General features: G+C 42.5%; 1 protein-coding gene across 1 annotated transcript; it reads right to left on the bottom strand.

Annotated features, from left to right (window-relative positions):
- Window positions 1-52,362: 52,362 nt before the first annotated feature.
- On the bottom strand, window positions 52,363-125,901 carry BUB1B (BUB1 mitotic checkpoint serine/threonine kinase B). The gene is made up of 23 exons (XM_089671339.1): window positions 125,858-125,901; window positions 122,788-122,937; window positions 114,279-114,338; window positions 103,353-103,497; window positions 101,073-101,269; window positions 96,577-96,743; window positions 91,164-91,363; window positions 90,185-90,282; window positions 82,876-83,093; window positions 78,665-78,777; window positions 76,445-76,593; window positions 73,566-73,609; window positions 73,129-73,201; window positions 72,683-72,776; window positions 72,248-72,504; window positions 71,693-71,844; window positions 68,737-68,868; window positions 60,345-60,457; window positions 59,991-60,152; window positions 58,222-58,364; window positions 55,970-56,138; window positions 54,871-54,977; window positions 52,363-52,799 (listed from the first exon to the last, which is right to left on the bottom strand). Exons 1-23 carry the CDS (start codon window positions 125,881-125,883, stop codon window positions 52,619-52,621), a joined length of 3,150 nt encoding a protein of 1,049 aa, XP_089527465.1. The 5' UTR covers window positions 125,884-125,901; the 3' UTR covers window positions 52,363-52,618.
- Between the last annotated feature and the right edge of the window lie 18,278 nt (window positions 125,902-144,179).

Genomic DNA, 144,179 nt, shown 5'->3' with positions numbered 1-144,179 from the left:
GTTACTGTATATGACAGTCTAAACGAGTGTGGTCAATTCTGAAAGCGGAGGGCCGAACTTGGTGTTGCCCGATGCTAACTGACAAGCTACAGTCTAGTGAATCAGCGGTGAATACTCCTATAGTCATGCCCTCTGCAACATTCTCATTCTATTGTAGGCACATCCTACATGAGTGTGGCAACTTTGTTTTGAATTCAGTACTAGTGCAGCATTGTTGCCACACCAAAATGGGAAGCTGCATTAGCTAGACTTCACTGGAAGAATCAAAAGGGCATTTATGGGATCTGTCAGAAAGACAAAGTTATGGGATGTGTCAGAAAGTTACAAGAAGCTTACTTCCTCTGGGTTATCATTCAGGGTGTAAACAAAGGAGGATATGATGTGCGTTCTGTATATTCTTTCTTCCACAGTATGCATACACACAAAACTGTGTATTTTAAAGTGTACAATTATTCCCCTATTCATTCCCAATATAATGACAGAAAAAGAGAACATGCAAATACAAAAAGAAATGTATTTCCTCCAAAACTGCATGTAGTATGACACCCAAACATTCATATTACAAACACACCTCATATGCACATTTAGCTGCTACAAATTGTATTTGCCTTTACAACGTCACCGTCCTACTGCTTGTATACCCATTTTATTTACCACCGACAGCTGCTGGATAGGCACGGTTATGTACACAGTCTGCTAAATTAATAGCAAGTATTACACTAGAAAACATTGTAATGAGCTGTAAAATTTCCACTCATATTCTGCAACCAATACCTAATTAACTATGTGAAAACAAATTATGATTTCCTGCATTAGCCTATATACTGTGTGATTAAAGCTGGCCCAAATGCACATAGATTTCTCTATCCTCGCTAAACAAGGCAGAAGGTTCAATCTTCTCTGCTGGCCATTGTATTTTGGCAGCTGGCACCTATGGCAGTCAGAATACACAATTTGTTGCAGTCACTTTTCAACCATTTCTTGCCTGGCTCCTCTGATAGTCAGATAAAAAGTTTGTTGAGTGCTGGTAAGGCCCCCCTCTCCTGTGCTCTCCTCCATTGGGAAAAAGTTCTTTCACTGATTACACTGCTGGTCCCCTGTGCCTGGGAGAGAGTCTGATCAGTCACAGGATTCTCTCCCACAACCACTGATGGTGTTATGTGCAATGTAATCAATGAAAGAACTTCTCAGGAGAGGGAAGAAGGGACATGTTCCTGTAAGATCATCTTTAGTGCAACTGAGCCAAAAAGTTAACCTCCATAGTTCCAAAAGTTCAGCAGCAGGAAGAAGACAGGGCAGCTCTGCAGTGAAGATTTCTACAGAATCCAGCAGCCTGCACAACCATGGGACATACATCATTGCAGGCATGTACCTTAACTAAAGCTGTAGAGGGGAAAAAAGTTTTCAGATAAATTTCAGCTTTAACCACTTCCCGATGGTTGTACACATACACTGTATTGCCAAAAGTATTGGGACACCCTTCCAAATCATTGGATTCAGGTGTCCCAATCACCTCCATGGCCACAGGTATATAAAATCAAGCCACTAGGCATGCAGACTGCTTCTACAAACATCTGTGAAAGAATGGGCCGATCTCTGGAGCTCAGTGAATTAAAGAATGGTACTGTAATAGGTTGCCACCTGTACAATACGTCCATCCGTGACATTTCCTTGCTACTAAATATTCCACGGTCAACTGTTAGTGTTTTTATAACAAAGTGGAAGCAACTGGGAACAACAGCAACTCCGCCATGACGTGGTAGGCCAGAGAGGGGTCAGCGCATAGTGTGCAGAAGTCACCAACTGTCTACAGAGTTAATAGCTAAAGACCTTCAAACTTCATGTGGCTTTCAGATTAGCACAACAATGCATAGCAAGCTTCATGGAATGGGTTTCCATGGCCGAGCGGCTGCATCCAAGCCTTACATCACCAAGTGCAATGCAAAGCGTCAGATGCAGTGGTGTAAAGCACGCTGCCACTGGATTCTAATGCAGTGGAGACGTGTTCTCTAGAGTGATGAATCACACTTCACTGGCTGGCAATCCAATGGATGTGTCTGGGTTTGGTGGTTGCCAAGAGGATGGTACTTTCCTGACTGCATTGTGCTATGTATAAAGTTTGGTGGAGGGGGGATTATGGTGTGAGTTTGTTTTTCAGGGGTTGGGCTTGGCCCCTTAGTTCCAGTGAAGGGAACGGCACACAGTCCTGACCTCAACCCGAAAGAACACCTTTGGGATAATTTAGAACAGAGACCGTGAGCCAAGCCTTCTCATCCGACATCAGTGCCTGACCTCACAAATGCGCTGGACAAATGGACAAACATTCCCATAGACACCCTCCTAAATCTTGTGAACAGCCTTCCCAGAAGAGTTGAAGCTGTTATAGCTGCAAAGGGCAAGCCAACTCAATATTGAACCCTACGGACCAAGACTGGGATGCCGTTCGAGTTCATGTGTGTGTAAAGGCAGGCAGCCCAATAGTTTTGGCAATATAGTGTATATGCGGCCCATCAACCAGTGAGCTTTAATGCCGACCAGACTTGTATATGCATCCCTATGTAAACACTTTACTGTGCTTAGAGCGCAATCCCTTCACGCCCCCAGTACAGTATCTGGTGGGTAGCGGAAAGGTCCCTATGCATACTTGCGATCAGGAGCTTTCCGATCATGTGACTGCCAGTCACAGCGGTCACATGATTGGCATGCCCTCCTCAGCCTCTTGGCATTTAGAAACTGTTAAAAGGGCAGGGAGGCAGCCAGAAGAGTGGGACAAATTGCCAGTTTGGCAGTGTAGAAGTCCTATCCAGAGCTACAGGAAGCACTTGATTGCAGTTATTGGCTCCAAAGGTTTGTTTTATTATTTACAAGAATAGTGAAAGTCATAAAGCAAATGCACAGTGTCTTCTCTATGGACTGTGGGATGCAGAATGGAGGTTGCCATTTACTTGTTAGTTTCAACCTATTTTACAGAAATTTAGGACTTTTTGGAAAAAAAGTTAAGGTATTCCAATACTTATGGCCATGACTACATATGCTGATGGTTTTATCAGCTAAAAGGTTTTTAAAAATTGTATACACTTTATCACTATATAATCTTCTGATCTTTTTGCTCCCACACCAAGGAGGAACAGCTACGTAACTGTATACAGCAAAATTTGTGACTTGCACACATTTTCCACACTGCACAGCCAGACAGGTGACAGGCAACCACCGCCAATAGAAACATCGGAATCCAACACTTCCAAAAGTCAGACTCTCTGGGTCATGGTTTCTCTTCAGTACAGTGGAGGTCAGCGGGACATGGAGCAAGAAAGGTAAGTATTAATGGTCTTTTTTACAGGGAGCCCTTTTCTGTCCAGGTTGTTTTAATGTCAGAGTCTCTAAGTAACTGATTTTCCCAATTCAGCAGTTCTTCCTTATATCACCTGTCCGCCTCCAGCCTCCTGACTGAAGAGTAAATCCACATTATCTGTCCAGGGAGAAGTGCTAAGAGATCCCCATGACTAGAGGCATATGTACCATCAGAATGGTAGACCAAATTTACAAACCCTTTGGCAGGTTAAACATTATTCCTATATTTATTTCAGCTGTGTATCTAGCCGTTTGCCTGAAGAGCAACATTAAATGTTTAGCTTCAAAACCTGAGCACTTTCACCCAATCCTCTGTTGTCTGCCTAAGATTAGATACATTTTATTCGGCATGCATTTGAGACAGTAGAATATGCCAAATGTGAATTTTGGCCAGCATTTGTCAGGGGTTGGAGGCCCAGTAAGTTAGGAAATGCTGTTGACGCAGCTAATAACTTTGCCAAGCTGGATACAATTAGACGGTTTACATTTAAACTGCTATGCTGATAATCGGAAAAGAAACCCTGTCAAAAGGTCAATATTATATTTCTGAGACTGAAAGTGGAGAACATTTAAAAACTGGTTAAAAGAACTGGTGATGATCTGTGCAATTGATAGCCCCTGCGTGGGCGTGTTTTATTGCCTCTGTTTATACTGTTTAAAAATTAATAAAAACCATTGAGATAGAAAAGAACTGGTGATCATGAAATGGAAGTTATACAGGAAATTTAATTAGTAACTCAGAGGCCTATTCCATGAATATTGAAGACAATCGTCATATACTATGTCATTATACCTACAAACTGCTCCTGTTCAGTTCTGAACCATTTGCCATTCACAAAAAGCTCTAATAAACAAAGATTAATCATAAAAAGGTGCATAGACAAGTCCACTTGTATTTCTCAGTATGCATGTTAATACTGCAAACAGGCGCCTCTATCAGTGATGGCCTTTTCCTAAAGGACCAATGACATTAGTTGAGGGAATGTCGGCTCTCGTCAGGAAGGGCTCATAGACTTGAAAGTTGTCATGGCCAGCAGAAGCCATACAAATCAAGCGTTGAATGAGCCCCTAATTATTAAAAGGAACTTAAAGTATATTTATAGCCACAACAATGGGGAATTATTAAAACTGCCATCCATTCCTTTATGGTCTGTGTTTGGGGCAATTTCTCTTTACACCCCTTACGGATACAACAGGAATTGATAGACAATCTCTGCAAAGTGAGGAGAAACATTGACAGGGGTTGATGAAACTGGTGGCTCTCTCAGAATACTTCTATTCCTGTTCCAATGGCAACTGTAAAAGTCTGGATTTGCTTTACTCTTTCAGCAACAATGTTTACAGAAAGAGTGGTTAGTTTCCGGCAGGGTCATAGGCAGACATACACACTTCTCAACTCTGTCAAAATAAATAAAGGTTTGACTAAAGTGGGGTATACACTATGAGAAAATCGGACGAAGGATCATCCAATTTCTACGAAGGTGCATACCATGATGTAACAACAATGGTATTAACTTGTATGAAAATTCTTGAACAACAAAGGCAAACGTTCTTTCTTGCATAGGATTTCCTTGTTCATTGTCACCTTCTTCAAGGCCATTCTTTGCTTCTGATCATGTGTGTTTTTTCTATTCGATTATGTCTGTATGAATACTGTACACTGAGTGAAAAGTGGACGTTGTGTTCACGCACGATAAAAATTTTCTATTGCACCTTCGTTTTTTTCCCATACTCCTCCCATACTCCATACTTAATGGAAACCATTTTTTCCATGAAAGAAATAAGGAAGTTGCCTTTGCTGACCTCTTCTAAAAATTCTAGTGTGCCTTCTTCCTCATTTTACTCAACTCGGAACAACAGGAATGGGGCCCCTTTGATCCTGTATTGAAACCACCACCCCGTGAAAAAGGCCTAGTAGGCCATGGAGTGTGAACTGGAGCATGGTCCATGAGTTTCCAATTAGTCGTGCCGCATATAGTCTCATGCAGGTCCTTAGCTCGTATTTATCAACTGTGCTAATAGTTTAAAAATCCAGAAACTGTATGTGTTTATATGTATAAAGTCTGTATAATATCTGCAACAACAAGGACCAATATATATAAAATTCTTCACCCTTGGTATAAAGTTGCAGTGCCAATTTGTCAACACTGCTGGGTTGATCACAGTGGGAAAGAGAGAGGGGGCTTTGACCATAGTGCTTGCTGTAACTCCCTCATAGAAAAGCCCAAAAACCGGGCTATACCCTGGGGTGGTGCTACAGCCAGCACTGACAGAAATAAAAATATGATTTAATGTTTCAACGTAGGATCAGAACAGGACCATGCGCTTGGTTCCTTGGAGAAATTATTTAAAAAATGAAGTGATACTTCTCTTTTTCCAATGCACGTCAAAATTCAGCATTATGGGTCCAGGCAGTCCCAGCTTAGTTCATTAGATAAGCTGGGACACAACTTATACACACACACTTATACTACTCGCATTAGACAAGCGCATTTAGCAACTTTTCTGCAAGGCAGTGAAAGAATATACATAGCCACAAGACAGAAGAAGACAAGAGAAAGCTTGTTAATAGATGGATCTATAAGCCAAATTACAAAAATCCCAGGCAATAAATTTATTTTTGCTGCTATACATTTTGACATTTCACAAATAAGGGGATACAGCTGTTACTTCTCTTCTTAATACAACATTGAGCTTATCCTGAAAATCATAATGAAGACAAACCCTCCCTTTTGACAATTTGAGAAACAACTTGGTAGGACAAACATAAATTAGTTTACTAAAAATCTATGCATATGTATGTATAGTTCACCTGAAAATTTTTTTTTTTTTTTTTTTTTGCAAGACTGGGAGTTTCTCTTTAAAGCAGCATAACCTTTAAAAGAAAAGTTACAATTGCATATGTAGCGCTAGTCTCGCAGGGGCCGCTTGATAATGCTTGTCACCAGTGGTTGCCCTGACCTTGCAAACCTCCCGACACCTCTGACACTTTGGGTGCAGTCATATTTCAACAGTTTAGGATAAAAATGCAGGAGACACAATTCTTTAGTTACACCTCTATATTAGTCTTGTTCAAAAGAGTAGACCACAAGAATAATGGTTTTAGGATATGCAACCCCAGTTAAGGCAATAACATAGAACACCTGTAGAATAGGAATAATTAATTAGCTACATTTAACAAATTATAAAGTCATGATTAGTAAGCATGAAATATTAGACTGCAATACACGAGGGGAAAATGATGTTTAAAGTCCCTGATAAGACGGTGTCTGTTGTATTCTGCTAGCAATGATGGGGCCTGTAAACAGTAGTGAATACTGGTAACTCAATGAAGTGCAAACAGATAGCCTGTGGTACTGATCAAAGCAAAGATTTCCTGATACTGAAGTGCAAAGGTGTCTGCATGTAGCATCTCTAGAGTGACAACAGAAAGAGATTTGGCATCTGCCCACTCACCAATCATATGGATAGTAGGCCTCCTAGGAAGGAGAGTTCTTGCCCAGGCTCTCAGCTGTCTGCAGGGAAGTGCACAGTTGCCACCTGATGGCCTGTCAACATGGTGATCAAAGATGTCAGTGTGAAGACAGGACAGTGACAGTCAGACACAGAGAAGCTGATGTGATCCTGGTGTGGCAATCTGCGTCACTGCTGTGCTGAACTGATGTGCAGAGTCCCGCAGCAGTAGGTCAACAATCTGTCTCTGGAGGTGCACAGCAGTCCCCCTGTGTTTAGCTCTAGATCCCACACCAAGAGAGTGAGCCAGTCCCTTGCTGTAGAATATATCTCCTCTCCCAGCACCCTCCTCATTCACCAGCTCTCTGGTAGTTGTAGTTCATCAGAACTCAGAAATACAGTATGTATTGGCTATAGGTCCCAAGATCTTCTGCTGTCAGAAGAACTGGATTTAGTCTGCTAACAGGGAGTGATGTAGCAGTCCCTGTAGTGGGCACTAGGAGGGAAAAGGATTAATCATAGTCTTATCTGGAAATGTCCCTGAAATGCTTAATGATATAGCCGGCACCTGGCTACAAATAATATGAAAGGCATACTAACAAATAAAAAAAAATGACTCAAGACACTTATGGTACCAGGGGTTGCCCTAAGATGTTCACTAAAGTCAAGAGCACAGTGGCTTGAAGATGCCTCCATGGCAGCGTTACCTACCCTTTGAAATAACATAATGCTTTGCTACTGGAATACCTGGGAAGTCCACTACTTTTTTCCTCTCTAGGAGCTTTTAGTCAGCTTTTTTATTTGGGAATCTGACCTTATTTGGGGCAAATTCTCTTACTAATAATATTGTATGTTTTAGTGCACAAGCCACACACATCCAAGAAAATGAAACGACACAGTAATATATGGAAAACAACAATGTAGCCTTCTGCTCTATGTTAGAGGTTAAAGAGGCATTCAAATTAGTTTACTTCTTTTTCTTCCATAGGTTACCAAAGAGAATGTCAGCTGTGAGTTAGAGAAGTACAACCAAAGCCATTTTTGGCTGTACGTCTATGGATAACAGGGGTGCAGTTAGGTCTGCACTCCTGGAACCCATTTTCAGCTGACAGTGGGCTAAACCTCGCTGTCAGCTGACATCAAAGAGCTGGCCCAGGCTCTGAAAATATCCTGACAGTATGGTCAGGATCCACCCAGAAGCCTGGACTGGCAGCTGGCTCAGGCTCCGAGCCAGCCGCTCCCACCCCCTCCACAGCCCAGTGCTTCAGTGAGCTCTAGAGGGGCAGAGAAGAGCGGCAGAAATTGACGACTCTTTGCTCTGAACAGAGGGGAGAAATAAAATCTGCAATACCCACTTAATTCTCAATATAACCTGGTATATCCTGGTAGGAAATATATTGAAATTATTACATATTCACTAGGGAATGCCAATAAAAGCCAAGTTTGTAAAGATTATATAATTTATGTTTACCGACTCTCTGAACTCTGTTATTTAGCAATTATAGTGTACGGAAAGCCAAACCTCTTTTAATTTTAGCTTGGAGTAGAGTTAGGAAGAATTAACACTTCGAGTTTCTATTGCTGTCTGTGTCCACTGGGAAAGAATCACTCTCTCTGCATTACCATTGTCAGACAAAAAAAAATATTGAGACATCAAAAATTTTACTCAAAAACATGAAAAATCTACAAACACGGGCACTTTCTAATATGGATATCTGCTCCAGTGACCGTTAGTAGAATTCCCTTTGCTTTAGGGAGATTTCTTTTCACTTCTTTGGATTCTCCAGGACAGAAAGTGAAGAAAATCTCCTCAATAGACAATACAAACAGTATAAATAAATAAATATGTGATTCATTATTCCCTACTTTATTCAAAACTAAAATAGTTATGGCTTTAGATCAGGGGTGGACTGACAACTCATGGGGCCCCTGTGTCCTTGCCCAAACTCAAAAAAGCCTATGAAAAAAAGGTACCAGGGGCATCTCATGGGGCCCCCTACTGACCCCGGGCAGTGCCCGAGTTTCCAAATGGTCGTTCCGCCCTTGCTTTAAATATACTTTAAAGAGCTGACCCTAATATTATTAGGTCATAACACTCTTTAAAGCTGGCCATATACCAGCAGAATTTCTTCAAAAGAATTAGTGTTCAGAATGTTTGTAACTATGTCCAAAATGGTTGTCAACTATTCGGAAATACACAAAGTAAAAAAGAGAATGATGGAACATTTTTCTCCAACAAAATTAATTTTACTATATTTCTATTGAAAAAGAACAAAGTGATGTATATGTATCACATGCACAACTCACATAATGGCACCTACACAGAAGCCCAGCCTTCAATCTTCAAGTAACAATAATAATAATTCCAACAAGGATACTCCTCAAAACTTGAGGCAAACAAAATCATAAGAACAAGCGGTAAGAATATAGTCTGTGGTGGGATCATATTCCTGGGAGTATCGAACAACTAGAGAAGAGGAACTTATGATGCAATCAAAGCAGTGGCACTAAAAAACCCAAATGCTTTTGCTGAATTGGAGATAGAATGGTGTCTATTCAAACTAGGTGGAATATCAAGATCAGCAAAAAATGGGTGTAAAAAGACTTCACTACAACCCATGGGAGCAAAAGAGGCTGTCAAAAGTAGAATATACAAAGAAGGAAGGTCAAATATACATAAAAAGTGAAGAAAAGGAAGGAAAAAAGCAAGTTATACAAAAAGAAAGTGGTGGTGGTGGGGGTAGGGGTAGGTGAAGAGGGAGTGTACCCCAGAGGCTCTCAAGTGTTAGGTTGTATTCTGTATCTGCACAGTTATAGTTCCAGAAAGCAGGTGATCAAGAGAAAGCAGGTGAGAGATTGGGAAGTGGTCAAGTCAAGGCTGTCAAAAGGTGTAAAAATGTATCCTGTGTGGCATTAAGGATTGCCATCAACTTCTTGTTAATAAGTGTACCCTGAGCCCATCTCAACTTCTTTTAAGCGAAGTGTTGAAGATTTCCACGCTTTTGCGGTTGTTTGTTTGTGCTCCATAAAGATGCACGTGATGAGTGTGCGCTCACTTTGAGACACATTTTCCATTGGTTTATGCAAAAGGGCTTCCAGTAGATTCTTGCAGAGATTAAATATGAAGAATTGTATTGACCATAGTATATATACGTATTTATAACCTCCTGACTATGGGACAGATCCACGAGGTATGTTTCATGCCGCCCAGGTATGAGCAACCTCTGAAGCAGTGCAGCGAATAGGTAGGTAAACATTTAGATATCTGCACAGTAGTAAAATACCAAAACGGAACCTTGAATGAATTTTCCAACACAGCCACTTTACGAGACAATTTAAATAGAGCTACCACATAGAATTCCAGTCTTTGGGAGTTTGAGCTGCATCAAGATCACTCTCTCATTTGACACAATAAGACAGGTCTTGTGTATTTGTATTACTCTGGATATTGGAATAGAGCAGAGAAAGGAGACCCTAAGTGGTGCGGTTCAAGTGGTATTTGGACTCAAAAGCAATTGTAGCTATGGACCGGTCATGGTGCCTAAGGAGGGACTTCAAAAAGTGGCGAATTTGTAGACAATTAAATAGCTCAAAGTGTGGTACATCGTTACGAATTTGTAGACAATTAAATAGCTCAGAGTGTGGTATATCGTCACAAGTTTGTAGACAAATAGCTCAGAGTGTGGTATATCCTAAGATTCCCAGAGTTGTTAAAAAGAGTCTATTCCCCAAAATGTCAATAAGGATTGTACCGTTGTAAAGCCCTGTTTTCTTGAACAAAATTCTAACAATGCAATTTTGGTATAGAAGTAACAGAAAATCAGCTAGGAAATAGTATATTACAAATACATTCTTTCTGTAACCTTGATCACATTCTGTTATAGCATCAGTTTACTGGATTAAATGAAAGATGGTTTTCAGAATGAAGGACTATGTTTTGTCTTACTTGTACATTATCTACAACAGATATGTATGGTAATAAATTAGAACATATTCCCAGAAGTCATATTCAAACCATAGTTTTGATAACATACTGCTTGTGTTCCACACTACTTTATCTTACAGCAGAAAGCACCATTCATTATTCTGAAAGTTCTAAACCATTGAGAGAGGTCTGTCATTTTAGCATATGAAATAACCTCATAGGGGTTGATGTTGAGGATTGTTATATAGAAAGTATTTCATGTTACCTACAGCATCCAGAATCCTTGCTTAATTTTCAAATGTGGGCTGTAGAAGTGAAAATTAAAAAGCTTAATGCTTTTTTTCTATAGCATATATTTCATACATCATCTCCTTTGGGTAACATAGTGCCCCCTATGTAATTCTGCAAGCTGCCACTCTCAGTGCACCAACGGTGGAACTCATTTATTAAAGTGAGCCATAAATTGTAACTCCAGCATGAAAAGGTTTACAACTGCTGTCGTGTTTTTATTGTTGCCCGTGTCCCTAATCAAGAAATGTTCCTGTACTTCGTGTGCACACACAAGAGGAAGAGAAAGATGTCCCCTACTCCCGTTGTGGTGACAACTGAAAAATGTAAGATTCCACCTCACTTTCTCTCCCAGTGATGAAGGTCTCAAGAACAAATAGTATCGTTAGATCTCCCCTATGGGGGCATACACATTAAGAACCTGACAAATGTCCTAACACCTCTCCACTAGAGCTACGCTCTGGCACGAGTTATACTTTAAATCCAAACTCCAGCCAAAACTATTTTTACATCATATAGGTGTATGTGGGTGCAGTGCCGTAAACACTCTGGTTGCAAATAATAGAACATGTACTGAAGTCATGGCCCCAAAACACCTGACTGGGAACACGCACAGTTCTGAACAGTAATGCAGGGCAGGTGTTGATGGGCCAACAATGTCTGTCTTTGAGGATGGAATGTGGCCTGGCATGTTTGTGCCCAGTTGGGAGGATTCCTGGATAGGATGGTGTGTCCCTACTGCTATTCACCTTCCCTGACAGACGATAACTTGTGAACACAAAAACAACACCTCCAGCGCTCAGGGACCCAGATCAGAAGTGGGCGGATGGATCAATTACTATGAAAGTTCCTCCAACAGATCAAAGGTTGTGTAGCTGGTTGTGTAGCCGTTTGTGTAAGTGTAGCTGTCGGGGAAGCCCGACTAAAAAATCGAAAAAGAACAAAAAAAAAAAGGACACCAACCTTGCGCATTACCTCAGTAAAAGAGGGATTTTATTGAATTAAGATGTATACTCATAAAAGTGGCAGTATATAAAGGCATAGAAAATCCAAAATCGGAACACTGGAGCAGGAGACTCGTCTCAGGAGGAGTCATGGCTTACTGCAAAGTTTTGGAACGATGTTGGAGTGAGCCTGTCCAAAGTCTATCTTCATTAACATACAATGCAAGAAGCCCAGCCTCCACACCTTCAACCATTTGTTAGGACAGGTTAGGACCGAGAGTGTTCAAGCCTAAATAAAACTGACCATGAAGATCTGCCTGCACAATATAGACAGGGTAATTATAGCAAAACACAGCGGCAGAGTCCTCTCAAACAAAGAAAGCTACTTAGGGTTTTTCCTTGTTGGAGGACCCAGAATAGAGCATCTAAAAAAGGGAAGCTGCCATTTTTATTTATGCTATGTGACATAATTATTGAGTAGGTGTTACCCCGGTTTGACTGCAAAAGTGAAAATACAAATTAAGCTCTGCTATAGAGAGGATTATAGGAAGATTCAGGTAACATGTACATATATACAATAAAAGCATAAAATATACGTAAATGTGTTGATTTTTAATTAATATCTAAAACTGCATTCTCTTTTCTCTATTCCTGTCTCCAGGTTTAAGTGGTTGTAAAGGCTGAAGGCTTTTTTTTTTTTACTTTAATGAATTCTCTGCATTAAGGTAAAAAAACCTCAGTTCAAGTCCCCCTTTTACTTCCCTGAGCCAATCTCAATCCAGTGCTCTGCACGAGAGCAGCAGCTCTCTCCTTCCTCATAGGTTCAGAGACAGCAGCGTGAACCCGCTCGAGTGCCCCCATAGCAAGCAGGCTGCTATGGTAGGCATTCGACGGGGGGAGGGGGAGGAACCAGGAACATTGGCAGGGGACACAAGAAGAGGAGAATCGGGGCTGCTGTGTGCAAAACCTTTGCAGAGAGCAGGTAAGTATAGGCATGCTTGTTATATATATATATATATATATATATATATATATATATAAAAACAAAAACCCAAACAATCTTGGGTTTACAATCACTTTAAGAATAGATGCTTAATATCCTGACTACAAAGACACAGAGTCTCACCTTTGGACCCATCAGTTTGTTGGTAGCTCTGATGCTCCAAATCAAGCGTTGTACTGTTTACAATAAAATTACCAGTCTGCATGTGCAATTGTTATTTCGACACCTATTACAGCTAGAATAACATGTCAGAGAAGGGCGAATAAAAGGAGACCTTGAAAAAAAATGTTGGCTGTTGCCATAGTAGCAGAAAACAGGAATACAAGAAAAAGGTTAAAAAAACAAAACAATGCAATATACAAAGAATATTCTTAACACAAAAAACATTGCGTTCAGTAAATGGCTTTGACTGCTAATGCTCTTCAAAAGGCAACATCCCAGAACCATTTGGTGTATATCGATTATTTTATCATTTATAACTTAAAATAAACCGGAGAGGATAAAGCCGGCCATACATATTAAGACTCCTCTTGTTCAGCCCCATAAATCTATTGATTCCCCCAACCAGGCTAAGCAACGTGGATAGATGAACCTGTGGTGCCAACTACTGTATTCAGAATACCCTAAAGGTCCCGTTTACATTAGGCAGGTTTTTGGCATCGTTCTGTGATGTACCACAATGATAAATCATATAATTCTCTATGATGCCTGTTCACATCTATGCAACATGGGCAGAACAGTGGCTAAATGGTTAGCCTTTCCACCTGGCAGTACTGGGGTTGCTAGTTCATATCCCAACCATGGCACTACCTGCCTGGAGTTTGCATGTTCTCCCTGTGCCTGTGTGGGTTTCCTCCAGGTGCTCCAGTTTCCTTCCACCCTCTAAAGACATGTTAGTAGGTTAATTGGATCCGGTCTAAATTGACCCTAGTATGTATGTGTGAATGTAAGTTAGGGATCGTAGATTGTATGCCCCTTGAGGGTTAGGGACTGATGTGAATGTACAACATATATGTAAAGTGCTGCATAAATTAATTCTATATATTCAAACAATAGTGCAGTGCTCCCTTGCTATTAGTGTACTAAAAAATATATATAAATTAATTAGTGTACCAAAAAATATTTTATATTCTTAAATTAAAAAATCCTAAATTTGTGATTAGGATTAGGCTATATAAGTACCTGAAATAAATAATAAATAACATGGAAGTGTGTTATTTTTGAAAAGGTACAGGTGCTTCTTTTGGTGCTGCATGTGTGCCGGTGTGTGTTTTTAGCCCCATAAACTTCAACCAATTGTCCTCCTGAGGATTTACCCCCCTTCCTGACCAGGCCAATTTTTTGCGTTACGGCACTATGTTACTTTGACAATTGCGTGGTCATGCAACACTACACCCAAATGAAATTTATGTCTTCTTTTTCCCACGAATTGAGCTTTTTTTTTGGTGATATTTGATCACCTGTGCGTTTTTATTTTTTGTGCTAAAAAGAAGAAAGAAAAAAAAAAAAAAAGACTGACAATTTTGAGAAAAAAAAAATAATATCTTTTACTTTTTGCTATTAAACATGCCCAGTAAAAAATTTTTCAAAAATCGAATTTAGTCATAAATTTAGGGCAAAATGTATTCTGCTATAATAAATCCCAATATATGTAAAGTAATTCATTTACATTAAATTTATAGCATTTACAAACGGTGGTATAGATACTGGAATTTTTAAATTATTTTTTAATTTTTACTAGTAATGGCGGTGATCAGCGACTTATAGCGGGACTACAGCGGGCATTCTGACACTGGGGGGGGGAACTGACTTGGTGTGACCAACATCCCCAGTGAAACCAATACAGTGATCAGTGCTAAAAAAAAAAAAGCACTGACACTGTACTAAGGGCACTGGGCAGGAAGGGGTTAACATGATGGGCGATCAAAGGGTTAACTGTGTGCTTTGTGCTGTTTTACTGTGTGCTGTGTCCATGTGCTTCACTGTAAGCACACTGCTTTGCATGGCTGTGCTGTGCACAGCCATCCAAAGCAATGTGCAAGAGCTAACAGGGAGGAGAACTGTTTTGTTTACAAACAGTTCTCCTCCCCGTTGGAGATGCTCGGAAATCACCGGGTGCGCCCCCTGCCCATAAATGCAAAATCACGTGTATATGTATATACATACATACATACACACACACATATACATACACACACGATTTTGCGCACCTGTGATGCCCTGCAGCAGTCTATCTGCTATAGGGCGGTCAGGAAGCAGATAATAACCAATCTCCTACTGCAAAAAAGGACAGCATTTAAAAAGAAACAAAAATGCACTGAAAATTCATGATTATACAGCATTGTGTGAACTCAGGCTAACAGTGCCAGGATTTGACTGGAAGCAGCCACTGTTCAGCCAAGAATTTCCTGCCAGACTATGGCAATGCCACCCATGGAATGAATTCTGGAGAATTCAGCAGAAATTTGATCCATGTATGGCTAGCCTAGTATGGGAGATGCCATTAAAAAGGAGAAGTACAGCCAAAGCTTTTTTGGCTGTACTTTCCCTGTGGATCACAGGAGTGCAGTTCGTTCTGCATTCCTGTGACCTGTTTCCAGCTGATAGTGGGCCAAAGCCTGCTGTTGGCGGACGTCACTCAGCTGGTCCAAGCTGGGGAAAGATCCCGACTTCAAAGTTGTGATCCACCCCAGGGTCTGGAGCGGCTCCTGGCTTGGCCTCTCAGCAATCTGCTGAAAGCCTGAGCCAACCACTCCCTACCCCTCAACAGCGCAGCGCTCCAGTGAGCGCCGGGGGGGGGGGGGTAGGCAGAGCAGAGAGCAGTGACTGGCAGTCCCAGTCCCTGCTCAGAGCAGCCATGTGATCGATGAGTTCTCACACTTTGAGCCAGAGGGGGATAGATGCTGCATCGGACCAATGCTGCATCCACCTAGATAAGTAGGATTGGAGAAAAAAAAAAATATATAAATAGAAAAAAAAAATAAAAGCAAGCCATACTTCTCTTTTAATGAATTCAAAAGGTGCAAACTGTGGGGCTGTCATTCTGATCTGACCTTCACAGCCTAACCCAGGGTTTCTCCACCACAGTTCCTCCAGAGTTTGCTATGGGTTCCTAGAGCAATTTCTGCATCTCAGATAAGTTCCCACTGACAACATTGGTCTTTTTAGCTATCTGTAAGGGGATAATTCATCCCAATGACAAGTGTACGGATCATTCTTCCCACTGACCATGTCACCAATGTATCAGGAGTTGTAGATATAGTAATATTAGCAGACGTTCCCTGTGACCGGAAAGCTATTTCAAAGGTTCCTCTGTGTTGAAAATGTGGAGAAAGGCTGGCCTAGCCAGTCATTGACTTAGGATTTACATCTAGCCAATGAGAGCTACAAAATATGAAATACTACTCTGCATGGTTGTTTCAGGACACTAACTTACTAAGAGATGAAGCCTGGGTCTTTACCAACAACCTTCAGCCTGCACCTTTAAAATGAGTTAGAAATGGCAGCTTCCATATTCACTTTAAAGCATATGTCACCTCATTCTTTGATAGTTTCTTAGAAGTTTTGGTATTGTTGATTGGCAGTGTTCACAAATTATAGACTTCCAAATAAAATAAGGGTTTAGAATCCCTTATTGAATTCAGAGTTGTGTACTGCGATTTCATACCCATTCATCTTTCCGCATTTTCAAGTAACTATGGACATAGCCATTCCTCTGTCAGGAAGGATTCAAGTTTGTTGCATGAAGACAGCGACTTAGGCAACCTATCAGAAGCTACTGGAAATTATATACGTCTTTAGGTTTACTGAATAGAACATATACAGTAAATAAGCAAATATCTGTGAACCTATAGCAACTAATTAGATATCAGTTTAGTGTAGTCTTTGCCAGTACTTACATATATTGCCTTTATGTTCTTAGTGACCCTTCCATATCTCCTATGTGCTTACTGATGGCACAGCTGTTCCTTGACCTTTATAGGTCTTGGCTGTGCAGGAAAGAGCTAACATCATTATTCAGAGATGCCCACAGACACAGGTTTGGCCTTGGGGGCAGTTTTACTATTAGGCACAGTAGAGACATGCCTATAAGTGCAAACGGTGAAGAGAAGGCTTTTCCCTGTATAGCTATAGTTCTCTCATATAAATTCTTTAACATATTATTCTAAGAACCATACAAACAAATGCCCTGTGTAAAGTGTGTAAGCGGGCCTGGGCTGTCTCACTCATGGTGGGCAGCTGGGCCACTTTCACATTCCACCCTGATTCCAAGGCTTATGTGACTCTTCATCCATTCTTCACTGCCCTTTGTGAGGATTGTGGCCGGTCCCCTCCACCCTCCTGCTCAACCTCCTCACTGCCAGGTATGTCCACATGCTGGCCCTCGTTCCTTTTTGGGCTCAGTCAGATTTACAAAGATAATAGTTACTAGAAAGCTCCCCTGGTTTGGCTGTGGCATGTGACAGATTTACACAGAGGCTAAAGTTGCAAGCTAAAATCCTTTACTGCATTAATTTGGGTAGTAGCATAACAATATCTGGTCCAGGAGACCCCAGACAGTTCTCAACATAAGGGAGGTAGTTAATCCTTGCCCATGTGATGTTTGGCCTCATCAGACTGCCTCTTAAAGCAAGCAGCCAATCCTAACAACTATCACCAAATGTAAGCAGGGCCTCGACTGCTTTGCTCATGGCCATGGAAAGCATGAGGATGTTAGCAGGGGGCCAGACCCCACCACCCTTCTGTGTCTGCTCAACCACCTCACTCTCAGGGGTATCCACATGCTGCCCCTCATTCCTTCGTGGGCTCAACAGTTAGATTTACACAGATAAAAGATACTAGAAAGCTCTCCAGGTTTGGCTTTGGTTTGTGGACAGTTTCACGTGGAGGCTACAGTTGCAAGTTACATTTCTTTACTGCAATAAGTTAGGTAGCAGCATAAACGTATCAAATTCTGGACCACAAACAGTTTTCAACATGAGGGAAGTATTTATTCCTTGCCCTATTGGAAGGTGCTCATGCTTAGACTCAGTAGGAATGGTTAGCCTGCGCTCTCCCAGCTATTATCTTCATAGCTACTTTCCTGTGATGGAGGCAGGAAACAAAAGGCAGACAAAGTCCCGGATGTCTCACCTCAGTTCTAAAGTAATGAAGTGTTGCCTCATCTTCCCCCAAGAATCCGGAGAGGGAATCCTCCATGATGCCCTGCTCGCCACCAGGAAGGGGGAGAGCAGGAGCACAGCAGCCTGTTCTTTCTCCTTGATCTCTCTTCCCAGGGTCCTCCGGCCTTCCCTACCCTATATAGCAGACATAACTAAATGGTAGACCGCGGTCCAGATCCAGACCAGGTTACTGTCCCATCTGGACCAGCCGCAGTCCCGCCATTTAAGAGCCGGCTCTTCCGCTCAGCTGCCATCACTTCTGTCATCCTCATCAAGCTGACATCGGAGGCAGGACAGCTCCAGATGGACAGTTGTAGGCACATCAGTATACAGCTGACATTGGAGGCAGAACAGCTCCAGGCGGACGGCGGGAGGCACATCAGTCTAGAACGGACGTTGGAGGCTCTGTATGGAGGGCGGGAACTGTCACGTTAACATTTCGGCGGGAACTGTCAAGTTAAACAGCAGATGATTGGTTGCAAGCAACCAATCACCTGCTGGTTAGCAGGAAAAGTTGTGCAGCTCTCACCGTCCATCTGGAGCTGTCCTACCTCTGATGTCAGCTGTATACTGATGTGCCTCCCAACGTCAATCCGGAGCTTTCCTGCCTCCGATGTCAGCTGTATACTGATGTGCCTCCCAACGTCAATCCGGAGCTTTCCTGCCTCCGATGTCAGCTGTATACTGATGTGCCTCCCAACGTCAATCCGGAGCTTTCCTGCCTCCAATGTCAGCTGTATACTGATGTGTATCCCACCTTCCCTATGTAGCTAGGAGATGAAGGGGAACTACAGTCACTGCTGTAAAGTATTTGGGGGAAGCTGAGGATGATGTGAAAGGGGGCAGAGGACAGCAATCTGGAGGATAAGAGGGGCAATATAAAGGGGAGGATCTGAGGAGAGGAATGGGGACGAGTGAGGACAGGAAATTAAAGAAGGAGGCTAAAATAAAGGAGGGCAGAGGAGATAAATCTGAAAGAGGAGGTGAGGGTGATACAAAGGGGGGGGGGGGTGACGACAGGGATGTGAAGGGGGCGATATGAAGCGGGGCTGAGGACAGTAATGTGAAGGAGGAGGGAGCGGATATCAAGGAGGCAGAAGACAGGAATGTGAAAGTGAGGTGATATTAATGGTGGGAGTGATATGAAGGGGTGATCTTGATATATAGGGGATGAAACTGTGATGTAAAGGGGGGGGGGGGTTGTGATGTTCCCGGTAGGGGTCTGAGAAGATTGTTGTAATAAGGGGATTTTGACTTGAAGGAGCTGAGGCTAGGTTTACATCGTTACCCATGTTCTGCGTGTAGGCAACCTGTTCATTTCAATGGGCTGTCTTGCATGCAGAAACGCAAAAAAAATATGTCCCTGACACCTTTTAAATTGCTGTGCATTTTTGGAATTTGCCGATGTTTCAAGGTGCCATTAAGAATCAAACATGCAATTCTGACCTCAGCTGGAAGAAAATGTTAGTGACTGGACCTCCGTGAATTTGAAATCGATACCTCTGCTATATAGGATCTCCCTGTCTTCACCCAGAGGGAGGAGGAGCCATTAAAGGGGACCCACTCTGCCCTCACCTTCTTACAAGTGGTTCCAGCAGAGGGGTGTCATTTGGATGGCACGTGTCTCCCTACAGGCTTCAGTAATGAAAATCTGTTCCTGGTTGGGCTTAGAGCCAGATCTACCATTAGGCACAGTAGAGACTTGTTTGCAGGCGCCAAATGTAAAGAATGGATTTTCCCTGGATAACTGTTGTGAACACATTTTTGGCTTCCGACATCAGTAGGAATAGTCATCTCATGTAAATTCATTAACATCTTATTCTAAGCCAGATTAGGCCCATAAAATCAAATAATATCCTTTGTAGAAGGAATGGTTCTAGCAGAGTTGTGGCACTAGTGTGTCTACAGGCTTCTGTCCCTGGTTGGCCTGATCTTTTAATCAGAAGTCAGTGCCAAAAGCTGGATGATGTCTGCAATGGGCCTATGTTTTTATGCAATTTCAAGTATTAAATGAGGCATGGAAATTTAGGTCTGTCTTTATGAGGAAGTCTGATATAATTTATAATCATCATGTAAAGATGGCTGTACACTAGCAGATTTTAGTTTTTCATTTTAAGAACATTTGTTTGATTTTCTAATTGTTAGTGGGGTCAAATTAACATTCAATTTTTACCACAGTGATGAGAAAATTTGAAGAAGCAGGATGAAATTTTCTAATTGTTACTAGGCTCAAATCAATTTTCGTTTTCTAGCATAGTAATGAGAAAATTCGAAGGAGCAGGATGGAAATGTTTTCTCAAACAAATTTCTAACAGTGTATGTGGTTTGTGTAAAGTTAAATATGTTCCAAAATTAAATGTTAAAAGGCAAACAAAATTTTTAACTACTTTCAAACAACATTCGTCAAGTCGTTGATTGCATTTAGAATTTTCTCACAAATGTTTGTACAATTATTCGTACAAAAGGTTTGTTTGAAAATCTAGTAGTGTATACCCTGCTTAACATTCTCACCCAAAGTACTGTTACTCGCTAAATGTTTTTTTCTTTTTAGATCATATTGTGTTAACTAGAGATGAGCGAAGAAATGAAAAATTCGATTCGACTGATTCGGCGAATTCGTGGACAATATTCGATTCGAGTCGAATAAATTCGCTGTGAATTTAACTTAAAAAAGGGTGTTTCTAGGCTTCAGAGAGACTTAATATTAGTGCAGAACACTGTACCTTTAATTTAAATGCCCTTGGAGTCTGCTGGGGAAGAGAAATAATACTGTCTGTCAGTATGACATGCAGATGAGTGCCGTCGATCTTAGAATCACTGCACACTTCACTCCTTTGGCCAGTCACGGGGCCAAAACCAGTGTTTGGAGCCACAGTGTGGCGGTGGAGGCAGCAGCAATGGGAGGCCATACAGCAACCTATGACAAAATGGAAACCAGCAGGAGCGTGAGGAGACCTGAAAGTGGCACATGGCAGAGTGGGAGCAATGGGAGGCGGTACAGGGACCCAGGTCACACTGTGGGCCCAGCAGCAGCGTGACCAGGCGGTACGGGGGCCCATGGCCGATATGGGGCTTGGTGGCACCTATGGAAGGCCTGTAATCTGCCAGCGACCTATGACAAAATGGACAACCGCAGGAGTGTGAGGAGATTTCAAAGTGGCACATGGCAGAGTGGAAGCAATGGGAGGCCGTACAGGGACCCAGGTCACACTGTGGGCTCAGCAGCAGCGTGACCAGGAGGTACGGGGGCCCATGGTCGATATGGGGCCTGGCGGCACCTATGGAAGGCCGCTAATCTGCCAGCAACCTATGACAAAATGGACAACCGCAGGAGTGTGAGGAGATTTCAAAGAGGTACATGGCAGAGTGGAAGCAATGGGAGGCCGTACAGGGACCCAGGTCACACTGTGGGACCAGCATCAGCGTGAACAGGCGGTACGGGGGCCCATGGCCGATTTGACCTCATTCATCCCATAGTCCTGCCGACTCACGAATAGCGTGGCCTCCTCAAAGGGCCTGAGCAAGCGCAGGTGTCACACATGAGCTGACAATGGCTGACATCTAAGTTACACAGGGAGTACCTTTATCCGCTTTTAACATCAGGAAATCTGTGATGGCCTTTAGCTGTTCGTAAAGGCGGTCTAACATATGTAGGGTTGAATTACACCTTGTTGCAACGTCACAGCATGAGGAGTCGGTACGGGGGCCCATGGCAGATTACATGTCTGGCAGCAGCAATGGGAGGCCCGTAATCTGCCAGCACCCTATGTCAAAAAATTTAACACACCAGCAGTGTGAAGAGACCTGAAAGTGGCACATGGCAGCAGAGTGTGGCGATGGAGACAGCAGCAATGGGAGGCCGTACAGGGACCCATGAGAGACTCTGGACTTGGCAGCAGCATGAGGAGGCGGTATATAGGGGCCCATGGCAGATTAGGGGCCTGGCAGCAGCTATGTGAGGCCCGTAATCTGCCTGCACCCTATGTCAAAAAATTAAACACACCAGCAGTGTGAAGAGACCTGAAAGTGGCACATGGCAGCAGAGTGTGGCGATGGAGACAGCAGCAATGGGAGGCCGTACAGGGACCCATGACAGACTCTAGACTTGGCAGCAGCATGAGGAGGCGGTATATAGGGGCCCATGGCAGATTAGGGGCCTGGCAGCAGCTATGTGAGGCCCGTAATCTGCCTGCACCCTATGTCAAAAAATTAAACACACCAGCAGTGTGAAGAGACCTGAAAGTGGCACATGGCAGCAGAGTGTGGCGATGGAGACAGCAGCAATGGGAGGCCGTACAGGGACCCATGAGAGACTCTAGACTTGGCAGCAGCATGAGGAGGCGGTATATAGGGGCCCATGGCAGATTAGGGGCCTGGCAGCAGCTATGTGAGGCCCGTAATCTGCCTGCACCCTATGTCAAAAAATTAAACACACCAGCAGTGTGATGAGACCTGAAAGTGGCACATGGCAGCAGAGTGTGGCGATGGAGACAGCAGCAATGGGAGGCCGTACAGGGACCCATGAGAGACTCTGGACTTGGCAGCAGCATGAGGAGGCGGTATATAGGGGCCCATGGCAGATTAGGGGCCTGGCAGCAGCTATGTGAGGCCCGTAATCTGCCTGCACCCTATGTCAAAAAATTAAACACACCAGCAGTGTGAAGAGACCTGAAAGTGGCACATGGCAGCAGAGTGTGGCGATGGAGACAGCAGCAATGGGAGGCCGTACAGGGACCCATGAGAGACTCTAGACTTGGCAGCAGCATGAGGAGGCGGTATATAGGGGCCCATGGCAGATTAGGGGCCTGGCAGCAGCTATGTGAGGCCCGTAATCTGCCTGCACCCTATGTCAAAAAATTAAACACACCAGCAGTGTGAAGAGACCTGAAAGTGGCACATGGCAGCAGAGTGTGGCGATGGAGACAGCAGCAATGGGAGGCCGTACAGGGACCCATGACAGACTCTGGACTTGGCAGCAGCATGAGGAGGCGGTATATAGGGGCCCATGGCAGATTAGGGGCCTGGCAGCAGCTATGTGAGGCCCGTAATCTGCCTGCACCCTATGTCAAAAAATTAAACACACCAGCAGTGTGAAGAGACCTGAAAGTGGCACATGGCAGCAGAGTGTGGCGATGGAGACAGCAACAATGGGAGGCCGTACAGGGACCCATGAGAGACTCTGGACTTGGCAGCAGCATGAGGAGGCGGTATATAGGGGCCCATGGCAGATTAGGGGCCTGGCAGCAGCTATGTGAGGCCCGTAATCTGCCTGCACCCTATGTCAAAAAATTAAACACACCAGCAGTGTGAAGAGACCTGAAAGTGGCACATGGCAGAGTGTGGCGATGGAGACAGCAGCAATGGGAGGCCGTACAGGGACCCATGACAGACTCTAGACTTGGCAGCAGCATGAGGAGGCGGTATATAGGGGCCCATGGCAGATTAGGGGCCTGGCAGCAGCTATGTGAGGCCCGTAATCTGCCTGCACCCTATGTCAAAAAATTTAACACACCAGCAGTGTGAAGAGACCTGAAAGTGGCACATGGCAGCAGAGTGTGGCGATGGAGACAGCAGCAATGGGAGGCCGTACAGGGACCCATGAGAGACTCTGGACCTAGCAGCAGCATGAGGAGGCGGTATATAGGGGCCTATGGCAGATTATGGGCCTGGCAGCAGCTATAGGAGGCCCGTAATCTGCCTGCACCCTATGTCAAAAAATTAAACACACCAGCAGTGTGAAGAGACCTGAAAGTGGCACATGGCAGCAGAGTGTGGCGATGGAGACAGCAACAATGGGAGGCCGTACAGGGACCCATGAGAGACTCTGGACCTAGCAGCAGCATGAGGAGGCGGTATATAGGGGCCTATGGCAGATTAGGGGCCTGGCAGCAGCTATAGGAGGCCCGTAATCTGCCTGCACCCTATGTCAAAAAATTAAACACACCAGCAGTGTGAAGAGACCTGAAAGTGGCACATGGCAGCAGAGTGTGGCGATGGAGACAGCAGCAATGGGAGGCCGTACAGGGACCCATGAGAGACTCTAGACTTGGCAGCAGCATGAGGAGGCGGTATATAGGGGCCCATGGCAGATTAGGGGCCTGGCAGCAGCTATGTGAGGCCCGTAATCTGCCTGCACCCTATGTCAAAAAATTTAACACACCAGCAGTGTGAAGAGACCTGAAAGTGGCACATGGCAGCAGAGTGTGGCGATGGAGACAGCAGCAATGGGAGGCCGTACAGGGACCCATGAGAGACTCTGGACTTGGCAGCAGCATGAGGAGGCGGTATATAGGGGCCCATGGCAGATTAGGGGCCTGGCAGCAGCTATGTGAGGCCCGTAATCTGCCTGCACCCTATGTCAAAAAATTTAACACACCAGCAGTGTGAAGAGACCTGAAAGTGGCACATGGCAGCAGAGTGTGGCGATGGAGACAGCAGCAATGGGAGGCCGTACAGGGACCCATGAGAGACTCTGGACTTGGCAGCAGCATGAGGAGGCGGTATATAGGGGCCCATGGCAGATTAGGGGCCTGGCAGCAGCTATGTGAGGCCCGTAATCTGCCTGCACCCTATGTCAAAAAATTTAACACACCAGCAGTGTGAAGAGACCTGAAAGTGGCACATGGCAGCAGAGTGTGGCGATGGAGACAGCAGCAATGGGAGGCCGTACAGGGACCCATGAGAGACTCTGGACCTAGCAGCAGCATGAGGAGGCGGTATATAGGGGCCTATGGCAGATTAGGGGCCTGGCAGCAGCTATAGGAGGCCCGTAATCTGCCTGCACCCTATGTCAAAAAATTAAACACACCAGCAGTGTGAAGAGACCTGAAAGTGGCACATGGCAGCAGAGTGTGGCGATGGAGACAGCAACAATGGGAGGCCGTACAGGGACCCATGAGAGACTCTGGACTTGGCAGCAGCATGAGGAGGCGGTATATAGGGGCCCATGGCAGATTAGGGGCCTGGCAGCAGCTATGTGAGGCCCGTAATCTGCCTGCACCCTATGTCAAAAAATTAAACACACCAGCAGTGTGAAGAGACCTGAAAGTGGCACATGGCAGAGTGTGGCGATGGAGACAGCAGCAATGGGAGGCCGTACAGGGACCCATGACAGACTCTAGACTTGGCAGCAGCATGAGGAGGCGGTATATAGGGGCCCATGGCAGATTAGGGGCCTGGCAGCAGCTATGTGAGGCCCGTAATCTGCCTGCACCCTATGTCAAAAAATTAAACACACCAGCAGTGTGAAGAGACCTGAAAGTGGCACATGGCAGCAGAGTGTGGCGATGGAGACAGCAGCAATGGGAGGCCGTACAGGGACCCATGAGAGACTCTGGACTTGGCAGCAGCATGAGGAGGCGGTATATAGGGGCCCATGGCAGATTAGGGGCCTGGCAGCAGCTATGTGAGGCCCATAATCTGCCTGCACCCTATGTCAAAAAATTAAACACACCAGCAGTGTGAAGAGACCTGAAAGTGGCACATGGCAGCAGAGTGTGGCGATGGAGACAGCAGCAATGGGAGGCCGTACAGGGACCCATGAGAGACTCTAGACTTGGCAGCAGCATGAGGAGGCGGTATATAGGGGCCCATGGCAGATTAGGGGCCTGGCAGCAGCTATGTGAGGCCCGTAATCTGCCTGCACCCTATGTCAAAAAATTTAACACACCAGCAGTGTGAAGAGACCTGAAAGTGGCACATGGCAGCAGAGTGTGGCGATGGAGACAGCAACAATGGGAGGCCGTACAGGGACCCATGAGAGACTCTGGACTTGGCAGCAGCATGAGGAGGCGGTATATAGGGGCCCATGGCAGATTAGGGGCCTGGCAGCAGCTATGTGAGGCCCGTAATCTGCCTGCACCCTATGTCAAAAAATTTAACACACCAGCAGTGTGAAGAGACCTGAAAGTGGCACATGGCAGCAGAGTGTGGCGATGGAGACAGCAGCAATGGGAGGCCGTACAGGGACCCATGAGAGACTCTGGACTTGGCAGCAGCATGAGGAGGCGGTATATAGGGGCCCATGGCAGATTAGGGGCCTGGCAGCAGCTATGTGAGGCCCGTAATCTGCCTGCACCCTATGTCAAAAAATTAAACACACCAGCAGTGTGAAGAGACCTGAAAGTGGCACATGGCAGCAGAGTGTGGCGATGGAGACAGCAGCAATGGGAGGCCGTACAGGGACCCATGAGAGACTCTGGACTTGGCAGCAGCATGAGGAGGCGGTATATAGGGGCCCATGGCAGATTAGGGGCCTGGCAGCAGCTATGTGAGGCCCGTAATCTGCCTGCACCCTATGTCAAAAAATTAAACACACCAGCAGTGTGAAGAGACCTGAAAGTGGCACATGGCAGAGTGTGGCGATGGAGACAGCAGCAATGGGAGGCCGTACAGGGACCCATGACAGACTCTAGACTTGGCAGCAGCATGAGGAGGCGGTATATAGGGGCCCATGGCAGATTAGGGGCCTGGCAGCAGCTATGTGAGGCCCGTAATCTGCCTGCACCCTATGTCAAAAAATTTAACACACCAGCAGTGTGAAGAGACCTGAAAGTGGCACATGGCAGCAGAGTGTGGCGATGGAGACAGCAGCAATGGGAGGCCGTACAGGGACCCATGAGAGACTCTGGACTTGGCAGCAGCATGAGGAGGCGGTATATAGGGGCCCATGGCAGATTAGGGGCCTGGCAGCAGCTATGTGAGGCCCGTAATCTGCCTGCACCCTATGTCAAAAAATTAAACACACCAGCAGTGTGAAGAGACCTGAAAGTGGCACATGGCAGCAGAGTGTGGCGATGGAGACAGCAGCAATGGGAGGCCGTACAGGGACCCATGAGAGACTCTGGACCTAGCAGCAGCATGAGGAGGCGGTATATAGGGGCCTATGGCAGATTAGGGGCCTGGCAGCAGCTATAGGAGGCCCGTAATCTGCCAGCACCCTATGTCAAAAAATTTAACACACCAGCAGTGTGAAGAGACCTGAAAGTGGCACATGGCAGCAGAGTGTGGCGATGGAGACAGCAGCAATGGGAGGCCGTACAGGGACCCATGAGAGACTCTGGACTTGGCAGCAGCATGAGGAGGCGGTATATAGGGGCCCATGGCAGATTAGGGGCCTGGCAGCAGCTATGTGAGGCCCGTAATCTGCCTGCACCCTATGTCAAAAAATTAAACACACCAGCAGTGTGAAGAGACCTGAAAGTGGCACATGGCAGCAGAGTGTGGCGATGGAGACAGCAACAATGGGAGGCCGTACAGGGACCCATGAGAGACTCTGGACTTGGCAGCAGCATGAGGAGGCGGTATATAGGGGCCCATGGCAGATTAGGGGCCTGGCAGCAGCTATGTGAGGCCCGTAATCTGCCTGCACCCTATGTCAAAAAATTTAACACACCAGCAGTGTGAAGAGACCTGAAAGTGGCACATGGCAGCAGAGTGTGGCGATGGAGACAGCAACAATGGGAGGCCGTACAGGGACCCATGAGAGACTCTGGACTTGGCAGCAGCATGAGGAGGCGGTATATAGGGGCCCATGGCAGATTAGGGGCCTGGCAGCAGCTATGTGAGGCCCGTAATCTGCCTGCACCCTATGTCAAAAAATTAAACACACCAGCAGTGTGAAGAGACCTGAAAGTGGCACATGGCAGCAGAGTGTGGCGATGGAGACAGCAACAATGGGAGGCCGTACAGGGACCCATGAGAGACTCTGGACTTGGCAGCAGCATGAGGAGGCGGTATATAGGGGCCCATGGCAGATTAGGGGCCTGGCAGCAGCTATGTGAGGCCCGTAATCTGCCTGCACCCTATGTCAAAAAATTAAACACACCAGCAGTGTGAAGAGACCTGAAAGTGGCACATGGCAGCAGAGTGTGGCGATGGAGACAGCAGCAATGGGAGGCCGTACAGGGACCCATGAGAGACTCTGGACCTAGCAGCAGCATGAGGAGGCGGTATATAGGGGCCTATGGCAGATTAGGGGCCTGGCAGCAGCTATAGGAGGCCCGTAATCTGCCAGCACCCTATGTCAAAAAATTAAACACACCAGCAGTGTGAGGAGACCTGAAAGTGGCACATGTTTGAGGCATGATTCATGGCGGATTTAGTCAGTTGTGTCAGGAACTGGTGGTTTGAAATCCAGACTAATCCACGCCTGATTCATTTTCACAAACGTGAGTCTCTCCACACTTTGGGTGGACAGTCGTGTCCTCCGCGGAGTTACAATACCTCCTGCCGCACTAAACACGCGCTCCGATGCCACGCTACTGGCCGGGCATGACAGCCTTTCAAGGGCAAATTCAGCTAGTTGGGGCCAAAGGTCAAGTTTCGTTGCCCAGTAGTCAAGGGGATTGTCTACCTCGGTTGGCAGGGTGCTGTCCAAGTAGGCCCAAGCCTGTTGTTTGAGCTCCTGCTCCAGGTCCACCTGATGCTGCTGCTGCTGCTGCGGCTGGTTAGTAGTTTCCTCACTGCGCTGGTGAAGAAAGCTACTCATCATCGACTGCAGACTGAGGCAGCCGCTGCTGGTGGAGCTGCCACTGCTCCTACCACCCCACCCCTCCCCTGCTGCCATGCCAGCGGAACGCGAGCGCACAGGGCCCACAGTGTCTGAGGATGGACGTTGGCACACAAAGGCAGAGACCAACTGACTACATAGGTGGTTTTTATAGTACGTAATTTTGGCCTCCCTCTCAGCAGGTGTGAAAAAGGCCACCATTTTGGACCGGTAGCGAGGGTCCAACAAGGTGGACAGCCAAAAGTCATCCCTCTGTCTGATGGTTATTATTCGGCTGTCGCTACGCAAGCAACCGAGCATGCTATGGGCCATTTGTGCCAAGGAATGCGAGGGACTCCCTGCCTCCATCTCCACAGCATACTGCCACGGTGCGTCTGGGTCCTCTGTCTCCTCCTCCTCCTCCTCTACCAGATGCTCCTTTACTTCCTCGGGCGGCTTGAGGAAAAATTGCCACACCACCGAGTAGGAAACTTTGCCCCCGCTACTCTTCACTGGCTGACTGCTACTTCCTCCGTGCGCACCGGCACCACTACTGGCCGTGGTGGTAGGCTGCAGTGGAGCTGGTGCTCTACTCCGTGGACGTTTGGCTCCACTGACACTGATGCGACCCTGCTGCTGTCTCCTGGGCAACCCACCGACTGTTTTGCTCGCTGCCAAGCTGCCACCCTCTTCTCCTGATGATGCGGAAGAAATTGCCTGATGACGACGAGGCTGCCAAGTGCGATCAACCTCCTCATCATCAAGTAGGGTCTCCGCCTCACTACTAGCCCCCTCGGCTGCGTCTGGGTCAGGAGACAGACCTGTCTCTAGACCGGCTACCGAGCCACTCTCCTCGCCAGTACTTGTTCGCTTGGCTGCTGAAAAGGCCGATGTCTCCCCCCGTTCCTGACCGCCCTCTGTTAGCTCTTCCTCACTGTACAGTGGGGCTGAGCCCACAGCATGCGATACTTCGCTTGGTGAGGGAACAGCAAAGGACAGGGGCAGGTAGAGGACACGTGATTTCAGTGGGCTTGCTCCCGGGCCATGCCAACTAACGGTTGTGTCTGACGTACCCACCGACCGTTGGCTGTAGGTGTCAGAGGTGACCTGGGAAGAGGAAGACGACCGAGCCAACCAATCAATGACGGCAGGGTTGTCGGTGGAGACACGACCGCTGGATGACACCGGGAGCACTGGCCTCTGGCTGCGAATACTGCTGCCTCGACCCCTTCCTCTGCTGCCACGTCTGCTCGCTCCTAAAACATTGCCTCCTCTGCCACTCCTCTGCATGTTGTCTGACATACTATTTAATTCAACGATTAGGTGTCCCTGAGTAACAATTCTCTGGCACTCAGTAACAATTCTGTCTGTCCCTGAGTATGAATTCTGTGGCCCTGAGTAACAATTCTGTGTCTGTGCGAGTAACAATTCTGTGTCTGTGCGAGTAACAATTCTGTGTCTGTGCAAGTAACAATTTTGTGTCTGTGCGAGTAACAATTCTCTGGCACTCAGTAACAATTCTGTCTGTCCCTGAGTAACAATTCTCTGGCACTCAGTAACAATTCTGTCTGTCCCTGAGTAACAATTCTCTGGCACTCAGTAACAATTCTGTCTGTCCCTGAGTATGAATTCTGTGGCCCTGAGTAACAATTCTGTGTCTGTGCGAGTAACAATTCTGTGTCTGTGCAAGTAACAATTTTGTGTCTGTGCGAGTAACAATTCTCTGGCACTCAGTAACAATTCTGTCTGTCCCTGAGTAACAATTCTCTGGCACTCAGTAACAATTCTGTCTGTCCCTGAGTAACAATTCTCTGGCACTCAGTAACAATTCTGTCTGTCCCTGAGTAACAATTCTCTGGCACTCAGTAACAATTCTGTCTGTCCCTGAGTAACAATTCTCTGGCACTCAGTAACAATTCTGTCTGTCCCTGAGTATGAATTCTTTGGCCCTGAGTAACAATTCTGTGTCTGTGCGAGTAACAATTCTGTGTCTGTGCAAGTAACAATTTTGTGTCTGTGCGAGTAACAATTCTCTGGCACTCAGTAACAATTCTGTCTGTCCCTGAGTAACAATTCTCTGGCACTCAGTAACAATTCTGTCTGTCCCTGAGTAACAATTCTCTGGCACTCAGTAACAATTCTGTCTGTCCCTGAGTATGAATTCTGTGGCCCTGAGTAACAATTCTGTGTCTGTGCGAGTAACAATTCTGTGTCTGTGCAAGTAACAATTTTGTGTCTGTGCGAGTAACAATTCTCTGGCACTCAGTAACAATTCTGTCTGTCCCTAAGTAACAATTCTCTGGCACTCAGTAACAATTCTGTCTGTCCCTGAGTATGAATTCTGTGGCCCTGAGTAACAATTCTGTGTCTGTGCGAGTAACAATTCTGTGTCTGTGCAAGTAACAATTTTGTGTCTGTGCGAGTAACAATTCTCTGGCACTCAGTAACAATTCTGTCTGTCCCTGAGTAACAATTCTCTGGCACTCAGTAACAATTCTGTCTGTCCCTGAGTAACAATTCTCTGGCACTCAGTAACAATTCTGTCTGTCCCTGAGTATGAATTCTGTGGCCCTGAGTAACAATTCTGTGTCTGTGCGAGTAACAATTCTGTGTCTGTGCAAGTAACAATTTTGTGTCTGTGCAAGTAACAATTTTGTGTCTGTGCGAGTAACAATTCTCTGGCACTCAGTAACAATTCTGTCTGTCCCTGAGTAACAATTCTCTGGCACTCAGTAACAATTCTGTCTGTCCCTGAGTAACAATTCTCTGGCACTCAGTAACAATTCTGTCTGTCCCTGAGTATGAATTCTGTGGCCCTGAGTAACAATTCTGTGTCTGTGCGAGTAACAATTCTGTGTCTGTGCAAGTAACAATTTTGTGTCTGTGCGAGTAACAATTCTCTGGCACTCAGTAACAATTCTGTCTGTCCCTGAGTAACAATTCTCTGGCACTCAGTAACAATTCTGTCTGTCCCTGAGTAACAATTCTCTGGCACTCAGTAACAATTCTGTCTGTCCCTGAGTAACAATTCTCTGGCACTCAGTAACAATTCTGTCTGTCCCTGAGTATGAATTCTGTGGCCCTGAGTAACAATTCTGTCTGTGCGAGTAACAATTCTGTGTCTGTGCAAGTAACAATTTTGTGTCTGTGCGAGTAACAATTCTCTGGCACTCAGTAACAATTCTGTCTGTCCCTGAGTAACAATTCTCTGGCACTCAGTAACAATTCTGTCTGTCCCTGAGTAACAATTCTCTGGCACTCAGTAACAATTCTGTCTGTCCCTGAGTAACAATTCTCTGGCACTCAGTAACAATTCTGTCTGTCCCTGAGTAACAATTCTGTCTGTCCCTGAGAATGAATTCTGTGGCCCTGAGTAAGAATTCTCTGGCACTCAGTAACAATTCTGTCTGTCCCTGAGTAACAATTCTCTGGCACTCAGTAACAATTCTGTCTGTCCCTGAGTAAAAATTCTGTGGCCCTAATAACGTTTCTGTGGCCCTAAGTAACAATTCTCTGGCACTGAGTGAAAATTCTGTCTGTCCCTGAGTATGAATTCTGTGGCCCTAACTAGCGTTTCTTTGTCCCTAAATAACGATTCTGTGGCCCTCATTAACAAGTCTGTGTCCCTGAGTAATGGTTCTCTGTCCCTAAGTAACTTCTCTCTGTCCCCAATTCTCGTTTCTGTGGCCCTAACTCTGTCCCTGTCCCTAGTACAGAGCGGTCTGCCTCTGTTCAATGACTGCAGGCAAATGAAGATTTCCAAAATGGCCGCTATATATACCTCGACCATTACACAGTGCTGGCTGGCTGGCTGCTGATTGGCTGATGCGATCACATGTCGTTGAGGAATGCATTATGGGGCAGCGCGCCTTGTCTGTGCGCCTTCCCCGACATCCCCGCTCCGTCGCCGCACATGTCAGCCGCCATTTTCGGAAAAATTTCGATTCGCGCGTCCGAATTAGGCTGTTTTTCGGATTCGGCACGAATCGAAATTTTTCCGATATTCGACTCGAATTCCACTTCGGATACTTCGATTCGCTCATCTCTAGTGTTAACCATGAAGACTGTAGCGTAGATCAGAACTTTTTATTGTTGTGATCATAGACCACAGAACTGGACTGGTAACTTCCACTGCCGATGATTCAGACCCTGCAAGGACACATTTTGTGTTAGGCATCAGGTTGAAGGAAATCTGTAGTGAGATAATATGAAGGCCACCTTTGCTGAACTACTATTCTGAAAATGCTAGTTGACTGGTTGTAATGTTAAGCCAATGGCTTCAGTGCTTCCTGAACCACTGACCTGGAAAATCTTGTAGATCAGAAGTTATCTGACTTTCTAATTGACATTCTTGTTCCTGGACAATGACTAAAAGCTTTGAAGTCAGAAAGGCCAGGCAACTAGCATTCTTAAAAGAAGATCAGTGGCTGCCTCTGTAGTTCTAACACTGCAGGTTTCTATTAAGGGCAAGGTTATAATTATTGTGAGAGTCAATGGCTGGGGAATTATGATTAATGTATATTTAAAGCCAAACATTTTTTTTTAGTTGTGAATAGTTTAAAAGCTGGCCATACATGGATTGAACTTTGCCGTTCATCAGGGAATTTTGATCCATGTTTCGGCAGAGTGGTTGTACAGAAGTCAACCTACCAATCAACTTCTGTACAACTGTCCTGTAAGATTTTTGCCACTTGATCAACGCCACGTGCTAAAGGCAGCAGCACTGATCAGTGTATTCTGATGTCCCGCTGTCAGAATACAAAAGGCACAGCGAGAGGATTTCCCTTTCACCTTGAATGTGTGGATGGGGGAATCAAGTCATTTTTTTTCGTTCAACACGCTGGTTGAAGGTAAAGAAATGAATCATCTATAGGCTGCTTAGGGGTTAAAGTAGAATTCCACATTTTAATGTACTCTAAATAGTTTAGGCCAAGCTGGCCCAAAAAAATCTATTTCCATTGCTAAACAATGCGGCTATTGTGTGTACTGTAATGGTATGTAGTAGCATTAGCCGCTTACAGCAAGCAGCTCTTTGGCAGAGGTTAGTACTGCTTTTTGGAAAGTAGAAAGTCTGATGTATTTCGTAAGAGGCATAGAGAGTTTTTTGAAGCGCCCCTATCTCAGGACAGGCTGGATAACGTAAATGCTTGTGCTCCAGCCTGCTCGTGCCACCCGCCTGCTGTAAATATACTGTGGGTGGGTGGCAAGTGGTCAAATACAGAAAGCAACTTAGTTTTTAGAATCAAGGAGAGGGACAGAGTGTCCAATAAGGAAGTGGCTGCTCTGGGCTTCAACAAAATGGCGGGCCTCCAGCAAGAAGAAACAGGAGCAATGCTTGAAGAAATTTACAGCACACACTAATTTTGGTAGCATCATTATTAATGTGGAATGTATGTTCAATTCTAAAAATATATTGTTTTCAAACTGTTACAGGTAAAGTTCCATTATAATAAAGCCAATCTTGCTGCAACATTCAGCTTTATTCTATAGATTTTTTCCCAGTACCGCTTCTACCACTAGATGTCCTCAGTCTGATGGCCAGCATCATAAAATTCATTTTTCCTGAGTCCTCCTAGATCTCAAGGTTATAAACTCTAATGCAGAGCACCTGGAACTGTGGGAGATGTAGTCAAGGTGGCAGCTGTTTTATTGAAACAACTGTCTTTCTAAACTACAAATCCCTATGGCCTGTGTGCAGCAGGAGGAGCCAGGAGGCTTTATATCCCTTGCCCTGGAAAACCCTGCTCTCTTGGCGCTGTGAGGACCTGAGCAGTCCAGACCTGTTGGAACAAGCCATTTAAGAGGGATTAGGCCTGAAGTTGCAGAAGTCATAATTGCTATCAGTTCAGTTCACAAATTGAAACTTTTGCCAAGAGACCAGCTGCCCTGTCTTCAGCTGAGAGACTTGTGCATCTGCTCAACCAGATGAAATGTCACTCAAGTCACTGTCACTTTGGGACCAGCTCAAGAGGGGAGCACCTTTCACTACAAGCCTTTACAGCCTTATGAGGAGTTGGTGAGCAGGCCACTGGCCCATCTGTACCCTTAATAACAGACATACCACTGATGGCAAGATACCTCCACTTGACATTACGGCCATTTGAGTTCACACCACATTACTGTAATTGCAGAGTGCACATATATTACAGCTTACCATGCACCATCTGGCTCATAAATTCTCTGCCTTGCCTTGTTTGAGCCACATCTGTACTACCTGCAGGATACAAAGACCACCTCTAGTGCACCAACTGTCATCTAAAGGGCCCCAACGTTAGCCAGAAAAAGATCCACCTTAGAGATTGCCTCTCTTATGAAGTGTATAACCTCTTTTTTCCCCCCTTTCACCTTGTTTATACTGTTTAATGCTGATTGTGTTCACCTAGCCAGTCTAGGCCTAGCACAGCCTCCATTAAAACACACAGGCCATATAGTTCCAGCCACTCATTGCCTGTTTGGTGTTCTGGGTGTAATTTCTACATTTTATGATGCCGATTTGGAGCTAATATGCCTGTTGTGCCCTGCTCTCACTCTCTCGTTAACTACCCAGTGAGGTGGATTGTATAATCCTAATTGTTGCTGGCCTGCTTTGGTAACCATTTTTCTAAATAATAATGCGTAAGTTCACCTTGTTGCCTCACTCAAAATAGCCTCAGTACTGGGTGTTAAGGAAGTTTGTTGTGTATGCTCCTATCTCCAATATCCTAGTGTGTTAGAAGGTCTTTGAAAAGTTGTGGCAGAGAGCAGAGGACCCGTCATAACCAGTGGTTCCTTCGGGGGGTAGTGAGATATATTTATTTTATACACACGCACATGAACTTTAATGGCATCCCAGTCTTAGTCCATAGGGTTCAATATTGAGTTGGCCCACCCTTTGCAGGTATAACAGCTTCAACTCTTCTGGGAAGGCTGTCCACAAGGTTTAGGAGTGTGTCTATGGGAATATTTGATCATTCTTCCAGAAGTGCATTTGTGAGGTCAGTCAATGATGTTGGACGAGAATGTCTGGATTGCAGTTTCCGCTCTAATCCATCCTAAAAGTGTTCTATCGGGTTGAGATAAGGGGCGAAGCCCAACCCCTGAAAAACAACCCCACACCATAATTTCCCCTCTACCAAACGTTACACTTGGCACAATGCAGTCAGGCAAGTACCATTCTCCTGGCAACCGCCAAACCCAGACATATCCATTGGATTGCCTGACAGAGAAGCGCGAGTCGTTACCCCAGAGAACATGTCTCCACTGCTATAGAGTCCAGTGGCTGCATGCTTTACACCACTGCATCCACCACTTTGCATTGCACTTGGTGATGTAAGGCTTGGATGCAGCTGCTCGGCCATGGAAACCCATTCCATGAAGATCTCTACCCACTGTTGTTGTACTAATCTGAAAGCCACACAAAGTTTGGAGGTCTTTAGCTATGGACTCTGCAATTGACGTCTGCCCACTGTGCGCTGTGAGCATGCACTGACCCCGCTCTATCATTTTACGTGGCCTACCACTTCATGGCTGAGTTGCTGTTGTTCCCAGTTGCTTCCACTTTGTTATAATACCACTAACAGTTGACCGTGGAATATTTAGTAGCAAGGACATTTCATGGATGGACTTAGTGCACAGGTGGCAACCTATCACAGTACCACACTTGAATTCACTGAGCTCCTGAGAGCGACCCATTCTTTTACAAATGTAGAAATAGTCTGCATACCTAGGTGCTTGATTTTATACACCTGTGCCCATGGAGGTGATTGGAACACCTGAATCCAATGATTTGGAGGGGTGTCCCAATACTTTTGGCAATATAGTGTATATATTTTAAAGCGGACAGTTCAAATGATAGGTTATAGTGTATCTAAAGCCAAAAAAAGCCAAACCTTTTTGTTTTAGATAGAATATGGAATGATTTAACCCGTCAAGTTTTCTGTGTTGGCTGTGTCCAATTTTGGGATCTTTTCTTTCACTTCCTATCTCAAGGCCTAACAGGATTTAAGAGGAAATCTCTTTAACTGTTGTCACCAGAACAAGTTTCCACATTGGAAAATTAACCCCTTTACTCCTCTTTCAGTGAAAGCTCAAAATTTGCTCAAAATTTTAGATTTTTCAGTCACGGAAACAATCGAGCAGATCGAAAAGAGGGTAAATATCAGTGGGAACATAGACATATAAAATCTTAGTGTTTTTTACCCTACCATATCTGAAATGAAGATTAAATAGCTTAAGATACTCTACATGGTTAGGATTCATTTTAGAGGCTATGCTAAGTTTATCTGTTAAAGGTTGGATTTCTGGACTAAATTAAAGCTGACAAATAAACCAATGAAATACATTTTTGCTAAATGGTTTTACCTTCCAAAGGATTTGTAATTCTATACAGCTAGTTTTACAATCCAGACAATCCTATCAGACAGTATAGCCAGATTCTCAACCTGCATCTCAGCATAGTCTGGTCAAAACACAGCTTACTCAGGGGACAGTGAATGAGAAGCAGCATAATAATGAGATCATCTGTCTGCTCATTCTGTGAGCATAATCCCTAGAATATGACATAGAAAGTTAGTGGGGTGTCTTTTAACTTAATGCAGAGAATGCATTAAAGGAAAAAACAAACCTAGCATTTAATAGCACTTTAAATTACAATGAATAACAGCTGAATCTCTTGACTATATCTGAATGCTTTAGGTACCAGTACAGAGAGACCCTGTTGGTCATGTACACTGAGCCCCGCAAGCACAGCTCACTGTACATTTACGCCCCCCCCCCCGATCTGTGCTTTGGTGATGTGACTTCTGCACACATGCATAGAGGTCACAAAATTGCAGCCCGGTCATTTAAGCGGCTGAAGACATGGAACCCAGAAGGATAACCTAGTGAAGAAGGAAGCACTCAGGACTCGCTGGATCGATTACATTGCGGCGCTGGAGGGGTTCTTTGACAGGTAAGTCTGCCATAATGTGCTAATACACTGTGCATACTAGCACACTATGGCATATACCTGCAGGGGGGCCCTACAAAAAAAAAAAAAACCCATGAAAAAAAAAAAAGTTTAGCCTTTAGTTCTACTTTAGCAAGCAGTTATACCTTAAAAAAAGAGACCAATGGTTTTAAGTCTAATTAAATGCAAAACTTTTTTTTAATTTTGGAGAGTAGATAGGTTTTCTAATACCCATCAGGTTTTTTTTTTTTTCATTTTATTATGGCAGGTTTTTGTTGCTGTCTGTGTCCTTGTTACGGAGAGTCACCTTCTCTATTTGTCATTTTTACCATTATCAAGTGAGCGAAAATCCCACTTTAGGTTGTCCCCAGAACAGAAACAGTGGGGATATCTGCCAATAGGGACACTAGTTTTGATGACAACCATGGATTCCCTCACTTTGAAGGAATTTTCTCTCACTTCCTGTTATTGCTATGGGACAGGAAGTGAAGAAAAATCTCCCTAATGGGACACAGATGGCAAAAATAAACTTTACAAGAGACATAACCCTCCCTTAAATAAAAAAAAAAGTTTAGCCTTTAGTTCTACTTTAACAAGCAGTTATATCTTAAAAAAAAAAAAAAAAAAAAAAAAAAAAAAAAAAGAGACCAATGATTGTAGACAAGAACCATATGAGGTCCTGGGAGGGAAGTGGCTATAATGATGCCTGCAGGCATCATCCTGGTCTCAGACTTTACAGCTGGCAATGAGCTTTTTAATCAGAAGTGATGAGTGACTGAACAGCCACTCTATCACTTCTGCGGGAGCTAGAAGGGGGTCCCCATCCAATTGAGAAGTAGGGGATCCCTGTGACCAGTGGTAATGGCTGCAATACACAGAGAGAAAGAGGAGCCGATGTTGTTCCTCCCTTTCTGTTGGACTCTCAGAAACCAGAAGCAATGAGGTTTTTTTGTCAGTTCTGGTTTCAGCTCTATGCTTACCTGGCTGTTAGTAGCCAGGAAAGCAGCTGATCAGACCGATCTGTGTCTGATCAGCAGCAAAAGAGGCCAGAGGAGAGATCTGGGGTCTAATGGACCCTATATCTCTCCATAAAGAGGACCTCTCACAGCACATGCTGTCACAAGTAATGCTTGTGATAACAATAAAGTTAATTAAAAAAAATAAAGAAACAGCAAAAAAAAAAAAAGTTTTAAATAAAAACCTTTTTTTACAAAATAAAGTGCCCCTGTTCCCCCAAGCTTACATGCAAATATGAATGCATACATAAGTCCCACACACATTTGTAAATGGTGATTGCACCACACTTGTGAAGTATCATCACGAATGTTAGAGTGAGAGCAATAATTCTAGCACCAGACCTCCTGTGTAACTCTAAACTGGTAACCTGAAAAGATGTTAAAAGCGTCACCTATGGAGATTTTTAAGTACCATAGTTTGACACTGTTCCACGGGCGTATGCAATTTTAAAGCATGACATGTTAGGTATCTATTTACTCAGCATAACATAACCTAACTGTTCTGTATCTGCCACCCCCCTCTGCCAATCCCTCCACTGGCTTCCAATTGCCCAACGGATAAAATTCAAAACTAACACTGACGTATAAAGCCGTTCATAACACTGCCCCAAATTACATCACCGATCTTGTCTCCAAATATCACCCAAACCATACTCTCCACTCCTCACAAGACCTCCTACTCTCTAGCTCCCTTGTCTCCTCCTCCCATGCTCATCTACAGGACTTCCCCCATCCTCTGGAACTTCCTACCCCAATCAGAGACTATCGCCTACTCTGCTCACTTTTAGGCACACTCTGAAAACCTCTCTCTTCAGGGAAGCCTACCCTGCCCTCAGCTAATGCTGGAATCCTCTACTCTTCCAACCACTCCATCCCCCACAGTTATTACCTTTTGTACCACTATCCCCTCCCTCCTAGATTGTAAGCTCCAAGGAGCAGGGCCCTCGAATCCCTCTTGTATTGAACTGTATTGTTACTGCACTGTCTCCCACCATAATGTAAAGCGCTGAGCAGACTGTCGGCGCTATATAAATCCTGTATAATAATAATATTTTAAACTTTACCAAAAATTGCATATTATATTGTGTTTGTGTGCAATAAAATTCATTAAAGAGGTTTTCCCAAAAAAAATTGTTTGAAAACCGCTGCGCAAATAACATGCATAAAACATAAAAAATTACTACACCCATAATTTTATTCTCTAGGGCTTTTGCTAAAATATATAAATGTATTGGGATTCTAGGTAATAAAAAATGTAGATTTTTACAAGTACGCGAGAAGTGTCAGAATTGGCCCAACAGGCAAGTAGATATATTCCACAAAGACAACTACATCCACACAGGAACCTAGGTCTCAGTGAGAAGCTTTTGGAATAGTAAAATATAAATAAATGAATGCAGAATGTAGTTTTAGCAGCTAAAGCAGGCACATGCACACAGTTATTTAAAAACTAAAAAAATATATATATTAATTCAGTCCTGTTACCGGTACCAATCACCTGAGTCAGGGGCCCACTACTTTACTGGGGCCTTGCAACAACTGGGCCGATATGTAAAAAGTGGAAACTACCGAAAGTTGAGCAGCTTCCCAAATCAACCCTTGACATTTCTCATGTCAAATATGGTAAAGCATGTGATTGGTTGCTCTGGGTAACCTTTCCAGTTTTCATAACCTTTGTGATTCATAGCGCAACGCTTTAAAATTAATAATAACTTTTCGCGGTTTTTGTAGCACTGACAAATATAGGAGCATTTACCATGTAGACAATGACATGTAATAAGTCGGAAGGATGTAAATCACTACACACCTTATAAAAAAAAAAAAAAGAACAATCTTGTTATATAATGAATACATAAGCCTCTAATAAAATCAATTGTACATGGTGTTTAGGTCTGGCATGCTATTGTCATCTTTATTGCATTGAAGCATCCTACAAACGCAAATAAAAGGCAGTTGCTTGCCGCCATCCATCCAGTGCACTGTACCTGTGTCCCAGAAGACCGCAATCAGTCATGAAGTGCTGGATCCCCTACATAGGCTGCAGGCTCCCCATTCTTACAACACAAGCAAGTGATGTGAAGGCAAAGCTCAGGAGTGCAATCCAGAGATGGTTCCTCATCCTGAGCCAGAACACCTGCTGAGTTACTTCTCTCCAGGCAATCAACGAAGGTCAATCCACCTTCCCTCTACTGGGAACAAAACAGACATAGCCTCAAATCTTTTCCTTAAAGGACACAGCACCATGCATCCGTCCATCCCCTCCAGAGGCGCATCCCTGGCCGTCGTTAGCCAAATAAAAAAATCCCCTTTCTTTAACGACTCTTATCCAACCTGCTCTTTTTTGGCATCGTCTGACTCAAAAGGTTGCCTGGGAATTTTACTACTGCCTCTAGTTGCCATGGGGAGGCAGCTGATGTCATTGGCATGAATGAGACCCTGCAAATTCACAACTCAGACAGGAATAGAAACGTTCAGCCTCCACTTAACCCCTTCGCTCCCTTTCCTTGGGGGGGCCTGCAAAGCCATTGTCTGAAGCGAACCATTGTCACTAAGGCGCTGAACGGGTTAAGCCGTGCTGACCCCTGGAATACTGGAGTATAGTTCAGTTCCCAGTGGCCTGCTTGTGGCTGAACTGATGCACTCTTCCACCTGACATTATAAAAAATATATATTTTTGTTTTATGACACCAATGAATATTGTATTTTATTTGTAATGTTTAGGCGGTGTTATAAAAAATGCATTTGTGAAGACAGAGGTGCCTGCCCACTCCATTCCACATGCTGGACACGGAACACAAAAAAATCATATTATCAACAGAGAGTTAAATTGTGAATTTAAATGTACAGATTAATGACATTCAAAGAAGAATCGCTATCTGGATTTTTAAGCCTATAATTACATTACAAAAAATCCACTTGACACAGTTTCTGGGCTGTTTCTATAGTAACCACTGGCAGATACATAAAGTCAGCAGTTGAATATAGAATACACAGATGTATTGGTATATATTTTATACATCACATGGTGCAAGACAACAGGAGAGGAAAAGGTAGCCAGCTTGTGTGCACTATTTTTATTAAATTTATATATATTTTTAGCTCCTAATATTTCACTCAGTCAAACCTAACCTATACATAAAATGCATTTTAAATAAATATATATATAAATATATAAATCGTTCTATCTTTTTATATATATATACTGTATATATAAATATATATATGAGGCAATGAGGTTGGTTAACTATAGGAATAGAAGCTATTCACTTAGCAAAGTGAAGTTAAGGTGAACCTTTGTAAAGGGAAATGACAAAAGACTAGATTTGTGAGACGTGTCCTTTTTCAATGTGAATACAGTATGTGGTAGTGGATCAGCCTTTTTTTAACCTTTTAACACGGTGGAACCCTTGAAATAATTTTTAGGTCTTAAGGAACCCCTGCTAATAATTATTATATCTACAGTATATGGACTTTAGGTTCCATTCAGATTGCTGCAATAATGTTCAGCGTGTAGAGCAGCCCATTAACCGCAATGGGCTGCCCTGCCTGCAGAAATGTGGAGAAAGAAGTCCCCGAACCTTTATTTAAAATCGCGCCATACGTGGACACATGGTGCTGCAGCACCACACAGGTTGGCGCACGTAAAAACGTGATGCGCACGCCAATGCATGAGGGTGTATTAAGAATTAATGGAACCCCTGTGTTGACTAAAGAGCAGTGCATTTGCCTGTGTGCTGGAAACCGGCAATTGTGTGTGTCTTCCCGCAATGCAGTAATGTGAACCTAGCCTTAACAGTGAGTTGTCGATGAAGAATTAAAAAAAAGAATAAAGATTGTGACCTGCTTAGCATATTTGACATCCACGGCTCCTCCAATATTAACATTTTTTTCAGTAACAATAATGAAATTAAGCAACTATAAATTGACAGAAGGTGAAAATTGTAGTGGTCAAGGAGAAAATGGCACCCTTACAGTGGTGGTCAGTTGAGAAAGGCCACATTACACTGGTGGTCAGTTGAAGTAAGGCTGCTTACATCAAGGATCAGTGGGGAAAATGCTCCTTACATTGGCAGTCTGTGTGAAGAATTCCTCATACATTGGTGGGAAGGAGAAAGAATGCCCCCTTATATTGGTTGTCAGCGGGAAGAATGCCCTTACATTGATGGTCAGTGGGAAGAATGTCCCTTACATTGGTGGTCATTTGGAAACATGCTCCTTGCATCAGTGGTCAGTAGGAAGAATTCCTCTCACATTGGTGGTCAGTAGTAAAAATGTTCCTTACAGTGGTGGTCAGTAAGAGGAATGTCCCTTATGTTGGTGGTAAATAGAAAAGATGCCTCTTACATTGGTTGTCAGTGGGAAGAATGTTCCTTACATTGGTGGTCATTTGGAAACATGCTCCTTGCGTCAGTGGGAAGAATTTCTCTCACATTGGTGGCCAGTAGTAAGAATGTTCCTTACAGTGGTGGTCAGTAGGAGGAATGCCCCTTAAATTGGTGGTAAATAGAAAGGATGCCTCTTACATTGGTTGTCAGTGGGAAGAATGTTCCTTACATTGGTGGTCATCTGGAAACATGCTCCTTGCATCAGTGGGAAGAATTTCTCTCACGTTGGTAGCCAGTAGTAAGAATGTTCCTTACAGTGGTGGTCAGTAGGAGGAATGCCCCTTACGTTGGTGGTAAATAGAAAGGATGCCTCTTACATTGGTTGTCAGTGGGAAGAATATTCCTTACATTGGTGGTCAGTGGAAAGAATGCTGTATACATTGGTGATCAGTGGAAAGAAAGCTCCTTATATTGGAGGTCAGTGGGAAGAAAGCTCCCTACATTGGTGTTAGTGGGAAGAATGCCCCTTGCCTTGGTAATCAATGGAACAAAATCCTTTTACATTGGTTGTCAGTGGGATCTGAAAATGTTCCCTCCACAGAAAGCTGGAAAGGTCATTGATATCGCTTTATGTGAAAGTTAGAAGTTGCTTATTGTTCAAGGAAGCCCAAGAAACCTCTGGAAGAACCCTAGTGGCCCACAGAACCCTGGTTGAAAAAGGCTATAGTAGAGAGTAAAGCATTCCTGCAGATACATGTTGATCGGTTGGACATAGATGAATAAAGACATATGCACATTTTATTTTTTGTAATAAAGACACATGCACATTTTATTTATTATAATAATATATACAGTAACAGGTTTCTGCAAGCCAAGGGTTAAACTTGCATCTGTCCTTACAAAGGTGCAAAGTGTTTTGTAACAGCTTCCATAGAAACTCCTTTAGCCACATTAAGTATCAAGAATAAAGGTGAGAATAAAACATATTAAGTTTTCTTTTTACCACTGACAAAAGTGCAGGAATCAATTCCCACCCTGACAACCTCCATCCACTTCATTTTATTTTAATACAGATTTCAAGTAATACCGATGTCATTTAACCCAACCACTTCTCTTTTACGATGAAAGCCTTTCTGTATCCAAATGTCCTTTCACTTAGCATTTTGCAAATGTAGCTGACACATCGTCTAGTCCAAGTGATGGAAAGGGTTTTCGCTTAGCATGCTTTTAGTGACTGTCTTCAAGTGTTCATTATGTGGGCAAATATGTTACTCCTCAGAAAACTGTGCTAATTGACTGTCTAGTGTGAAATGGACGCCTGAGAGTTTGTATCTGTCAGCGGTTTGTTTAGAGATAAGTGGATTTTAAGAATCTTGGCCTACAAAGCCTTCCCTTTTATTTTTAACACCAAACAAGGTGGTAGAAGATCAGAAAAAGCCATCATCCTAATCAAGTACAAAGAGCAGTGATGATCTGCAATGTGCAGTCACCCATAGGAGCAATATTGCCTCTTTCAATTTATCCAGAGCTATTTGCATTATTAAAGCTGATCTCCAGGCACAACATTTTCAATATCTTTTGATTAGATATTTTTCAATTACCTGTACATGGCCTTATTGGTTTTCTTTCCTCTGATAAGCATATAAAATGACCTGTAAGCTCCCTATAAAAGTACCACTGCCATTGTACTTCCTGCCTCACCGCTGACTCCAGCTCTGCAGTTTGCTCTACCCCCTCCATGTATCTATGTAATCTTTCCCATTCAGAGCAACCAGACTGATGCTGCTGCAGTGTCCTTACAAGCTGGATTTTGTAAAAGAGAAAGAGCACACAGGGAGCTGAGACTCAACCACAGCCGCAGAGTTGGCGGCAGTTGTACTTATGGGGGCGTACAAGTGATTTTATATGATTATCAGAGAAAAGAAACCATATAAGGCCATGCTGCAAGGATAAGAAGAATATTAAATCAAAATATATTCAAAATATTGTGCCTGGAGTTCAGTTTTAATGTGAACCTGTACTGCTTTCACCCATGGCAAACTATCCTCCTTGCAAGTCATCTGGTCTCCTTAGATACAGACAGGATAGCTGCTTCTGAGAATGGGACTCCCCAGAAGCTCTCTTTTATATGCACTTTGTAAATTCTAACTTTCAGAAAGTAAAAGCATAGATGTTGCCGTTCTTCTGATCCCCCGAGACCATGTCTAGACCTATCACCACTAAGCCACAATGGGCAATGCAGGGTGAGGTATGGGATAAGGAGAGTGTAGATAGGTGCAACCTGGCCAACATTCAGTAGGGGGCTCTATGCCACTATACCAATGGAATGGGATCTGTAGAATGTTCCTTGAGAGACCTTGTCGTTGTCACAGAGGTTGCAGCCATCTGATTGGATGCTGCAACTTCTGATACTCCTTGGCAGCCATCTTGGTGGCTGACTCTATAAATTGGGGTGCTGGCACCATTTGTGCATGCCTGGAGGAAGTGGATAGGTGAGAGACAGAGACCTCATTTGTTAAGGAGAGTAACAGTGTAGGGAGAGGTTCTTTGTTGAGTAGGGACAGTGCAGGGACACTACTTGTTCTCCACAGACATTTCCTTCCCTGGAGCAGCAAATTGGCAAGTCGCTTCAGCAACATAGATTGCTGCAATTTCATACCCCAGTTTGCCACCCCTCCAGAATACGCTTTCCGCTGGTAAGCAACTTAAGCACCGCCACTATGCAATACTGTGCATTATAGAGTGGTATACTGCCGCAATACTGTACCATTGCCTAGTAATATACTGTTGCAGTACTGCGCTTTGCTATGTGATATGGTGGATATCTTTAGTGATAGGCGCAATGCAACTCTACTAGGTCCCCACAAAACCTTTGCCTGATTTGGCTATTAACTCCTTGGAGAAGGAGGCTATGCAAGTTATCCTCGTGCTACCTGTCCACCCTTGTTCAGATAATTATGTGGCTAGAGGTCCTCTACAGAGAAACCACTCCCATGACTGAACTACTGCAGCAGCTCTTTCTACAGAAACTGAGGGTGAGATCATGCCAGTGGCCATTCAGCAGTTGTGGAAGTGGCTAGAGATAAAAGATCACCAGGGTTGTGCTGACATAAAAGCCTTAGATAGACTACTTTGAGATTAGTACTTTGCATGGGGTTGCTTTTGGTCCCTTAAGGAGGGTTGAGAACCAATGTGACATTCAACGCCATTTTGTTGCAGGCCATGGAATAGGAACAGGAAGACACATGCAAAGGTGGTGACCATGGGAGGGATGAACAGCTATTTCTCTGAGAGAAAGCCCTTGCTCCTTCCCCTATTTCTGCTTTAGAGATGGCAGTGCAGAAGTTGACACAGTCTATCATGTCCATCCATCATGATGTTTCAGATGTTAAGGACAGGACATGACTTGGGTCTCCCTGTTTGGAATCCACTGAGGGAGAACCATGATGAGGACTAAAAGAACTGGCAGTGTCACTACTGGGTCACAATGCAAGGAACTGTGAGCAGGAACTGAGTGCCAAGTCTCCCCACGTAAGCCATTAAACTAGGAGTTCCCAGGTAGGAGGAAAATCTGCAGGAACTATTTCTATATGTCCAAGGCTTAGCTCTAAAAAGATATCTTCATGGCCGTAGTCTCCACCATGCTGGACAGACGCCAGGCCTAGTGTTTGATAGACACTGGATCAGAGGTGATTACCATGGTTTGCAACTTTCTTTTAACAACAATTTGGAAAAAGAAAGGTTGGATCCCTCCTTTGGGTTTGTCCCTGAAATACATTAACAACCTCCCTATCCCAGTGGAAGGCGGTCCAATCAAGTCTTTGATCAGACAGTAGATTGCATTAAGAAAGTGGTGATCTGGAGATCTGCCATAAATGATGTGCCAGTGGTCCTAGGCATGAATGTCCTGAGGAAACTGGACCTAGCCAAGCTGCTTAAAGCAGAACTACACTGCATCTAAGCACCACAAACCAAAAACGCAGTTTAATGCAGTAATATTCAAAGCAAATTCACCCATCCATCTGTTTCTCAATACTTTTTTAGTGATTTCACAGCAAAATAAACACCCCCCTAACATTTCTGACCATGGTCATCTTCAGTAAGGGCAGATGATTTATGCATGTGGCATTTACTTCCTTGGAATCCATCTGCTGTTAGCTCAGGCATAGAGGCAGGAGGGTGTAATTAACTGAGAAAACCCCTCCTCCCTTCTATAAGACTCCTGGGATGTATGACATGGTTTGCCTAGGTCTGGAAACCAGGAAGTAACTGAATAAATTAAAAGAAAAATAATTTTAAGAAGTAAATATTTATACGTTCCTATCTATTTACTAATGCTAGTAGCAGGAGGATTAAAAATAGTAAATTTTGATTAAGAGAGTGAAGTACTGCTTTAAGCATGCCACCTCTTGTCCACTAAAGCTTGGGAAATATAAGTTCAGTGGCAAAACTTAATCCAGAGCTACAAAATTCAACACCAAGAGGTCAGACAGCAGCTGAGAACATACTGCTAAAGCAAGAAATGGTCTGCCCCCACCTGTAGGACTGCCAGCATGGTTGAACCCCAACGAGACCGGTGAAGTGAAGAGGGAGTGACTAATAGTTAGGACTCTGTCCAAAGTTCCCTGGGGTAATGTGCTTCTCCAGATGCTCAACCTGGGGACCACACCCATCCACCTACCTGCTCAACTTGATGTATATATGTTACTCAAGAACGTCTTACCCTGGATAGAGGCTGTCTGTGCCTCACTGCAAGCTACCATCTGCTATGACTGCAATAGAAGACTCCCAATATCAACATCTGCTAGACCAGGGGTAGGCAACCTGCGGCTCTCCAGCTGTTGCAGGACTACAAGTTCCATCATGCCTCTGCAAGTCATAGCTGTAACTGTCAGTTTTGTAATGTTGCAATGCCTCATGGGAAATGTAGTTCCACAACAGCTAGAGAGCCGCAGGTTGCCTACCCCTGTGCTAGACCAACTGGCTCCGCCTGTACAAGAATTCTCTTTGCCACAATAATGGCTGTAAAATCAACTTCTAGAAAAGCATGTGTTAGGGTTTGCGATTGGACCCAGATTCCAGATTTACCAATGCCCTGGTCCATCACATACTAGAAAATACAGTCCCCATAAGAGAATGGCACCATTATATCTCAAATGATTCCAATGAGGCACCAGGGCATACTCTATGAAGGTTAGAGGATTATTGAAGACAAACCTGCTCAGTGTATTGTTGAATCTGGAAGCCAGAAGGTTCCCACCTGGAGCCCCCCCACCTGCAACACATCTTGAATCTCTCAGGACAATATCTCAGGGTAAGAGACCACTCTCTGGAGTCCAGATATTCATTACAAAGTCTGCCTGTCTTTCATGCCCATGATGTGCACAATGGATACAGCTGACAAGAGAATCAGATCCACTTCTGTTTGCACTGTGAGACTTCTGGTTCCTCCTTGGTTATTTGCAGACCGCTTCTATCCAACTTAATCCTGGTCAGGTAACTTCGTAGCTAAGGGGGCCAACAGTGAAGGCAATTGGGAGATCTTAAGGAACAGAGGGGAGGGACCCATGTCCTGAACAGGACACCAGCTCTTTAACCATTAGGACAGGGACATCCAAAAGCAATCACTGCAAAAGTGTCAACATGCCCACAGAAAACAAATTGTTTAAGAGAAACAGAAAGCAGCTGCAGTCATGTCCGCAACAGATATTTTTTTTTGTAATTAGCGAGTACCGATACTTGTGCCCACGTACTTGCCAATACCGATTTCCTTTGCGGTGGAATTTGAGCCCATACAAAACTAATGAGCTCAAACCACACTGCAAAGAAGTGCATGCAATTTGAATAGAAAAGCAGTGCGATTGCTGTCCAAATCACCTGCCTCTCCCTGTGGGTGCGGTGCAATTTGCAGTGAGATTTCAGCCATACAAAACGAATGGCCCAAACCGCATTGCACCTGCAGGGAAACTGCATGGGATTCACAGAATCACAGAGCTACTTCAGCTTAAGTAGCGCAATTTCAGTTCAAATCACTTGCGATTAGAGCGCATACAAAATGAATGGGCTCTAATCACAAGTGATTTGAGCTTAAATTGCACCATAAAGGTGGCTGTTTCAGGTATCTGAGCATTTGCACGAGTACTCATGCAAATATTTATTTCTTGTCTTCCCCCCCCAGCCCGGACACCACCCCCCATTGACTTCTCCATCACATCCAACAACGCCACCATCAAACCCGCCCTGCAGGCCAGAGTACTGGGTGTCATTCTGGACTCCAACCTATCCTTCCAGCCCCAAGTCCAATCTTTAACAAACTCGTGCAGACTCCACCTCCGCAACATCGCCAAAATCCACACATTCCTAACCCCAGAAACCACTAAACAGCTCATCCACTCCCTCATCATATCACGACTCGACTACTGCAACTCCCTCCTCACTGGCCTGCCTCGCCGCTGGCTATCCCAGCTTCAGTCGATCCTGAATACGGCTGCCAGACTCATTCACCTTTCCAACTGCTCCGTTTCCGCCACCCCCCTCTGCCAATCCCTCCACTGGCTTCCGATTGCTCAAAGGATCAAATTCAAAATCCTACCACTGACGTACAAAGCCGTCCACCATACTGCCCCGAACTACATCACTGACCTAATATCCAAGTACCACTCAACACGCACACTCCGCTCCTCACAAGACCTCCTCTCTAGTTCCCTGGTCTCCTCCTCCCATGCCCGCCTCCAGGACTTCTCCAGGGTGTCACCCATCCTCTGGAACTCCCTGCCCCAACCCATCAGATTATCACCTACTCTCCTCTCCTTTAGGCGCACCCTGAAAACCCACCTCTTCAGGGAAGCCTACCCCATCCCCTGCTAACTTGCCGACCTCCTCCACTCTTCCTACCACTCCATCCCCCACAGGTTTCTCCTCCTGTGCCACCATCCCCTCCCTCCTAGATTGTAAGATCGAAAGAGCAGGGCCCTCAATCCCCTCATGTTTTGCATTGTATTGGTATTGTACTGTCACATGTTCTGTCCCCATTTGTAATGTACAGCGCTGAGCGAACTATCGGCACTTTAGAAATATTATTATTTATTATACAGTATTTATAAAGCGCCAACAGTTCGCTCAGCGCTGAACATTTCAATAGTATTGTGGAAATGCATGGAATAGCGCATTTTCTTTGGTGAAAATCTTTCTAGCAGGTCTTAACGGATAAGTCCACCATTCATAACATTATGAAAGGACCAGCCCCCGCTCCTCTGCTTTGGCAGGTAGCGGGGGATTTTCTCCCCTCACTAGCGGTCAAAAGTTTTTTTTAAACGCACCCATGTAGGGCTCTGCACTCCCACATCACTCATTCACAGTCCTCTGTGAATGAGAAAATTGTAAGTCCCGACAGCCTTAGCAACTGTCGGCTTGTATTTCTCAATGAACTACCACAGCGCTGCGGAGTGCTGCCGTAGTTCGAGTCTTCCTGTCACAGAGTTTATCGACTTGCTTATATGGGACGTACGGCAAAAAGATATACTGACAAGTCTGCAGGAGACCTGCACGGCACCGGTGATCTGCTGATCACTGGTGCAATGCTTTTACAGGCTTCTGCAACAAAAAAATGAATATCATTTTTTACCTGTTTGGTTGGTATCAGGATGATATCACAGTTTATACCATGTACTGTAAATAGTGATCCAATGATAATGAGATGAAGTGCAGGTAGGTTAATTGGCTCCTGTCTAAATTGGCCCTAGTATGTGTATGTATGAATGTAAGTTAGGGACCTTAGATTGTACACCCCTTGAGGGTTAGGGACTGATGTGAATGTACAATATATATGTAAAGCACTGCATAAATTGACAGCGCTATATAAATACCTGAAATAAATAATAAGTGTCAGTCAATCTCAATATTAAATAATGATGTACATTATGCTTCATAAAAGAAAGGCATGGGGTAGAAAACATTCATAAAGTACCTTACCAGCACATGATTCTGTTAGTAGTTGGTTCTGATTTTTAACATTTTGTTGCTGTAATTTTACAAATTGGTGAGCAATTCCACACTAAGCAAAGGGAATGTGTGGGGTGAATGTTTAAAAGTGCTGTGTTGTTTAGGATCCTGAGGGCGTTTTCCATGTCACACAGAAGAAATACTGTGAGGTTATGGAACTTGGCAGCAAACATTTTATGTTGGCATACAAGTAGCAGAACAATTCATGTCCTCCACACTACAGTACAAGGTTTGAGAATAGGAGACATGAAGGACAGTACAGTTCACACTATTCTCACTTTTCCCCTCTTGTGGACATTGCATAGAATTACCATTTAAATAATTATCCACTTGAGATTTCAACTTGAAACAGATAGAAAATGCCAGTAAATGCAGGTATATATTCATTAACCCCTTCCTGCACAGCCCCGATGTCCCATTAATAGAGTTTGTACACCTGGGGGGGGCAGTAAGAATTGTCAATTGTATGGCCACCGATTGGCTGTGACAGTGGTCACATGATTGGAAGCCAGTCCCACCAGCTACTAATTGTTAGTGGGGATAGGGAGCTGTTTAGTCTCTGTACTGGTAGCGCATAGAAACATGAGCAGCCCATTAATGTATGTGTGGGTGTTTGGGCCCAGCCTTTTGCCGCCCCACACGTGCTATGCAGGCAGTTACAGGTTTAAACATTAAAGAGGATCTTCACCCTGTAAAAAAATAAAATAAATAAAAGTCAGCAGCGACAAATACTGTAGCTGATGACTTAAAAAAAAAAAAAAAAAAAAAAAACACAGACACTTGCCTGTCCCAGGGTTCAGCGATGTCTTCACGCGACCCAGCTCTCTGTTGGTCTTCCGGCCCAGGCAACTGCTTGCAGCTTTACAGCAGGCTGCCCACTGCGCATGCTGAGCTGCCATCCGGAAATAGCCCGACACTCTCCTGGGACCTGTGATGTGCCCCAAGAGGTTGCGGGGAGAGGTAGGGGTGTGTGTGGGGCAAACTTCCTCTTTGATCGCCTAGGCAGTTAGAGCAGATACCTTTCAAATTCAGGAACACCTCCCCATCCAAACACATTCCCAGGGTGGGAGGGAGGGGGGTTGGCTGGGTTGTAGGGTTAACGTCTGCTTCAAGTGTATTTTTAAAAGCACCTAGAGTAGGTACCTATACTCTAATGGGATGGTAGATGCTTTATTAAGATGGGATACTGCCAGATCCAAAGTAGCTAGAAAAAAAAGAAAGAAAGAAAAGGAAACATCTATCCTAGGACACCAACAAAAAAACAAGGTATGCTGGAAATAGTAGGGGTTATCCTGGGATGGCCCACCATTTGTTTCCCAGTGTAGGAGGCAGCATAACTTGACAGTGAAAGATTTCCCGTGTTCCTCAATGAAGGAGAAAATTTCAGGCCCACCTCTTGTGTACATGTATAGGACATTATACCTTCTTAAAAAATTATGATCTTGCCCATATCATGTATAATTATTTAAAAAAATAAAATTAAATCTGAAAAACTTTAATAGGTTTAGTGAAATATGAAAAACTTTAATACAATAGGTTTAGTGAATGTACAAATTACAAAGAGCATGACACTTACATACACACATGTATATATAGATAGAAACATACAATTTAAAAATACAGAAGATAACAGTGTGCATTAAGACTAAGCTGGGAGTCTGCATGTTCTCCAGTCTAGAAAAAAAAAGATATGAAAATCTAACACTGCGCTCCTAATGAAGTGTGGCTGCTGATCTTAAAGGGGGCTCCGAAGGGCTTCGAGCTCAATGAAGTAAATACATAGCCCATCTTGAAAGCTGCTGTCCAACAACTGTTCCATCTCATCTTTGAGTTCCTTTAAAACATATGCTGGAGATTCACTGTCCATATTCAATATTTTGGAAAAGAAGGCGTTCCAGAGTTCACCACGCCACCAACTAAAACAGGAAATGTAAGTGTGAAAAAGCGATTATCTGCATTGGGTCATACTATTTTGGGTCTTCGTTCTACTGCATAGCCACACTTTCCATTTCTATGGGCTTAAGTATTTTAAAGTTTACACTTAATAAAGCTATAAGTAACCAACAGTTTCTATTAATGTATGAGCCAGTCGAAAGGGAACTTATGAAATGATATCTTTAACCACTTGCCTACCGGGAACTTATACCCCCTTCCTGCCCAGGCCAATTTTCAGCTTTCAGTGCTGTCGAACTTTGAATGACATTTGCGCGGTCATGCAACACTGAGCCCATATGAAATTTTTATAATTTTTTTTTGCATAAATAGAGCTCTCTTTTGTGGTATGTATTCACCACTGGGTTTTTTAATTTTTTGCGCTAGAAGCAAAAAAAAAAAAAAAAATGTTGTTTCTATTATAAAATTTTGCAAACAGGTACTTTTTCTCCTTCACTGATGTATGCCGATGAGGCTGCAGTGATAGGAGGCACTGATAAGGTGGTGCTGATAGGCGGCACTGATGAGCTGGCACGGATATGCAACCATGATGAGCACTGATAGGCGGCAATGATCATCAGTTCCCTGATGATCGGTGCCGATCCATCGTCTTACAATTGCCGGTTATCGGCAGTACTTTCCTCACGCTGTGAAAACTGAGGAAAGTACAGCTGATAACCGCCAACTGCATATACCAGTGATCGGCTGTGTCATTGGACACGGCTGATCACGTGGTAAAAGGCTGCTGTGATTGGCCTTTTACCACATCACGTGATCAGCTGTGTCTGTAGGACACAGCGATCATGGAGATTGCCGGGTGCAGGCTTCTGGGGGCGCATTCTGGGAGGACGTCATGACATCCTACCAGAATTGGCCGGCCGCAGTGAAGCCGCCATTCGGCTATCGGCAAGTGGTTAAACATTTCTGCTACTCACGCAAATCATCCTAAAAAGGGCATAACTTTATGAACTAAAATAGTTTTGAGCATGTGCTTCTCTGCTCACAGTTGCATTTGCTGAGCAGAAAGTGAACATGGCAGTATACATGGGCTTTCATTCCAGAAACAAAAAGACAAGGTGCTCCTGCCTTATTGCAACAGCCCTTGTTAGCAGATACATGCCTTCCCCACAAAGTTTGGAGATGCTAATGTGCCAGATGACTTCCATAAATTCTGAATGAATCTAAATACAGGAACACACATTGCCTAGTACTCATACAAATGTTTCAGTAGATTTTTGCCAAAGGACAAGGTGTCCTTCATTTGGAAAGCCATATTAAAAACGAGATAACAGTGATGATGAATCTTGGACAGAGCAGACATCCCCCCATGGGCTATGTCCTTCCAAGGACCCTTAGGAGATCCATTTTAGCTTTGGGTTCTTGGCAGGTGGACACTATAGACTGATAGAATTTTCCTTTCCCATTGAAGTTTTATCATGGTTTTATCAGGGCTTTATTAAGCATTTACAAATTACTGGCCTGCCAGAGAGACAGTCTAGACTTCAGGTGTAAAGGTTTTTTAAAAGGGAAACATAAGGTTCCATATATGCTGTATTTACTTTGCATGACAAGCATGATTATTACCTACTGCCTACTATTATCTCTGATGCTACATTGTCTCTAACCCGCTCACTCATCTTTTTCTTTTTCACCAAGGACCACTGGTATCTTCCCATTTAGTTATGCCCTTTTCCTGCTCTTCTAGTGGTCTATGCTCCAAGTTCACCCCACATCAAATCTTCAGGCTTATGCCTGGGCTGTAACCCTAGAGGATCCTACTAGGTAAGTTTCAACCTTTCTGCTAACCTTCCCTTTCGCAGAAGCCTGTATTTAATATTTCCTGCAGGGAATAACGCAGGTTGTGGAAATCCCATTTTGTTCTCTCCTGCATGAAAGCAATTGCTGATGCAAAACTCTGTTGCAATGCCACAGGCCAATATAGTCTGGTTTAGCGTGAAAATATGCTTTTAAAAGAAACACCAATAACTGTCTTGTATTAACTATTAACCAGCACCTCACAAAAAATAATTTAGGCAATTTAATACAATTATTCACCTGGGAAATGCTTTGTTGATTTTCCATACTGAATCTTCATGATGAACCTCCAAGCACTTGCTGAAGATAATTTGGTGCACCACATTTGCAATGCCAAGAAGATCCACCTGGGGGCAGCAAATTAAAGTGCTTAAAAATAACCGTCTGATATAAAAAACTTACACGAGGTCAAATTAATTGTTTGAAATCGTATTAAAATGCGTTTTGCTCTCAAAGGAAAACAAAAATTCAATAAAGTCAATAAATACTCCAAGTAAACCAACACTATACCAGTATTGTTTATTTACATAAATTAAACAAAAAATGTTATATTTTAAAGACCTGAGCAGTGTGCAGTATTGTCTTCATTCAGATAAAAGTAAAGTGCTTCACACTACAAACATGAAAGCAAATATGAGACAGCAAAATACTATAATAATGCAAATAAAAATAAGTTCTAAATAAATCCCCAAATGCTACGCATGTGAAATATGAAGTGACCAAGTCCCATTCTTTTTACTTAGTCACTTTGTATTTCACGTGTTGCGTTTGGGACTTTATTTAGGACTTATTTTTATTTGCATTGCGTGTAGTATTTTGCGGTCTCATATTTACTTTTTATGTTTGTAGCGTGGAGCGCCTCACTCTTATCTATTTGTTACGTGTATAGTGATGGTACTTACAGGAGGTAGCAGCTCTACTTATTTCCCTACGGTGTGATTTCTTCTGTCTTTTGTGACATTTAATTGTGCTCGGATTTTTTATTATTTTATTAGTACTGTCTACACACCAGTTACAGCTCTTCAAACCCTTAATGGTCAGGAAGTTAATGGTTCATTTCACAATTGTCAAAGCCTCTTATAAAGCCCATACGATGCGTTGTGATAAAAGCATTTTGGATCATTTTGCACACAAAACACTGTGGATCAGACATTACCATAACACACAAGGTTGGGTGGGGCAACTGGTGGAAAGTAAGTTTTGTGACCGGCTAGTAGGTCTGGACTCGAAATTTTAACCCCGGATTTAACTACACCTGCAGCATAGATACTCAGTATGTATTGTATAATGCAGAGACAAGTATCTGGTACAATAAACAATGCCAGTTTCGTACACTTACCTGGTAAGGTGAAGTTCTGTCAGCTAGAACCTGCTGTCCATACTCAGTTTGTGCTATGGGGAAAGCGGTTAATGGCAGTGTAGGACACAACCGCATGTCCATGCTATGGGAGAAATCTGTTGGTTTGATGCAACCATTCAACTCTGTGCAAGAAGTCAAGTCAAAAATCCTGTTGGGGGGGGGGGGGGGGGGAAGAAGAAATTGTTTATCTAACAGGTTATTCACACAACAGAGTTCAAAAGCACCATACACGTGTGTATAATCAAGTAAATTATGTTACACAGCACAGTGGCTGGCACTGCCTGGCAGTACTAAGATCATTGGTTCGAATCCCAACCATGGCACCACCTGCATGGAGTTTGCATGTAATCCCTGTGTCTGTGTGGGTTTCCTCTGAGTACTCCGGTTTCCTTCCACACTCCAAAGACATGCTTGTAGGTTACTTGGATCCTGTCTAAATTGGCCCTAGTATGTGTATATGTATGTAGGTCAGGAACCTTAGATTGCATGCCCCTTGCGGGTTAGGGAGTGAAGTGTGTGTCTGTGTGTAAGTAGCAAGTACCAAGGCTTGGTTCACACCAATGCATTTGCTTTTTGCAAAAGCGCACTACCTATGGGATATATTCACATCTATTTGTTTTTCACCCGCTGCATTTTTGGAAAGGGTCGGGAGCTATTTTACCTGGTTCCACGCTGCCCTATAGCAGAAATACTGCAACAGGGCAGCACGGGTGTGCAAAAATCACACACACGTGATTTTGCATTTCCGGGTAGGGCGCGTGCGGCGTTCGCGGCCTCGGCTGTTGATCACCTGATCCCGACCGGTGATTCCCTGACGGCACCCATCGATCTTCGAGTATTACCAATGGCAGAGAGGCCTGTGTATATACAGATCTCTCCCCTGTCAGCTCCTGCACACTGCTTTGTAAGGCTCTGCATAGCAGTGTGCTTACAGTGAAGAACACACGCAGCCTCCATAGTAAAACAGCACACAGATAATGTGGTATTTTTCCTGGAAAAAAAATTCAGTGAAAGAATTCAGCATTATGGCCACTAGTTGGAGCCAGCCATTATAGGAAATCGCTGCATTAACCTTTGGGAGCCGACCGCCTCCCGTACCTTTAAGGGTTCTAAAAGTTGGGAGGTGAGCTTTCACAGCACATGATCGCAAAGCTCCCAATCGCAAGTATGCATTGGGTGCTTACCGATCACTGCTGGCAAAAATGCTGGGAGTGTGCAGTCAGTACTGCAAGTAATTTTAACAGGGTTGCATGTATGTGGCCGCTCGGTGTTAAAGCCCATACGCCAAGCGGCCATCTATATGCGTGTGTCCAGCGTCAACAGATTAAGCATAACACAGTCAGAACTAATCAATGACAGGTGAATGCTTGGCACATTTGTTCAACAAACATTTTTTGTTAATAGACTGAAGACAGGGAGAAAACAAAATAACTGATTGTAAAGTGGTTTGCTTAAGAAACATCAAACAGCTTCTGTCACTAAAAAAAAATTGTAATTAAAATGTAAAAGATTATGCTTTTTGCCCTTTTTAAAGTCAACATGGTTTTAGAAAAAAAATTACGTAGCCCCAAATTCTTACGATAAAAACACAAAATTGGCAGGAACGTGGCAAATTTTCCATTTCAAATAAAATCAAAATGATGGCATTGAAACAAGCCACAGCAATCTGCCACCCATGGTTTATAGCAACTATTCCAAACAGAGTTGAAAATAGACAGAAAACACATTTGGCGTAGCATTGTGGTGGTTTTTAATCTATTAAACTTGATCATTGGGTTGCTTGAGACCATGGGCAGTAGTTTGCCACAGACCATTGCAGCTTCTCAATTATTGCATGTGATTCGCACAGAAACGGCACCGCTTTCCTGTGCGGATCACATGCGAATTCTGAGAGGTGCAATTTGAGCCCTACATTTAGTATGGCTCAAATCACACTGTATCCGCACCAAAAGGCGCAGGACCCTTTTTTTGGTCCGCACTAGAATCAGATTGCATTGTTATTCACACCCATTCGATCCGATTCTGCACCGCGTTTTGCGGACTGATTTCAGGGTGTTAACATACACACCCGCAGCGTTATGTATGAACAGGGTGCAATTGTGATGCGGTGTGGAATTTGCAGAGAAACCACTGAATTCTGCACTGCATCAGTGTGAACCCAGGCTGAAATATTCATAACTTGCCACATGTATAGCCAGGACAACAGCTAGCCCACCAGTAGGAATACTGACTTGTTGTCCAGCAGAAGAGTTTCTGTCCTCAGGTCTCCATGGATGATATCTACTGAATGGAGTTTCTCCACAAGACTCAGCAAATTGTATGCAAACAGAATAATGACCTCCTCAGTCATAGTCTCTTTGTCTTCAAGTATGTCCTAGTGGAGAAGACAAAGCAGCTTATTAGGTGAATTCGTGACTGATCAATACTTTCCTGAGTAATACTAGGTGGGCAAATTTTGAGACATTGTGGGTATGTGATCCATGGCGTGTACACAAAACATTGTAGCAATTAGATTCCAGGTAAGAAAACTCCAGGTGGGTATAAAAACACAAATTAACGCAGTTATGTTTTTATTAAAAAAAAAAAAAAAATTAAATGTAGTTTACAACCATTGACTTGATATTAGCCTCTTGCAATCCATGAGTCAAATAGATTTTAAATAGGCAGATGCTGGCAGGAGCCAATCAGGTAATTCTGCATGCAACTATGCTGACAAGGAGCATGCTGATAAAAAGGAGAAAGCAGAGTGCCCTTTCACTGTCCAGTCTGCATTCTAGGGGTGGAAAGATGACCCCACTGTATTCCTTAACTGTAACAGGTGTCATCCTCCAGGCTGTGCAAAACAAAAATTTCTTGGATGGTAAAACAGTTCATACACAGTATATGCATTTAATCTGTGTATTAAAGCGGTAATAAACTGCCGCAAAAAAGATAAAAAAAAATTTGGTCCCAGGCAGTTTAGGTTATATTGTGCACAAAAAGACAGACTTGCCTAAAAACGAAGCCCTCCAGGCGGTGCGCTGTCACTGCTGTAGGCGCCTCCATCTTCAACTGGTGGTTTTCCAGGTTCGCGAGCTTCAGCAGTATGAATGGCCGTGCTGCGGTGAATCACTCCCAAATGTGCGCGTGGGAGTCACTCTTTGCAGCACAGGGCTCTGAAGGAATGGCACGGGTATGACGTTCTTTCAGAGCACATGCGTCGGTGACTTCACGGGCTGCTGCCATAGTAAATATCTCCTTAACAGTGCATGTTTAGGAGATATTACTGTACCCAGGGGTGGACTGACCATTTGGAAACTCTGGCACTGCCCGAGGGCCCGGCGTCAGTAGGGAGCCCCATGAGATGCCCCTGGTACCTTTTTCATAGGCTTTTTTGAGTTTAGGCAAGGACACAGGGGGCCCCATGAGTTGTCAGTCCACCCCTGAGCATACCTATTCGGTAAAATTCAACCAAGGGAGTTTACTACCACTTTAAGCAGTTCGGTATTGAAGTGGTTAAAGTTGAGCTCATGACAGATACTTCCTGCCCAGACCAATTTTCAGCTTTCAGTGCTGTCACAGTTTGAATGACAATTGCACAGTAATGCAACACTGTACTCAAATGAAATTTGTATTCACATAAATAGAGCTCTTTTGGTGATATGTAAGCACCACTGGGTGTTCAGCCTTTTTTATTTATCTAGAAAAAGATAAACATTTGAAAAAAAAAAAAATTATATATTATATATATATATATATATATATATATATATTATATATATATATATATATATATATATATATATATATATATATATATATTTTGTTCTCAAATTTTTCAAATAATCTTTCTTCATAAATTTAGGCCCCATACCCCTGCCCCACACTATTGATGGGTTTATGTTGAGGGACAAATCGGCCAGCTGTTTTGTGGCTGTTTAAAAGAAAAAAAAAAAAAAAAAAAAAAAAAAACTGCTTGTCAAAATTCACCATTTCTAAATGTTTCTGAATGGACATTCACCTGAATAGTAAAGTGAGTGGTATCCTTATAAACAGTAAAACAGCCATCCTGGAAGAGGAAGCAGTCACTTTGTTCTAATAGACAACTGTTAAAGGCCTCTCCGAGCCGTTCTGTCAGTTGCTGTGTAATATAGAAATCCCATGGAACTGGCTGAGAATCCCTCTGCAAGAAGAAACATTAGAATAGTCAGGTCCACATTAAAAATTGCACAAAAACTAACCAACAAAACTTGACATTACCAAAGAAATGTAGCTTATATGCTTCTAAACACTAAAGAGTAGGACAAAAAAAAAAAAAAAAAAAAAAAAAAAAAAAAAAAAAAAAAAAAAAACCACACAAAAAAACGTAACCAACCTTTATAGCTACCCCTCTTACGCTTTCCATCTCCACATCTAACAATGTTGCTTTAAGAAGGTTTCTGCCATTTCCTAAACTAATTTTACTTCTTAGTTGATAAGTTTCCCCACCTGTAAATAAAGGTAACCAGATAAACACAATTCAGTGAAAGAAAAATATGAAAATGTCATTAAATAACTGGAAATAAAAAGCTAATTGGGAAGCAAGCACCCATCTACTCAACAAATGTCTCACATACAAAGGACAAGTTGCAGACATCTGACAGCAATAAAAATGTTTTCTTGCCCCTGTGCCAAGACATAAGGACTACACTATATGGGCCAAAAATTTGCAGATATTTGACCAAAGAAATATTGTTATACTATTATGGCCAAAGGTTTAAAGCCAACTAACCAATCGCATCTACACTATATTGCTAAAAGTGGTCATGTTTTCAAATGATTGAGTGCAGGTGTTTCCAGTGAAGGGTACCGTAAATGCTCAACCATGAAGAGTTTTTAGACAACTGTGCGATTTCAATTTTGCGGCATCAGTTTAGGGAAAGACGTTTTTGTTCCAGCAGGACTGTGGCCCTGAGGACAAAGCCACATACATGGTTTGAGGACTTTGTGGAGAAACCTGAATAACCTGCACAGAGCCCTCACCTCAACCTTTTTAGACACTCTAGGGATAAAAATTTTGTCTTACCGTAAACTCCTTTTCTTGAATTTCACCAGGTAAAAAGGGTTTTTAGATACAGTTAGGTCCATATGTATTTGGACACAGGCACAATTTTAGTTTTTTTCAGGTATTTACCAAAACATATTCAAGCTATAGTTCTATAATGGATATGGGCAGAAAGTGCACACTCTCAGGTTTAATTTGAGGGTATGTACATCCAAATTGGAGGAAGGGTTTAGGAATTACATCCTTATGTGTAGCCATCCCCCCTTTTTCAAAAGACCAAAAGTAATTGGACAAATGAATATCATAAATAAAATGTTCATTTGTAATATTTTGTTGAGAATCCTTTACTGACAATGACTGCCTGAAGTCTGAACCCATGGACATTACCAAAGACTGGGTTTCCTCCTTTCTGATGCTTTGCCAGGCTCTAACTGCAGCTGTCTTCAGTTCTGTTTGTGGGTCTTTCTGCCTTTAGTTTTGCCTTCAACAAGTGAACTGAATGCTCAATAGAGTTGAGATCAGGTGATTGACTCAGCCATTGCAGAATATTCCACTTTTCCTTCAAAAGCTCCTGGGTTGCTTTTGCAGTGTGTTTTAGATCATTGTCCATGTGTACTGTGAAGTGTTGTCTAATCAACTTTGCTGCATTTGGCTGAATCTGGGCTGACAGTATATCTCTAAATACTGCAGAATTCATCCGGCTGCTTCTGTCTTCTGTCACATCATCAATAAACACCAATGATTCAGTGTCACTAGAAGCCATGCATGCCCATGCCATCACACTGCCTCCACCATGTTTTACAGAGGACGTTGTGTGCTTTGGATCATGAGCTGTTCCAAGCCTTCTTCACACTTTCTTCCAGTTATTCTGGTACAGATTAATCTTAGTTTCATCCATCCAAAGAATGCTTTTCCAGAACTGGTCTGACTTTTTTAGATTATTTTTGGCAAAGTCTAATCTGGCTTTTCTATTCTTCAGGCTTATGAATGGCTTGCACCTTGTGGTGAATCCTCTGCATTTGCTCTCATGAAGTCTTCTCTTGATTGCAGACTTTGACAATGATACGCCCATCTCCTGGAGAGTGTCCTTCACTTGTCTGGATGTTGTGAATGGGTTTTTCTTTACCATAGAGAGGATCCTGCGATCATCCACCACTGTTGTCTTCCATGGATTTCCATGCTTTTTATCTTGCTGAGCTCACCCATGCGTTCTTTCACCAGAATGGACTAAAAGGTTGATTTTGCCACTCCTAATGTTGCTGCTGATGGATTTGTTTCATTTTTGAATGTTTACAATAGCCTGCTTCACTTGCATGGACAGCTCCTTTGAACGCATAATTTAGGTTCACAGCAATAGATTCCAAATGCAAATACCCCACTTAGAATCAACTCCAGACCGTTTACCTGCTTATGAAGAAATAATGGAGTAGCCCACACCTGGCCATGAAACCCCTTTTGATTCAATTGTCCACTTACTTTTGGTCCCTTGAAAAGGGGGGATGGCTACTCTTAAGAGCTGTAATCCCTAAACCCTTCTTCCAATTTGGATGTACATGCCATCAAATTAAACCTGAGCGTTTGCACTTTCAGCCCATAGACATTATATAACTATATATCTATATAACTATAGCTTGAATATGTTTTGGTAAAAATCTAAAATTGTGCCCGTGTCCAAATATTTATGGACCTAACTGTATATTATTAATGTTGCCACCTTTAAGAGCATTGGATGCTGGCAAACAAAGCCAGTAAATCAGCAATAACTCCACTACTCCCATCATGCTTCAGTTTTGTGTGATAGCAGTAGAGACGTGATCACAAGACAGATGGGTATGGACCTGTGGCTCTTGAACAAAAACGCCAAGAAATGTATGTTATGGTAAGTAAAAAATCCTGTTTTCTTATCTGTTTATTAAGGAATACAGAGACAGGAAATTACGAGAAATAAAGGACGTCCCAAAGCAGTCCAAGTGGACAACACAGCAAGCAAAATGCAAACAAGCCCATAAAACCACAGCAAACAGTTTGCAGTGCAAACAGCCACCAGAAGAACCTTACATCCAAAACGGACATTGGGTGAGCACTAAACTTTCACCTGGTAAAACTTGGGAAACGCGAACAGAACACAAAAAGGGTCAAATGTGCAAATATGTGGAAACATACTCCTGATGCTGAAAGGCCCATGGGAAAATAACCGATCTAGAAGAATGCACCTTGGCTAGGAAAGATAGAACCTTATTCTTAAACCTGTAACCATGAATGAGTTGTCAGAGCCACCTAGAAATTGTGAAATGAGAAAAGGTCCCCTACAGGGACCCTTGAAAATGACAAAAAAAAAAAAAGTGTCAACCTGAAAGTAGTAGCAGCTCTGTGAGAAACTTGACCAGCTTGCACCACACCCACACAAAAGGGAAAACTCCTTGAGACGAACAGGACAAAAAGGTGAAGTGGTTGGTTAAGGAGCAATGAAGAAGCTCTGCCGTTTCCCCTACGGAGGACAAGAAAAGTTGTTCTACAAGCAGGAGCTGCCAACACAACAACACTTGTCTAAAAGAGGTGATGGCAATAGGGAAGGCAACATCGACACAGGAATGCCTGTGATAGATTCAAAGAGCAAGAACTGGCCTTTGATAGTACTCTAGACAAAAAACGTTGATCCCGACCTGTTTGGAGGTAGGTCAGCATACGTCCCACAGAATATTTCCTGGGAATAAACTTCCTTGCCTCACATCAAAGCAAGCTTTCAAAATTTGATAGAAGTAGATTTCCTAGCTTTCAGGAGCATTAGTCATAGTCTTGACTATAATGCCATTTCAGTTTTTAGTTGTATATAAGTCAGTAAAATCTCCACTATATTTTAGTTGACTAAAATGTAATGGGTTTAGTTAAATTGTAATGCATTTTTTAAGCATTTCTCTAGAATTTCCAAACTTATTATATACTCCTGGAGTAAAAATCTAACATGTTCTTTATGGTATTACGGTTTGAACAAGCACTACAGACACAGATTTAGCCGTTGTGATATATAAGGTCTTTATAAATAAAACCAAGTTTCATAAAAACACCAAAATATTGCTTTTGGAAAACAGAGGTGCAACTTTAAAATATATTTTAAATTACATTAAATATTAAAATAAAAACATTTTTATATCTCTATCTCTCTATCACACACGTGAAACTCAAAAAATTAGAATATCGTGCAAAAAGTTCATTTATTTAAGTAATGCAACTTAAAAAGGTGAAACTAATATGCGAGATAGACTTATTACATGCAAAGCAAGATAGTTCAAGCCGTGATTTGTCATCATTGTGATGATTATGGCTTACAGCTCATGAAAACCCCAAATCCACAATCTCAGAAAATTTGAATATTACATGCAATCAATAAAACAAGGATTGTACATAAAACAATAATCGGACCTCTGAAAAGTATACGCATGCATATGTACTCAGTACTTTGTTTGAGCCCCTTTTGCAGCAATTACTGCCTCAATGCGGAGTGGCATGGAAGCTATCAGCCTGTGGCACTGCTGGAAGACCAGGATGCTTCAATAGCGGTCTTCAGCTCTTCTGCATTGTTCGGTCTCATGTCTCTCATCTTTCTCTTGCCAATGCCCCATAGATTCTCTATGGGGTTCAGGTCAGGCGAGTTTGCTGCCAAATCAAGCACAGTAATCCCATGGTCATTGGCACCTGCCCACACTGCCAAAAGCACCAAAACCTGGTTCAAGTCCTGCTGGAAAATTAAGTCAGTATCCCCATAAAGCTAGTCTGCGGAAGGAAGCATGAAGTGCTCCAAAATCTCCTGGTAGACGGCTGCGTTGACCCTGGACTTAATTTGGGGAGCCATGTCATCTACTGGTGTTGGTCCACTGTGCTTCATTAACAGACTGGAAACTTCACACTGGACTTCAAGCATCTTGCAGTGTGTGCCTCTCCATTCTTCCTCCATACTCTGGGTCCTTTGTTTCCAAATGAGAAGCAAAAGTTGCTCTCATCAGAAAAGAGGACTTTGGACCACTGAGCAACAGACCAGGTCTGTTTTTCTTTAGCGCAGGTAAGACGATTCTGATGTTTGTTGTTCAGGAGCGGCTTGACAAGAGGAATACGACATTTGAAGCCCATGTCCAGGATCCGTCTGTGTGTGGTGGCTCTTGATGCACTGACTCCAGCCTCAGCCCACTCCTTGTGAAAGTCCCCAAAACTTTTGAATGTCCTTTTCCTGACAATCCTCTCCAGGCTGCAGTCATCCCTGCTGTTTGTGCACCTTTTTCTTCCACACTTTTCCCTTCCACATAACGTTCTATTAATGTGCTTTGATACAGCACTTTGGGAACATCCAACTTCTTTTGCAATTACCTTTTGAGGCTTTCCCTCCTTATGGAGGGTGTCAATGATGGTTTTCTGCACAACTGTCAGGTCAGCAGTCTTTCCCATGATTGTGATTCCTACTGAACCAGACTGAGAGACCATTTAAAGGCTCAGGAACCCTTTGCAGGTGTTATGGCTTAATTAGCTGATTAGAGTGGGACACTTTGAGCCGAGAATATTGCACCTTTTCACAATATTCTAATTTTCTGAGATTGTGGATTTGAGGTTTTCATGAGCTGTAAGCCATAATCACCACAATTATGACAAATCACGGCTTGAACTATCTTGCTTTGCATGTAATGAGTCTCTCTCATATTAGTTTCACCTTTTAAGTTGCATTACTGAAATAAATGAACTTTTGCACGATAGTCTAATTTTTCGAGTTTCATCTACACACACACACACACAGTCAGGTCCATAAATATTTGGACATAGACACAATTCTCACATTTTTGGCTCTATACACCACCACAATGGATTTGAAATGAAACAAAACAAGATGTGCTTTAACTGCAGACTGTCAGCTTTAATTTGATGGTATTTACATCCAAATCAGATGAACGGTGTAGGAATTACAACAGTTTGCATATGTGCCTCCCACTTGTTAAGGGACCAAAAGTAATGGGACAGAATAATCATAAATCAAACTTTCACTTTAATACTTGGTTGCAAATCCTTTGCAGTCAATTACAGCCTGAAGTCTGGAATGCACAGACATCACCAGACGCTGGGTTTCATCCCTGGTGATGCTCTGCCAGGCCTCTACTGCAACTGTCTTCAGTTCCTGCTTTTTCTTGGGGCATTTTCCCTTCAGTTTTGTCTTTAGCAAGTGAAATGCATGCTCAATCGGATTCAGGTCAGGTGATTGATTTGGCCATTGCATAACATTCTACTTCTTTCCCTTAAAAAACTTTGGTTGCTTTTGCAGTATGCTTTGGGTCATTGTCCATCTGCACTGTGAAGCGGCCAATGAGTTCTGAAGCATTTGGCTGAATATGAGCAGATAATATTGCCCGAAACACTTCAGAATTCATCCTGCTGCTTTTGCCAGCAGTCACATCATCAATAAATACAAGAGAACCAGTTCCATTGGCAGCCATACATGCCCACGCCATGACACTACCACCACCATGCTTCACTGATGAGGTGGTATGCCTAGGATCATGAGCAGTTCCTTTCCTTCTCCATACTCTTCCCATCACTCTGGTACAAGTTGATCTTGGTCTCATCTGTCCATAGGATGTTGTTCCAGAACTGTGAAGGCTTTTTTAGATGTCGTTTGGCAAACTCTAATCTGGCCTTCCTGTTTTTGAGGCTCACCAATGGTTTACATCTTGTGGTGAACCCTCTGTATTCACTCTGGTGAAGTCTTCTCTTGATTGTTGACTTTGACACACATACACCTACCTCCTGGAGAGTGTTCTTGATCTGGCCAACTGTTGTAAAGGGTGTTTTCTTCACCAGGGAAAGAATTCTTCGCTCCCACCACAGTTTTCCGTGGACTTCCGGGTCTTTTTGTGTTGCTGAGCTCACCGGTGCGTTCCTTCTTTTTAAGAATGTTCCAAACAGTTGTTTTGGCCACGCCTAATGTTTTTGCTATCTCTCTGATGGGTTTGTTTTGTTTTTTCATCCTAATGATGGCTTGCTTCACCGATAGTGACAGCCTTTGGATCTCATCTTGAGAGTTGACAGCAACAGATTCCAAATGCAAATAGCACACTTAAAATGAACTCTGGACCTTTTATCTGCTCATTGTAATTGGGATAATGAGGGAATAACAGACACCTGGCCATGGAACAGCTGAGAAGCCAATTGTCCCATTACTTTTGGTCCCTTAACAAGTGGGAGGCACATATGCAAACTGTTGTAATTCCTACAATGTTCACCTGACTTGGATGTAAATACCCTCAAATTAAAGCTGACAGTCTGCAGTTAAAGCACATCTTGTTCGTTTCATTTCAAATCCATTGTGGTGGTGTATAGAGCCAAAAATGTTAGAATTGTGTCAATGTCCCAATATTTATGGACCTGACTGTATATATATATACACATATATATATATATATATATATATATATATATATATATATATATATATATATATATATATATATATATATATATATATATATATATATATATATATATATATATATATATATATACACACACACACATACATACACACACACACACACACTTTTTGTAGCTGCTGACTTTTTTCTTCTTTTCATTTTGACTGGAGCTCCGCTTTAATTTTGATGGCAAATTTTGATTTGGTTTTAGTCAATCTTTTGACTAAAAATGCTATTTTAGTTTTAGTCATATTTTATAATCATCTCAACTGTTTTAGTCGTATTTTAGTTGACGAAATTAACACAGCTGTAAAAGCGATATAAATCCTGTATAGTAATAACAAAATCAACAGCTTCTGCCTTTAGAACCACTAACTTTATGCAAGCATCACAAACTGAAAATTTTTTTTTTAATATGCAAAGCAAAATCACCCATCCATGCACGTCTCCATGCTTTATTTTGTTGATAAACCACTTTAGAAAATGCCCTCCCCCCTAGGATTTCTAGCTGTAGCCATCTTGAGTAAGGGCAGATGCACCCTGGGTGGCTGTCCCTCCTGCCCACCCCTTAACCTGGCCCTGACTGAATGCGACCATAAATGAACAGGAGGCATTGACAACAACAAAATGGAGAATCAGAAGAAGAAGTTGTGTATTGACCTTTGTACAGAATTGACCTACTGTAGGTTCTCTTGTGCTCTATAAGATAGATCAGAAAGGATGTATGTAGTCTCTCTCAGAGAGATAGTTTTATGTAATTAAGTTGACTTTATAATAAATATAATTTTAGTAGTTTCCATAGGTCTCATACACACGAGTAGTTTAGCTTGTCCAAGTCAATCCTGGAATTTTTGGGGACCCAGGAAACACAGGTGCAACATTCAGCTCTTCCTCTAGCAGCCTGTCTAAATAAAATGATTGGCTAGAATATGCAGCAGCTGAACACTGCATCGAGCGGTAGTCACACTTACGGTTCTAATCATTCAGGAATGTACTCCCCAAATGCAGGAATTCTGCATTCAGGGCATATTTCCCGTACGCATATGGCCTTGAATGCAAGTACTGCTCGATACAGTGTACACCTGCAATGTATTTCATCATATCATAGAAGACTGGACATATCTGTGCCTCTCAAGTGCCCAAAAACACTGGGATTTGACGCCAAGGGGCCAAACCACCCATGTGCATTTAGCCATTGTTACTGTATGTATTGTAATCTCTTTAATTACAATATACGCCCAGCAAAAAATAACTACCATTGTAGATTCTCTTCTTACCAAGATATATCTCTTCCTGGTCCTTCAAAGAGGGCATCTGTCCAGCCTCCTGGTGGATATGCTGTAATGTTAACAGTTCAGATGCGGGCAACATCAAGTTTTTGTGCAGCTCTTCTAAATCCACAGAGCAGTCTAAAAGTACAGCAAGAAGTTCAAAAAAAAAAACAAAAAAAAAAACACACGACCTCTAAAATGCATAACAATTTCCTGGGATCATCATTTGGTAACAGCAGTATTAAATGACAGAGGGCTATAGTCAACAACTACTTGGTATAAATTAAACACAAAATGAGCATTACTGACCGATGTTGCCCATGGAATTATTAGCAGCACACTCTTGGGATTTCGCAATTGCATCCTACTCAACATATTTACTATACTGGGCATTAATAACATTCATTAGGGGTCATTCCAAGCATTTTGTTTGCACTTTATACCCTGCTGAGTATTTTTATTGACAGAAACTCATTCAAAATCTGTTCCCAACACCATGCACATTCACCATCATGTATCATGCAAACAATTTAGGAATGCTGAAGAAAACATTTTTTCAATATACAGCTGATTTTGGGGGTTAAAGTCTGCTGGAGGCCTTCTTTGGGAAGGCATCAAACCATTTTCAGATCAGTCCACAAATAAGATTAAGATAAGAAATACAAATGAAAATCTTTGAAGAAAAAAGTGGAAGAGATACTTAGGCCTGCATATTGGCTTTAGTATAGGGAAAAGCTAGTGATCCGTCCCCGTATCTCTTTATAGCTTACAAGAGTTGGAGTCGAATCTGGTGGAAGACCTAGTCCTCTCCACGCAAAATAAACATGAGACCTACGCTAAAACCTGGATCCATTGGAACATCTTCAAATACTTGGACAAGGGTAAGGCCCTTCTTGGATCTGACTCAGTAAACCACTGTCCGGTTGCCCTCCTTTCAGCAACCTCCCCCCCCCCCCCCCTCCCCACCTTTTCTACACCACATCCATGTCTTGGTCCAGTGTTTTCATTCTACCTACTCGTTCATTACAACGAACGAAAAACAAACCCTTTGTTCTGAGCACTCACTGTTCTGTATGGAGAACCGTTAATTCAGTCATAACAGTATTGCTGGTCTATTCATTGGCAGCTGATCAGGTGATCAAATTCTTTGACTAGATGTATATACATGTTTTGGTTAAAGGACAAGTTCGCCTTTGGGACAAAAATAATAAATGCACATTCTTTTGCAGGTAAAAAAGTGTGCATTTATTATTTTGTCCAAAAGGACACTTCTCCACATATCTGTCAGAGAAGGGGGGGGGGCGCAACGGGCACAGCTGCAGCTATGGAAACAGGTTATATGTTGCACCCTAAAGACAGGTATAACATGTTCCAAAGGTGAACTTATCCTTTAATGCACTTGTTCACTTTACCTTTATACTGATTCTGATATGACCTTGTACTGAACTATATTTCACAGATCTTGTTGTATCTTGTTATCCTAAGAATGTTGGACACCTTCAATAAAGAATTTGCAAAGCTAGTGATCTGTATTCTGATCTGCCTCACATAAACATACAGCATTTCAGCAGAAAGAGGGAAAAAAAAAAAAATGATATACATACATACATACATGGAAAAAAAATACACTTATTTAAAAAAAAAAAAAAAAAAAACACCACACACACACACACACACACACACACACACACACACACACACACACACACACACACACTCTATACCTCAATTTTGTAAAATATGAAAGAGGATGTTACGGCGAGTAAATAGATACCCAACATGTCACGCTTTAAAATTGTGCACATTTGTGGAATGGCTTGAAACTGCGGTACCTAAAGAGCCCCATGGGTGATGCTTTAAAAATTTCTACAGGTTAGCAGTGTAAAGTTACAGAGGTCTAGTGCGAGAATTATTGACGTTAGTGGCGGTACCTCACATGTGGTTTGAACACTGTTTACATATGTGGGCATGGCCTACGTATGCGTTCACCACTACGTGCGAGGGGGGACAGGGGCACTTTAAACTTTTTTCTTATTTAATGGGGATTGTTTTTTTTTTACACTGTCCCTTTAAAAAAAACGTTAATCACTTTTATTCTTATCACAAGAAATGCATGCACATCCCTTGTGATAGAAATAATTAGTGACAGGTCCTCTTTATGGAGAGATATGGGGTCAATAAGACCCCACATCTCTCCTCTGCAATGTAAAGCATTGGATAAAAAAAAAAAAAAAAAAAAAAAAAAAAAAAAAAATATATATATATAGCCGAAACAGGAAGTGACATTGCTCCAGTCCTCCAAGGGCATAGAGATGAGTGGTGGCCATCTTTCCTTCACTCATCTCTATGCCCAGTGCCAGGATCAACGGTTTCTCAGTTAAGGCTGAGAACTACAGTGTCGGCAGCGGCGAGTTTTTTTGGCACCTGTATCGGTGCTTTTTTCTTTCTTTCATTTCGGCCAACGGCCGAAAGGGGTGTTTTCAGCCACTGAAATTTCGACACACACACGTATGTACATGCCTATGTATATGTCTATAAGTCCCACATAATTCAAAATAATGGCCACACTTCAGAGTTGCATAGTATATGCTCAAATGCATGCAACAAAAACCTCTGTTTTTAATCTAAAGGTTAGAAACTATTTATGGTTATTTTGTTTCTGTGCCGATTAGCTAAATTAAGTGCTGGGAAAGCTTTACCTGCTGTACACACACACACACACACACACACACACACACACACACACACACACACACACACACACACACACACACACACACACACACACACAATAAAATTTTATCAGGTGCAAATGTTCAGTCTTATTCTACAGCACACTTTCAAAACACAATCAGCCATGCATGTTAACGTGTCACCTGGTAAAGCATTTTTTTTCAACTTGGCATTCTTTGGTTTCAAACCTGTGGGCAGCTTCAGGAATTAATTTAAATATTAGGCATACCTAGAGCATGTTCATACACCCCTGACATCTGGCCTGTAGGGTGGAACTTCCCTTGGACAAGTAGAGTCTTTGAGGTGAGTAGACTAGTAGATCCAGTAGAGACAGAAGACACAGAGGAAGGGGTATCCTCTCTACTTGCTTCTAAAATTGGGCTGTCGATCACAAAAAGGCAAATATATGCGTTATAATATAGTAGCTGCAGGGTGCTTTGCATAGAATAAAAGACCAATTTTGCACCTCAAAAAATTTCATAGCTATATAGCAATGCTCTGTTTCATTAAATAGTTTTCAACAAGCAGATTATTTAGGTTACATTAGTGTCTCAAACAGAAATACTGCCAGAAGCTGGAAAAGTTCTGTAATAGATTTCCAATTTCTAGAAGTCAGTCTTTATAAAGACTGAAAACCCTACTATGTAAATCATTTGGTCAGGTCTGTTCTTGACTATTCTGAAAATCTATGCCTGGTGCAGTGCATGACATCATGACATAACATTTAGAAAAGTAAGGCAAACCCCCCAAAAAAAAAAAAAAAGTATATATTCTACTCTTATACCTCAACTTCTTGGGACAAACAACTTGTCGAAAAGATTCCTCACACACTGGAGTTTTCCCTCTTAGTGGAAGCCTCTCCGGATCAGAAGAGATGCTTTCTTCCGACTCGTCCTTGGCCTTGTGGAAAGGAGTGGATGCCAGCTGAGCAGCCCTTACAAAATCACACGTGTCCTCTGGCTCTGCAAACAAAGTTTTGTTCCTGTCTGACCCAGACACTATAGCCTCTTCATTCAGGGGTTCAATACCATCAAGTGTGTCCTATATAGAAAGATCAGGTAGAAATCATCAACCATGAACTACAAAAACAATTTAACAGTAACCTAAATCACAAGCGTTGGGAAAACCACAAACAAAAATAACATACATGCCTAAATCACAAATTATATACACCATTTTTATATATATATATATGAGTAACAGCAAATTGATAGCTTACTGTGAGTGGGACATCATCATGAACAAATACTTTTGAAAGAGTAGCAAGTGGGCGCCGGGCTGGAGGTGGCATCCTATTCAAACTTTGAGGCGCACTATTAAAGAAAACGTATATTTGATAAGCCAAATAAGGAAAGGGACACTCTTTTAATAACTAAGACATTTTCTGTTAGACTCTGTATATTGTACAGATGAATCCGATTACATTTTAAATACCTCCATTTGGTGTCAGATCTGCAAATTTTGTTGTGTTGCTTACAGAAATGGAAAATAAAGAAGGTTGCAGAAGTCAGCACTACAAATGCCCATAAAGGCGTCTGATTTTACCAGATTGTTTATCCACTCTATCCTTCTCCAATTATTTGATTCTGTTTTAGGTGGAGTAAGCAACTGCACTTTGGATAAAACACTTTTTTCAATATCAGGTGAGAAAAAGAAAGCACTTACATGCTAGGCTGTGTTTCACATGTTTCATCAAAAATGGTAAATGGCCCATCAGAGGACAGTGTTGACGACAGCTCTGTGAATAAAGAATGCAAAGGAATGGATTACCTGCAGCAACTGGATGATGTTAGATGCATTCAGCATAGACAATACAGAGCTATAATATGGCAGCAAAACTCAAAATGCACATAACCTGGCTCCCAGTTCTGAAGACTTCAGAGATGTGGTATTCTCATAACAAATGAAGCGTTTAATATCATCTCCCCATTGGCTATAGTAAGAAGCAAGCCAAGAGGATTCTCTGTTATTACTTCCATATGTTTAATATTTCCCACAGCTACTGTTTCTTTTAAAACATTATCAACTAATTCCCCAAACAAAACCTGAACACTGCATATGTGTACATAGAAAATACTAATCAAATGTTCATCTCTACTTACCAGTAAATTTGGGTTTGTTTTGATCCAGATTCAAGGCATCAAGGCTTTAAAAGAAAATACAATATAAACAATTATCTGAAAGTGCTTAAAACAATTTAAAGCACTGTTTATATAGGTCAACTACAAGGTAAAGGCACATATACACTGCAGCTTGAAGATAAAATGACTCTTGTAATGTGGTTGGATAATGCATAATAGTAGATCAGATCAATACATATCAATATCAAAATATAATGATCAATGTCTGACCAGAAAGATGTAATACTTCATAAAGGGACTAGGGACTAGAAGTCCCAATGTATTGTCTATTTAGGATTACGGAACCACCTCCTACCCACAAAAAATGTTAAAGCTAACAAAATGCTATTAATCTTTAAAGCAGAACTCCGAGTAATGTTTTTTGAATATCCAACCTGTGTCCTGTCCTTTACTATAAGATTAAAATATTTTCTAGTTTTGAACAACATGAAAAAGGGTCAAAACTCTTGGAAGATTCTCTTCTCACTTCCTGTCCCAGAGAAACAGCAATAAGTGAGTGTAAATCTTCCATTGTGGGGAAACCCTCTTTGAAAATTGCTACAAGGCATTGGGGATTTTCCCTCTGTTCCAAGGACAGCTGGAAAATGTTGGGTTTCCCCTTTCTTCTATAGGGTCAAAGGCAGCAATAAAAACCTCAGGTTCTAACCCTTCTTTAGGTCTATCCTAAAAATAAAACAAATAAATCAGAAAGGAAATCCTCAATCCTGCACTGCGATGGATCAAACCACCAGGCCCTTAGAGCCAGGTTATATTGCAAACACATCAGTGGCAAGGAACCTGCAAATTCTAGACTGCACATGTCCACATAAAGGCTAGCCACATACAAACCAATTGTGCAATATCCTTGTAAAGGATCAGCAGGCCTCAGTGTAAACAATATCTAGCGATCGATTATACCAGAGATGACTTTAGGAACAAGCAAGCATATGGTTTCTGAAATTATCGATCTTAAAGTTAGACATAGACTGTGCAATTTTCTCTCACTTGATTTCCCCATCAACACAGTCAGTGTTGTTGGGGCAATCCTTCCCGTGGAGCCACTGTGTTCTTCCTACTGGGGGAGGCAACCCCACCAAGAGAACACAGTAATTACTGCTAGCAGCTATAAGAGGTGCTGGCAATAATAGCTTGTAAAACCTGACAGGCTGGTTGTATCCAAAGTGATTGAACAACTGGGGTACATTCAGCCTGCCCATACATGGTTCGAAGATTGGAACCATATATGGCTGGCTTACAAAAGTTAAATATGCAACCTCCATGTGAGTTAATTTAAAAAAAAAAAAAAAATATCCTTTTAATATCAAATAGTAGGTTATACTTACCTGCCCTGTGCAACGTTATTGCATAAAGTGGTGGCTTATCCCCATTTTGGCAGTCCCCAACCGCCACTCTGTTCCTCCTTCCAATGGGTTCCCCATCAGCTAGTCGTGTGCTGGGGGGGAGGGGCACCTGTGAAGGCACACTCCCAAGCTGAGCTACACACACACACACACACACACACACACACACACAGTAGCTCGGCAACATCCCCCCACAAGATTTGGCTGAGAGCAGTGTGAGCCATAGTCTCCCTGCTGCTCAGTGTCTCCTACGAGACCAGGAAGAGAGCGAGCAATGGTGCTGCAGAGAGGACAGCGCAGGTTTGGTGGAGGAGTCAGATAGGTGTTTAGGGAGGGTACACAAGTAGTAGGATATTTTTTTTTACCTTCGTGCAGGGAATGCATAAAGCTAAAACAATTAGACTACAGAAACACTTTAATTGTTACTCCTACAGCATAGTACAAACAGACAGAAACAAAATAAATGAGCCAAAGTACATGTTTAACAAATTAAATCAACTGACCAATAGTGCTATGCTATAAAAATAGGCCAAACTCGCAGGGGCGGACTGACCATTTGGAAACTCGGGGACTGCCCGAGGGCCCGGGGTCAGTAGGGGGCCCCAGGAGATGCTCCTGGTACCTTTATAGGGTTTTTTGAGTTTGCGCAATGACACAGGGGCCCCATGATCCCCTATTGCCCGGGGGCCCCATGAGTGGTCAGTCCGCCCCTGGGCCAGAGCCCCTATAGTGCATCCCTGACCTCCCTATCTAGGGGATAGAGAGCTCATGTACTTTCCTGGGGCATTCACATACTTCTACTGATTTAAGAAAAACAGCTATTTTACTGTGCTTCTGTCACATGGACATAATACTGGAAAGTTCAAAGCACCCTGCTAAACTTGCACTGCTAGAGAAGTTTATAAAAGGAGAAATGTGTATAATCACACTGGGTAGCTTATATGGGAAATCACATATTTAATATAAAATCTGTTACAATAATTACACAATAGCCTTGAATCAAAGGCACATGAAGTTTACTGAACATACAATTTTGTCAGCAACCTTGTCAGAAAACCGCTTGTCTAAAATTCCCAACCCCCTCCACACTGACAGCATAAGCTATTCTAATGCAATGGATGTTGCAGGCTATTAAACTCTGGTCTCTGAGCCTTTCGAGTAAAAAAAATAAAAAATAAAAGTTCTAGGTTATTGCTACTAGTAGCGGTTGCAGCACTGAAAGTAGAAGCAAACAGTTCTCTGCAGGGCTGTAATCATTAATATGCTGGGCTCAGTCTACCAAACTATCGCTATTGTAAAGAAATTCTAGCCTGGGAAAGAAAATCATTAAAGGCGAGTAGCAATATGAAACCTAACCCCATGAAAATTGCACTTCTGAAGTAGTTGGCTCCAATACAGAAAATTCAAAAGAACTAAAGAAGGGAGCGCACAAATATCTAGGGAAAGTCTAAAATTGCTTTTTTCATTTGCTCTTAGGTGAACATAAAAATCAGAACCTGCCTTGGTAACAGAAGAGCAGGATGGGTGCATCGCACAGGATCCACATCTTTATTTGAAGATGTACAATTGCTGGACGCTGCGGGCTGCTCAGACTGAGGCTCACTTTCCTCTGTCCCCGGAATTCTATTGGACCCATCAGCTGGTGCTGCCTGTGAATACATTGTAAGTAAATGATGCTGTGACTGCTTCGATCAGCTGCTTATATACATAACTTGCAACACAGAAAATATAGTTTTGCAAAATATAGACATGCAAAACAGAAAAGTTAAATAGGCTTTTGTAGGCTTTATATTGTTGTCGACACGCTTTCTAAGTATATGTATATACTGTATAGGTATGTTTATAGTATGAGAATGGTTAAAACTCCTATGGGGGTATTTGCCGTTTGTGTCCCATTGGGGAACTTTCTCTATTTCCTGTTCTGCAGACACAACAGGTGATGAGGGAAAATTTCTACAAAGATGGGAATTCCCACCTCCACACACTGCTACTGGCCTTGCTCCACCATTGAATGGACATTGAGGTGGAGGTTTTGTGCTTTTTAAGTCAATGCCGGAGATGATCTTACCGTTTTACTCTGGATATCCATTGCTGCACTATATGGGCAATCCACTATCCCAGCATCTCTTGAATTGCTCTAAATTAGCCAAGTCGGTGTCATCAAGGTGATCACACTCATTATGTCAAACAGTGACTTTATTTTGACACAATTGGACTGGGACAACCAACTGCATTTTAAATGCACTATAAGTCCAAAACCAATCTATAGAAAATTTTCTGATCCCACCAGTTTCCATCTCTGGGGTCGCTGTTGGTGACAGTGGGTCTGTCTTTAATAGTTTTGGTGTTACACTACCACCTAGGGATTCATTTCCCTCCAGGAGAACCATCAATACTGGAACCATCGATTGTTTATGGGCCCTGGGGCACGTGTGTATATAGGCCCTGCAGTGCCGTTTTCAATTACTATTGTTAGTTATATACACATATCCTTTTGATTAGCACTTTGCAGGGAATATATACATATAGTATATATGATGTCCTAATTTTGACATTGTATTTAATTTTGTTTGTATGTTTATGTATATGTTGTGGTTACTGTGTGTCACTACAATTTTTATGCATTGCAATTTTTTGCAATGAGTAAATAATACTTTTGAACCACAATTTCTGATACAAGCCTTGTTTGCTGTTGGATTAACCACTTGTCTCAGAGGGGGCTTTACCCACTGCATGCGACCATTTTTGTATCTTTTCCATAAAGTACCTCAAGACCTGATGCAATCACCAAAATACATTGGCCATTTTATGATTTAGAAGAATTTTGGACACTTCTCAAAACTTCTGGATCATGCTCTGGTGCATTTTAAGGAGCCCTTGTGTGTCCAATAGCTGCCTAGCCAGCGCCACTGTATGCCACAAAACAGATGTTATTCCAAATTGTATTACCTTACATCCATACCTTTCAATCAGAGAAAGCCAAGGCTGGCCTTCAATATGTGGTTGAATTCTTTACTTCAATCACTAATGGACAAACTGTATGGACAGGGATGACCATAACAAAGGCATTTCACCCAATCACATAAAAGTCAAACAAAAAGGCTCAAGCCCCTCCAATTTGTATTCAGTAGAATTTTCTAGACAGGAGCTGATAATTCAACGGAGTTCAGTTCTATCACTAAGATCTGTATATGTTCTTTACAAAAAAAAAATTTAACAATTAACTGCATTTGGATTTCACAGGTACTACGTAGGCTGCTGTTGCTGACCTCTCCTGCCCGACAGCCAAGATGAATCAATGGGCCGCAGTAATTTCTGGGTCACTAACCTAGATGACGAATGCAGATCAAGGATTTTAACTTCACTATGACATCCCTGATTTAAAGATTTGTTTTGGATCAGAGAACCAAGAAGACCACTAGCATTTTCAGAAAAAGCTTTTCATATTTAGACAGCATGGCCTGATAAGTGCAGAGAAGTCATACATCAAATTGCTCACATACTAAAAGACACCCAAACATATTTATCAGGTTTTAATTATTTGGTTAGGAAGGACAGAGAATGCTAAATTAGTAGATCTGAAGGACATTATACATAGGACAGTCTGATGTGAAACCTTGAAAACTGACTGTAGTGAATACACACTTGAGATGGTTTAGATGGTGCAACTACGTTAAAGTTGAAGCAGATTCAACCTTGGTAATGTAGCTTTTATCCTACCTCCATGTCCATTTGTCCTTGGTTTTCAGCGCGTAAGCCTTTTAGCCTCTTCTCCAACTCTTCAATCTGCCTCTCCATCTCCTGTCGACGAAGAGCACTAGCTAGGAGATCATCTGCAAAATCAGAGAGCAATACTAGTGTTTTCAGTACAAACCAATTCACGGAAAATGATTACTTAAAAAAAAAGTACCAGTTCAGTGGTGTGTAAGGGCCTGCACACACTAGAGCAGTTACTGGCATTTTTTCCGCACTAGAACACCAGTCACCAATAGGACACACAGAAAACGGTTTTCTATGTGCCCTGTTCTCATTGCAACACAGCCCAGAGGTGCGGTGAGGTGAGGTGTGAAAATGCAGACAGACATACTGCACCTCACTGGATGGCACCGCATGTTACTGGTCTGTTGTGCAGTGACAAACGGTCACTTCAAATAAAGTTCAATAAAAAAAAAAAAAAAAAAAAAAAAAAAAAAAAAAAAAAAAAAGCTGTGTGATGTGGTAAAATGTGGTAAAACATCACACCGCCCTAGGCAGATCCCCTTGACAACGTCTGTCCGGATGAACCATATGTAGGGGCAGGATGGAATCTGTGATGAAGTCGCCCACGCCAGTTTGGAGCAAGCACCAGCGGCATTTGAGATTATGTGATTATACAGTTTGGAGCTTTTTAAGTAGAATTTTACTTTGATCTTATTAAACATTTAACGGTATCGCACTATTAAAGTCCCATCATTTCTGGCTGAGCCATCACATGGAGCACAAAGGGAAAGTGGAGCAGATTACAACAGGGGGATACCACGTGTTCCCTATACGAATAGACTAGTGAAGCAAGACCCATGCAGCTTCACGCCTATTTACCCCCCCCTATGATTTGGGATCTAATGATTCAGTAAGAGGCTGCATAATTAGCAGTGGGGGGGCACACTGGTCACATTACTGGGCTTAAAAGATATGATGGACACAATTTCTTTCCATTGGGCACCAATTCACAAAAAGAATATTGGGGAACTGGAGAAAGTACACAGAAGGGCAACTAAACTCATACGAGCCATGGAGGAGATCAGCTATGAGGAAAGATTAGAGGAACTGAATTTATTCAGTTGAGAAGAGGAGATTAAGGGGGGATATGATCTCCATGTATAAATACATCAGTGGTTCATATAGTGAACTCGGTGTAGAGCTATTCACCCTGAGGCCATCACAGAGGACAAAGGGGCACTCTTTATGTCTGGAGGAAAAGAAATTTAACCTCTAAAACACGGAACAGAAAGGTTTCTTCACAGTGAGAGCTGTGAAAATGTGGAATAGACTCCCTCAAGAGTTGGTTCTGGCCAGCTCAGTGGATTGCTTCAAAAAGGCCTGGATTCTTTCCTAGATACACAAAATATAACTGGATACCAACATTTATAGGTAAAGTTGATCCAAGGAATATCCGACTGCCTCTCAGGGGATCAGGAAGGAATTTTTTTTTCCCTGCAGGAGCAAATTGGATCATGCTTTGCTGGGTTTTTTTGCCTTCCTCTGGATCAACTGTGGGTATAGGATTATAACTTTTTATTCTCTATGGTTGAACTGGATGGACTTTTGTCTTTTTTCAGGCAGACTATGTAACTATGAACACATAAGGGTGCGGATTTTTATTTTATGCGGACTTTGTTTTTATAGTTCTCACAACTTTCTTTTATTGAACACATACGTGGATGGACTTCTGTTTTATGTGGACTCTCTGGTTTTTACAATTTTGGTAACTATAATTTGTTTGTATTTAAGGTTAATATTTAATTGCCAATTGTCTGCATAGCTTGGATTATCACATACACTGCGCAACATTATATAACAAACTGTCACTTAAACTAAAGATCGAAATTAAAAAAAAAAAAAAAAAAAAGGAAAGGAGGGGAGGGTTGTTAGGCTGTGTGATGTGGTAAATAGCGCATCACACTGCCCTCTGCAGCATATCACTGCAGCCTGTAGACTAAACCGCTCTGGTTTGGCATGTGAGCAAGTTCAAACAGGCCCCTAAGTCTTGGTTCAAACCACCGCTCCACGTAGGGCAGCCCATGCATTTCAACAGACTGCCCTACCCGCAAGAAATGTGGGGAAAGACGTCCCTGAACCTTTTGGAAAATCTTGCTGTAGTGAACTGCAGAATAAAATAGCACCCCTGCGTGTCTATTAAAGAGCAGCGCATTTCTCTGAATGTTGGGAATGCACACAATTTTTATACACATTACTGACACACAGATGTGAGCCAAGCCTAACGCAGCAGACTGCTTGCATTTACAGACCTGGCCATTAACCAATTTCTCCTCTCAGGCAGCTGCCATTATAATGCAAAACAAATGTTGAAGTTGCTGGCAGATACACACACGCATCTGCACTGCCTTATATAACACTGCCAGCCCAACTCTGAGGATTACATTACAGCTTGCTGCCTCCTTTAGCACTGATCAATTTTGAAGCACATGTTCCATCTGGTCCCCCAAACCCTGCTGTGGCCGCTTTAACCCAGACATGGTTCCCGGGTTGCACTGCTGGCTGGTGGGGACTTGCACGAGTTACTAACTGGTGCTGGCTCTCCTGTTCCCACCCAGCATGCCCCTTAGTATTTTCCTCGGCTCCATTGTAGATCGTCTCTGTGGTCTGAGAGCAGGCTGGCAAAGTCAGAAGCTGGCAGCCTGGCAGAGCTGAGATCTGTCTGATGAACACGGTCGATGGGTAGTTTGCGATCAATGAGTTGCCTACCCCCGCTTTAAAGCAAATCTATATTTTTCATATGTAGAGCAAAGAAACAAGTTCTCCTTAATGCACTCTCCTGTATATACTCACCTTCCTCTCACTCCCCTGGCCCTCTAATCAGCTGCTTGAAAAATTCAAGGGGCAGCTAGTATGTCTTAAACTCCCAAACGTAATGGAATATAGTCTAGCCTACCAGTGCTTGCGTGAGGTGACTGCATTCGTTTTTTTTCAGGCTTTCCCCTTTTTCGTCACATGGCAATTTCTATGAATAACAGAATTCCCATCTAGGGATTGGGAGATTAGCAGTTTACGGAAAAATAAAAAAACTTTGGGGGCTTTTATTTTAGCTTGCAGTAAGTGATAAGAACGCTATTTCTGGCAAGATCAAGAGGTATTTTCTGTAACTGCGGAAAATATTTTTAACCTGAACAAAAAAAAAAAAAACTCATCTAAGGACTGGTAAGGTGAAATATATGTACATTTTTGCTATTGGTTTAGAGATCTTTAAGCTCAGTGTAAATTCTGACCAGAACAACTTGAAGCTTACACAGGGTTCTTTGCTTTCTCGTGCAAACAGTGGCAAGGGGTGAAAAGGAGGAGAGTATTAGAAGCTGGTGGGGCAGCATTTAATTATATTTCACGCAGATCAATAGAGCACACGCCGGGATTATCAAATCCCATTATTCAAAAGAAAAAGAAATAAAAAAAAAAAAAAAACCAAACACTTTCTTGCCATGAATATAAACCTGCTGTTTTCCTAGCTTCTATCCAAGTTAATGAACTCTGGCTAGCAAGATCTTTACTGCAGAAAAGCGGTTTTCAGTCCACAATGAGATAACAGGATCAAAAAGGATGCCCCCACATTTATAGATCATGACAAAAAAAAACAGTAACAAGGTTTTTAATATGCAAGATAAAGTGTACCTCTAGGCACAGACTACACAGGCAGGGCAAGTGATTGCAATGAATTACTTCTTTAGTTGTTAAAAGAAATCTGTATGGAGAGAAATACAAAGGCTGCTATTGCTGAGACCTAAGAACTTTGAGCCGAGGAAGAGCATCCAACTAGAAGTCAGAAGAAAGTCAAAACTCTTCATGAGCATGTGTGTTCTGGGTCAGTGACACGAAGTATGAAAGTCTTTGGATATGTACTGTATTATCTGGTAAATAACATTTACAAAAGTTGTTCAGAATGGCAACCAACTCATTTTCTTAAAGGATACGTTCACTTATGCCTGAAAAGCACTGCACCCTCGATCAACAAATAGCAGGTGTCATGCGGGACTCTTTAAATTGGGACAGCGAGCAGGGGATCGGGGGTGTGTGGGGGCCGGTGCCACAGTAATGGTAAAGGTTACACCCTAAATATTAGTGGAACATGTTACGAAAGGTGAACGTATCCTTTAATACAGATTGTAATAAATACTATGAAGCACACAGTGAATAGAATACATTTGTGAAAATTGGACTACCTGCTCTCTTCTTGCGGAGCTTTGCAATGTAAATTTCTGCACGGATTTCCTCAAACGAAAACTCCTCTACTCCGGCATAGACTTTGTTTTTACAGTACATAACCATCTCCTCTTTCCCTTGTGTGCTGTTCTGCAGTCTCTGTAGAGGATCCTCCTCCTTGCCAGGCTTCCGAGCACTCAAGACACTAGTAACTGAGGGGTTAATCTTGCATGGTGTACTGAGAATCAAATAATAAAGGAGAATATATATATGAAAGTGAATATATGCCAATTATCTCCTGCTCACACTGCGTCCACATCCACAAACTGTTATGATCTACTCTCTTCTTACACCCCTACATCAAGTCATGAAGCTTCTGTAATATAAGGTCACTTATTTGTATTTCTTTAAATTAAAGATAAATGATGACTTAAAGCGGAGCTCCACCCAAAAGGCGAAGTTCCGATTTAAGCCTTTGTCCCCCGCTCCCCATTAAGGATTGGCACCTTTGGGGAGCGGATACCCGAATTTGACAGGTACCAGCTACCACGTCCGCTGCGATCACCTAGGCGATTGGAAGCGGAAGTTGTCCTCCCCGTAGTCTTCTGGGACACGTGACAGGTCCCAGAAGACTACGGGCCATTCACAAAGCGCAGCACTTCTTGCGCATGCGCAGTGGGCACCTGGCTGTAAAGACGTAAGCTGTCAAAGCCGGATGCCCACACTGAAGATGCCGGCGCCAGGGAGAGAAGAAGGCAGAAGCTACAGTTTTTGTAGCTGCTGAGTTTTTTTTTTTTTTTTTACAGGTGGAACTCCGCTTTAAAGTGTATTTCCGCTTTTGCAGTTAACTTTAAGAAACCTCCACTACACAATGTTATGAGTCTCCATTCACAAAGCACAACTAAAAAATATACATTCTTACCTTTTAGCTGTTTGGAGCAGGTCTATACATAGGACACTAGAAGGCTTCTATTGCTTTGAATAGATGCCAATTGTACAGAGAGGGGACAATTGTGTGGGACTTAAACATAGTGAACTAGTCAGGCCTGGAAATATTTATTATTTTGTTAGAACAGAGAATCCCCTAGTTTACAAGTGATAATAAAAAGGTGCCAGCACAGTACAGACAGGGTTAATTATGGCAAACACAAATCCCAGTCCCCTCGGAGAACAAAGAAGGATTTTTCAGTCCTGGAATTTCCGTAAAAGAGCAACTTAAAGTAAACAGCAAGTTTTCAATATTTTGCTATGTGAATGGAGCATTTAGCAGTCAAAGTAGGTGCCATCTCAACTTGGGTGCAAAAGTGGATATATACTTCAAGCTAAAAAAGGAAAGTAAGCAACTAAATACAGTTGAAACATACAGTTAGGTCCATACATATTTGGACACAGACCCAAAAACCTTGAGACCCACAGGGCTGTTGTGTTTTTCATTAAAATGGTTGGGAATTGAATGCCCCTCACGTCCATGTTTGATATTTCTTTTATGTTCTCCAAATCTAATACGCAATGTGCGGGTTGTGCGACTCACATATAAAAGGCCGCAAGGGCAAATGAGACAATATACCACGTATTGTGAGCTACAATTAATGGTCTAACCTTGTAGGAAATACCATCATTGCCCACTACTTTTTTCCTATGCCACATGAATTGGCAACACCCACAGTTACTTGTTCCACATCTGTAGCTGCCCCCCAGTTGGTCTCAGGGTTTTTGGGCTAGAAAGCATTCCCAGAGACACCGACACTGGCAGACAATTTTGTTGATTATGTCAGAGAGAAACCTTGTGGATTCACTGTCTGGGGACTTTGTCACCTAGAGGGCTTAATGAAGGGATAGATATAAAATGCTGATCCACTGATATTACACTGGTAGATGATTTTGAAGATTATGCCATAGAGGGCCATAAAGTAGGGCTAAATGTAATGTTCTGATCCATTGATAATATATTGCTTCCTCCATAAATTCGTCATTTCCACCCACTATCTTATGCCAGTTTATTTTCACCTTGATATGCATCTATTAGTGTTATGAATTTTATACACCCATTTTTTTTTATGTACAATAATAATTTAAATGTTTGTTTTCATAATATATTACTACATTTCACAATAGCAAACAATGCTACCATTCTTCCTCTTTTTCTTACGTTTATTATTTTAGTTATTTAATTCATTAATTTGTCATCCACTCATTCATTCATTATCTCGGTATACGGACACTCTTCCTCTTTTTTTCCCCCTCGTTATGTGCCCTAATGTGCTGAATTCACACCAGGTGTGGCGCCACAGCAGTACATCCCCGGTCTCTTCCGGGAGGTGCACGGCCCCCCTTGGTGCGCTCCAGCAGCTTGGCTTGCGAGCACCAGATATGGAGTCACCACGACACACTTCCGGTTGGCTACTTACGGCCTTTGAAATGCACAACCACACTGGCGTGTGTTCCAGTGGCCATTTTAGTTTCACTTTTGCCATTCTCCAGTCACTTCTTTAGAATAGCACACACACCAATTTAATTCTCTATGGCATTCTTTAACACAAAAAAAAAAAAAAAACCACAAGATGTGGGTTTCATTTTGAGGTATGGGGATATTATATTGTTGTTCTCAACACTACTTACAGGTGAAAAATTAGAATATCGTGCAAAAGTTCATTTACGTCAGTAATGCAACTTAAAAGGTGAAACTAATATATGAGATAGACTCATTACATGCAAAGCAAGATAGTTCAAGCCGTGATTTGTCATCATTGTGATGATTATGGCTTACAGCTCATGAAAACCCCAAATCTTAGAAAATTAGATTACATAGAACAATATCGGACCTCTGAAAAGTAGAAGCATGCATATGTACTCAGTACTTGGTTTGGGCCCCTTTTGCAGCAATTGCTGCCTCAGTGCGGCGTGGCACGGAAGCTATCAGCCTGTGGAACGGCTGAGGTGTTATGGAAGACCAGGACGCTTCAATAGCGGCCTTCAGCTCTTCTGCATTGTTCAGTCTCATGTCTCTCATCTTTCTCTTGGCAATGCCCCATAGATTCTCTATGGGGTTCAGGTCAGGCGAGTTTGCTGGCCAATCAAGCACAGTAATCCCACGGTCATTGAACCAGGTTTTGGTGCTTTTGGCAGTGTGGGCAGGTGCCAAGTCCTACTGGAAAATGAAGTCAGCATCCCCATAAAGCTCGCCTGCAGAAGGAAGCATGAAATGCTCCAAAATCTCCTGGTAGACGGCTGCATTGACCCTGGACTTAATGAAGCACAGTGGACCAACACCAGCAGATGACATGGCTCCCCAAATCAACACAGACTGTGGAAACTTCACACGGGACTTCAGGCATCTTGCAGTGTGTGCCTCTCCATTCTTGGGTCCTTGGTTTCCAAATGAGATGCAAAAGTTGCTCTCATCAGAAAAGAGGACTTTGGACCACTGAGCAACAGACCAGGTCTGTTTTTCTGTAGCCCAGGTAAGACGCTTCTGATGTTGTTTGTTGTTCAGGAGCGGCTTGACAAGAGGAATACGACATTTGAAGCCCATGTCCAGGATTCGTCTGCGTGTGGTGGCTCTTGATGCACTGACTCCAGCCTCAGTCCACTCCTTGTGAAAGTCCGACACTTTTCAATGGCCTTTTCCTGACAATCCTCTCCAGGCTGCGGTCATCCCTGCTGCTTGTGCACCTTTTTCTTCCACACTTTTCCCTTCCACATAACTTTCTATTAATGTGCTTTGATACAGCACTTTGGGAACATCCAACTTCTTTTGCAATTACCTTTTGAGGCTTTCCCTCCTTATGGAGGGTGTCAATGATGGTTTTCTGCACAACTGTCAGGTCAGCAGTCTTTCCCATGATTGTGATTCCTACTGAACCAGACAGACACCATTTAAAGGCTCAGGAACAATTTGTAGATGTTATGGCTTAATTAGCTGATTAGAGCGGGACACTTTGAGCCGAGAATATTGCACCTTTTCACAATATTCTAATATTGTGGATTTGGGGTTTTCATGAGCTGTAAGTCATAATCACCACAATTATGACAAATCACGGCTTGAACTATCTTGCTTTGCATGTAATGAGTCTCTCATATATTAGTTTCACCTTTTAAGTTGCATTACTGAAATAAATGAACTTTTGCACAATATTCTAATTTTGAGTTTCACCTGTATACCTCCCTATTTCACATCTAAGTTGTTTTTATATGGTTTGCCCAGTGTATGGATCTTCATCTTTTTACTATTACAATGCACTATAATGTTTTTAACACTATTTTTATATTCATTTGTACCATTTATGTAGTCATTCCTGTATATATACACGGTTTTAACAATTCCCATGATCCTCCCTTTTTTGGGCTCGAGGGGACGGCTTTGCTATAGGCGGCACTAGCCGCAGACAGAGCTATGGCCAGCCTAGATACAGGTCTTGCTTTATGAGGAAAGGGATTCGTCCCCGAAAAGCATCAGAAGGCCGACCAATTGCCCAATTACTTTTGGTCCCTTGAAAAAGGGGGGATGGCTACTCTAAGAGCTGTAATTCCTAAACCCTTCCTCCAATTTGGATGTACATACCCTCAATTTAAACCTGAGTGTGCACTTTCAGCTTATATCCATTATAAACAAAAATTGTGCCCGTGTCCAAATACAGCGCATCCAGAAAGTATTCACAGCGCTCAACTTTTCCCACATTTTGTTATGGTACAGCCTTATTCCAAAATGGATTAAATTAATTTTTTTCCTCAACATTCTACAAACAATACCCCAAAATGACAACGTGAAAGAAGTTCATTTTGAAATCTTTGCAATTTATTAAAAATAAAAAACACGAGACTGGGACGGAGATTCACCTTCCAACAGGACAACGACCCTAAACATACAGCCAGAGCTACAATGGAATGGTTTAGAGCAAAGCATAGTCATGTGTTAAAATAGCCCAGTCAAACTCCAGACCTAAAGCAAATTGAAAATCTGTGGCAAGAGCTTGCAAATTGCTGTTCACAGACGCTCTTCCATCCAATCCGACAGAGCTTGAGCTATTTTGCAAAGAAAAATGGGCAAACATTTCACTCTCTAGATGTGCAAAGCTGGTAGAGACATCCCCAAAAAGACTTGCAGCTGTAATTGCAGCGAAAGGCGGTTCTACAAAGTATTGGACTCCAATATATGCACGCCACACTTTTCAGATATTTGTAAAAAATTTTGAAAACCATTTTCCTTCCACTTCAAAATTATGTGCCACTTTGGTCTATCACATTAATTTTTTTGGTTGTAACATGACAAAATTTGGAAAATTTCAAGGGGTATGAAAATTTTTCAAGGTACTGTAAGAATTGTTAAGCTACAATATTACAGTTTTATTTTGGGGGTTTAACATGGATTTAAAGTAAATCCATGTCTTGTTCAGGTAAGGGGGAAACACAAAAAAAAAAAAAGATTAAATTGTCATTCAGGTTTTCACAGGCACATATTACTTAAATTTAAAAAGGACTATGGACTACCAGCAATTTCATACCAGGGAGGTACTGGGTATTTCCTTCAGCTCCTGGCAATGAACGGAGGTGAGGGATTAAAGGAAAGGTATGTTCTGCTAGCAAAAGGGAGGTTATAGCAAACCTGTTGCTTTGCTCTGAACAGGTAAAATATAGGTTTGTTTCAACATTGGAGTCACGGGGTGTTTGAAAACATGTCTAATTCCACCAACACAGAACCATCTATAAAAGCGGTAAATTATAAAAATATATACTAAACTGGTGAATCGCTTACACCAAAGCAATCATTTCTAAAGTAACATTATACCAATATATGCACACAAAAATTACATAACAAATATCAGAAACAAGGTGATATGTCAAAATAAATCCAGCCACAGGAGGTCAAATGCGCTTCTATGCATGTACCAATTGTATGTCTCACAGTTCTCCCAAAAAGTGGTTTGCCAATCTCCCAGGGATATTAATGGCATGAAAGAAGCATAAAAACCAAAATAGTGCAGACTGCTATGTCTTTATTAAATAAAATAAAGATGCGCTCACATATATGAAAAGGATAATGGACATCTAACATCAGCTATGGAAGATACAACATCCAAACATGGTGTTCTGACTCTAGGCTTTGAGGAAGCCGATTACGGCGCAACGCCTCACACAGGAGGTGACGTCTTCGCACTGGGTGGAATCAGAATGCCATGTAAGGATGTATCTTCCAAAGGTGCTGTGAAGCTCTATTATCCTTTTCATATATGTGAGTGCATTTTCGTTTTATTTAATAAAAAAAAAAAAAACAAAAAAACATAGCGGTCTGTCCATCAGACAAGGTGAGAAGATACCCATAGAGTGTGGTGAAGGACACTTGGGTAATCATATGCTAAGAAATTATATCTTGTAAGCTTTAGAACACAGGAGGTATGTGAAGGCAATCAGGATTTTTTCACAGGAACATTGGATGGGGTATGGGACTTAACATACATACATTTTTTTGTGTGCATATACTGAATGTTATTTTAGAAATAATTGCTTTGGAGGAAGCGCTTCACCTATTTAGTATAAATATTTATAATCTGTGACACAATTGGCCATTTGGAGGTAGCTGCTTTCATGTACTAGATTGGATGGTCTTTATATCAGTGTTTTCACTTCTAATAGCTCAGGAGGGTTTATTTTTAATTTTGGCAAATTATAAAATCAACATATACAAACATATATGCTTAGATTGGAAAGCTTTATCCGTCAGCACAGGGGCATCCTAAGCAAATTTGCGAAGATATGGGGCCCATAGCTGGATACCCCAGGCCTTAGTCCTACTGATCCCATTATGGAAAGAATCTTATTGTGAGATTGTATGTGGTAGATTCTCTTATTATTTGTACAACATATTTCTATTGACATGATATTATTGGTGACTGTGCTAGTGCCATGCAATGTGTACTGGTTGCACTGAATTGTTCTTGTTCTCTTGGACTCTCAATAAAATCCATTTTTTTTCAAGAAAAAAAAAAAAAAAAAAAAAAAAAAAAAAAAAACACATGCACATAACATCTAATAAATGACCAGAGAGCATTTAGGTAAACAATAGCCTCATGATTAAATTGTCACAATTGTTACCTGTGCTGCCTATAACAACTGCTAATGTTCAACTGCAGTTTAGAAAATGAAAGTGAGAAAAGGGAAGGTCACCATGTACAACACAGGCAGATAGATTATGGGCGCTACAAGAGGTCGTTCTTTCAGTGTCTAAATATTCTGACTTACTTCTTTACATGGACAATTCTACAGAAATTATGATATACTTTTAGGTGGTGTACATATCTGCAAAGATGTAAACTAAACCTGAATAAATCTTACACTGTCTGCTGCTGTGCCAGTTCATCCACATAGGGTGTGAAGCTAGGAAGACTGGAACCTGGGTCATGGCTGGAAGTCTGATGGGTGCTGCGTGGTGGCTGAAACAAAACAATCATATAAAAAAGGAGTTCAATGAAAACAGCTACTATAAAGATTGTACCCTTATTTCTGTTCATGATATAGGTCTTGCTGTAGTAAAAAAAAAAAAAAATTGCAACTCAGCCTATAGTAAAAATTAAAAAAGTATACAATGTTCATATAACACGTTAAACCAAGCTAAAACGAAATCAGTTTGTTACCTATAACATCCAAACTTCAAATGTCATTTATCCATTATCCCTGCTGCATTCACACTTGAGCATTTTGTAGTTTGAAGCGCGAAGCTACAAAAATGCTCAAACGTAAAACAAAAATTAATTTTTCTCTATGGTGCCTATTCACACCTAATTGCACGACTATAAAGGAAAAAGTGTTTTTTTTTTTTTTTTTTAAACATCGAGCGTTTTTGTGGCCTAAAGCTTCAAGCTACCAAACGCTCAAGTGTAACTGCATCTTAATAAATCTTTTGTACTTTGCTTTCCATGCTCTGAATTTACGCATGCCAAAGTATGCAAAACTTCATAATATGGAACCTACAAACTACTGTAGCTGATGCAGTAAAGTTATTGTGAAATGAAATTCATGGCAACCCATCAGAATTCAAATTATGGCAATCTGTAAATATTTTTTTCTCATCTCCAAGCCATCATCCTAGTCCAGGAAGTTTCTGACCCTGCATGATGACTGAACAAAGATGGCTCAGTCCTGCAGATAAAAAAATAAAAAAAAAATCAGATGAAAAGCATTGCCTGGAGTAAAAGGGATATCTTTGTGAGAGGTAATGAATACCTGTCAGCTTGAGAATTATACATCTTTAACATAAAGAAATAGCTAATGGTAGGTGTTCAGGGGTCTTTTCAGATCTGCCTTTTCTCCTTACCCGGCCAGAGCTCCAGGGCCCTGCTTTTTGCTCATTTTCTTTGGCCCGCGATTGAGGCAATGCTGTCCAGGGTTGAGCAGAAAGTGTTGGCTGACTTTCAGGGGCAACAATGGCTGCATTTTCATCAAACACAGCAAAACGAGTGCGGCTGGGGATTTGTTGCGGGGGAGCCATCGGAGCGCTAAAGTTTTGGCTAGAGCCTAAAACAGACAGAAAAAAAAAAAAAAACAAAAAACACTAATCTGGTAACTTGCTCCATCATGTAATGCTTAAAGGCCAACTGAAGCCCTATTTATTTCCACTCAAGTGAATCAAGAATTTTCAAGGCAAGACAGCATGTTAATAGTAATAAGGAAGTTACATTGCAGTTATGGTAAACTATGCAATTATAATACATTTAGCTTAAAAGGAAGCTCTTGTAAATTTGTTTTACCATTAAAAAAAAAGCGTTATACTCGCCTGTTCTCTGCGCAATGGTTTTGCACAGAGCAGCCCCAAACCACCCTCTTCTGGGGTCCCCCACCAGCGATCTTGGCTCATCCTCTTCTGTGTCTGCCTCCATAGCAAGCACTTGCTGTGGGAGCAGATGTTCGGGCTGAGTGCATCCACTGTTTCACCTTTCAAAACAGATTTCTTCTGCACTTTGCTAGACATGGATGGAGGAGGTGGGAGAGACCAAGTATAGCTTTTACATTATTTTCCAAAGCTATTGGCAATAGAGCAATATGCTCTAAAGGGTTGTGGGAGCAGCTAGACATGGCTATAAAATGAGAAGGCTATGAACCCCACCAACATCAAATAATCAGCTACAGCAAAGCAAGGGTTGCTTGCCAATACTGCTGTGATTTCACTGAAGACGAAGAGAATTGTCACCCTATCAAAGGAAGTGCCTATGCAATGGTTCTATTGGCAGGATCAACAGGTATTTACAATAGGTTTCAGTGAGTACTGAAAATGGGCCAGGCCTTAGTGGTTATAGGCAGCCTACATAATATATTATAGTTTGACCAAAATCCCACTTAACCATTTGTCCTCCAGAGGATTTAACCCCCTTCCTGATCAGGCCATTTTTTGCGTTCTGGCGCTACATTATTTTAACTGACAATTGCATGGTCATGCAATGCTGCACCCAAAAGAAATATATACATCCTTTTTTTCCCATGACTAGAGCTTTCTTTTGGTGATATTTGATCGCATGTGTGTTTTTTATTTTTTGCGCTACAAAAAAGCTAAACAATTTTGAGAAAAAAACACAAACAATATTTTTGACTTTTTGCTATTAAACATGTCCAGTATGAAAATTTTAAAAATCTAATTTAGTCATAAATTTTGGCCAAAATGTATTCTGGTACATGTCTTTGCTAAAAACAAAATTCCAATACGTGTATATTAATTGGTTTCTGGGAAAGTTATAACATTTACAAATGGCGGTATATATACTGAAATTTGTTTTCAGTTTCAATCAGCAACTTATAGCAGGACTGCGGCAGGAATTCTGACACTGGGGGAACTGACTTTGTGTCACTGACATCCTCAGTGACACCTATTCAGTGACAAGTGCTAATAAAAAGCACCGACACTGTACTAATGACACTAGGGAGGAAGGAGTTAACATCTGGGGCGATCAAAGGGTTAACTGTGTGCTGTTTCACATTATGTGCTGTGTGTGCGCTTCACTGTAAGCTGTAATGTTTACATACAGTTCTCTCCCCCGTCAGTATTACACGGCGATCACCAGGTGCCGGCGAGTAAACACCTGCTGGGACCTGGTGATTGACAGCCAAGGCCGTGAATGTCGGAGCGCCCCATACCCAGAAATGCAGGGAGAGGGAGAGGGAGACGATTTTGCACACCCATGCTGCCCTGTAGCAGTATTTCTGCTATAGGGCGGACGGCAAGCGGTTAAAGTAGAACTTTAGTCAGAAAATTTAGTCCTGCTAGATCGTTTAAGGGTGGCCCCTTTTGGTATAGCTATGTAAAAACATACAAAATAAGTGCCTTTGAAAGCCCGTAGGGGAATAAGGTTTTGTTTAGATGTAAACCAATGTGCAAATGGGGGCTCTGGGTAATCAATTTTACCTACTTAAATACCCAGAGTATTTCTGGGATCTGTTTTTTTTTTTTTAAATGCATCGATTGGAATGGGCTTTGGTACACTCCGAAATATATTTGAATCTGTTTTTTGGTTTTGGTTTTCTGTTCTTTATAGAAAAGATATATGCGATGTTGGTAACATTACTATGCTACATTGGCTTGTACCTTTTTTCTTTCTATTTTGGGAGTACGTTGGAGGCATAGTATACAGTGCCTATACTGTTTAAAATTCAGAAATACACTGTCTCACCCTGTTCTGCACATGCTCAGCTGCTCACTTTTTTAGGCACGGTGTTGAAAATGTAGAAGCTGATCTGCTGACACCCTAAAGATTTGCTACTGCTCAGGGGCTCTGGACTTCAGTAAAATAGCAGCCTCCAGCAAGAAGAAACAGGAACAATGTTGGAGACAATTTACACCACACACTAATTTCAGCAGTATAATTATTAATACACAATGCATGTTCCTTGGTGAAGAACTTTTTTTTTTTTTTTTTTAAATGGGTAAAGTTTTGCCAGGTACCCGCTGCCACTTCCAGCTCAGTTTGCCGTGGCGAACTGACCCGGAAGGTCGGCCCCCCCTCATTCAACCAGCAGCCTTCTGGGACAATTCACAGAAGACTGTGGCCCATTCACAAAGCGCAGTAGGAATCCAGCTGTGAAGCTGAAAGGCTCTATGTTGCTTGGTCCCTTGCCCCCTTCCACAGCCCAAACTCATATGGTTCTATCAAAACCCAAGTCAGGACAGTACCTGCTCTGCATATTGGCCCACATCTCTTCTAAACTAGGATTTAAAACTTGCTGCCAGATTGATTACGTTCCTCCGTTCTTGGTGAATATAGACCAAACTGGTTTCATGTCAGGTAAATCTACGGATATTAACCTCCACAGAGTATATACCCATTTGCAAATCTCTTCTGAACACCAGGATACCAGACTGTTTCTAGAGTTAGACCTTGAAAAGGCATTTGATTCAGTTGAATGGCCCTATATGACACTGGTGCTTGAAGAATTTGGATTTAGTCCAATTTCCATAAATGGATGAGTGTTTTGTACCAACAGCCAATGGCCCAAATTCAACTTTGGGGGGACCTGTCCTCCGCTTTCCCTATTGGGAGGGGGCCCCGACAGGGCTGCCCCCTTTCTCCGGGGTGTTAGAGTCATATCCATCGAAGAAAAAGTGGCCTTGTACGCTAATGACATTCTCTCCCCCTCCAGGATTCAGGCCCTTCGCTCAGAGCAGCGTTGGAACACCTTTCTAGTTTTACCAAACTGTCAGGACTGAACATTAATTGGGACAAATCCCTGATACTAGACCCCAGCGCACCTCAGGAGTTGGATCAAGCTCTCCCTCTGAGGCTTATGAACACTATTAAATACTTGGGAATACACATTTCCCCTAGGATACAAGATTAGGCTCAATCTCTACCCACTTCTACAACTATTTAAAACTGAATTGAATGCTTGGGATAACTTACCCTTATCTTTGACTGACAGGATAAATTTACTAAAAATGAAACTGCTTCCTCCCCTGCAGTAGGTCTTACGCCATTCTCTGGTGTGGACACCAAAAGTCTATTTTCAAAAACTTTAATTCACATGTCTCCAGCTTCCTTTGTGGCTCCTGCCCACCTAGATTTCCATTACCTCTGCTCCAAAGACCCTGGACTCAGGGTGGATTGGCCTGCCCGGATTTATACTCCTGTTCTATAGCTGCATTACACTCCTATGTCCACAACTGGCTAATCTCCGATGATACAAATTCAGCAGTGATTGTAAAAGGCTGCCTACAACGGGTCATTTGAAACACTAGGAAATGCTTTGTTCCTGGGTTCCCCATTTCCTCATGAATTCCATGAAGATAGTTAAGGCCTGGACTCAGGTCTCTCTTTCTGTGCAGAATTCCTCTAAGTCTGCATTCACACTTGAGCAAATTGTAGGTTGAAGCTCCAAAAACTCTCAAACTTCAATTGTTCTCGATGGTGCCTGTTACCGCAATCAGGTGTAAAAAAGGCACCATAGCAAAGAATTGATTTTTTTGAAATTTGAGCAGTTTTGGAGTGTCAAGGTTCAAGCTACAATTCGCTCAAGTGTAAATGCAGCCTAAGAATTACTCTTCCAATACTCATCTCTGGATGAACCCAATGCTTTCAGATTTTTTTTTTTTATTTTACTAATCCAGACCAAATCCCTTTGGGCTGCTGGTGGTGTGCACTACAGGGCCAAATCTGCAAGAATGGCGCCCTAAAGACCTTAGATAAATTGAACTGCTGCTTCAAAGAATCAAATTCTTATTTTTTTCTGTTTCCTTTAACTATTTCATGCTTTCTCCTCACAATTTGGCAGTTCCCCCTTGAATTTACAACAATTTGATATGGAAGAGATCCTTTGGGACGAGACAATTAAAAAACACCCATTTCAACTATTTATAAAGCCCTAGAACCTACAATAAATCATGGTTTTTATGCTTTAAGGACCTCCTGGATGGCTGAGTTACCACTGGGCAGAGGATTGAGAGGACATATGGGAATACCCATTTTTACAACTTGCATCTTCTAGGGATCGTTAATTCAGTTTAAAATCCTGCACAGATTCTATTTAACGCCCCACAGTGTTCACAGGATCTATCCAAACTGCCCTTCCCATTGCTGGCGCTGTCAAGCAAAGCCAGCTGACTATATTCACATGCTATGGTCTTGTCCATCCCTCCAAGTTTTCAGGTCAAAAGTCCTCCATTTTGTTATACGTTTAACAACCATCCCTATTCCACAGCAGGCGGACATATGTCTTCTTGGGATGGTGGAGGCCCTGGCCCCAGCATGGCTATCAATACATTTTTGGGGCTACTAATATTTTGTGCTAGAAAATCTATTGTACTTAAAGCGAAGCTCCAGTCAAAATCTAAAAAAATAAGACATCAGATACAAAACTTGTACTAGCTGACTTTTAAAAGACACTTACCTGTCCTTCGTTCCAGAGGGTGGGGCGATACTTGGGATGAACTACTCCTTTAAATTTTGGCCCGAGATGTCTGTGTGGCACCTTGTGGCTCACAAGTAGCACAAATGGGTTATTTACCTTGTACTGTTTATTGGTAATTATGTTTTGTATTCCAAACCTTTATTGAAAACAAGAAGAATTTTGGAAAAAAAATCCATTCCAGCAGAATAGAATTTGGTGGAGTGCATTAGAGAAAAACTACTCATACTACTCGTATACACATACATTTAGAGTTCAAATACAATTTTGAGATTGTGAGTCCTTCTCTATTAAGGCGTTTTTAGAGAATAGGAAAAGCAGTTTTCTGAAGTACAACTTACGTTTTAGGGCATCTCCCACTCTGCTCACTGGCGCTTTTACTTTATTTTTTCCTCTGGCTTTTAAATCCACCAGAGAGCTGCGCTGAGGTTCAGAGGATTCCGTCTCTTCAACCTCTCCATCAGCAATATTTTGTAACACTTGACGAGAAACCCGGGCCTGGAACTGCCTGCAAAAACATTGAGGGAAACTCTCATAATTTTATTAAACACAATTGCAGCACAAAATTGCAGAAAAGTAATGTGCCATACCATCCGTATATGTAAGATAGATAGAAATGATGAGCTTAAAATAGACCCTCCCCCCCCCCCCCCCCCATTTTGGATAGCGTAGGTGAGGGTTATAATCCCCGTCAGATTTATTTTTGCTATATGTGTCCCACTGGAAAGTTTTACCTTCACTTCCTGTCCCACTATCAAAACAGGGCGTGAATCTCTTGGGGCGCACAGAACTAGTGTTCCCATTGGAAGATTTACCCTGGGGACAACCCGAAATTTTGGATTTTCTTTTACTTTCAAGCTGCATTTCACACTTTCATGTAGCGTGAACAAGCGTCCCCGCTTGTGATTTTGTTAATAAATTTGCAATTGCTTGTGTGTGTCGCATATAGGGCAGCTTATTCACTTTATGGGCTGCACTACAAACAGGCCACTGGGAGATCATTGCCTCTGTTTACAGGTTCAGAATTTTATACAAGTAATCCTGTGGGGTTTTTTCGTTGTTTTTAACTCTGTTCATTGAATATGACATTTACACTGCATTCCATTGTTCTACCAATAAAGACAGTTACAGCAAAAGTACAATGTAAAAAAATCCAAAACCAAAAATTCAAAATAAACTCTGGCACACTTTTAAATATATAACACACATTTCTTTCCTTTATTTTGAGGATTATGGCTTACAGCTAGTCAAAACCCAAAATTCAGGATCTCAGAAAAGTAGATTACACAAGCCCAGACCAATAATAAATAATTATAATAATACACACACACACACACTTGTGTTCAAAATAATAGCAGTCAGACATCACTAACCGGATCAATCACTGTTTTTGGTAGAAATGATATTTCTACGTGGCAAATAATTTACTAGCAGGTGTAGTAGAGTAATAGAAATCCAACAAACCCAACAGTCATGACATGCATGCTGCGGATTCTGTGTAATTGAATCACTAATTAAAAGGGGCATGTCCAAAATAATAGCAGTGATGAGTTCTATTAGTGAGGTCATTCATTCTTTGAAAAACAGATGGCAATTATTGCCTTTATTTAAGGAAGGAAGGCAGCAAATGTTGTACATGCTGGTTACAGTGCATTTCTCTGAGCTTTGATCGCAAATGCTTTAAAATGGCAGCCAAAACCTGAAAGACGTGGAAGAAAGTGAAAAACTACCATTCGAATGGATAGAAGAATAGCCAAAATGGCAAGGACTCAGCCAACAATCAGCTCCAGGAAGATGAAAGGTGGTCTAAAGTTCCCTGTGAGTACTGTTACAATTAGAAGACGCCTATGTGAAGCCAAGCTATCTGCAAGAAGCCCCCCGCAAAGTCCCACTGTTGAATAAAAGACATGCTGAAGAGGTTACAATTTGCCAAAGAGGAAATGCCCTTGAAATGGGTGTTCCAACAAGATAACAACCCCAAACACACCAGTAAACGTGCAACATCTTGATTCCAGACCAAAAAGATTGACGTTATGGAGTGGCCAGCCCAATCCCCGGATCTTAATCAAATAGAAAACTTGTAGGGTGACATCAAAAATGCAGCTTCTGAGGCAAAACCAAGAAATAGAGAAGAACTGTGGAATGTAGTCCAATCATCCTGGGCTGGAATACCTGTTCACAGGGGCCAGAAGTTGGTTGACTCCATGCAACACAGATGTACAGCAGTTCTCAGAAACAGTGCTTATACAACTAAATATGAATTAAGTGATTCAAAGGAAAAGCAAAATCTTCGAACATTTTTCAGTTTATATAGTGAATGTTTGAGTTTGTAAAGAAGACTACAAACACTGCTATTTTTTTGAACAGTCTAATATTCACTTTTCTTCAATTTTCTTTTTAGAGGAACACCACAAATTTGATATATTTTTCTTCAGGTTTTGATTTGGAATAGAATGTGTAGTGTTCCCAATGCATTTGTGTGTATGGAAATAAAAGCTATTAGAAGGATTTTGAGCTTTCACTTTTTCAAACACACTGCTATTATTTTGAACACAACTGTATATAAAAACAGAAATTTTGGCTAACCGAAAAGCATGTCCATGTACAGTATAGTATGCATTCAATACTTAGTCGGGGCTCCTTTTGTATGAATTATTATACAGGATTTATATAGCGCAGACAGTTTGCTCAGCGCTTTACATTATGGTGGGAGACAGTACACGAGACAGTACAGTAACAATACAATTCAATAACAGAGGGGTTCGAGGGCCCTGCTCCTTGGAGCTTACAATCTAGGAGGGAGGGGATAGTGGTACAAGAGGTAATAACTGTGGGAGATGGAGTGGTTAAAAGAGTAGAGGATTTCAGTATTAGATGGGGGCGGGGTAGGCTTCCCTGAAGAGATAGGTTTTCAGAGTGCCCCTAAAAGTGAGCAGAGTGGGCAATAGTTTGATGGATTGGGGTAGGGAGTTCCAGAGGATGGGGGAAGCCCTGGAGAAGTACCGGAGACGAGCATGGGAGGAGGAGACAAGGGAGCTAAAGAGTAGGAGGTCTTGTGAGGAGCAGAGTAGTGGTGATGTCCCTACGAATTGCGTCAATCTTGTTTTTGAAGTGGTTAGCAATCTCGTGTGCGGCGAGTGAGGTACTGGGTGGAGGTGGGGGCGGAGAAAGTAGAGAGTTCTTAAAAGTAGAGAGAGCTGAGGAGGACTGGAGGAGAAGGTGTTAATGAGGGTAACAAAGTAGGCTTGTTTGGCAGCGTGATGGGAGGAATTACTGCATCTATATGGCGTGGCATGGAGGCAATCAGCATGTGGCACTGCTGAGGTGTTATGGAAGCCCAGGTTGCTTTGATAGCTGCGTTCAGCTCTTCTGCATTGTTGGGCCTGGTGTCTCATCTTCCTCCTGACAATACCACACAGATTCTCTATGGGATTTAGGTCAGGCAAGTTTGCTGGCTAATCAAGCACAGTGATAACATGATCATTAAACCAGGTATTGGTACTTTTGGCAATGTGGGCAAGTGCCATGCCCTGCTGGAAAATTAAATCAGCATCTCAATAAAGCTGGTCAGCAGAGGGAAGCATGATGTGCTCTAGAATTTCCTGGCAGAGGGCTGCACTGACTTTGGACTTGATAAAGCACAGTAGACTAACACCAGCAGATGACATGGCTTCCCAAATCATCAATGACTGTGGAAACTTCACACTGAACCTCATGCAACTTGGTTTCTGTGTCTATTCACTCTTAATCCAGACTCTGGGACCTCAATTTCCTAATGAAATGTAAAATTTACATTGGACCACTGAGCAACAGTCCAGTCCTTTTTCTCCTTAGCCCAAGTAAGTTGGTCGCTGTCTCTGGTTCAGGACTGGCTTGACACAAGGAATGCAACAGTTGTAGCCCGTGTCCTGGATAATTCTGTGTGTGGTGGCTCTTGAAGCACTGACACCAGCTGTAGTCCACCCCTTGTGAATCTCCCCCAAATTCTTGAATGGCCTTTGCTTCACAATCCTCTCAAGGTTGTGGTTAGCTTTGTTACTTGTACATCTTTTTCTACCACACTTTTACACTCAACTTTCCATTAATATGCTTGGATACAGCACTCTGAATAGCCAGCTCCTTTAGCAATTACCTTTTGTGACTTACCCTCCTTCTGGAGGGTGTCATTGACTCTTCTGGACAACTGTCAAGTCAGTAGTCTTCCCCATGATTGTATAACCTACTGAACCAGACTGAGAGACAATTAAAGGGGCTCAGGAAACCTTTACAGGCGTTTTGAGTTAATTAGCTGATTAGAGTATGACACCATGAGACTACAATATTGTACTTTCACAATATTCTAAATTTTTCGAGATCCTACATTTTGGGTTTTCACTAGCTGTAAGCCATAATCATAAAAATTAATAGAAAGAAATGCTTGAAATATATCACACCCTGTGTGTAATGAATCTATATAATATGCGATTTTCACTTTTTGAATTGAATTACTGAAATAAATTAACTTTTAGATGATATTCTAATTTATTGAGATACACCTGTTCATATACAAAACCCTTTTTTAAAGCTTTAGTAGGAAACTTAAAACCCCTTTTCTGGCCTTTGTTGCTGTTTCTATTTATTCTGCTGACTATTTTTAGAGTGAAAGTAAAGGGAAATACAAAATGCTACAGATGTAAACAGAAGAGATGAGGTAAAATTTTTCCATGGGGACACCTGTTCCACTGACAATTGTATATGAGGGAATTCGCCTCACTCCAGGGAGACTTGCACTGAGATCCTGTTGCGTTTCTGGGAAGGACAAGAAAGAGAAATCTCCCCAAAGGGCAAAGCTCTTTACCTGTGACTGGCCTCCAGTTTATCCAGAGGTTCAGCTCTGCGTTGGATGCCATCCTGGAATACGGAATCTGCTTTCTTGAAATTGCCTCTGGCTTCATATTCCTCCGCCCAAACGATGTACAGCTGAGCATGCAGAATTCCAATTCCTTGGCTGTGTAAGTAGCTGTACAAATCTGCAGGTTCTGTGCAACAATTACCCTAACAATAAAAACAAACTCTACATAAGAATCAAATCACTTAAAGAGTAACCAAAGGCAATAAGAATCATCATTCAGTGGGCTGTTAATTCTATGCAGGAAAAAATTTATGATCATATTGCAGAAAAAGTCAGCTCAATTTATCTTAAAGCGGAGCTCCACCCAAAAGGGGTGGTTCCGTTTTAATGCTCTGTCTCCCCGCTCCCCACTTCCGCTGCGATCGCAGGTCCCAGAAGACTACGGGGCCATTCACAAAGCGCAGCGCTTCTCGCGCATGCGCAATGGGCACCCAGCTGTGATGCCTGGTGTCACAGCCGGGTGCCCACTCTAAAGAGGTCGACGCCAGGGAGAGAAGAGGCTCGGTGAAACCAGCAGTGGTGAGGAAACAGCTGGACCAAGCGACAGGTAAGTGGCTGCATTTTAAAAGTCAGCAGCTACAGTTTTTGTAGCCGCTTTTTTTTTTCCCCCCAACTGAAATTCTGCTTTAAAGCTGAAGTCCAAGCAGAGAATCCAGCATTCAATAAATTGATTTATACTATAATATAGTATCAGCACACAGGAGGAGCAAATAAAGAAAAATACTCCCCAACAGCTGGCAACACTATGCCCACCTAGGCAGACAAACAAACTCCAAAATCAGCGCTATTAAGACTGTTCAAATGACCATTCCAGGTCTCGATCAAAGAAATAGCCCCAATATGCAAACAAAAGATAGTGATTTTTCCAAGGATTCTCACCAGATGCAAACACCCTTGTTGTATCTGGGTCTAATAAAGTTTGTGGTATTAGACTTAAGAACTGCGGGCAAAAAATGTTTTCTCCCATGCAGTGGGGCTGTGCCCTCACTGCATGGGTTAACTGTTTGTATTTGTCTAGGGGGATTTCAGAAAGGAGATATACTCACCTAATTCACTGATCCTCTGAGCACAAGACTGCAGCTCCTACCCCCGACATGCTAGCAGGCTTGTGAATGGACTGTTCCTGACATGCCCACAGACCAGCTCTGAACATGAGGACGGTAGGAACAATCAACTGCTGGATATGGGGGAGCACGTTTTTTTCCGGAGGATCAAAGGATTGGGTAAGTATAACCTTTCAATGCGCTCCTAGACAAAACGAGCAGTTAATCCATGCAGTGCAAGCACAGCCCCACTGAGCACACATTCACATGGGACCAATGCACAGATCAGAATGAAGTCTGTCAATGTTCCAAAATACATTCAGTAGAGCAAGAAATGGTTAGACCTTTTCGGACAAGGATTCCATTACCGTCCAAGCCTTTTAACCCTGGTAATAATTGAAACCTACATTTCTTTTAGGAGTGTCACAATGAATCTTCTCAGTGGGATCACAGAAAGAAATACAATATTAGCAGAAATGTGAGATCTCCTGCTCTCCTCCACTCTATCCAAAACTAAAAAGGTTTGAGGGTTTGCCTGAATTTAGGCTCCATCCTCTCCTGGCATAAAGCCCTGCATTCGCAATTCAACAGTTCACTGCTGTTATACATATACACACATACATACATGCACTCTATACAAAGCTGTGACCTTGAGATAACAGTGGTGCAGGGTTTAGGGTTAGAATAGAAGAAAAAGTTCTAAGTACAGGCTGTGTTAGTCTTCAAATCATTCCTTTGTCCCTATGTTCCTTTCTCAATTAGTTTCAGACATCACAAAGTGGTTACACTTCAGCAGTATCGTTACTGTAAAAAAAAGGTAGGACCCTGGCAGGCTGACTTTAAAATGGTCAGCATGCATTTAATCTATATTGACAGGATTATTTTACCTATTGAGGAAATTTATTGTATGTAGTAGATGCGGACTCACAATGATGCCTAAACAAATATGCCAGATAAAGCCATTGTCAGAAGGTGCACTATGATCTGTGAGAGTTAATAAAATATCTTCGAGTGTTACACTTTATTATTGGTATATGTGTAACTAAATAAATAAAAAACACCAGCTGCACTTTAATACTATGTTACAATACATTCCTGTGTTGTGATCTCCCATTTACCCCTCACTTTTTGTATTGTCGTATGTGAATTAAACATAAAGTACAATACTACACGTCATACTTACAAACTTGAGGCAGATGTTGAGGTAACGCAAATCATCATAATATCGCTTCTCCTGGTGGAAGATCTTGACCGCCCTCTCCAGAAGAGGAGACAGATTGCTTTCCTTACCACCCTGGGGGAATGCTTGTTCTGCCCATTTTATATACCTGAAATATATTGGATTATACTGAAAGGTTACAAAAAAAAAAAAAAAAAAACCACAAACAGCTAACAAATCAGCAAACAGGCGCCATGGATAACAAGCAACTGTCTACAGCTCAAAGCAACATCTGAAGGACCCTTTGCCCAAAGCTAGCATCAGAAGGGGCAGAAATATTCACCTGGTAAAACTTTCAGAAAAGGTAAACAGAAAACCAGGTGACAGCCTTACAAGCCTGTAAGCCAGAGACTTTAAGCCAAAGAAGCACTCTCTGCCCTGTTGGCCTCTAAGGGCCAGTTCACACTACATGCGTTTCAGTGCTTTATTTCCTGCATCCAAAATGCACAGAAGGTAGGTTATATGGTTGTCAATGTCAGTTCACATCAGTACTTGCAGTTCCAGTGTATTCCGGATGCAGAAAAAAAAAAAAAAAAAAAAAAAAAAAAAAAAAAAAAAGGTAGAACAAGCTGCTTTTTTCCCTTCACAGAACTGTACTGGATTGTGGTAAAATGAATAAAAAATGCACCGTAACACACCAAAAACACACTTGACCCTATTTAAATTGAAGAAAAAGAGGGGAAAGAAAATTAACTGGAACGCATCAAACACGCACCGGAAAACGCTAGTAATGTGTCAAAACGCGCATGCAGACACGCACCCAGAACGCATCTGAACTGCATTTCTATAGTGTGAACTTGCCCTAACTGAAAGGGAGAATCCAATCCTTGAGACCATAAGCTTGAATGGTGGCCTAATAACGGTGGAACAAGGAGCCCTTCCAGGGCCCATCTAGAATGACAACAAAAAGGGAATCAGGAGGAGGGGGAAGGGGAAGAGGAGGAGGAAGGGGAAGAGGAGGAGGAAGGGGAAGAGGAGGAGGAAGGGGAAGAGGAGGAGGAAGGGGAAGAGGAGGAGGAGGAGGAGGAGAGGGAAGGGGAAGAGGAGGAGGAGAGGGAAGGGGAAGGGGAAGAGGAAGAGGAGGAGGAGGAGGAGGAGAGGGAAGGGGAAGAGGAGGAAGGGGAAGGGGAAGAGGAGGAGGAGGAAGGGGAAGGGGAAGGGGAGGAGGAAGGGGAAGGGGAAGGGGAGGAGGAAGGGGAAGGGGAAGGGGAAGAGGAGGGGGAAGGGGAAGAGGAGGAGGAAGGGGAAGAGGAAGAGGAGGAGGAAGGGGAAGGGGAAGAGGAGGAGGAAGGGGAAGAGGAAGAGGAGGAGGAGGGGGAAGGGGAAGGGGAAGGGGAAGAGGAGGAGGAAGAGGAGGAGGAGGGGGAAGGAGGAGGGGGAAGGGGAAGAGAAGGAGGAGGAAGGGGAAGGGGAAGGGGAAGGGGAAGAGGAAGGGGAAGGGGAAGGGGAAGGGGAAGAGGAGGAGGAGAGGGAAGGGGAAGAGGAGGAGGAGGAAGGGGAAGAGGAAGAGGAGGAAGGGGAAGAGGAAGGGGAGGAGGGAAGGGGAAGGGGAAGGGGAAGGGGAAGGGGAAGGGGAAGGGGAAGGGGAAGGGGAAGAGGAAGAGGAAGAGGAAGGGGAAGGGGAAGAGGAAGAGGAAGGGGAAGAGGAAGGGGAAGGGGAAGAGGAAGAGGAAGAGGAAGAGGAAGAGGAAGAGGAGGAGGGGGAAGAGGAAGAGGAGGAGAGGGAAGGGGAAGGGGAAGAGGAGGAGGAGGAGAGGGAAGGGGAAGGGGAAGAGGAGGAGGAGGAGAGGGAAGGGGAAGGGGAAGAGGAGGAGGAGGAAGAGGAGGAGGAGGAGAGGGAAGGGGAAGGGGAAGAGGAGGAGAAGGGGAAGGGGAAGGGGAAGGGGAAGAGGAAGAGGAAGGGGAAGAGGAGGGGGAAGAGGAAGAGGAGGAGGAGGAGGGGGAAGAGGAAGAGGAGGAGGAGGAGGGGGAAGAGGAAGAGGAGGAGGAGGAGGGGGAAGAGGAAGAGGAGGGGGAGGAGGAGGAAGAGGAAGAGGAGGGGGAGGAGGGGAAGAGGAGGAGGGGGAGGAGGGGGAAGAGGAAGAGGAGGGGGAAGAGGAGAGGGATATGGAGCTAGGGACAGAAAGACAATGTCCCGATTAGAGTGGAAGGCAGAGACTACCTTGTAAGAACGATCTAGGCCTCAACACCACCTTGTGCCTATGCAAGACAAAAAAAGGTTTCCTTTCAGGCATCAGCTCTTACACTTGCTTTGCCGAAGTGATTACAAACACACACACACACACACACACACACACACACGCTAGTGAGGTAGGCTCATATAGGAGCTTCTGAAGCACTGACAGAACCAGATTCAAATCCCATGGAGTCAGAGGAAATTGGACTGGTAAGACCATATGGGAGTCCCCCAGTACAGAGTGGGGAGCCAACAGTCTATTTAACCGTACAGAAAAGGCAGAGACATGGACTTTATTGGTGTTAAAAACGAAACATTATTATATAGGATTTATATAGCGCCAACAGTTTGCGCAGCACTTTACAAAATGAAGGTAGACATTACAGTTACAATACAATTTGGTACAAGAGGAAACAGATCTGCTCATTAGAGCTTACAATCTAGGCGATGTCCAGGTCCAACTGCAGGAGAGAGAAGAGCCATCTCACAAAGAAATTCCGGGGCTGAATGACTTACACCAGGAAAAGTACACCTTCCCCATTCAATGATAAGCTTAGCTGAAACTGAACCTCTTAGCCTTGAGTATTCATGGAATAAAAGACTTAGAGGTGCCCCTGCAACTGACAAGCAGGGTGGCTAAACTGTTATTGGAACAGAGTCCACAGTACTTTTTCAGCATTCTTCCCGTACCGCATCTGCCAAGGCCAATCTGGGGTAATGAGGACCGCCAGACTTGTCCTCCATCATAGACCAGCAGAGCAGACAAGGAAGATGTTTAAAGGGAAGAAAGGGGCACCCACTGGTTCCACCGCTAGATCCCTGAACCTGTATACAAACAGGTTCAGTTTTTGTTGAACCTGGATGCTAGGAGGCTCACATCTGTGACATGCCTTGCTGATGTGTTCAGAACCTCTCTTTTTCCACCTTGAACAAGGTACTATAAAGGCCAGATCCCAGAGCCACCATGGTGGGGACAAGTCAGGTCCATGGGGGCCCCATGATAATTCTGCATTACATCATACTTGTCAACTGTCCCGGTTTTGCCCTTTGTGCCAATTAATTTTGACTTACGGCATGTTTTCTTATGGTTTAAAATCAAATTTTATTAAAAGTATTGGAACAGGCTGGTAGGGGCCCCATGCATTACTTTGCCCAGGGGCCCATGATGCTATTAAGATGGCCATGGCTGTTCGAACTGACTTATCCAGAAACAGGACTGATTTGTTCCACGACAGACAACCTGTTGTGTTGCAGGTGCCTAGAGTGAAATTGGGGAAGAGAACGGCCTCAAAAAAGGAAGCTACCACCAGCCCTAAGACTAATGATGATGCAGACAATGGGACAAGTTCTGGACTGACGTACACAAAAATTTGAGAGTGCAGTCCAAAGTTTTTTTGTTTTCTTTTTCACTGAGGAAAAAACAAACACTCTGATCTGGTAAGTGTCCAGGATTACCCCCATATACTCCAAGCAGTAAGAGGGAATCTTCAATGACTTCTGGAGGTTCAGGATCCCCCTGAGCCCCTGCACATCTGGAAAGTCAGAGAGACATTGTCCTCCAGAGCCCAAGCAGACTGTTCCCTGCACAGTAACTCACAACTGGGATACCCCAGGGATCAACACCTTACTGAACACCCAAGGTGTAGCAGACAGGAAAAAATGAAAAAGCTATGAACTAGTAGAGCAGAGAACCTACATCAAAAAGCATAAAAATGCTGGAGAACTGGAGATGGGCACATGAAATATGCATCTTTTATGCCCACCACAGCCAGAAAAGCACCCTGGTAAAAAGGGGAGCAATGACAGATCTGGTTGATTCCATTTTTGGGGTCAAATGTAAAATTTCACCACCTTGAGGTCCAAGGTGGGAAGGAAGCCCACCGCAGACTTTAAAACAGTGAACAAGTTGAAGCCCTGAAACCAATCTGTAGCAGGGACTGGGACTATGACCCCGAGGTCCAAAAATCCAGAGAGTGCCCAATGGAAATCAGAACTTTCCTGACTGGACACAGGGAGATGAGGTTAGAGAACAAAAACGAACAAAGGTTCAGGGTTTGATACCCTGGGACATCTGTTCTTGCACTCATGTCTCAGGAATCGAGGTTCAAACCATTGCTTAGGTCTACAGACCTTTGGAAAGAGGAAGGGGGGGGATGCACATTCATTTGGTTTAGGAGTAGACTCAGTAGCCTTGCGGTGCAACATAGGAAGCAGAGCTTGGGGCTCCTCAATGTGTATCCAACGTTGAGGGTGTGGTGCAACAAAAAGGATGCTTTTGTAAGGAACAAATAAACATTACTTAGTCTGCCCCTAAGGCTTCTACCACTGAGTGAGATAAATGCATTTGCCCCCAATAGCATCCTTGGTAGTATCCAGAGTCCAAAGAGACACATTCTCCTGTAGACAGCAATTTAACCCAAAAGTTTAAAGGACAAGCTCATTTTTTGGTAAAAAATAATAAATGCACATATTTGTGCAGAAAAGCAGGAGCCTTGAAAGCACTGTACTCATGATCAGCGGATCACTGTGTGCGATGTCAAGCTTCCGCAAGACACTCAATATAGCTCCCGGTCCATATCTCCCATATGGGCAGACAGTTACTAAAGAACAGGAAGATCGGCGAACTACAAGAGAGCTCACCAGTGCCCTTGCAGTTCATTGAGAACTACAAGATGGCTGTTCCGGTGGGAAATGGTACTTGTAGTCCATTCATTCACAAATTACTGTGAATTAATGATATGGCTGTGTGGGCAGAGCCCTGGACAGCCATATTTAAAATTGTGACAGCAGGTGCAGGGAGAAGAACCCCCGCCCACTGGCACAGGGGGATGACAGGGGCATGATTGGGGTAGGAGGTCTCCTGGAGCATGTTACGCATTACACCCCAAATGTGGGTGTAACATGCTCCCAAGGATCAACTTACCCTTTAAGACTTCCCCATGCCCCTCAAAAAAAAAAAAAAAAAAAAAAAAGGATTATAATAGTGTTCTCTATATCATACATTTGCCTGCAATTAAATGCCTGAAAGTTTATCGTTTGCGTCCTAACACATTCTTGAGCTTTTCTTGGCTCATCTTTGTGGTATAGACATCTGTCTCGGCGAACACTTTATAGCAGTATGCAAATCAATTACAGCTCTTTATCCTGCCAACATCCTCAACATTCAGTTGTTGCATTATCACCATAAGAATAACTTACATGTGAAAACAAGAGTTCTCTGAGGAACTTGCACAAAAAAAAAAAAAAAAAAAAAAAAAATAGATTTGTTAGACAGAAAAGGTATATCTCCATGTCTGAATACCGACGAGTAAAACAATACAACAGACCCAGCAGCATTCATGAATTACACACTTTTATTTTCCTGCTTAGCAGTGAATTTCATGGCAATACGTTTCTTTGTGGGGCAGAATACAATTTTCTTCATCTAGGCATTTCATGTTACATGATTGATCATGTAGGATATGATCAGGGTGGAAAAAAGAAGAAAAAGTGATTTTAAAAAAAAAAAGGATCCTGGGATATTTATTAATTGTATTTGACACTTTGCTAATTAATAAAAGGAGATCTCTATTATTTGGATGCTGCTTGGTTTAAATTTCTTTGATGAGATACAATGCAGTCTCTCAGTGTTTACATACACATTGTACATGATTACATTTACAAAATGTTTTAGCCACTTGACCTCCTAAAGGTTTTACCCCCTTTGTGACCGGGATATTTTTGCTATTCAGCACTGCATTACTTTAACTGGCAGTTTCTCGGTCATGCAACACTACCCTAACACTACCCAAATGAAATCGATATTTTGCACACAAAGCTTTCTTTTGACCGAAAATTAAAAAAAAAAAAAAAATATCCATCTATATTTTTTTTCCTACTTTCTGTTATAAAACATATCCAAAAACATTATTATTATTATTATTATACAGTATTTACAAAGCGCCGATAGTTCACTCAGCGCTGTACATTACAAAGGGGGACAGAACATGTGACAGAATACCAATACAATGCAAAACATGAGGGGATCGAGGGCCCTGCTCTTTCAAGCTTACAATCTAGAAGGGACGGGATAGTGGTACAGGAGGAGATAGCTGTGGGGGATGGAGTGGTAGGAAGAGTGGAGGTCGGTCAAGTTAGCAGGGGGTGGGGTAGGCTTCCCTGAAGAGATGGGTTTTCAGGGTGCGCCTAAAGGAGAGGAGAGTAGGTGATAATCTGATGGGTTGGGGCAGGGAGTTCCAGAGGATGGGTGACACCCTGGAGAAGTCCTGGAGGCGGGCATGGGAGGAGGAGACCAGGGAACTAGAGAGAAGGAGGTCTTGTGAGGAGCGGAGTGTGCGTGCTGGGTGGTACTTGGATATTAGGTCAGTGATGTAGTTCGGGGCAGTATGGTGGACAGCTTTGTACGTCAGTGTTAGGATTTTAAATTTGATCCGTTGCGCAATCGGAAGTCATTGGAGGGACTGGCAGAGGGGGGTGGCGGAAACGGAGCGGTTGGAAAGGTGAATGAGTCTGGCAGCCGTATTCAGGATCGACTGAAGCGGGGATAGCCAGCGGCAAGGCAGGCCAGTGAGGAGGGAGTTGCAGTAGTAGAGTCATGATATGATGGAGTGGATGAGCTGTTTAGTGATTTCTGGGGTTAGGAACGTGCGTATTTTGGCGATGTTGCGGAGGTGGAGTCTGCACGAGTTTGTTAAAGATTGGACTTGGGGCTGGAAGGATAGGTTGGAGTCCAGAATGACACCCAGTACTCTGGCCTGCAGGGCGGGTTTGATATTGGCGTTGTTGGATGTGATGGAGAAGTCAATGGGGGGTGGGGTTCGGGCTGGGGGGGGGGGGGGGGGGCGACAAGAAGCTCGGTTTTGGAGAGATTCAGTTTAAGGAAGTGGAGCGACATCCAATCTGATATGTCGCTCGGTAGGTGTGTGATTCGGGCAGAGACCAAGGGGGTGAGGTGGGGGGTTGAGAGATAGATTTGTGTGTCGTCGGCATAGAGGTGGTAGTTGAAGCCGTGAGTGTATGAGTTGGCCAAGGGAGGAGGTGTAGATGGAGAAGAGAAGGGGCCCGAGGACAGAGCCTTGAGGGACCCCAACAGAGAGGGGGAGTGAGGGGGAGGTGGTAGCATTATAGGTAACGCTGAAAGAGCGTTGTGACAGGTAGGATGAGAGCCAGGAGAGAGCAGAATCTGAGGCCGAGGGAGTGTAGTATTTTGAGGAGGAGGGGGTGGTCAACTGTGTCGAAGGCCGCAGAGAGGTCAAGGAGTAGGAGCACTGAATAGTGGCCATTAGCTTTGGTGGTTAGAAGGTCGTTGGAGAGTTTGAGTAAGGCGGTTTTCGGTGGAGTGTAGGGGACGGAAGCCAGACTGTAGGGGATCGAGGAGGTTGTTGTTGAGGTGAGTCAATCTCAAGGGCGGTGAGTGAGGTGCTGGGTGGAGGTGGGGGTGGAGAGAGTAGAGAGTTGAAGGTGGAGAAGAGTCTGTGAGGGTTGGAGAAGAGGGTCTTGATGAGGGTCAGGAAGTAGGCTTGTTTGGCTGCGTGGAGGGAAGAGGTGTAGGTGCGGAAGGCAGATTTGTAGCGGGTGAAAGCTTGTTGGGATTTTGTTTTGCGCCATAGTCACTCCAGGGCACGACTGCGTCGTTTGAGGGTTTTGGTGTGATCAGTCTGCCAGGGCTGGAGCGGTCGGGGTCTGATGTTGCGTGTGGTTAAAGGCGCTAGTGAGTCAAGGGCTGCCGACAGCGCGTTGTTGCAGGCAGTCATAGCCAAGTCGGGGCAGGACAGGGGGAGGATGCTGTCATGGAGTTGATCAGCTGCAGAGTGGAGGGGGGCAGGGTTAAGGTTGGGGAGGTTACGGCTGGTAGTAGTGTGACATTTGGAGGGGTAGGCGTTGGAGGACGAGGAGATAGAGAAGGTAATCAGGTTGTGGTCAGAGAGAGGGAAGGGGGTGTTAGTGAGGTTGTGGGGAGCGCAGTGGTTGGAGAAGACAAGATCAAGGATATTACCGTCGGAGTGGGTGGTGGATTGTATGCACTGTGCAAGTGCAAAGGAGGAGGTTAAGTGGAGGAGACGGGCTGTGTCTGGGTTGTCAAGGTTGACAGGGATGTTGAAATCCCCAAGAATGATGGTGGGTAGCTCAGAGGAGAGGAAGAAGGGTAGCCAGGAGGAAAAGTCATCCAGGAAGCGGGGTATGGATCCAGGAGGCCGGTATATCACAGCAATCTTCAGGGGGGTTGGGGAGAATAGTCGGACGCAGTGGGCCTCGAAGGAGAAGGATAGGGAGGGGGGGTTTGGGAGGACTCGGAAGGTGCTCTGCGGTGACAGGAGCAGACCAACCCCACCACCTTTACGACCGTTAGGTCTGGGTGAGTGGGTCCAGGTGAGACCGCCGTAGGAGAGTGCAGCAGGGGAGGTAGAGTCAGTGGGCTGGATCCAGGTTTCCGTGATCGCTAGGAGGTTGAGGGAGCGGGAAACAAAGAGGTCGTGGATGGCGGTAAGCTTGTTGCACACCGATCGGGCGTTCAGGAGTGCACATGAAAACAGGGGGGGGGAGATTTTAGGGAGCAGGGGGACAGATACTAGGTTGCGGTAGCACGTGGAGGCGGGAGGGTGTTGTGCGGGTGAGGGAGGTGGTGGAGGGCCAGGATTTGAGGAGATGTCCCCCGCGGCTAGGAGGAGGAGAAGGGCGAGAAAGGTGGCATGGGAGAGGGATGTGCAGGAGTGTGAGAAACTCCTAGTGGAGGTGTTCGGGTCAGAGGGAGAGTGGAATAATAGGAGGTGGTGGGTGCCATAGAGGGGCGAAGGAAGCAGTGAGGACACAATATACAAATGCTTAGGAGGAGCAGAGGGATATAGTGAATGGATTTTGGGAATGGAGGAGAGGAAAATGAGAAGGAGGAGTAGAAGAGGCATTTCTTAATAAAATGTAGGCCAAAATGTATTCTTCTATGTCTTTGATAAAATAAGTCCCAATAAGTGTATTTGGTTAGTGAAAGATATAGCGTCTACAAACTATGGTGTACATTTTTGAATATTGATCAAACCTGATGTACTGGTGGCTTTTCATTTTTTGAGGTCTTTAAAATGCTAGGACAGTGCAAATACCCCCCAAATTACCCCTTTTTTTTTGCAAAGTAGACAGCATGAGATATTTAGTAAGAGGCATAGTGAGTTTTGTAATTTTTGGAAAAATGAGGAAAATAAATAACTTTTTTTAAAATCAATTTTTTTTTTTTTCACATACTATCACCAATGCAGTACAGCGTCATCATATGACTAGTGTGGCAGTGATCAGAGATACTGACTAGTGACAGTATTGGGGGGGGGGGGGGGGGGGGGGGAGAAAAAAAAAAAAAAAAAAAAAGTATTCAAATTTTTGTTAACCAATTTTTCTTTTTACCATACTCTGGGGGGGTGATCAGATCAGGGATTGTGTTTGGCTTTTTTTTGCACTGCTATTGGTATACAGTGATGATCACTGTATAAGCAATAGCTTGTCCTGAATGTTTTTCCAATTCATAAACAGCTTGCCTATGGTTATGATCTGTGATTGGCTGCATCTAAATCACATGGTACAGGTATTTAGGTACCCTGTAATTGTTTTGGACCAACCACAGATGACAACAGTAAGCAAGCTGTTCATGAATGGAAAGTCATTCATGACAGGTTGTTTATATTATCATCATGTGATAAGCTTTGATCAATCACATCATACCCAGTTACTGATTACCGGTAACTGTAATTCGCTGCGGTCGATGGACACAGCAGTCACAAAAGGGGCATGCTCCTAAACCGGAACAGGCTGAGTGACATAGATGTACATGATCCAGCCTGTTCATAGCACCTGCCCACAGTAGAATTACAGTGGATGGGTGGCAAGTGGTTAAAGCTGAATTCCAGGTATGAATTTTATTGCAAGACATCCTGTGATTGGACAAGGTGAGGGGGCTTGGCAGTGCCACCACAATCTCCACTTCGTACAATCAGAGAATGCTTTGCATCAATTGAGAAGTATGCAAAGCGTTCTGTGAATGGTGACCATACCAAGCGGCTGACTCCCAGTGGTTACTATGCAGCAGGGAAGCCACTCAGCGCAGGACCCAGAAGACAGCATCAGTCACTGTAGTAGCGGTGACAACTACAGTGATTCTCCACTTCCACGGCAGTCCAACAGATATGGCATGGGCATCCTTATATTGATCAAAGCTGGATCAGTGTAACAATGCAATACAATCCATACCTAGATTTAAAAACTTTAAAATAAAGATATGGGAACACTCTATGTTTTGAATAAAACCCAATGCAAGGGGAGTCACTGGTCACCAATGTAAGATGTCACTTTTACACTGACCAAGATAAGATGTCACTACAATTTGAATTCTGTCTTTCCTTTCTGACCATTATTTTTTTATTTCACGATTATTTTTATTTTAAAGCTAGAAGTCATTGATCACATGTTCGATCGCTGTAGGTGTTATTGGTAGGGGTACCCTGAGACCTGAAACCATTGTAGGGGTTCTTTCTTGGTAAAAAGGTTAGAAAGGCTGGTTTATATTGATTGCCTGGCTTAATATTGATTATATACCTTGCTTTAACTACAACTTAGTATGACCTCCTTTGGGACACTGGACCACCCTTCATTCAGATATCTAGAATATGGCTCACGAATCTTGTCTAGTTACATAAAAAATAAAAAAAAAATAAAAAAAAAAAAAAACTTCATACCTGTCCCAAACATCCAAAGGGTCATCACCATTATAGAAGCGAAGTTCTAACTCAAAAGTTCTGAAACGAAAGAAAAAAAAAATGTTCACTTTAATTAAAGCTTCAGGTGTGTTTACTAACAGATTTTTATCAGATGAAATTACAGCACATGACACCCCTGTAATTAAAGCGGTAGTTAACTCAAAACCAAACATTTTTAAAAATATGCTTCCCGCTGAAACAGCATGCAGTGATTCTTCTTCCCCGCAGCCGCTGTCAAATTTGTGCAGCGGTGTGGAGCTCATTCACAGAAATCCATGAATGCATGAACTACCAGGGCCATTTGCCATTGTAACAGACAAACATCTAGTTCTCAGTTAAAACACAAATTCAGCCATCACTGCACTATGTAGACACTTCCTCTACCACCCCAACTGAAAGTCTGTACCTTGGTATGAACATAAAGCTGGAGGAAGAGTCTGTAGGAGCCTGGCGCTGCACACAAAATAAAAGCAAATTGTTTTTCCTGCAAATCTATAATATATGCATTTATCTTATTTTTTTGGAAAGGGTGGAGTTAGCCTTCACACAAGCCTCAATATACATCATACCTTTCCTAACTTGAACAAAAAACTCTTGAATGAAAATTGAGGTTAAAGTATTTTTTTTGTCTTTTTAACAAACACCTTACACCCTGCCCTCCCATCCCTACTGTATTTCTGATTGAATATCAGTCCCCCAGCCAAATGTGGTAATTAGAAGAATACAGCTACACAATGTTTTCATCTTCCTTTTTAGATATTAACAGTGCATTTACCTTTTAGGTTTAGGTTCACTTTGATAATTTGCTGCAGGGTTATTACAGAACTCTGCCTGCAACTGTACAGTTCTTTTCCTAGCCCCACTACAAAACACACAGCACAATTAAAAAAGAAACTCAATCACAAACTGGAGTAATTCATACCATGTATATGATAAAACAAATATGCTTCCCAAATGGATTCATAGATTCGGAGATAAAGACAGCTGAGGCTTAATGAAAAACTCCATTTCTAAAAGGTTCAGATTTTTTTTTTTTTTTTAAACAACAAACATGTTATACTTACCTGCTCTGTAGAACAGTTGGTTTTGCACAGAGCAGCCCCGACACTCCTCTTCTCAGGTGCCCCGCTGGCGCTGCCAACCCCTTCTCCCTGCTGAGTGCACCCAGAGCAAGCTGCTTACTCTGGGGGCACTTAGGCATACTCACTCCTGAACCCACATAAAGTGACTCAGACCCACCCCTCTCTCCCTCCTCACTGGCTGTAATTGACAGCAGCCTGAGCCAACGGCTCCCACTGCTGTGTCTCAGCCAAAGAGCACGGAGAAATCCAGGAGAGCTGCTGCTCTTGTGCACGTCGTTGGATAGAGATCTTGCTCAGGGTCACATTTCCGGATAAAACAATAGTCAACGGGGGGAGGAGCCTTGTCATGGCAGCGTAGGAGAGCACGGAGCGGGTGCTCTCCGAATCACCTACACCACCCAGATGCCTGTACAAGATTGATCCGGGGACTTACCCACGAGCGACGGCTCTAGAGCGGGTCCGGCGGCCCGGGAGTGGAGAGAGGAAGGTGTGCTGGGTGGCGGGGCTTGCTGCAGGAGGTCCGGACTGAAGTGCGGGGCTGCTGGGAGAGCGGGGAGTCATGGAGCAGACACGTGGGAAACCGCAGAGCACTACTGGGAAGGGGAGAAAGCCGGCCGGCATCTGAAGTGAGAGTGAGGACGCCGGCTCGCTCCCCCCCCCCCCTGCTCCCCCCTTGCAACATACAGGAGAAGACATTTGTGTGATGGATGACCTGCTCCCCGTGTGTGTTAAGCTTATACACAGGGGAGTAGGGTCTGAGGAAGAAGACCCAGAGGAGTCCCCCTGAAGAGAGCAGTGGGAAGCTGAAGTTAGCAGCTGGTGGCTCGTGGATGCCTCACCAGAAGAAAAGCAACCAGAGGGTGAGTGTGAGCAGCACGACCTAGCAAATTGTGATTATATGGTGACTGTATGTTTAAAGAGGGGTAGACTCCCTGGGGAAGATTGTGTATAAGAGGAACTAGCAGCCCTGGAAGAGGAAGAAGGAGAGCATAGTGGGAAAGTGGAAAATTAAGCACGTGTTGAAATCTAGATACCTGGTCTGAAGCTGTTAAACCAAGGTGGTACCTGTATTTAACTGAATAAAACCCACAGAAGAGATGAAGAATAAAAACGTTAAAAGTACTGGGCTAAAGGGGTCCCAAGTAGGCACGATAAAAAAAATATACGTCTCAAGGTAATGTGACCCCAGAAAGATCTCAAGATATCTGTGATAAAAGTGAGCTGGAAACGAGCTTGGAAGCTAGCCCGAGACTTTCCCTGGGAATAAAGCATAATAGTCAACAAATATTAGAGAATGTGGAGAGGAAAAATCTGGAAAGTGAACTACAAGTACCAAATAAGAAAGATGGCAGATATGTTCAAAAGTCTAGAAAAAACAATAAAACAAGAACTGACAATCAGAGTGATTTAGGGCAGTTGCTATTGCGGATGGAGGAGACAGAGGAAACAATTAAAAATCACGCCCAATCTATCTCTGGTTTAGAAAAAAGGACAAAAGATATTAAGAAAGAGCAAAAAAGACTGTTGTATAGGATGGAAGTACAGGAAAACAGGGAGAGAAGGAAGAAATTTAGGGTAAAAGGTATCCCGGAGTCCGTGAAGGGAGAGGAAGTGAGAGACTTTATCTGTAAAATCCTAAACTCCATAAGAGATAGACCAGAAACAGAACAGGTGAATCTGGAAGAGGTTTTTAGAATTGGAAGGATTCAACATGGAAATGGAGAAAAGAAATCCATAATTGTCCAATTCCAAAAGATGTGTGATAAAAGATATGGAGAAAGATTAAGGGAAGATCAAATATTAAATATGGAGAAATAAAATATACAGATATTTGCAGATCTGACAACAGAGACACTTAGGAGAAGAAGATCTGAAACCCCTGTTAGAGCAAATGAAAAAACAAAATGTGCACTATAGATGGGGTATTCCTGAGTGTAATCGGATGGAAGAATGGAGTTACAGCCTACTTGAGATTTCCTGAGGATTTAAGAGACTTTTGTGATAGACTTGATTTGCAAATTATAGAAATTTCTGGTTGGGAGGAGGAGGTAGGAGATAGTGGGGCCAGAGTAAAGGAAGACTGGCAGTTAATTGGGAGAGGAAGATAGGAGGAATTTTTTTTTTTTCTCTCTTCCTACTTCCTGTTCACTCGAACGAAGTACATCTTAGTGGAATCATCTGGAGTTTATGAAATAGACAAGGGGCATCTGGGGGAGGGGGTGGGAGAGGCTGTTCATGGGAGGAGCTCAACCCCAAGGTACAAAATCTATGAAGGGTTTAGATCCTCAGATTTATAGGCAAACTACAAGCCTAAAATGGGTGGGAGGGAGGAAGGCAAGCCATAGGCCTAAAGCAGAATGGAGGGAGGGAATTGGAAGGGGAGGGGGGAGAGGGTTTTTTTTAAAACTGACATCTGGCATAAAAGGAGAGATAGAGGGAAATGGAAGAAGAAAGGAGATGGTAAAATAGAAAGATGACAAATAAACAAAACATGGAGGAAATACAGTTCATAACTCATAATGTAAATGGGTTGAACTGTCCAAGTAAAAGATTTAGGTTATTTAGAGAACTACAGCATAGAGCGGCCTCAGTGGTATTCTTGCAAGAAACACACCTAGAGTTAAAAAAAAAAATCTTACGTTGAAATCTAGATACCATCCGGTTTGGTATTATGCGGATTCCCCAATTAAGAGAGCAAAGGGGGTGGCTATAGGATTTGCAAAAAATGTTAGGTTTGAATTAGAAGATAGGAATACCGATCCGGATGGGAGGTTTCTGTTTTTGAAAGGCAAACTGCAAGATATCGAGTGTACGCTAGCAAATATATACTGCCCTAATAGGAAACCAGAGATGTTTTTGAAAGGGGTTCTGAAGAAATTGATGGATTTCTCTAAGGGATATTTAATAGTGGCCGGAGACTTCAACCTATGTATGGACCCACAAATAGACACAACTTCTACAGTGCCGAGAGAGGGAAACAAGTCGATGAGAATATTGAAGAAGGTGATGAGAGAGAGCCAATTGGTGGATAGCTGGAGAATAGCAAATAACAGAAACTATACCTTTTATTCTAATGCTCATAAAACATACTCCAGATTAGATTATATATTGATAGATCATCGTCTTATCGAAGATTTGTCTAGTGTTAAGATAGAAGTAATGACCCTCTCAGATCATGCCCCTGTTGCATTAAAATTAAGATGGAGAGGGAGGTCGTCGGGAGGACTGACATGGAGGCTGAACGAGGCACTTCTCATGGATCAAGATACTGAACGGAAAATTAGGGAGGAGATAGGGAGATTTTTTGAGGAAAATGAAACGGGAGATGTGTCAAGGGCTACAGTGTGGGAGGCGCACAAAGTATACATCAGAGGAATCCTAATTGCGATTGGGGCAAAGATAAAAAGGGAAAGGAGAGAAAGGATTAGTGAGCTTTTAAAGGAAATAGCCGAGTTGGAACTCCTACATAAAAGTAATAATGAAAGAGATAAAGGAAAAAATGAAAAAAAAAGGAGGGAAGAATTAGAAAAAGTTTTGGAGGAAGAAAAAACAAGAATTTTTCATAAAATTACGGGAGAAAGATATAGATGGGGAGATAGACCGGGAAAATATTTGATGAGAACTCTGAGGAAGAATAAAAATAGAAATTATATAGATAAAAAAAAAAATTAAGGGAGAATTAGTCCACTCAACTAAAGAAATTGCAAAAGTCTTTAAGGATTACTATAGTAAACTATATAATATTGCCCCCAACGACCTTACAAATAAGATCAAAAAGGTAAATGAGGAGAAAAGAAGAGAATATCTAGGAAAAGCAGGATTACCAAAATTAAGCGAAGAATTATTAAACTCCTCAGAATCTGAAATCTCACAGGAAGAACTAAAAACAGCATTAAAAAGCTTTAAGTCGGGGAAAAGTCCGGGCCTAGATGGGTATACCGTGAGGTATTATAAAAAAATATAGTGACTTACTACTACCTAAATTAAAGAGATATATGGATGCGTTGGGAGGAGAGATGGAGATGAGACAGGAATCCCTACAGGCCCAGGTGGTTTTGATACATAAGGAAGGTAAAGATATCTCCCAGTGCTCAAGTTATAGACCAATATCATTGCTGAACACAGATACGAAGTTGTATGCAAAGGTTTTAGCGAATAGGTTGAGGGATCTGATGCCAGATTGGATACATGGGGATCAGGTGGGCTTTATCAGAGGAAGGGAGGGTCGAGATAATGGGTTGAGATCCCTGATGCTTATTCAGAAAAGTCGAACGGGAAAAAATCCAGTACGGTTGCTCTCAATAGACGTGGAGAAGGCGTTTGACAGGGTTAATTGGAGCTTCATGATGGATACGCTAGAGGCTTTGGGACTGGGTAACAGGATGAGGAGATGGATTGGAAGACTGTATGAAGGACCTTCCGCGATGATAATGGTAAATGGAGAGAGATCAGAGTCTTTTTTAATGACAAACGGAACTAGACAGGGTTGCCCACTATCCCCATTGTTGTTTGTTTTGTCATTGGAACCCTTGCTATTAACAATCAGGAAAAATATAGATATAACGGGAATTAACGTAGGAAAGATAGAGCACAAGGTTGCCGCATTTGCGGATGACCTATTGTTCTATATTAGTAACCCCAGGATAACGCTTCCTAACCTAATGAAAACATTGAAGGAATATGGGGAATTGGCAAACCTAAAAATGAATCCGAGTAAAACAGATATTAAATATAAACCTTCCAAAGAGCGAAAAAGAAATGATACAGAGAGAGTTCCCCTTTATATGGAAAGTTAGAGAAATAAAATATTTGGGAGTGAAACTTACTTCTTCACAGAAAAATCTTTATAAAGCAAATTATATACCATTGTTAAATGAGATTAGGGAGGAATTGAAGAGAATCGGAGGAGGAAATCCTTTGTGGTTAGGTCGTATTAACTTAATAAAAATGGTAATTCTCCCTAAGGTTTTGTATAAACTCCAAATGATTCCCATTAAACTCCCAGGGACATACTTTAGAACAATTAAGCAAATGGTAACAAGATATATATGGAAAAATAAAAAAACCTAGAGTATCATATGAAGTGCTAAGTAGAAATAAAGAAAAGGGTGGGGTGGGAATGCCGGATCTCAAAAGATATTATAGAGCAGTGATCCTATCAAGAATTTTTGACTGGAAACACAATACGAAGAGTAAAAATTGGGTTACAATAGAAAATACACTTAGCGGGAAAGATTTGAGTGGGATCGTTTGGGTGTCAACACAGTTTAGAGAATTAGCTGAGAGCACAAGTCCATACACTAGGATTGTTTTGAAAGAATGGGATAGATTGCACAAACAGAGGAATTGGGATTTTAATTCACTGTTAATGCCATTAAGAAATTCAGAGTTTTTCCCCCCAGGTAAAGAGGAAATTACGGGTAAATGGATTAAGAGGATGCTCAGTTGAGAGACGCAATGGAGGGGGTAAACTTAAGAACACTAGAGGATTTGAAAAGGGAAGAGGGAGGGATTTTCACCTAGATATATGGAGGTATAATCAATTAAAACAATTCGTGGGGAAATTGACGAAGCCCCTTAGAATTAGAAAAGATTGGAATTTGAGAAATTTTTTGAAGTTCGAGGTGATGGGAAACACAGCACTGCTAAAACATACAAAATTCTCACTGATTTAGATAGTAAGGTAAAATTAAGATATATAGAAAAATGGGAAAGGGATTTGGGGGTGGAGTGGGAGGAACATACACAAAGAAAAATATATAGAATGGTACATGGAAATGTTAGCATGCGGGAGGTGGAGTTGAACTATAAATGTTTAAGTAGGTGGTATATCACTCCGATGGTAGAGCACAAAATGAGTGGTGAGAAAACCTGGATGTTGGCGAGAATGTGGAGAGGGGGGCACAACGTATCACGTGTGGAGGGGGTGCCCAAAAATACAAGTTTACTGGAGAAAGGTTATAAATCAAATTAGGAATATCACTGAAATTGAGATTGGTTTGGACCCTGAGATATGCCTTTTTCATATCACAGAAATATCAATGAATAAATTTAAAGATATGGGTATAGAGTGCTACTTAAATGCAGCTAAAGGATTGATACCTAGGTTTTGGCGTAAAGTGGAGGCACCGAAGGTAGATGACTGGATAAACAGAGTGGATCAGATTGTTAGAATGGAGAAACTATACTATATACAGGAGGATAAGATGGAGGTTTATTATACAAAATGGAAGAAATGGGAGGAATTTAGAGCAAAGAAGAAAGAAGCTACTCCGTGAATAAGAATAAAGATGGGAATCGGACAGATGTCAGGGGTTTACTGAAGAGGGGTGGGAGGAAGGGGGGGATTGAGGGAAGGGGGTTAAGGGGAGAAAATGATATGCAATAAGTGTTTTTAGAAGAAATTTGTTATGTTGTATTTTATTACTTCTTGTGTTGGAAATATTTATATTGCTATATTTGAAAATAAATATTTAAATTAAAAAAAAAAAAAAATAGATCTTGCTCAGGGGAGTATAAGGGGGGCTCAGAGGGGAGATTCCCACAAAAGGTTTTTTACCTTCTTGCATAGAATACATGAAGGTAAAAAACTTCAGCCTTTAGAACCACTTTAGAGTCAATCTTGACCCCTACCTATTGATACTTTAAAAGTGTATGACTGTGAACCTTACATCGGTGTTCAATGTATATCTCACTGTACACAGTCTTCTAAAATATGGTTTTGTTGAAAGTTCCCTTTCTAGAGATTCTGCGAGTAACAGCACTTCATGTTGCAGGCTGACAGCTCTAAACCACTGCCTCGCAACTGGAAGCAGAGTTGTCAGCCTGCTGTGTAGTTGGCCATTGGTCTAGCCATCTAATAGCCAAATGGGCAATTGAAAGAGCTCACATAGAAAGCTGACTGGGCTGCCGCTAATTGTGAAGCAGTGGCTTAGCATTGTCACCCTGCAAAAAAGGAAGAGCTGTTACTGGCAGAATCTCCAAGTAAGAAACTTTGCAAAAGAGTCACAAAATGAATTGCTTGAAGCGTCTTTAGCTAAAACTTGTTTATTTTTTGGATAGTGGGATATCCAAAACAGTGGGAAAGGATAAGAACTGCTGTCAGGTTTTAATGCAGTTTGGTGCTCCGTTAGAGAGATTTCTTCTCTTTTGCACTGTCTCGGGAACAATCTATTCACCAGACAGGAAGTGAAGGAAATTTTCGAATGGATACACAGACAGAAGTAAATATGCCCTTTATTTCTTTTTTTTAAAGTTAGGTTAGGGAAGGTTAGAACCTCTGTCAGCTTTTAATTGTTCCGTTTCCACATTGTAGAGTTTCCCTGACTTTGTCAGGTAAAAGGTTGTCTCCAGAACAGTAAATGAGGGAAAATCTCGCTAATGGGGGCAGCATAAAAAACACTCACTGTTTCTGTTGCTGAATGGAATGATGGTTAGAACTTTCTTGCTGGGAAAGTACTTCTTGAAGAGTGGACATAGCTCTCCCTTGTCGAAGAGGCTGAACATTTTCTTTGGACAGTTCCCACTCATCCCCACCTTGTGCCATGGTGAACGGCCTGTAGATCATAAAAACATGGTACACAGTGAAGATAGATGGTTAGGGTCAGATGAACGGTCTTATTAAATCAGCCTTAATAGATGTAAAAGACTAGTTGTCACAGGTAACAAAGATATGTTTTCTACAGTTTAATATGATTCTCTATAATTCCAAAACACTGGAGAAAGGAAACAAAAATCAGGACACTAACATGTTAACACATACTGAATGCAGGCTGCCAATAAGATCAATGCACAGCTCCAGCAATGTCTTCAAAGTATTCAGGTTTGGGATAAACTCTGCAGTTAGCAACCCCATTATAACAATTCATGCAACGCGACCCTTTTGGCCAGTTTGTGTGTGTTCAGGACAATTGCTGCTCCCTGCTATTGATCTCAAAAAGTGAACATGCCAAAATCTGTGACTGGCCCAGGTATCATGTGATAGCTGTAGGAAATCATAGCTACACTCTATAGGAAGCACAGCTGTTATTCAACATAACAGCTTTGTTAATATTGTGATCATTGCCACATGATCACATGATCCCTGAGCCGCAATTTACTGTCCTCTAACTTGTATGTCATCCAGCCTGCACGTGTCACCCACCCCTGTAGTATGTACTGTGGCAGACAGAAAGTGGTTAATGCAGAGAATGCATTAAGGTAAAAAAAACCTTCAGGCTTTAGAACTTGAAAATCCATTGCAACAATGAGCAAGAAGGCAGGCAGGCTTTATTGCAAAAGATCTCTTCTGCAATAAATTTCCCCTACCTGCCTGCGCATGCACAGCTCACAGCACTGCGTTTACTGGAATGGTTGTAAAGGCGGAAGATTTTTTTTTTTTTTTTTAACCTTCATGCATTCAATGCATGAAAGTAGAAAACCTGTGTGCAGCAGATTCCCCAGCCCCCCGCTTACCTAAGCCCCCTTACAATGTTTTCATCATACTCCACTAATATCCTTATAATGAAGGGGAGGATTTACCAAGACTAGAGCAGCTGTGCATGGCAACCAATCAGCATCTAGCTTTCATTTTCAAAGCTTACGTAGTTGTAAATCCTTATATCCAGTGAAGTGAGAGGCCTCAGGCGATACACAGAGATGAAACAAATTCTCCCACATAGGTTGGAAACTGTCTATCAGCAGTCTCCTGTTCTCTAGATCCAAAATACTTAATTTATAAAGCTTGTCTGATAATTGTTTTAAAAAAAAAGTGGGTGGGAAGCTGAAATTACACTGCACAGCTCAATGCGGAGAGCTCTGAGAGCTGATTGAAGGAAAGACACGCCCCTTTCACACAGCTCACAGGAACAGAGCTGAGGCTGTCAACCTGCTGGAAGTCCCTCCCCATCACAATTTTTCACCTGGTGTCAGGATAACTTGTCAGAAGTGATTCAAGCGGATAGCAGAGGAACAAAGTAGCAGACAGAAATGACACTTGGTGCTCTGGATTGAGACAAGTACACACTATAGAGCAGATGTCTCCAAACTTTCCAAAGGGCCAGCCTACTGTCCTGCAGACTTTGGGAGGGCCGAACTAAGGCCAATGGAAATATGAAATGCATTGGCCTGGTTGGTTAGTGGGAGAGGAAGGAAAAAAAAACCAAACAAAAAAAAAAACCCACACATGCTCAGTAAGAGGAGCGTCTCCTGCTGGGCGCCGGCGGACAGAGGAGCGTCTCCTGCTGGGCGCCGGCGGACAGAGGAGCGTCTCCTGCTGGGCGCCGGCGGACAGAGGAGCGTCTCCTGCTGGGCGCCGGCGGACAGAGGAGCGTCTCCTGCTGGGCGCCGGCGGACAGAGGAGCGTCTCCTGCTGGGCGCCGGCGGACAGAGGAGCGTCTCCTGCTGGGCGCCGGCGGACAGAGGAGCGTCTCCTGCTGGGCGCCGGCGGACAGAGGAGCGTCTCCTGCTGGGCGCCGGCGGACAGAGGAGCGTCTCCTGCTGGGCGCCGGCGGACAGAGGAGCGTCTCCTGCTGGGCGCCGGCGGACAGAGGAGCGTCTCCTGCTGGGCGCCGGCGGACAGAGGAGCGTCTCCTGCTGGGCGCCGGCGGACAGAGGAGTGTCTCCTGGTTGGTGTCAGTGGAAAGAATAGTGTTCCGATGTTTATATAAGTGGAAGAAAGTATGCCCCATCGTTGGTGCCTTTGGATGAATATGTGCCCCATCATTGGTGTCGGTGGAAGGAATGCTGCTTCATCATTGTCATCCATAGCAGGAATAATGCCTTGTATCAATGAGAGGAAAAGTGCCCCAGAGGCTGGATAAAGGCAAACAGGGGGCCAAAGTTTGGAGCTATAGAGGGATATGCTTTGTTCATATTTCATGTCTTAGATTTACAACCGCTTTCACACATATGCGGTTCAGGAAATGCCGCAATCTTTGTGCTCCCGCACCGCATTACGGTCGCCCTCTGTTTTGTGATCTGCTGGTGTCATTTCAAAGGTAATGACACCACCAACACAGGGCACAAATATTCTCCTGCACCCAATCACAAGGTGTGGAATAACCATGCGAACAGGTTCCTGCACGTTTTCTGTGCTATGCATTGCGATTTGAGCCCATTGAAATGGAATGGACTCAAATTGCAGCAGATAGAATCGCATGTGAATTGTGCAGGAATGTGGCTCCATTCTCATGGGTGGTATATAGTGAACCCAGGCTATCAGAACAAGCTGAAGATACAATCCGATTGGTCGCTATGCACAGGGGCTCCAGTCTTAGTAAATCCCCCCCACTGTATGTTTCCTGCTTGTGGTTGTCTACACAAGGCCTGAGCCATGGCACGGACTTCCAGTCCCCCTCCATTCAGAGAGGTCCCACCCAGTCTCTGTACCCCAATACACAGGAACAATACTGCTCAGTCCGACGGCTAAACCACTCGGTTACGGCAGACGTAAAGCACCATATCTCCAGTGTACGGAAATACAAGTCCCGCACTCACCTCCTCCTGTTCTGTCCTCCCAGCATACACCGCTCTCCGTAAATTTAAATCACACGCCTGTTTCTGATTGGCCAGCTGTGTGACCTATCACGTGAAAACCCCTCCCGGTGTCTAGTTCTGACATCTCACGTGACTCCTTAGTGGTGAGCAAAGCATTCCGGGAAATGTAGTTTTCTTGTGGCACCGTCTGCGAATGGCTGTCTTCCGGGTGTGACAGGGTTCTCTTTTATTGGTTGTTGGGTTTTTTTTTCTGCTGAATTGTGTTCATTATTATAGAATACAGGATGTTATTTTATGAAATGTTATGTTATCCGATTAATAAAGACTTTGTGACTGGTGTGGTGTGGAGTATATTGTACACAGCCATGTAGTGGATACAGGAGCTCATCATTCATATCCATCAGCGGCACTGCACTCTCCTAGAAGTCCCCATTCACATGTGCACATTGCGTTAATGGGCATTTTTTTGTGCTTTTTTGGGGCATTTTTCACGCCACAGTAAAGGGCAGTCCGTTCACATGAACGGACTTCCCCATGTATGACAAATGTGCCAAAAAAGCTCCTGCACCTTCTGCGGGAGCAGAGCCCAGCAAGTTTTTTAAAACGCACATTTTCTGGCCGTGTTTGGGTTGACATTAACATTTAATGACATCACAAGCACAACACGTGTTTTTGCGCACTGCAGAACTCACACAGGAATGCACATTTCTTCACACGTTCCCAAAAACGTACAAATGTGAATGCAGCCTATCAAGTTACTTTGAATAAAAAGATAAAGGTTTTCTCTCATGTACCATAATAGATTGTAAGCTCTTCTACCTTCTGTATCCTCCCGTATACCTTTTTTTGAGCCTTGGTGGAACCTGTTCGCATGGTTATTCGGCACCCTGTGATCGGGTGCAGGAGAATATTTGTGCCCTGTATTGGTGGTGTCATTACCTTTGAAATGACACCAGCAGATCACAAAACAGAGGGCGACCGTAATGCGGTGCGGGAGCACAAAGATTGCGGCATTTCCTGAACCGCATATCTGTGAACTGGGGGTTAAAGTGGTTGTAAGCCTCAGACATGAAATATGAACAAAGCACATCCCTCTATAGCGTGTACTTGTCTCTATCCAGAGCACCAAGTGTCATTTCTGTCTGCTTCGTTCCGCTGCTATCAGCATGAATCGCCTGACGAGTTTTCCTGACACCAAGAGAAAAATGGTGACAGGGGATTGACAGCCTCAGCTCTGTTCTTGTGAGTTGTGTGGAGTGGGGGGGGTGTCTCTTCCTTCCAATCAGCTCTCAGAGCTCTGCTCACTGAGCACTGCAGTGTGTGATTCCAGCTCTCATCTCCTTTTTTTCTGAACTCTCAGACAAGCTTTATAAAAAAAAGTTTAATGATTAATTTATTTTTTTTTATTTTTACACTGTTTCTTCAATTTTTTTTTTTTATCATTGTGATTGCTGTTACAAGGAATGTAAACAGTCTTGTGACAGAAATTGACAGGTACTCTTTAGGGAGAGATCTGGGGTCTGTAAGACCCCAAATCATTCCACTGCACTTAAAAGCATTCATTTGTTGGCCATGCTTTTCTTGTAGGTCACAGGAGTACAATTACTTTTGCCCTTCTGTGACCCAGAGTCAGCTGATGGCGAGCTATTGTCCGTTCTCAGCTGAGATAAGAGAGCTGTTCCGGGCTCAGGAAGCATCCAAACAATATTGTAGGAATCCACACCACTTCCTGACTGAAAGCTGGCTTTGCCTCTCAGAACATGTCTGAGAGCTGCAGACAGCCATTCCTGCCCCCTCCCCAGCCAGATGCTTCAGTGAGCACTGGAGGGACAGAGCATAGAGTGTTGACTAACAGTCATTGCTCTCCACTCTGAGCACTGAGAACTGAGCGATCAGTTATCATATCATCTCTCAGTCTTAGAGCGAATTGGAACAGCTGCAGCATCACAAAGATACTGCCGCATGGAGGGGAGTATAAATGTTTAATTATTTTTAGATTCTATTCTTCTCCTTTAAATTTTTGATTTTTTGGGGGGTTTCATACCATTTTAATACTTACTCTAGCATGACTATGTTTCACATAAGTACAGAATATATATATAGATATATTTTTCCTCCAGATTCATGGCACATGGTCATTTCCACTAGACCAGTGGTCGTCAAGCCGCGGCTCGCGAGCCACATGCGGCTCTTTACACGCTTTAATGCGGCTCTTGTGTGCCGGGCGCCCGCTCCCCTCCCTCCTCTCGGGCGGCAGGGACTCTGCAGCGTGATCCAAAAAAAAAACAGCCAGGGCAGCGCGCTCAAATGCAATGATTGGCCAGTCTCGCTGCCACTCACATCCTGATAGCCAGTGATTGGCTGTCAGGATGTGTGTAGGCGGGGCAGTGTGACGAACGTGAGAGGAGCTAGGCTCCTCTCACAGTCCGCCCTGAAGACCAGAACGGCGCGGCAACACGGCGAGAGGAACGCGCGGAGCAAAGGTAAGTGAATTGACACAGGGGGGACTTGGCTTACTACTTGCTACTTACTTACTACTACTATATGAGGGATGAATTACTATGGGGGATGAATTACTATAGGGGGGATGAATTACTATATGGGGGATGAATTACTATGGGGGATGAATTACTATAGGGGGGATGAATTACTATGGGGGATGAATTACTATAGGGGGGATGAATTACTATGGGGGATGAATTACTATGGGGGATGAATTACTATAGGGGGGATGAATTACTATATGGGGGATGAATTACTATCTGGGGGATGAATTACTATGGGGGATGAATTACTATGGGGGATGAATTACTATAAAAACTTATTGAAACTAAAAACAGTGTACCATCCTATGTATTTTCAGTTTTAAAAATGTGGCTCTCAAAATAAATTTCAATCGTGGTTTTGGCGAGATTTGGCTCAGTTGAAAAAAAAGGTTGCCCACCACTGCACTAGACTAATCTATTTTTATTAAAAATGACTAAATTATGTAAATTAAAAAGTATTTAAATTACTATTAATACATAATATTTCCGATAAATAGTAAAATTGCTATCTATGTATTACAGAATACCATTTAGAGCAATGGTAAATATCCCAAGTAGTATCTATTTAGAAACTTTACTGGAATAAAAGTTCAATGAAAGCCTTCATGGGCTATCTGTTTAAAAAATTATCTCTTTCTTATTTTTATATTACATATAGTCACTAGAAACAAAATTGAAACAATTGAATACACAGTATATCTCTAACCAACATAATCGTTTACTCTGTTGCAGTCTTGTATTTCTGTATCTATTGTAGGCCCTTATTGGAAACCCCTATATGATACAAAATGCCATGATGAGGGTTACACAGATCAAGGTATGCAGTCTTATTCACTAGTGTAGTGCCCTCCCGTCTCTCTCTCTCTCTCTCTCTCTCTCTCTCTCTCTCTCTCTCTCCCCTCTCTCTCTCCTGTTTAATTGCTTGGTAACACAAATTGCCAATCAGCCAAGCACATAGAGGAGTTTTAATTCTCCTCTGACTGTCCTATGAGGCTGCATGACCCCTGCCCCTCTGTCTGCAGTGCCCATTGGACCTGTGCTGATGACATGCACCCTCCAACCCCCCCCAAAAAAAAATCTTTAGCTATACACACTAAACTTAGTATGTGCAAAATGACTCCTAGAGCTATGTGCTATCAGAAGATGGATTGGGGACAGTAGAAGAAGGGGAGGACCACAGAAGACAGGATCAAACAGCCTTTTTACACAATGCAGCAATGCAGAGGATTAACCCCTTAGGTTCCAAAGTGAGTATAACAAGCATGCTTTACAGTATATAAAGACTGATTTTACTGTTGTGGGTTTAGTATCACTTTAAGTCTCCCCCACACACGCACCATACTTGGCATCTGCTTTTTTGAGGGGGAGGTCCTGAGTTTTGACAGGCGAAAGGTGATCTGAGCGGACATTCTCCTACCCCACCACCTCCCCACAGTCTTCTGGGACACATCACAGGTCCCAGAAGACTGTGGGACTATTCACAAAGCATAGTGCAGTGGGAAGCTAGCTGTGAAGCCAAAAGTAGCCAGCTGCCCACAGGATGCTGGCACTGGGAACTCAGAGGCTATAGAAGAACTAGCTCAGGTGAGGACAGTACTGGATCCCTGGACAGGTAAGTCCAATTTTAATTTTTTTTTCTTCCAGAGTGAAGAACGTGAGAACTGAATAGATAGATGCTCTCCTGGGAGATATGCAGCCGACAAAGAAAGCCTAGTGCTATTTATACTGAGCAAGTTTACCACTCTCAGAGAAGGACTTCAGTCACTCTGCTTGTACAAGGCAAAAGCAATGATCATGAAATATAAATGCTCATATTATAAGACCGGCAATACATGCGGTAAAATCCTGGACTGAGCTCTTTTTTTAATATTATTAAGTTCATTTGCAATACAAAAATATCAAACAGCCTATTTTTACACATAAACAAGATACAATAGGAAAAACCAACTGCCAGGGGAACATATGCAAAAAAACCCTGTACACCTGAATTAATCCAAACTTACATTCTAATCTGTGCCATTTTAAAATCATTTCAAATATTCATTTGTGCTATTGTGAAGAAAAATAACATCCCCATTCCCCCCTCCACACTCTCTAATTATGTATTATGTGATCAGTGCTCTACCTTCAATAGGGAAGGTGTGAGGGGGGAGGGAAACTCCTTTCCTCCCAATCCCTCTTAGGTCTATTATATATACCAATCAGTAATTTTGTGTAAGACTCAGGAATTAATATCTATGTCATTTTTTAAGGGATGATCTTTAAGGTATGTCAGTGGACTTACCTCCTCCGTTTTATCCTTTGTTTTCCTTTCCTCTCCCTTCTCCTTCCCTTCTCACCTTCTCGTTCTCTCTTTTCCATTCCCCTCTTCCCAAACCGCTCCTCTTCCTCCACTCCCTAAAACAGGTGACCATGCTAGGGAGGTTCTATCTGCCCTAATGGGAAGGTGGGGGGGGAATATAAACCGGGCCCAGGCCCAAAGACTCAGTGAGGAAGTGCCAGCACCAACCCCTGTTTAGAATCTCTTTTCCCATTTAATCACCTGTTTCTTACCCATTCTTATCAAATATAACCCACCAGTTACTCAATACTAAACTAAAGAAATAATTTCCTCTGTCCATTTGTCATATAGTCCAACTCATTTTCATTACCCATATTTTCCACATATATGGGTGTTTGTTTAAACTCTATCCAACCAGACCAAGTCTCCTTGAAATCCCTGTGTGTCCCCCTGTGTAGGTGCAATAACTCTTCCATTAGCCAAATTTGATCCTCTTCCATCAACTACTCTGTTACCTTCTCTGTTGTTACCTTCTCTGTTTTCCAATATTTGGGAATTTTATTTGCAGCATTCAGCAGAAACAGTATTTTAGATTTCTTATATCTATCTTTAGAGTGTCTTGTCACATGGAAGAGGCACTGCCTTTCTTCGGATTTTCTAATAATCTCAGCTAAAAATATTGCTTTTTGCCAATAGATCTGGACATTTGGGCACTGCCACCATGTAAGTGTAAGCATGGGTTCCATTGCATCCTCTTCAACATTTTGCTGATAAAGATGGATTCATCTGGTAGAGCTTTAATGGTACATAATACCATCTAGCAAACAGTTTATAATGAAATTCCTTTATCTTCACATCCACTGATGATTAATATAAAAGATAAATTTAGCATTTTTGATCTTGTGATATGGTTTCATTCAGCTCTTGCTTTCATTTGTTTAAGAAGTTTAAATGCCCTGGATCCATAAGAGGTATCAATATTCTGTAGATATTAGAGATACAGTGCTTTGGTGTCTTCTTTAAATACATAAGTCATTACCATGGATTAAGATCTTGAGCTGAGTGGAGAGCTCAACACGAACAATCGTATATATCAAGGATTGTTGCCCAACAAGGCAGTAAAGTGTTTGTCAGACATAGCCAAAGCATTTGGAGAGTTAAGGACCCTGCCTCTGGCTGCCAGCATGCTACCATAATGGGTAAAATTAATAAATATCTGGCAGACACCAATTTACCATACCTTCCAGTGGAGGTGCTGTCTGTCTTGAACGCCCCATCACTCTAGATAACCCTACTATAGCACTGAACCAGCCTCAGATGAGGAAGGCTCCATGACCAAATGGAATTACCAAAAGAACTACAAATTACTATCTCCTTTACTCACTACATACTTCGTTAAGGCATTTTACACAGCGGGGAAGGAGTTCAAGCTACAGTACCTCAAGGTTAGCTATGGGCCCATGCTACCCTTATTCCTAAGGGTAGTAAAGATCCAATACATTGCCCCAACTCTAAAGCAATATCATTGTTAATACTAACTGAATATCTTTACCAAGATTCTTGTAATAAGTTTATATGCAAGATATATACATTCAGGAGGTGTTCTGCCAAGATCAAGTTGGCTTTATTCCCACCAGAGAAGCCTGAGATAATGCTATGAGAACCCTATACTTTAACCATGCTGCCTGGTCTAGGAATATACCAATTCTTTTGCTTTCTACAGATGCGGAAATGACATTTGAATGGGTAGAATAAATGTTTATGGAACTGATCCTCAGAAACTTAGGACTGGGGGATCTAAGTTACTTATTCATTATTGTGAGCATAGGTCAATGGCACCCTCTCCACCCCTTTCTATATAAATTACAGCACCTGACAAGGGTACCCGCTGCCCCCATCCTTATTTTACTATTACCTTGCAGCCCTTATTTCATAGGATTAGAGCAAACCTGAACATTTTTGGTCCAGTTATATGCTCATCAGAAGTGGCAGCTTATTAAGATGACATGCTGTTTTCCTTTCTTAACCTGGCCATATCTCTCCCTAACCTCCAGACAGGGGACTCTCTTTCAGCTTCCTTGCTCTATTCTGTTCCTATGTATTTTGAAAACTACTCATATGTTGGTGGCTACTGCTCTTCAGATACCCTCTGGGGCTTTAGGGTTTTGTCAGGGAGCGAGGAGCCAGACACACAAAGAGGTGCAATTAAAGGTAGGTTTATTAATATAAAAATAAGACAAGAGTCTATGCAAGTCCAACAGCAGAAATCGTAGCCAAAGCCGGGGTCAAGAGCCAGGAAAAATCGTCGCCAGAGAAGGATCAGGAGCCAGGAAGAATCGTTGCCAGAGCCGGGATCAGGAGTCAGGAAGAATGGTCGCCAGAGCTGGGGTCAGAAGCCAGGAGGAGTCTTAGCCAAAGCCGAGTTGGTATCCAGGAAAGCAATGAGTAGCTAAACAGGAGCTTGCTGTTGTGCAACAGACAGGACACGAATGCAATGGACAGCCACAAACAGCAGACTTATATGTGATAAGCCGCCACCTCCTGGGGGAGGAGCCGCAGAGGGCTGAAAGCATAAAGGATCCCACAATGCTTTGCAGACACCTAAGATGGATGCCAGCACATGGAGCAGCACAAGGTCTGAGGAAAGGTAGGACCTTGACAGGTCTCACCAGTTCATGGTAACAATGAATGTCTTTATGTAATTTTATGACTGTCATACTGTATTTAACATTTATATCTGTGTGAGGACTATATTGTCCCCAGTGTGTGAGTCTATGATATTAGGAATGCAGAAAAATAAATGCATATAATTTTTATGGGACCCCCAATTGTATGTCATGCTGTTTACAGTCATTGTATAATATGAATAAATTAATGGATCCAAAAACACAAAAATTCCGCTACATTGCATTTTCGAATTGTAATTTAACAAACTAAAATATTTGTAAGTTTACACCAAGTTCTTCTCTATAATTTCTTAGTAAAAAAACATGAATTAAAAATGTAAACCTTGACGGTACCGCTTGCTTGCATGTCTGCACTGTAGAACTTCATCTCTGCCAATCACTATATCCTGATCTGTTTCCCTAGCCTGAGACGGTGACACTATTACCTTTTCTAATTGGACATTTGTTTAATTAATTGCACATTTTGTCTTTGCATCATCACTCTGGTTTAATTTTCCTTGCAATGCTTGGATGCCCCTCAGGTGATGAATCACCGGGGACTAATGTCTCTGTCCCTTTCATTTATTAATGTCAGCTGGTCACAGGAGACAGTGCTAATTACAGGCACTGTCAGCTTATCCGGCCACTGAGACGCTCCTGAATGTGGTGTGGTGCCTGTGATGATTTATATATCTCCTGAGTTGTGTTTGTCAGTCTGTCATTCTAGGGAACTGATGACAGATTTGGAAAAAAGCTCTACCTGACACATATGAGAACTTACCCTGAATACCCTGAATACAAATTCCCCTCTATCTGGATATTCATGGACTATAGTGTACGCTACTAACATAACAGGCAATACATTAGGCTTATTTCTGAAATACAATTTTACTGCCGCAGAGCTAATGACTTCCTTAGGGGTCACATTATAAATGCTGTGTGTCAGGTTTTGGTATGCATATATAGCATGTATTCTTGAAGTAGAACTTCAGCTACAAATAAAAGGAGATTGTAGGAGACTTACTGTAGGAGTATAAGTATTGCATAAGTATAATATCCATGGAACATTAAATAAGGCACACAACAAAATCTAAAGCCATCACGATGATGATGATGCTAAAATACTGCAACCAATTGATGTTATTATTTTTGTGAAGCCACTGGTGTATTGTAGGTAGAGAAGAGAGCTCACACAGGGTGGAGATGCACAAACATATGGCATACTGTAGAGTGTACTGTCAAGTAGAACACAAGAGGGTTCTGTAAAACGGTCACTAAGGATTAAGAGACAGCAGTTGATAAGAACAGTGTAAAACTGGCCTGTGGCAGGGCAGTTAATAAGCAAGATTGAGAATCGCAAATAACTAAAGATGCAGGGTAAAGATGATAAAACGATGTAAAAATCAGCCAGCAGTGGGACATTTTTGAAGAGCAAGACTAGGCCAAAATGTACTAGAGACATATGGGACAGGCATGTATTTTCTTTCCAAAATTAAGCACCTACAGATGAAAAAGCTTTGTAAAATTGGCCAGTGGCTAATCACAGAAGATTGGTCTAAATGATGCATGCCTAACTTTATTTTCAATATGGAGATGGGGGTTGTGGTGAATGTGAGTGATATACTGTGAGGTGGTTTAAGTGCACACTGCTCTTACACTCCTTTTTTTTTCTTGTAGGCCATGCAGAAGCATGCTACGAACAAAAAGCAGCCATAAGAACAGATGGTCAGCTACAAGTTTATGCTGAATTTGGGTACCTCAAACCTTATCAACATAAAAATCAATTTATCCCCATAAGAAATGAAAACCCAAAATACCACACACACAATACAAGACAACTTTTAAAAAAAATGCCTTGCAGTGAAAAGTAATTAATTAATTAATTTAAAAAAAAAGAAGAAGAAGATCAAAGAAAGAAGGCCACAAAAATAGTTAGCAATCAGAAGTAAAAACAGTTTCCTAGCTAACTCTAAAAACTCCATAAGCCTCCCTTTTAATTTGAGGAGACTGGCTTATACAAAAGCCTCCTTATAGGCCCTTTTAGGCCACTTGGCCACTTTTCAAAGGCCTAGCAGTGAATTTTAGTTGAAAAAAATTAGGTTGGCCACTTGGCACCAACACCATTCAGAGAATGTTGGTATTTTCTGAATTAATGCAAAATGTTCTCTGATTGCACAATAGGGAAAGGCGGGGTGGTTACAGCAACACAAAGCATAGAACCCTGAAGCAAGTGGAGATCACTGAAGTACCTATTTGTGATTTCCAGCTTCCAGGGAGATCAGCCAGGTATGGTATATACATACTTGCAATGGTCCAGGTTGAACCAATGTAAATATGTATAAAATATCCTTACCTGGATATTAGATATTAGCAGCTTGTCTCTTTTTCTCTCTCCTTTTCTTTGCTTGGGGACATTGGATCATATGAGACGCTTGTAGCTCCCAAAAAGGAGCTGCTTCCTCCTTTAGATATGATGTAATATAACCATAGTGTTTTTTAAAGTATAACAACACCCAATAAAAGTCATCTGTGAATGGATTGTGTAATTCTCACTACTAGGTGGACTACAAACCGTTTAGCAGGCAAACCATCCCTCCTACAAGTGTTTTTTCTGCCTCAAGACTTTTGCCCAGAGTTCGGCTTTAAGATGCTCTGTCCTTTAATGACTTTGTCCCAAGCTAAAAAATACTTGTCTCTGCCAGCCACTCAAATCACCAAGATAAAAGTTTAATTCTGGGTTTTTGATTGGCAGCTAACAAGTGGATTGTTAAGCAGAGAAACCCTAACTGTAGGTAGTGTCTCACTCATTTCTTGTACACATTTTCCGTCTTTCTGGTCAGCAATGACTTGGGAAGAACAAAAGACTTGAAGAGGAATTAAATTTTAATGTCATGGTAGAAAGCCCTAATGTAATGGATAATGAATGTACACACTCAACCACGGCCAATTGGGATCATATAGATTTCCAATGAACACATCATCAAATGAACGATACAATACCACTACATACATATGAACTATTCTAAAGGTTTGTACTACCTATTATTTTAGGTCTTGGCATAGACAGATGTGCTGCAGGCCTTTGCCAGGACCTGACAGCAAAGTTATTCTAGTAAATGTATTCTACATTTCACATATCAGTACATTTAATATGAAAATAAAAGCGCAGCGCTTAAAAAAATTGAATAAATAATGTCCGTATAAATAAATACATGGAAATAATAATCATAAATCAATAGTCCATAGGTGACAATCCGTGCATATATAATGTAAACTGTGGCAATACTTCAGTGCTTGTGCTTTGAAACAGTGGGGTAAGAATACACACTCACCAGATGCGCAATGGAATTATGCATTAAATCAATCAACAGAGGTCTCCTTTAAGGAAGTGGATTAAGCCAGTACGTCAGGTACTTCTAGGTGGTAAGGGATCCAATCAGCCAGAGGTCCCCTTAAGGGATGGATGGGTGTAGCAGCTTGTGTGACAGTGGATACTGTAGTGGATCAGGTTCTGAGGTGGGCACTATAAATCAATAGCACCACATGGGAGACATAAAAAAGTTCCCATAGTGTAATAGGTAGTAATAAATAAATTTATTCCAGAAATAGTAATCCAATGAATATGATATCACAGCAGTAAAAGAACGGACTGACCGTTCATAAGCAAGATGGCCACTGGACCTTCACGAGGCTCCGGCGGCGTGACCTCTGGCTGATTGGATCCCTTACCACCTAGAAGTACCTGACGTACCACATACCACCCAGAGGGAGGATAATCCTTGGCCTGGCATATTCTTACCCCACTGTTTCAAAGGACAAGCACTGAAGTATCGCCACAGTTTACATTATATATGCACAAATTGTCACCTATGGACTATTGATTTATGATTATTATTTCCATATATTTATTTATACGGACATTATTTATTCAATTTTTTTAAGCGCTGCACTTTTATTTTCTTATGATTGAGGTTTTATTTGGTTACCTTTTAGTGCTATAGTAGTGGTGTGATCCTCCTGCGCTCCCAAGTGTTTAAACTAAATGAAGATATATATAAATCCCAGGGGAAGCTGCTAACATTAAATCATATACCAGTGATTGTGATAAATAAATACAATAAAGAATGTAGCGCTACTCCCAAAAAATATATGCACACATAAATAATAAAAAATGTGAAATCACAAAATTTCATAAAAAAATATAAAAAATATATATATAAATGTGACAGTGATATCAATTAATATTAATTAGTGCCCATGAATCATTGAATCCACACAATAAAATAAATAACTCGAAACATGTGAAAAAAACATTTCCATATATATATGTATATATAACACGCATACACATATATATAATACTATATATCTATAATCACACGTGCCTCTTGTGTAGTGAAAAGACCATTAAAATGGTACAAACAACAGTGCTCTCAAAGTCCAATAAATGCTGCTGGTGACCAAAGAAAAAACAGTGCTTCCAATAACTACTGTTAGTGACCATAAACAAAACTCGTGTAGATCTCTGAGTGCATGTGAATCTGACAATCCGACCACCATCTGGATAAGCCTCTCACCTCATCACTTCGACCCTTGCGGATCAAAGAGCTTTTGTGGATCCCCCTCACAGATCCTCCAAGATAGCTATCACTCCAAAGGTTGCTCTCTCAGAAATAAATATTCCACCTCTGGCTCTTCTCCAGGTAAGTATTGCAGCATCAATCTCTCAAATGAGACAAAATGGATCCTCCCATAGTGCAGTATATTTTATTTGTTACATAGGGACAGATAACATCAAACTTTTCCACTTACGTAGCAGCCAGTCCAAAACCTCATGCTTTCGGATGAGGGTATGTATGTATGGGTGTACAGCTGAATATACAGGTGTACCAGGTGTATATTCAGCTGTACACCCACACGTGTGATTATAGATATATAGTATTATATATATGTGTATGCGTGTTATATATACATACAGTTGCAAGAAAAAGTATGTGAACCCCTTGGGATTACGTGGAGTTTTGCATGAATTGGGCATAAAATGTTCTCTGAACGTCACCTAAGTCACAACAATAGAAGAACACAGTCTGCTGAACATAATACTACACAAACATTAGATGTTGCCATGGTTTAATTGCACATAACATGTAAACATTCACAGTGCAGGGAGGAAAAAGTATGTGAACCTTTGGACTTAATAACTGGTTGACCCTCCTTTGGCAGCAATAACCTCAACCAAACGTTTCCTGTAGTTGCAGATCAGACCTGCACAACGATCTGGAGTCATTTTGGACCACTCCTCTTCACAAAACTGTTTCAGTGTAGCAATATTCTTGGGATGTCTGGTGTGAATCGCTCTCTTAAGGTCATGCCACAGCATTTCAATCAGGTTGAGGTCAGGACTCTGACTGGGCCACTCCAGAAGGCGTATTCTGTGCTGGTGCAGCCATTGTTTTGTTGAATTACTTGTATGCTTTGGGTCATTGTCCTGTTGCATCACCCATCCTCTGCGGAGCTTCAGTTGGCGGACAGATGGTCGTACGGTTTCCTGCAAAATGTCTTGATAAACTCTGGAATTCATTTTCCCATCAATGACAACAATCAGTCCAGGCCCTGAGGCAGCAAAGCAGCCCCAAACCATGATGCTCCCTCCGCCATGTTTTACAGTGGGGATGAGGTGTTGATGTTGGTGTGCTGTGCCTTTTTTTCTCCACACATAGTGTTGTGTGTTCTTCCCAAACAACTCAATCTTGGTTTCATCTGTCCACAGTATATTTTGCCAGTAGTGCTGTGGAACATCCAGGTGCTCTTTTGCAAACTTCAAACATGCTGCAATATTCTTTTTGGACAGCAATGGCTTCCTCCGTGGTGTCCTCCCATGTACTCCATTCTTGTTTAATGTTTTCCTTATTGTAGATGTGTCAACAAAAATGTTAGCATGTGCCAGAGATTTCTGTAGGTCTTTAGCTGACACTCTGGGATTCTTCTTTACCTCATGCAGCATTCTGCGCTGTGCTCTTGCAGTCATTTTTACACGACGACCACGCCTAGGGAAAGTAGCAACAGTGCTAAACTTTCTCCATTTGTAGACTGTCTTACCGTGGACACATGAACATCAAGGCTTTTGGAGATACTTTTGTAACCCTTTCCAGCTTCATGCAAGTCAACAATTCTTGATCGTAGGTCTTCTGAGAGCTCTTTTCTGCGAGGCATGGTTCACATCAGACAGTGCTTCTTGAAACCAGTAAACCCAAAACAGGTGTGTGTTTTTTAAGGGCAGGACAGGTGTCAGCAACACATCCAATATCATCACACTGATTGGAGTCAAGGTTGGCTCACTCCTGGCTCCAATTAGCTCTGGGAGAAGTCATTAAGCTAGGGCCTCACATACTTTTTCCTCCCTGCACTGTGAATGTTTACATGTCATGTGCAATTAAACCATGGCAACATCTAATGTTTGTGTAGTATTATGTTCAGCAGACTGTGTTCTTCTATTGTTGTGACTTAGATGACGTTCAGAGCACATTTTATTCCCAATTCATGCAAAACTCCACGTAATCCCAAGGGGTTCACATACTTTTTCTTGCAACTGTATATATATGGAAATGTTTTTTTTCACATGTTTCGAGTTATTTATTTTATTGTGTGGATTCAATGATTCATGGGCACTAATTAATATTAATTGATATCACTGTCACATTTATATATATATTTTTTATATTTTTTTATGAAATTTTGTGATTTCACATTTTTTATTATTTATGTGTGCATATATTTTTTGGAAGTAGCGCTACTTTTAGTGCTATAGCTGCTTTTATGAGAATGCTCACTTTTTTCTTCCCCTATTATTTATTATTACATCTTGATTAGTTAAGTAGGGAGGCAGGAAGATTTCTAAAGTGTAATTTAATGGGATTTTTGAACAACACTTTATTGCAGAATTTTAAAATTAAGTGTATGCAGAAACCTTTAAATACCATGGACAAATAAGACATTATGTATCTGTGTGGGCAGAGTTGTGATCTTTAGTAAAATAGTTTCTATATATTATATTTATACATTTCAGTAAAGTATGCCTATTTCTAGAACAGATCATTGAAGTTTACTTCAAGTGTTTTTTTCAGGCAACCCCTTTTTTTGGTCTGAATAGGATGGGGATGGATGGTCTTCTTCACAGAAATTTCCACTTACATTAGGAATATCTAAAAGAAGAGTGTTTGAGAATGTCTACGAACATCAACAACTGGCCCATTTAAGAGGGTATTCTTGGGAATAATAATCATGGTGACAGAATATATCTAAGTCTTAATTCTTGACCAATAGTATTTAATTGTTCAGTAGGTCGAGTTTACCAAGTGTGGAACATTGTGCCCATCTTTCCACACCCTCTGGAACATGTAAGAGAGACCTCAAGGAAGACTTTGGCAAGATTGGTGGGTGCCAGATATCAACGAGAGAGAATTTTATAATAAGCCTCTATGAGGGTCATATTGCGTATCTATTTGTGGATTCTAGAGGTCTATGTATTGCTGAAGTCTCTTCGCTGATCTCCAAGCCCAGGTCGGTCTCCCAAACTATTCTATAAGGTAGCAGGGAATACTTGATACCACACTGAAATGCCACCCTTCTATGTCTTTTCTTCAATGAAGGTGTTTTCAAGAACAGTACTTTTAGTATATCACCTGCCTTACTTAACATTAAGATTTTGCATAACAAAGTTTCAGATGGAGGCATTTTAAGCTTTTATAAAATATAATCTGGATTTCGAATACCTTTGTATCCAAAGTAGTAACAATATGATATAAACTTTTGTCTGTTTACTGCTTAAATTGCCAGGGTTGTAATGGAGCCAATAGAATGTGTGGGTATTTGAGAGCCAATAATTTAGAAAATAACCGACAATTGTACTGAGTGGAACAATTTGGGTCATAGGATTGCTCTGCATTTTCTGGCAGATATTCACATTAGGTGATCTTTGTGATGTTGAACATCCACATTTTCTCTTTACTTGACAGAAGAGACTTTGCATGTCAAAAAAACTCTTTCCCTTTTACTCACAGAATGTTTTTATTCTGTGTAAAACCTCTCTAATGCATGTGTAGTGCATTGGACACTCCTGGACAGTGGCGGACTGACAACTCATGGGGCCCCCGGGCAATAGGGGATCATGGGGCCCCTGTGTCCTTGCCCAAACTCAAAAAAGCCTATGAAAAAGGTACCAGGGCCAGGGGTACCCCTACTGACCCTGGGCCCTCGGGCAGTGCCCGAGTTTCCAAATGGTCAGTCCACCCTTGCTCCTGGATCATTCTGTGCATCTGTAAGACCTGGGTTCCAGAATGTAACTCCAACCCGCAGCCCATAGACTGAAGAGGGAATTACCAGACATCACAGAATTTCCAGAGAAGATGTCAGTGGCTGCAAGAGAGCAGCGGCATAGTGTGTGAAACTCCCAGCACTGGAAGAGAGCAGACTAGAAGGTAAGTGAGACTTTAAAGGAGCTTATCTATTCATACATTGCAGTTGTTCCTAAGCATTGTCCTAGTTTCAAGTAATTCTATGACACATTTGGCGCTTATATTTGCTGAAGGACTGTCAATATGAGCCCATTCTTCAGGCAACCATCTGAAGGATTTGTTACGCTATACCTTAAAGTGGATTGAACTTTTATGTACCTGTTTCTTGCAGTGATGTCTTCCAATATATTATAACCAAATCAGCATGATTGACTTTATATACACCAAGTGAGTCTCAGAGTTGGATGCACAGGTTGCAACAAACCTTTGGTGGGATGTATCACTAATGAAGTGCAGTGATGCCTATTTGTAAGTAGGGGCCACATTGGCTGGCTGTTGGTGCCATGTGGACCATGAACCCACCCCACTTCTCCTTGCATGGGACAGTCACCCACCTGTTGTTTCAAAGAAACTCTGCCATATTGTGTCACCTTCTCCTTGCCTGAAGCCCACTCATACACATATCCCCGACCTGAGGCCTGTTACCCAGAATAAATAAATGTCCAGGCAATTAGCATTTTTACTTCTTTACTGCTTCAAAGCCGCTCCAGCACAATGCTTAGGTTACAGGCACATTTCAGAACATTTACAGTTCAGACTCACTGATAACAGTTCACAGTGCAGAGCTCTCTCCTCTTTCTCATTGCTTGCTATACAGTGGTCACTCAAGTGCAGAATACTTAAAGGTCTTCCAAACAATACAACCATCTTCCCTAGATATTACTGTTTATTTACAAAGGTGGTTGCTCACTTAGTGTCCTTCCTCACACACAAAGGACATCCTCAATAGGCCCAGGGGCCAATCCAAGCCATGGGATGGGAATGTTGCTCTGTCTGCTCCTAGGTGTCCCCTCTCACCACCCTGGCAGTTTAGCTCTGTGGGGGGCTCTTTAGGGTCTCTGCTGATCAGGGGTGTCCTGCTCCCATACCCCATGTGCTCTGAGCCCTACCCACAGCTGGCATATATAGGGGCATTAAAGTGGTAGTAAACTAGTTCATTTTAATTTTACCTACAGGTAAGCAGTGTGCTGTCACCGCTGAAAGGGCTTGCATCTTCCCCTGGTTTTTCTTCCAGGTTCGATGTGTCAGGTATTTTGAATGGATGACATGACTCCCATGCATGCGCATGAAAGTACAGTTTATGTCACAGAGCACTAAAGGGACTGCACAGGTATACCGTCCCTCCAGAGCGCATGCGCCGGTGACATCACTGGCTGCATCCATTGTGAATATCTCCTAAACAACACAAGTTTAGGAGATATGCACTGTACCCACAAATATGCCTATAATACATACAAGTTCTAAAGAGGACTTTGCTACCGCTTTAATAGCGTGAATCATTGGTTTATTACAGGAACAAGTTTAGAAGCAGTAGGATAGAACACAAAAATCACAAAACATCAGTCCCCATCAGTAATGCGCACTTTGTCACTTACTTGCCTCATGCACTTGACAACAAAACTTGCACTTACACCTCCCAATCTAGACAACAAGGGCAACAAAAAGCCTTTAGGCCATATGCTGCCCCTATGACTAGGATTAAGAAACGTACACAGCTCGTGCCAATAGCTGGGACTCCTACTCCACTGCCACAATTTCTGCCTTTTGCTTTTATCTAGTAGTACAACCCTTGTTCCCTCTAACCATATTCATATCAACACCAGGAATAATCAGAAGCTAAATTGAAGTGGGTTGGTCTAGTCTGAATCTGCTTTTGACTACAATAAACCACCCCTGTTTTGTAAAAAAAAATAAAATTGAAATGAGTTGGAAGTGCCCTTAAAACGTTCCTTGCTGTTCTGCATAGCATATTTAGTGTAAAGGAGACACTCTTTCAAGAATCCAGAGCTCTACTTACAGCAAAGTAACATCACACTGGTAACGTTGCATTACATAAGTCCATTTATAAGGCTGCTCTATTTGATGTCGTCTTCATTGGCAATGGTTACAAGAGTAAATAAGTTTCACTTTTTGTAACTGGAAGACAACAAACTGCAATTTTGAACAAGGTGCCATATAACCTCAGGCTGGCTTTGACCTTATTCAATCAATTAACTGTGTTGTTGTTCCCTCTTGTTCACTTTAACTGAGAGGTGAGTACATCCTGTCATGTATTTTTTCTGCCTGAGGTCAGGATATTTAGTAGTATCCTGACCAGAACTGTGTCATTAGAGATCTGATACAACAGCTGCAAAAGTTACTCATTAGACTCAGTAAGCAATTTTCTCTTAGCAATTTAGCCTTAAAGTATAGAGCTACAAAAAATGTGGAGCCCCGGGGGAAGGTACCCAAAGTCATTATATGGATGAATTTCTA

The sequence above is a fragment of the Staurois parvus genome, unplaced genomic scaffold, assembly GCF_062004578.1.
Source record: "Staurois parvus isolate SC_StPar_1 unplaced genomic scaffold, SC_StPar_1.0 ptg000104l, whole genome shotgun sequence".
Taxonomy (NCBI): Eukaryota; Metazoa; Chordata; class Amphibia; order Anura; family Ranidae; genus Staurois; species Staurois parvus.
This window is presented reverse-complemented; position numbering and strand designations above follow the sequence as displayed.

Coding starts and splice junctions, on each gene's coding strand:
- BUB1B (XM_089671339.1), bottom strand. CDS start 125,883: ATGCTGGGAGGACAGAACAGGAGGAG. Junction 90,283..91,163: donor GGCCCTGGAGCTCTGGCCGG/GTAAGGAGAAAA, acceptor GTTTTGTTTCAG/CCACCACGCAGCACCCATCA. Junction 83,094..90,184: donor CTGGCACAGCAGCAGACAGT/GTAAGATTTATT, acceptor TTTGATTCTCAG/TACACCATGCAAGATTAACC.